At 40.8% G+C, this 139,931-nt stretch overlaps 14 protein-coding genes across 19 annotated transcripts in view; 6 read left to right on the forward strand and 8 right to left on the reverse strand.

Moving 5' to 3' along the window:
* slc20a2 (solute carrier family 20 member 2) overlaps positions 1-10,582 on the reverse strand; it is a 47,835-nt gene extending 37,253 nt beyond the window's left edge. For 2 of the 4 annotated variants that reach the window (XR_015437237.1, XM_023406089.2), the window contains exon 1: positions 10,291-10,582. The gene's annotated coding sequence lies outside the window, so the exon portion shown is untranslated. Of the gene's footprint in view, positions 1-10,132 lie in introns of all 4 variants that reach the window. The other 2 variants (XM_023406082.2, XM_023406084.2) reach the window with 2 other exon arrangements.
* Positions 10,583-15,506: 4,924 nt separating this feature from the next.
* LOC111654888 (bifunctional methylenetetrahydrofolate dehydrogenase/cyclohydrolase 2, mitochondrial-like) lies at positions 15,507-27,226 on the forward strand. The gene is made up of 8 exons (XM_023406054.2): positions 15,507-15,654; positions 17,179-17,363; positions 17,613-17,735; positions 18,473-18,625; positions 20,900-21,007; positions 24,380-24,472; positions 26,234-26,359; positions 26,714-27,226. Exons 1-8 carry the CDS (start codon positions 15,512-15,514, stop codon positions 26,827-26,829), a joined length of 1,047 nt encoding a protein of 348 aa, XP_023261822.1. The 5' UTR covers positions 15,507-15,511; the 3' UTR covers positions 26,830-27,226.
* A 1,533-nt stretch (positions 27,227-28,759) lies between these two features.
* epgn (epithelial mitogen homolog (mouse)) lies at positions 28,760-30,958 on the forward strand. The gene is made up of 5 exons (XM_023406065.2): positions 28,760-28,866; positions 29,153-29,284; positions 29,705-29,825; positions 30,053-30,205; positions 30,580-30,958. The coding sequence occupies exons 1-5, from the start codon at positions 28,833-28,835 to the stop codon at positions 30,632-30,634; spliced, it is 495 nt and encodes a 164-aa protein (XP_023261833.1). The 5' UTR covers positions 28,760-28,832; the 3' UTR covers positions 30,635-30,958.
* Positions 30,959-31,973: 1,015 nt separating this feature from the next.
* LOC111654891 (proepiregulin) lies at positions 31,974-39,606 on the forward strand. The gene is made up of 5 exons (XM_023406056.2): positions 31,974-32,151; positions 35,410-35,493; positions 36,768-36,894; positions 36,993-37,139; positions 38,311-39,606. The coding sequence occupies exons 1-5, from the start codon at positions 32,112-32,114 to the stop codon at positions 38,375-38,377; spliced, it is 465 nt and encodes a 154-aa protein (XP_023261824.1). The 5' UTR covers positions 31,974-32,111; the 3' UTR covers positions 38,378-39,606.
* A 5,003-nt stretch (positions 39,607-44,609) lies between these two features.
* On the forward strand, positions 44,610-50,561 carry areg (amphiregulin). The gene is made up of 6 exons (XM_023406063.2): positions 44,610-44,752; positions 45,653-45,829; positions 46,109-46,337; positions 46,710-46,871; positions 48,357-48,470; positions 50,207-50,561. Exons 1-5 carry the CDS (start codon positions 44,716-44,718, stop codon positions 48,448-48,450), a joined length of 699 nt encoding a protein of 232 aa, XP_023261831.1. The 5' UTR covers positions 44,610-44,715; the 3' UTR covers positions 48,451-48,470; positions 50,207-50,561.
* Positions 50,562-55,253: 4,692 nt separating this feature from the next.
* On the reverse strand, positions 55,254-58,390 carry LOC111654932 (granzyme A-like). Its single transcript, XM_023406111.2, has 5 exons — positions 58,256-58,390; positions 57,899-58,040; positions 56,948-57,086; positions 56,107-56,382; positions 55,254-56,016 (listed from the first exon to the last, which is right to left on the reverse strand). The coding sequence occupies exons 1-5, from the start codon at positions 58,350-58,352 to the stop codon at positions 55,864-55,866; spliced, it is 807 nt and encodes a 268-aa protein (XP_023261879.2). The 5' UTR covers positions 58,353-58,390; the 3' UTR covers positions 55,254-55,863.
* A 1,209-nt stretch (positions 58,391-59,599) lies between these two features.
* Positions 59,600-65,481, reverse strand: LOC111654901 (uncharacterized). 3 transcript variants are annotated; one of them, XR_015437238.1, is made up of 6 exons: positions 65,282-65,480; positions 64,252-64,620; positions 63,310-63,618; positions 62,976-63,098; positions 62,597-62,887; positions 59,600-62,374 (listed from the first exon to the last, which is right to left on the reverse strand). XR_015437238.1 is itself a non-coding variant. In XM_023406068.2 (5 exons), exons 1-5 carry the CDS (start codon positions 65,325-65,327, stop codon positions 62,778-62,780), a joined length of 954 nt encoding a protein of 317 aa, XP_023261836.1. In that variant the 5' UTR covers positions 65,328-65,481; the 3' UTR covers positions 59,600-62,777. The 3 variants fall into 3 exon arrangements, 2 of the variants coding, with proteins under 2 accessions (XP_023261836.1, XP_023261835.1); XM_023406068.2 differs by having other exon boundaries at positions 59,600-62,887; positions 62,976-63,095; positions 65,282-65,481; XM_023406067.2 differs by having other exon boundaries at positions 59,600-62,887.
* A 3,255-nt stretch (positions 65,482-68,736) lies between these two features.
* Positions 68,737-80,075, reverse strand: LOC111654938 (cell division cycle protein 20 homolog B). The gene is made up of 11 exons (XM_087173954.1): positions 79,949-80,075; positions 74,873-75,089; positions 73,787-73,890; positions 73,213-73,264; positions 72,507-72,623; positions 71,198-71,412; positions 70,946-71,040; positions 70,431-70,659; positions 70,140-70,265; positions 69,933-70,056; positions 68,737-69,481 (listed from the first exon to the last, which is right to left on the reverse strand). The coding sequence occupies exons 1-11, from the start codon at positions 79,985-79,987 to the stop codon at positions 69,384-69,386; spliced, it is 1,416 nt and encodes a 471-aa protein (XP_087030080.1). The 5' UTR covers positions 79,988-80,075; the 3' UTR covers positions 68,737-69,383.
* gpx8 (glutathione peroxidase 8 (putative)) lies at positions 76,291-78,510 on the forward strand. The gene is made up of 3 exons (XM_023406127.2): positions 76,291-76,573; positions 76,735-76,996; positions 77,912-78,510. The coding sequence occupies exons 1-3, from the start codon at positions 76,367-76,369 to the stop codon at positions 78,073-78,075; spliced, it is 633 nt and encodes a 210-aa protein (XP_023261895.1). The 5' UTR covers positions 76,291-76,366; the 3' UTR covers positions 78,076-78,510.
* Positions 80,076-83,199: 3,124 nt separating the features above from the next.
* On the reverse strand, positions 83,200-85,652 carry mcidas (multiciliate differentiation and DNA synthesis associated cell cycle protein). Its single transcript, XM_023406126.2, has 7 exons — positions 85,546-85,652; positions 85,389-85,461; positions 85,179-85,258; positions 84,684-84,738; positions 84,306-84,532; positions 84,083-84,193; positions 83,200-83,967 (listed from the first exon to the last, which is right to left on the reverse strand). The coding sequence occupies exons 1-7, from the start codon at positions 85,630-85,632 to the stop codon at positions 83,527-83,529; spliced, it is 1,074 nt and encodes a 357-aa protein (XP_023261894.2). The 5' UTR covers positions 85,633-85,652; the 3' UTR covers positions 83,200-83,526.
* Positions 85,653-88,187: 2,535 nt separating this feature from the next.
* On the reverse strand, positions 88,188-92,541 carry ccno (cyclin O). Its single transcript, XM_023406050.2, has 3 exons — positions 90,076-92,541; positions 89,346-89,531; positions 88,188-89,251 (listed from the first exon to the last, which is right to left on the reverse strand). The coding sequence occupies exons 1-3, from the start codon at positions 90,427-90,429 to the stop codon at positions 88,622-88,624; spliced, it is 1,170 nt and encodes a 389-aa protein (XP_023261818.1). The 5' UTR covers positions 90,430-92,541; the 3' UTR covers positions 88,188-88,621.
* A 188-nt stretch (positions 92,542-92,729) lies between these two features.
* gak (cyclin G associated kinase) lies at positions 92,730-115,841 on the forward strand. Its single transcript, XM_087173933.1, has 28 exons — positions 92,730-93,036; positions 96,636-96,697; positions 97,642-97,701; positions 98,642-98,756; positions 99,305-99,447; positions 99,630-99,755; positions 100,535-100,624; positions 101,110-101,245; positions 101,835-101,947; positions 104,080-104,158; positions 105,549-105,666; positions 107,820-107,988; positions 108,173-108,295; positions 108,441-108,574; positions 108,725-108,919; positions 109,027-109,144; positions 109,310-109,389; positions 109,581-109,774; positions 109,976-110,137; positions 110,372-110,538; positions 110,658-110,919; positions 111,016-111,210; positions 111,354-111,491; positions 111,625-111,711; positions 111,862-112,179; positions 112,504-112,652; positions 112,920-113,096; positions 113,216-115,841. The coding sequence occupies exons 1-28, from the start codon at positions 92,895-92,897 to the stop codon at positions 113,315-113,317; spliced, it is 3,954 nt and encodes a 1,317-aa protein (XP_087030059.1). The 5' UTR covers positions 92,730-92,894; the 3' UTR covers positions 113,318-115,841.
* Positions 115,842-116,702: 861 nt separating this feature from the next.
* On the reverse strand, positions 116,703-129,540 carry LOC111654933 (uncharacterized). Its single transcript, XM_023406113.2, has 12 exons — positions 129,384-129,540; positions 126,378-126,812; positions 121,522-121,569; positions 120,312-120,356; positions 119,668-120,177; positions 119,378-119,410; positions 119,184-119,252; positions 118,964-119,071; positions 118,437-118,574; positions 118,183-118,299; positions 117,844-117,946; positions 116,703-117,705 (listed from the first exon to the last, which is right to left on the reverse strand). Exons 1-11 carry the CDS (start codon positions 129,426-129,428, stop codon positions 117,884-117,886), a joined length of 1,611 nt encoding a protein of 536 aa, XP_023261881.1. The 5' UTR covers positions 129,429-129,540; the 3' UTR covers positions 116,703-117,705; positions 117,844-117,883.
* Positions 129,541-136,925: 7,385 nt separating this feature from the next.
* mrps30 (mitochondrial ribosomal protein S30) lies at positions 136,926-139,652 on the reverse strand. Its single transcript, XM_023406105.2, has 5 exons — positions 139,017-139,652; positions 138,494-138,639; positions 138,104-138,209; positions 137,621-137,797; positions 136,926-137,475 (listed from the first exon to the last, which is right to left on the reverse strand). The coding sequence occupies exons 1-5, from the start codon at positions 139,621-139,623 to the stop codon at positions 137,216-137,218; spliced, it is 1,296 nt and encodes a 431-aa protein (XP_023261873.1). The 5' UTR covers positions 139,624-139,652; the 3' UTR covers positions 136,926-137,215.
* Positions 139,653-139,931: the final 279 nt, after the last annotated feature.

Raw genomic sequence — 139,931 nt, forward strand, 5'->3', positions numbered from 1 at the left:
TTCCGGTAATGGAGGGTAGACGCGGAGGAGGGTGGGCTTGCCTGGGTCACCTTTAATCCTGTTGGGAGAAATCATTTCCTTGAGACTTTTTCCACCCATCGCCTCAAATCAGAACGTCATCTTGCCCCCACCAGGAGGAGGCACAGTGAAGCTCTACCCGCCCCTTGTTTTTTCCTCATATATACCACTAGAAAATCTTAATGCATGGAGTGATCATTTAAAGTCTAAATAAACAACATATTCTATTTGTCACAGAAAGAAAATTACTGCTTACTGCACCTCCTGCAAGGCTACAGTTGTTCTCATTACAAACTTGCTGATACACAACTGCCTCTACTAAAATGATCCACCACTTTAACTACACTTGTAAATTTTATTTCATCCCAGATATGACTCTTTAACGAGCTAGTCATTGGCGTGACATGAAACATTGTTCTATTAAAGCAGAACTAAAAGTGACCAGATCACTTAGTGTCTTCAGCCAGATACATCGTCGCTGTACTCCCAAGTTTCAATTTTCCTCTTCACTGCTACGCATAAGAACATAATAAGAAGTGAGGTAAAGTTGCATTAGAACAAACAGTGAGAGTTTCAGACTGTGGCAAACAAATCAGCAACTTTTAGTCTCTTCCTGGAAATTAATGTCGATTCGAGGAAAATATATAACTGCAATTGTGATTTTAAATTGCTATTGTTTTCTAGAAATAAACCATCCAAGCCATTTGTGGTTTACATCAAAAAGATTTGACTTTACCCAGTTTACCACAGACCTCTCATGTTTCTATATTATTATATAAAATGAATCAGATGTTTGTTGGTGAGGACCTCCCATAGTTCAGACAGTTTTCTATACAAAAACTGAAATCTTAACATTCAAAATTGGCTTTTTATTGGTTGATGAAAGTTGCATATTTGGCCACTTATAGTAATAATAATGTAAGATGAGATTTATTTTTGTTAAGATTTATTTTGTACATTACTTCAGGTTTGTTGAGAGAATTGGAATAATTGAAGTAATGGTAACTACAGCAGAGAGACAGTACAAATATAACGTATTCTGTCCCTTAACTTAGATTTGAAACTACATTATCCACTTTGCCTGTAAAGTCAGTGATGGCTAAGACCGGCGGAGTGATGTGATGTAAGGCAGTGAGGTGATGTTTGACGGCTGTAGGTGCTCAGTTGTCCTAGTGTGGAAGCAGACATTAAAGTGGATCAAGTTAGTCAGAAGTAAGCTGTCCCCATGTTGTTGCTCCTCCCACGACCCAAATGTAGACTGATTCAGTAAGAACTACGTTTATAGTTAACAACCAACGTTAGAATAAACTGCTGCTCAGGCACTTAATGTTGACAGCTCTTCACTTTAGCTGCTTAAGGTAACTTCAACGTTAGCTTCACAGGTTGACAGACCTGACCGCCTCACAGCCCCCAAACCCCTGCAGGTCTCAAGTCAGAGCTTTTCAGGTGTTGAGCGTGAAACAACGGCATGACAGGGAGAGTCAGACATCAGCTGTCCATCAGCTGTCCGTCACTGCAGCTGGCCAACTACCTGCTAGCTTTATTCACAAAAAGACACACCACTCTGTCGGTCTTTTAAGAACAGCAAGGACACAATCTTTAGTCTTAAACCTTTTTTTTTTTTTTCTTGAACTTTCACTTCACAGCTTATTCAGACACCGCTAATAATGTAAGTTATAATTAAAATTGCAGCTTAAAATTTGAAAACCAGACTCTGGTTGGCAATTTCAATATAAAAATGGTTAACAGTTCAGCCCTGGGCAAAGGAAAACAAATTATCGTACATTTTGCGAGTCACAAACAGAAGTGTTTATGTGTAAAGGGTATGTTGACAGGTTTTGTGACCACAGTTCATACTGGGTAAGCCTTCTCAGCATTACTGGGGTGGTGGTGGGGTCACTCACTGTGTAGCCATAGCAGGGATGGGAATGTGTGAAACATTATGAATATGTCATCACCTGTTCAGTACAGGGAACCCTGGGGATATTCAGTGATATTTAATCCCTGTCTCCCATAATTACTGGCCTGACATTACCCTAGAACAGCATCTTTGTACAAGGACAGGACCCCATTTATTCTGCACACATTCTACTTTTTAGCATTTTCCCCAGGGTGTCTTGTAGTACAGGAGTATTTTTGGTGCCAGTGCATTTTCTAGACTCCGTTCCAAAACGGTTCTATTATGGACTATCATAGCGAAAGAAGACCAATTATACAATTTACCAATTATACAATCCTCCGCTCAGTTTGAATACCTCGATTAATTCTTCTTTCAACAGAAAAGAATTGCCCCCTAATACTACTGTGTAAGGCAGTCTCTGCTCGTTAGAGCTTAAGGGCATGAATCAGTGCAATCATCATATCTGATCACAGTATTATTTCCTCAACACTATACAATTACATGTAACTGATTGGGAGATCACACTGATTGGGAGGTTTTGTTATCCATATTGCTTCATACATTTTTCTAAAATGGAATCACAACATCGACTTGACGACAGAAAAACTACCACCCCAGAAATCATGTACCATGACAGAGCGAGAATGTGTTGACAAGTGAGCCCCACCCTCTTAACTAAATATGGTAATGTCACTGATCAGCACTCCGAGAGAAACCTGGGTTATCAATACCAGAAGTACAAATTGCAAGCATGCCCGCAGAGATCTTCAATTACGGTAAGGACATACAGGTCAGCTGAGGGTACTGAGAGTTTTATTCCTGATTGTTTGATTTGGGAAGCCAGTGTCACAGTGAGTGTACTAATCCATTAAATTGCCATTCGAGATGAGAAAAATGACAGAAAACTATTATGTTTTGGTTTGTTATGTAAGCAGCCAAGCAAGAACTCTAACAAAACATATTGCATCAAAATCATCTGATCTTTTGACATCCTGTCAGCAGCCATGATGGATTGTGTCAGCCAGCAGTTCATGTGTTTATTTTGAGTGTGTCCACTACAAAAACAAAAAAAAAACAACAGTGCAAACATTATCGGACAAATGACAGATTTGTGGCGAAATTCTGAAAGTCAATTGCCCAGCATGCCATTGTTCTACCTAGCTTATCCACACCCTGCAAGGTGGCCTCTGGAGAGATCCCACCAGACTCTATCTGACAAACTGCCCCCACCTTCCAGCCCTCGCTGCTTTCTGAGGTGTCACATATCCACCACTCGCTCTTGTTGCTAAAGGCAGTAGAGAGAAGGAATGATTTGGCTAGAAATAGCAGTGTCACATGAGTGTGTGCGGTGACCAGTCAGCCAGCTGCTCATCCTTACATGGAGCCCTGCCCCAGCGTACAATCAAATGCAAACAGGCGGTAACTTTATCAACATAACAGCAAGGACCAGCACAGACAGGTTCATCATTCATCTCTTAAGGCTTGTCACACCCTTCACTACTCTCTGGTGCAGAACTACGAGAGCCGAGTTAAAATGAACACGTGAGCTCACACCTGTTCAAACATCAAGATTTCTACAAACTCAAAAGAGCTCTCACATGTACAAAACATGCCTGAGCCCCATTTTCCCATTAGAGAACATGAAAAACACATTTTTCTTTTTTTTTTTTTTTTAAAAGGTTACGTGTGTACAATCATGTGACAAAATATTTACACACAAGAAGTTTATGTTCACACATAATCACAAAATTGTGATCAATCTCCAGGAAAGTGCCCTTTTTTCTAGATCAGTTACTTGTTGTGTCACGCAGAATTACCAGTCGAAACATTTAGGAGAGAAAAAGAATTATGAGAACAGTAAGTTATGTCTTATTAAAAGTTAAACAACAAAGGAGGCAGAAGAGATCCATACAAAGGCCTTTTTCTTCAACCTCGCACAGCCCACCCACAGTGTGTGTGAGCAGATCTCTGGTAATTTGGAGGAAATTTGTAGTTAACAGGGTCATAGATTTGTATCCACCCTGCACAAAAATGACAAAATGTGCCACTCACATGACATGACATCATCTCACATGCCAAGAATAACTTTTCCCATGCTTCTTTCAGTATTTCCTCTCGTGTTTTGCCATCAAACATTTTCCAAAACCTCAAACTGACCCGAACTCTTAGTGGCAACATTATGACTCATCAAACAAGCCCTGGTTGCTCGTTGACAAATGTACTTGAATGAGGGGAACAGGGAAATAATGTCCATTCTACCTACCATAAATAAAACCACAATGCCTCACAGTTCAGCAGTGAGCCTGTCATTAGCATAGTTAACACCAGGCCAGCACCCAAACAAGAGACGCTCTGTGTGACAGTGCTTTGATACAGACCCTGCCGCTTACAGAAGGCCACCAGAGACACTACAAAACGGCTCTCATGGCCCGAGTGGAGAGCACAAACGAGGCCAAAATCCCACAACAGGTCAGAGAAATCGTTGTAAAACAACCAGTCACGCGCTAACTAGGGTATTAAATGACTAATTGTTTACATATGAAAGGTGGCACGGGTTTCCTTTTGCGTGATAAGAATTAGGGATGCGTGCAATTAGTTGACTGATTAAACGTGTAGGTATCAGAAATACAAGTGGGTTAAACTAATTATTAATATTTTACTAATCTACAACACCAGTTAACTGTTGTGTCTTAGATGTTACGCAGTTGCCGGCCACTAGCTGGGGCTACAGCCCCCACAGACGGCTGCTCCATTCTCCCAGCGCTAATGCCCCAATGTTGTAAACAAGTAAATTGGAAAGTTGATGATCCGAAGACGCCGTCATCCCGCTCTGTCTGAAAAGGTAACGCAGCTCATCATCGTGGCAATTTTGACTGTTTTCTGAGTGTTTTCTTGCTATAAGTCAACTGGTCTAAATTTGAATTTCCATTTAATCGTCAGGTTAAAACAGTCATTAGCAACATCGTCTAGCAGGAATCCAGAGGCTTTGTCTTGAAGGAGGCCACAACTGAAAGAGTAGAGGTTTCCACGAATGTGTCACCCTCCCCAACTTAAGGGAGGGTCTTTTCAAAGCAACCAAGACAGGAAAACTAACAGGAAGCCAATAGCCACCAGCATGATTAAATAACTGAGTCAGTGCTCACTGTAAACGCTGATATTTGTCAAGAAGACAGAAGAAACCGTAAAAAATACCACAACCATTCAGCGAAGACATGTCGGTCAGAAGGAGCTATTACGGCTCATTTTTTGGTCAAAGAAGAATGCGGGCCTGCGTGACATTGGTAACAGGAAGACAGGCAAGCATTATGGGATGGAAGCGTTTTTATCGGTTATAAACTGGCCACTAGACAGGAGTTCCCTGAAACCAGCTGCACACATATACATGTGTAAAAAACCACAAACATTTAAGTGTATAAATGCAGCCTCAAGTATTTTTGTGTCCAGACAACTTACATCTTGTTAAATGCTGGGGCAGATCTGAACCAGTGGTTCTAAAGTCTAATTAAGAGCTGAAATGGTTTGGATTATTTTCCCAGGCTTTAAACAGCTAAATTAAATCATCAGGAGACTCACGGAACTGTGATGTCTGAAAACCTCTTTTCTCAAGTTCCCTCCATTTGTTTTCAGCCTCTATCTCCCATCACTGACAGCTAGCAGCTTGCTTAATGTGCACTCCTCTCCGTTTCCTTTCACAGCAACATCAACAAGAACCCTCATATGCCGACCTTTTCCCGCTCTTCTCTGTGCTTTGACCTTTGCCAATAAAAAATGAGAAGGCACGTTATCAGCTCCACTTGATCAATGACATGCTTAATCAGGTTTTAAGCTGTAACGTGGATTAAGCAATGCTGGTGCTGTAACACACACACACACACACACACACACACACACACACACACACACACACACACACACGGACACACACACACAGCATGAAGATTCCCACTCTTTCAGTGCTATCATGTGATGTTGCCATGGCGAAGGAGGCCTCAGACATAACAGTGTGATTGTGCTCTGAGGGCGAGGTGGGCCGATCGGAGAGACAGACTGTTCTCTGACTGTGACACTGCCAGCCCTGGTGCCAACTGCCCCTCCGCCCACAGAGACACAGACACACCCACTGGCAGAAGGGCCAGCCCGCACGGGGCCCTACCGTCATGGAAACCAGAACAGACTGCGGCGCATTTTCTATACATTTAATTTTCTTTCTTCCCTTTTGTGGCGTTCTGCAGAGACCGAGGCCATTTCTTCTGTTTGTTAGAAAATGTTTTCTGAATGCGCTCTGCGCTTAAAGCTACAGTATGTAACTTGTTGAACAGACTGGCAGTGACATTCCCTTCTGAAGTGTCGCAGGAAGCCTTGCCCTTCTAACCAATCAGAGAAGGCCAAAGTCAGGGGTCGGCGCTCATGGCTGTCAATCAATTTATGAACTTGCTTCTGGTCAACTACTCATCTCACACCGAGGGCGTTTTGCTTTTGAGTCTTGTGCTCGCACTAGCTTGATTTTCCCTATTGTAGCTTCAACAGCCGACTGTGCTGGAAAATTATATTTCTGACTTCTTTCTTTAAGACAAAACATCAGATCAGAGCAAAAAGTCTGGCATCAGTTATGCTGGCAGCTTCTATGTTACACTGTAGGGCAGCAACTAACAATTATGTTCATTAATGATTAATCTTTTTATTGTTTTTTTGATTAATCAACAAACTATTTGGTTAAGCTTTAATCATAACAGTGAAAGATCTGAGAGCCCGTGGTGAGGTCTCCAAATTGCTTGGTCTTACCACCAGTCTCAAACTACAGCTAAAACAATAAATCACCCAGATAGAGCTAAAATGATTCACTGCTTAATCTATTAGTTGATCAATGGAAAAATGAATCCGGTATTTTGATAACTGTTAAACCGTTTGCTTCTTTCTCTCTTTGTCATGTCTCATTGTAAACTGAAAATTCCTGGGTTTAGGACTTTTCTTTTTTTTTTTTTTTTTAACGTTTTTGAGGTTTTATAGACTTAACAATTGAAAAATAGCAATAATTAAATAATAGTTAGTTGCAGCACTACATGCAATAGTGACATATTGTAGATATACATGTCGAATGATGAGTAACAAGGAATTGCATTGCAGAACTGAAACGTTGAGTTGGATCATCGAATAATCGCTTGACAGAAAATGAACTGCTTACTATTTCTATGAGCTATTTGATCTTGGTATGAGCATTTCATATAAGTTGCTGTTTTTCTGTGTCTTATATGACATCACAGAGTGCATCAGACCTTCACAATCATGTATAACGCCTTGAATATTAATCCTGCCTCACTGTGTGCAGAAATCTAATACAGAAAACAAGGCAAATAGGGTGTTTGAGAAAAAGGAGACGACCTGCACAGAAGGAGGCTGTGATGTAATGTGGCGTGACCTGCCCGCTCATGGAGGACATTCTCGTCGCGGAGTGAGAAGCCTACGATGAATTTAACATTGACCTGGAACGAAAGGTGGAGTCATGGATGACAGAAAGTTCTTAGAAACAGTAAAGTGCTAGTGAGTGAGTGCAGTGAGAAAGTACACACCTCCCTGAAAACTGGTCTGACACAGCTTTCTCAGCATCTTGTTGAACATGAAAACATTACACAATGTACACATGCTTCTTCCGTCCATACAAAAACACCTCCACCTCCCCACCCCACCCCCCTCCACTGTCAGCCATCCCCAACACAGAACTGCCAAGACACATGCTTAAGCTGTCTGACTTAAACTGCTGTTTAAATATGCACCAGTCTGTGAGTGTTATGAAGCATCTGGATTTAAGGGTTCACATAAAAGAGAGACTCTATCGACGGTGTGGTCTAAGCTGTGGCTGCACCCTGTCGCCACGGAACCGGCAATTAAGTGTGAATCACTCTGCCTCGATTGTTTTGGGTTTTTTTCCAAAAGGATTACACTCATAAAGGGCAGGTCAAAGTACAGTCAAAATATAAATTGGATCTGTCCTTATCTTTTCTGTGAACCCACCTTAATTCCACACCATAGTGATAGAGAAATTTAATTAAGGCTCAGTCAAAAGGAGGGCAACAACAGTACAGCTTTTCTGTCCGGTGACAGCATCACTGCAGAGAGACTTGCTGGGGTTCGACACACACGACTTTAACTGTAAGGTTTCTTGGAAAGTAGGATCCCTCTGCAAGTCAGATGGCTTCAAATGCAAAACAGGAGATTAAACCGTGTGGGTGCTTAAAGAAATTTAAATGTATTTTTTTTTATAAATCCCTGCATGACCATGTGAAACCAGTGGAGTAAGCTTAGAGGCCATTTCTAGGCTGGCTGGCTACTCTTCAGGAGTTACTCAAAAAGGGTGTATCTAGGGTATAAACATGGGTGAAGGGTGTGAGGGGCTGCAAATAAATTGCAGCACCACTTCATTATTACTAAAGCACACTTCAGAGAGAGGTGGGTGCCTTTTTAAACAAAGGGAGGGATGGGAGAGGACGCAGACACTGTCCTTATCATTGAAATAACAGAAGGCCCAGACTGTGCAGTCCTGTTCACATAAAGCATAAAGGTGTGTAAAAAGAGGGAAGTCATTAATCTGTCTATCTTATCGCAATATGTTATCATATCAGCCTTATAGCCTTTATGGCTAGACGAGATACAACAATCAGTGTATTAGGTTGTTCCAGTTAATGAGCCCCTGCTGTGTAAAGCTGTAACTGATGTTACAGTGGAAGTGGAAGAAAACAAGTAAAACACACGAGGTTGTCACAGACCACCAGCATTCGTCTTCTTTCTCTCTCTTTCTTATCACAGTATGGAAATCAATCATTAACTTACACACCCTATTCCAGCCGCCAGGAATGCTATGTGCTTCCACTGCCTATGTAGGCGATAGGATAAGATATCTTCAGCGTGGAGTATGTGAAATATAAATGACATAATTGGAAGACTGCGTTTGACATACTCCACACAGTAAATACTTGTGAACGTCTTAACTCAGCTCTGATCTGCATCACAACGATGAACGGCGACTAACACATTTACTTTGGTACTGAGGTAATTTGAGGTACTTGTGCTTAACTTGATTCATTCCATTTTATGCAACTTCACACTAACAACAGTAACATAAAGTAACACTTACACATTAATCAAAACAGTAATAATAACACTCACATGGGCCATATTTCTAAACTGACCTAGACTCTCACCTTTGACACTTCAAATACACATTTTGCTAATTACACTTAACATTTTCACTACCAGACTACAGTTCTACAATGCTGCATCTCTACTTTTACCGAAGTAAATGGTCTGAATACTTCCTCCAACCACAGCTGAATTATTTTGCCTGGTTTTCCTGTTATTCTTTCCACAACATCCTAACCCTGTATGTCCGCTGTGCACATGTTCCAGTGTTTGTGATAATTCTTGTTATCTGTCACTGCGCCAAAGGAAGAGGCTCACCCTGAAAAAGCAGATGGGGCCTCGATAGCAGGAAAACAGTGTATGCTGCAATAATTGCCATGATAAACAGGTTTATTACCTTGTGCCACAAGTTGTGCCACAGAAATTATGAAACCATCTACAGGTAAAATATCAAGGTAGACACAGCAGCACAGTGACAATAAAAAAGCCTGGACCCTTGAGTCCTTGTTGGAGACTGGGGAAGTGACCTGCAGCACTTCTGAGATGTCTGGGACAGTGTCCCCCAACTTATTATCATTTGGGCAATGGGGCGGTAGTGTTTGTGCACACTGCGCATGCCCGGTTGTCGACCCGCCTTGTCGTCAAACAGTTTCTGCTCTGCGCACGAAAAGCTCAACAGAGTGAAATGAACTCGCGTGATTAACAGTCAAATGATTAGACCCTTTTTGAAAGCGGCTCACCGGGCCAAGCACTTCGCTTCCGCTTGGCTTTCACAGCCTTTCCCCCCCACACTGGTTCAGACCGGTGGAATGAACCAGACAGTGGATCTGATCCGGTGCTATTGTGATATCGGATGTGGAGTCACACACGTGTAGCGGCAGCTCGACTCACTCATTTAGTTGTGTGCGATCGGTGACAACAATAAGTACGAGCACGCCAACACGACATGTAGCAACTTGTGGAGAAATGCAGCATTTAGTAGCGATGTCTGTCAAAGCTGCACGAGAACAAGCGGTTCGGAGCTGCAGCAGCTGATTTCAGTAAACAGACATTTGTACTTTACGCTGTATTCACACTTACCAGGCCCGGTCCTCCGTAAACGCAGCCCCGCGCGGACGCTCACCACAAAGAAATGCGCAAGGAAAGTGGATAAACAGAAACCCCGTCGACGGGTAAAAGACACAGGGGCAGCGGTTTTTTTTTCCTTTTTTTTTTTTTGCCTGACAAAATGTACTTACCGACGAAATAGGACACCGCAAGAGGGGGAAATGTGCTGTTCCTCCTCGGCTCCACGCCTCTATCTCTGCCTGTATTTTCCCAGAACCGTTCTGCGTGGGTTGCGTCGAAAATGTCACAGATTCCAGCAGTGGCTGTCGTCCCCCCGGAGTGGTTGCCCTCGACTCGGCCGACTCATGCGACCATGTTGCCCTGTTTGTTGCCTGCTGCTCTCATCCGGGCGTTTAGGAATTGAGCCGTCGTCTCAGCACTGCTCAGGATGACAGCTTCGGGATGAAGGAGAGGAGGAGGAGGGGTGGGGGTGGTGGAGGGGTAGCGTGAGACAGGGAAGGAGAGGGAGAGAGAAAGAGAGAGAGAGAGAGTAGTAGTGGTCAGTAATCTGGTGAGGGCATGATGACACCATATAGAGGGGAGAGCAATAAATATACCTAATACCATTAATGTGTTCAGGGAGATCTCTTATGAATAAAAATGAGTTAAAGTGCATTTATGTAGCCTATGTACATTATGTTCTTAATTAGATTTTATTATTCAGAATATATTTTAATGGTCAGTTCTGTGGCAGAAATACTAATGTTTGCTTAATATTTTAAATCGGTGTTGCTCACATGTGCAGCTTCTTCCTCTGAGATAAATGTGAAATGTCATTTTCCACAAGGCCTAAGGAAATGAAAGAAACTACTCGGTGTGTTGTTGTTTTTTTGTTTGTTTTTTTTACAAGCAAAGATGAAAACACAGTACAGTCACTGAGTGTACAGTCAGATTTAGTTATGAGCAAACACGTCTGCTTTCATTGTGTTTTATTTCTATGGTTGAGACGGAGAGGACCCGTGCCGAGCTGAGGAATCCGTCTTGGCGAGTCTTGTCTATTGCTGGGGGAAAAAAAAATCCATTATTTAACCAGAATTTCCCCTCGACTTCGCCCTTTACTGTCCGCATCAAAGGTATTATGTGGGGTTACGTGTGGACGCAATGATCACTGGGTCGATGGTAATGTTTAATCCGTCCACATATTGCCGTCTATTATGGCTGTGGCCACGTGCGCGAGGCATAAATGTGTTACGTAACCGACTGAGCCAGTCAACAAAAGTGGGTGGGAGAGAGGGAGGAGGGGTCGTTTGGAGTGTAATTAAACAAACCTCAACTTTATGATTTAAATTTATAGTACATACACCGTAAAAAGCAAGAGCAGAGATAGAGAGAGTTAATTGCACACAAAGGTTGAATCATTTATAAAAAATAAAAAAAATCCAGATTAATATCATGTACCAACTGTTTCCATTTTCACCATGCATTTGCCTTAGAGTGGCTTCAAAGTTTAATAAAAAATAAATATGACCTTTAAATTTAATTATAATATTGGAGTGTGTGTGTGTGTGTGTGTGAGAGAGAGATCTGAGGAACAATTTCCATTTCCAATTGTATAAAAGCTGGGTCTTGTTGAGACATGACTCGGCTCCATTCATGGTGTGGAACAACTGACTCTTACTGTCTCTCTATACAGAGTTTCACCCACGCCTAGCCTTATTCCACATTGGCCTTAACAATCAGATGAATTTGCTCAACCTACACAAGGCCACAGCCGTAACATATTAGCAGACAGACCCAAACTGTATTTAGCCTGTTGGCCAACTCTCTCCATACTCTCTAACAATAAATCCAATGGGGCTTTTTCTTTTATCATAATCCTGTAAAATCTTATAATGGTCTGAGAGCAGATTTGCAATAGGGATAGACCTCTTTTAAATGCTCATCCCAAAGAGGATAAAAAAAAATTGCAATTTATATATTCAGATGTTATTATTGGGTTTTCAAACATTTATTTATGATTTCAAAGCCTCAAGTTCACGCGTCATACCCATCCCATCCCCTGAAGGACTGGCCAACACATTAACAAAGTCAGTTTTGCTTACACCTTTACCTACAGACTAACTCAGGCCTAAGACCAATGTTACCATGGTAACAGTCAATGACACCTGCACTGACTAGTAGCACCAAAAAACAGAAACATGCCTGGGTCACAATTTGTGGTTTAATAACATTGTTATGGAGAGAGCAATGAGATGGGAAAGAGGTTTTAGAGGCCACAGCAATGTCCTTGTAAATGATGAATTCTTTCAAAGACAAACATTTTTTGCTTTTGAAAAAAAGTCTTAATTTATCCAGAATTCATTGTACCACAGTCCGGTTTAAGATAGTCAAGAACTAAACTGCGTTGTGCAACAGATGAATTTAGACGTCTATCTGAGGTCAGACTATTTGTTAAGTGTAAGCCACAGTCAAAGTCTATCTTTGTGAAACTGGCCCGAGATGTTTTGCCTAAAACAACAAGGCCACAGCATCAGCATGGGCTCGAGAGAGATCAAATTGACTTGGTTAGCTATTTTAAACTGGATTTGACCTTGTCAGGTTGTATGGATCATCTCAATGGATGAGTCTTATCTGCAATCTTCTGACCAAAGTCATGCTGCCATTTTTTTAAGATGCTCCAAGGACGGTCACACAAAACATCAAAAGTCTGATACACGTATGTGTTGACGTGTGTTTATAGCAGCATCTCTGTGAGTACAGAAGGTCAAACACCTGGTGGGAGTTTGAGACGGGAAGACAGGATCGTTTTTTAAGGCAAAGTTTTTCATTTTAAGGTACCTGAAAAAACAGCACAGGGGACTGTCAAACCCTTTACCCATCCAGAGTAAAAGGCATGAAATTTTTATGTGAAGAGTCAGTGTGAGTAGCAACCCTGTTCAGAAGCTTGTAATTGTAACAGTTTTTTAACAGCAGTACTTGTCAACCACTGAGGGGTCAACATCTTGTGATTCAGATGTTCTGTATGCTGTCTGACAGTCACATAACAAATATCGCAGCTTCATCACAGTTACAGGAAATTGATCCTCTTTGTTCTTGCTTTCCTGGAGTCTTCTCATTCCAAGTCGTGTTCCTGGTTGGCGACTGTACTTTTCACCGTGTAGTCTGCAGTTTGCGTTGTTTTAATAAATGTAATTTAATATATATATATATATATATATATATATATATAAAAAGCAAATGTTTTTGGAGTCACGTAATTTACCTATGGGTTGGCAAACAGACCATGTAGTTAAAGCCAGTCATTAAGTAAACTGTAGCTTAGCTTTTGTCACACAGGATAATTCATACATTCTCCATAAGGCCCGTGCCCAGGCAAGCATGCTTGGGTGCGGTGTTTACCAGATTTTCTGAATACACTCAAACAAACCTTTAGTCTGAATGTGTGTTACAGGTGGTTTTTTTTGTGCCGAGCTTCATACATATTGATTCTTTATTTTAGATTTTATCAGACGTGTACGATGCATTAACATTTTATTTTCTCTTTCTTTAATGTCTTTCTTTAAAATTGCCCCTAACTTTCTTTTCTTGAACTTTTTAACACCAACCTGCAGGAATCCACTTACATAACCAGCCCTATTGTGAGATAGATTGTTTAGTCCTTATTTGAACAGTTGCCATAGTGTTACCTGATGTATATCTTACTTGCAATGCTGAGTGTAAAGATAGCTGGCTCATAATACTGTTGCTTGTTCACACACTGCATGGATTGAACTTTTGGCCATCAGTGGCAGCACAGAAAAATGAACAACATGAGCAACATTAGCATTCATTTGGAGTTGTGTTTCTTTTTAGCTCCACTTACATGTTTCTCATACTAAGAGCTTGTTTCTTATGAGGAAAAGTTGTGTGGATGTGGTTTTTGGACATTTTACTTAATATAACATGATACAAATACAATAATAGACATCATGTGAAGTAACTCCATTCACATGTAACATAAATGTGGGTTTGATGGTCACGGGACTGAATTGTGGTGATTTAATATATTCACCAATAAGTGTCAGTGACAGTGTGAGTTGATTTTTTGTTTTGCATGATTGCTTTTACTCCTACACATCTTTTGGTTTGCAGGTGTGACAACCCTTTGCAAAAACCACATGCAGTCGTCCTTGTCGGTGAATTTGTAGTGAAAGTTCACACTGAAAACGTACATGAATTTTATGTGTGATTATGTTGTGCATATGTGCTGCAAAGCCTCTTTGTCTCAACTTCTTTCACCCAGGGTTACGTTTTTATCAATATGGTGACAAAATGTTTACACTGAACATATTAAACACTGACAAAAATATCAGCTTTTCTGCTTTTTATGATTATGTTTAGAGAACTAACAGAGAACCAATTGTAGTCTTGATTAAATATTGAAATGAATGAGGAAATTCATTGTAGTCACAATCATACAGCCTACTTTGTGCATCCAACCATGCATCCAGCCATCACCTTATTCTTGGCTGCATATGAATGGCTTGTATAAGTGATGTTTCCATGTGTCCCCATATTGTTTACTCTGCCCTTATTTTATTAATTGGTCCGGTTAAACCATCAAGTTTGTGGGTAATAATCTTGGTTCTGTTGAATCATTTGTATGCATGAACATCGCTGTGCGGCTCCCTTTCTGGACTAAAGGATCAACATCCAGTCAGATATTTTACATACATGTGATCTGTTTATCATATTCCTAGTGGACACCTAGTGTTCATTTTCCTCTCTCTGAAATTTCAAGTATTTTAAATGGATCCTCCACAATTCAGTTAATGCAGCAAATATTTGCTGTCATCTTGTGGCAAAGCAGAGCACAGCTGTGACATTCACTGCTTTTTGTATACTGTGATATTTATATGGCTACACTTTGATTTGCTCTGAAATATGTGGCTATGAAATAAGAGCCCAATGAAAAAAGAATCCATAATTCTAAATTACACTTAAATATACTAGAATTGATATAATGTGTACAACAGTTTGCATACAAATGCTCCAGTACAAGCCATCGAATATGATCAAATGTGAGGATCACAGCTTAACAGGACAAGGTGGAGGATGTGGGACCTAATAGAGTTGATATTATATGCTATAAGCAGCACAAAGTTCTAACAATATTGTGATTAATTAAAATATGTGAAGATAACTTGGGGCTTTTTGAGGCCCAGAGGATCTTGTTTTTTTTAAATCCAATTTATATATATATAATGAATAACAAAGAATCCACTACAAACAAGTTAATAAGATATGTACAGTATGTTCAGTATGTGGAGTGTGTACAGAGGCTTCAGCCTATCATTAACCCCCACCCCACCCCCCCTCTCATACCAGACACACGCACGACGTACACACGCTCTGCGACACACGCACACAAACATGGCGGCCTCTGTTTCACCGCTACGCTCCTCCTTCAGGATTTGTAGCCCGTTAACGTTACACCATCACTGCTGTCGGGCCAAACTGCGGATGCACAGAAAATGCGAGAGTCAAAGGAGACATCTACATCAGTCGGCGACGAGGTAAAGTGCACCACATTTAAAACACCGCTGTTTTTGTCTTTAAATGTGGGGTATTACTTTGCGAAGGGATGGATGAGCCGGTGAAGGCGTGTGTACCGTCACGTGTTAGCGGATTGGTGATTGACAGCAGGTTTCACCGTTCACGGAAGAGAGGGCAGGTGTCGCACCGTACTTTCAACTGGAAGGTGAATTACTGGTCAGGTTAAATCTAAAAACGCTGTCAACAAACCGGTCACAGTTACATAACTAAAGAGCACATTGCATGTGTATAATGTTGGCTGCTGCTAAAGGACGGTTAGCTTCAGTTAAACGGTCAAATATGAATCACCGGGGCTAATAATTACCGTGTGCTTACTAACCAAGGTTTCCTAATTAACCGCCAACATGTCAAGAACAAAAGCATAAATCATTTTTCCACCCGGAAGACAAGAGCAGAATAACGATGATTCGTTACTCTGGTTACTAATTAACGATTATTTTCAGTCTTTTCCGTTACCATGACCGGATTAACGTCCTCGGAGGCCGCGGGCAAAAATGTATTGTTGGGCCCCTGTTAATCCCCATTTTATTATTTCCCCAGATATACAAAGGGGAATGAACCGGTACACAAGAATTGAAAATATCAAATGATCAGTTATTACGCTATTTGATAAAACACAACTTTAGATAAACAGCCTTGACATAACCTACTATGTTCAACTGAGGTGTTGGAGCTAGAATTTTAAACAGGGTCTGAATAAGACGAGCAGTGGTGCAAATTTCTGATAACATTGCTATTAATCATATTATATTGACAGATATTATATGGATTAAACCTGGGGCATTTGTCTGTTACAGCACCAAATATGTCAAAAACATTTTGACATAATTTTGCTGGAAAAAAAATCTATTTTTTCAGTGTACTGTGTTTTATAGGGCTGCAATGATTACTCGATCAATCAATTAATATATTAGTCAATCAACAGAAAATTAATTGGGATCTGTTTTGATAATGGTCATTTTTTAAAAGTAGAAAATACTAAACAGTTCCTGGTTCCAGTTTCCTAAATGTGAAGGTTTTATGACTACAGAAAAGTAAACGAAAAAGATTTGGGATGTGGATAGCTGGTTGAACGAAGCGTCATTTATAGATGTCACTTAGGGTTGTTGGAAATTGTGTTGGGCATTTTTCTGAATTTTTGACATTTTACAGACAAAACAACTATTCAATTAATCAAGAACGTTAACTGATAATAAATATTGCTACTTGCAGAGCTTCAACTAATCCTAATAGGGGAAAAAAATCAACCATCACAATTTCCCAGAGCTGAAGCTGACAAAATTAAATTGCTTGTTTTGTCTTACCAACAGTTCAATCCCAAATACATTTAATGAACTATCACCATGACTAAATGAACCAACAATTAATCACATTTGAGAAGCTGGAATCAGGGAATTCGTCAGTTAACTAATATTTTATTTGAAATAACGTGTGTATATTTTTTGTGATGTGGTCTGGGCTCTCTGTATGATTTACCTCCCCAGGCATGCTGCTGTGGTGATTTCGGGGACAGAGTTGGCTCGTCAGCTCCACAGAGAAATCCAACGTGATGTGGAAGAGCTGGTGGCTCAGGGCAACATGAGACCCCACCTAGGAGTGGTCTTAGTTGGGGACGACCCAGCCAGTCGTACATATGTTAAGAACAAGACCCGGGCAGCCAGCATCCTGGGTCAGATATAAGCATTGCACGCATTTCTGAAAACTGTTTACACAATGTGGCAAATGAACGAACACAACAAAGATCTAGCCTAATGCATTTCACATTTCTATGCATGGACACATGGATACACATTGATTAACACATGTTTCATAAGCAAAACTAATATGATGTAGTGCAGTTTCACACAACTGCGTACTAACATGCACATGGCAAGATTTTGAACATGGCGTATGTGTGTGATGTGCATGTGGTCTTTAGGTATTTCCAGTGATACAGTGGTGCGGCCTAGCTCCGTCTCCCAGGAGGAGTTGCTGGAGCTGATTGACAAGATGAACCGTGACTGGAGGGTCAGCGGCCTGTTGGTGCAGCTGCCACTTCCCGGTAAACATGGGCCACAGCTGCAGATGAGTTTTCCTCACTGACATCAAAGTCAACCAAAATTTAATTAGTCATTGCGGTTCAGTTTCTGGTGATCCTGCCTACATAATAAAGTTTAGCCTTTTTAACAGCAGGTCTCAAGTGTATTCCCTTTAAATGACCTGATTTTACCCCCAATTTACTTGTACACAAAGGTTTAAATTTGTCTGAGGACACAAGCCATGTGTCACTATATAACAAAGAACTTTAAACTACTGGACCTAAACTGTACCAACAAACATTAACACACATACAATACACAACACATACAATTATTAACAATAGATAGAAGGCAAGTTCCACTAAAACTATTTTGTTCCTTATCTTGTTTAGGATAAATGTTCAATCTAGTCTTGAATTTTTTTTTTGTCAACTACATTTTCATGACACTAAAGGATGGGGATGCTGAATAAAAGTTCAAATAAAATGAGTTATGATTTTTTTTAATTCACATAAAACCAGTTATTTTTATCTATTCAGTTATTTATATCGCTATTTATAACTATTTGTTATTGTGTTTATAACCAGGGTTACATCAGCCTGTCAAGACTTTCTTCACACATCATTCAATTTATGATGACGTTTACAGCAGCATGTAATACAAGTGTAGAGTGTAGCGATCAACAATTAGTCTTTAAGTTGTGTGTTTCATCATATGTAATACATCACTGAGTATCTGTCCAACTCTCTCCCCTTGTTAGAGCATATCAATGAGCGGGCAGTGTGTAATGCCATCGCTCCAGAGAAGGATGTGGATGGTTTCCATATTGTGAATATTGGGAAGCTGTGTCTGGACCAGAGATCCATGGTGCCTGCCACGCCTGCAGCTGTCTGGGAGATCATCAAAAGAGCAGGTGAACCTCTTCAGCTCCATTACTCATGATCATTGAAGAAAACATTTTTTTTCTTCTTAATTTCAGTTGTTAACTTTGTTGTTTTGCCACAGTTTTCATGGTGCATTTGTATTGTTGCAAACAACTAATCCTGTAGAGGGCATTAAAGATCTATCAACACTATACAGAGTGGAGTAGATTATCAGTATTCCTCAGGGGCTTATTCAGTGTACCCTGTTGCTTTTGTCTTTGCTGTTACCTTGAATTTAACTCACACCGTAACTCATAACGAAAAGACGACAAACTTCAATAAATGTTTGAACTTAATTTACAAAAATGTAAAAGTCCATTCTGGAGGCAAAGGGAGGAGCAGGCATGTTCCTGTCTTACCATGCATGACCCACCAGATGGTGCCAAACAGTCATTTTCCAACCTAAAACCTGTCCACTGTGATAATGTGTTGGACCAGCCAGTCATCCTCTAGAGTCTAGACCAAGTGAAGGATGTAAATATTCTGCCAACTAAGAACTATGGCTGAATGTGCAGTAGCAAATGTAAATTGGTGTAATGAATTTTTTTTCTCAAAACCGCTTCAGATAAACTTGCGTGAGTTAAAAAAAATATATAGTTCAAAATTTTCTTGAATAAAGTTTCAGTAACTTATTTTACTTTATTCTTGATATGTAGCAGACACGCTTGCATTTAAAACTAGAGGGGGACGTCACAGCACTGGTTGTATTTAGAGATTCCACAGGCAGTGAAACAACTATAATATCAGAAAACTAGCTGTTATAGGAAGTAACCCCTTGGTTGCCTTTCTGATCAAACCCAGAAGAGGGTGCTGTTGTTGATGGACAAGCAAAGCTAAAGCTTCAGTGCTGATGTGGTTATTCAGTTCAGGTAACTGTTGTTGATGAGAAATTTGGCAACCACGAGAGGGCAGGGAGGGCCCTTGACAACACTGGGGCTTTTCTCGATGCAGTGTTTATGATGATGGGGATGTTGTTAATGTGATAAGTGAATTCTTTCAATTCCCAGGTAGTTTTGATCGTCAAGTTAAGATCTGTTCTGATTTTCTCTTCAGCAAAGCAAATCAATCATCAAAATCTACTTCTCCACTGTCCATCTGTATGTTCAGGCTCACACTCTTATGCTCCTCATGCATGAGCAATGTAGACAATAGACTAGAGGAGGTTTTAAACACTAATATGCTTGACTAACTAAATACTTGTAATGTACCTTTCCTCCACAACCCAAGATTGCTTGAAGAATGCCAGCTTTTTCATCTTGTAGAGCACTTTATGGCCGTGTTCAGACTGACCTCATCCTTGCATGAAACAACGCAGCCACGTCATTCATTTGATTGGGTCCAAACATGGCAAAAAAACACAGCGTCATCAGGCAGACAAGTTGAACCTGACTCAACTTTTGCATGTGCCATTGGGTGCTGCGTTGGCCCAACGGAGCAGTGAGAGAACACATGGGTGGTATCTTACTTTGCTACATAAATGCTGCATTTCTACTGGTTTCATTGCCATCATCACAATGAAAGATAAAATAATGGCCGCCATGATAACTTTACAGAGTTTTAAAATCCTGTCTCAGAGGATTATAAAGCTCTGTGCACTGTTCGCATCTGATGTGCCTTCAGACTCATGGATGCTGAAGACGTAATTCAAACTGGACTTCCTCCTCCTATATTTAAGATTTAGATTTATATTTAATCCTCATCTTTGCGTTGTTTAAACTCGGGGCTTGTGAAGGTTAACTGGATTTTATTAAATGTGAAACTGATGAAGTATGTTGACTAAGGTAACTTTCAGATATAAAACTGATATTACACAAACAATTAATGTACACTGACATAATTAAAGAAGCAAATAAATACCGGTAAGTCAAATCTACATAAACTTTATGTAGCTGTGACCATTAGTTGACAACATGCCTGGCCATCATGCATATATGGAATGCAAATCAGCAAATCTATCACCTGTTTATCAGACCTACCTATCCTCCCACTATTAATCACTTTAATGACTTTGGTCTTGTCTGACATGATTATAGTAATTGTCACACAGGCGACATTGTGGTGCCAGGCTGTGATGCAACTGGCAGATTAACCTCCCTGCCACATGCTTGTATGATCACAGGTAAAATACTTTCACAGGCTCTGTGGGACTATTTTTTTAATTAATTTTCAGTATTTTTTGATAATCAGGTGAATTTGCTCCTTGCACATTAAAACTCTCTTCAGTCAGACATATTTATTAAAAATATTGTCCCCTGTGTTTTCAGGTATTGAGACGGTTGGGAAGAATGTGCTGGTTGCTGGTCGCTCCAAAAACGTTGGAATGCCCATCGCAATGTTGCTGCACACTGATCGCAACCATGAACGCCCTGGAGGTAAGTGGGCATGCGTGTGTGTGTGCGTGTGTGTGTGAGTTGTGTAATGTGGTTGCATTGGTGTTCTTTGTAGGCAAATGATGTTGCACCATCCTGGCTTTCCCTGAAGGATGTTTGATGCATTGAAATCTTATCAGGATGTGATCAATGAATTAAAGTTTTAACGACTCCTCACCTAGGAAATCAAACAATAAATGCTGATACACATCCTGCTGGAGGACTTCAGGAAGGAAAAAAACAAGGGAGTGTGTAGGAAAAGCACTGGGCGAGACTTTTGGCATTGTGCTCTACTAGAGGATGGATCAACTTTCCTTATAAGGGTTGCAGGAAGAAAGGAGGGGTTGGAAAGGCATTGCATGGAATGTACTGCTTAGATGAAGAAACAAGATATGTTTGACCTGTCAAAGAATAGCAGTATTGCAGGTCGATTATCACACAAGTGTAAATAGCTTAGTATCATGCATGCAAACAAAAGTTCACTCAAGTCCCTGCCCCTGTGTTACAGGCAGAGTAAATGCTCCTAAAAGTACAGACATTTCAGCTGTGCAAATATGAGATGCATCACTAGGGAAAGTGTCTTGTATGATCAGTTCAGGATCTTGGATTCAGTTACACGTTGCACGCCTGAAAGGTGATAGATGCACATGATGCCAAGTCAGAAACAGATCAACAATAGCAACAAATGAAAACACTTTTGATTGTTCCTCTTTTACTCTTCACACTAACCGGGTTAGCAACATAATTTGTTTTGGCGGTAGTTCAGTTAGCTAGTTAGCTAAACAGCACTTACACCTGGCAGGTACAAATCTTCAGCAGCAACTAATCTCTACATAAGAATTAGTTTGTGTGCTTTAATTTAGTGACGCGTGAAACTAGATTTAGTAACTGTTTTCGGTAGAACTAGGCTAAATGTGAACTTAAAAACAGCTGGTGAAACCAGCTCCCAGCCTCCTCAGTCAAGTGCAACACACACCCATAACACACACCAGAAGCATCATACACCCAGAGAAAGTAGTCAAGGTGTGGTAGTCAGGATATGCCAGTGTGGTGAATGTGATAATATTGCTGCGTTTCTGTTAAGTTGATGTGTAATGAGGGAAACGAGCAGCTAATGCACTGACCTGTGTCATCGTGGCATGAGGCAAAACAATTGGTGTGGCTGTTTTGATTCACATCATGTACCGTGAATGTGTGTTGCCTTTTAGAGTTTATGACTCACAAGAAATCAGCCAACGCAGAGTATCTTTGTAACCGAAAAATCTGATAAGAGCCATTGAGGACACGTCGAGATCATTGCTTCTACATTCTCCTTATATTTCGTCTATTGTTTGTATTTTCATGTTCTTAATGTGGCATTTCCCCTTCGTAATATTCTTGATAGTAGAGCGGGGCAGAAATCATGAAGTGAAAGTGGGACAAATGAGTCCCTGGCTGGAACTGAAGTGGTCATAGTGTATATATCATAGACCAGGGGGTTGATGGGACACTTTATTTTTTCAAGGATTCAAGGTGCTTATTTGACATTAAAAAGGAGTGCTTTCAAAGATACATTTTTCACTGCTCAAGCGTTTAAGGTCGAGCACGCTGAGTGTCCATGGCCCCTTTGAAGCGATCACATTCTTGGTGATTATTTGAAAGAAACAGCTGTCAACACACTAAGTTTACTTGGATAATATCTAACCGTCATGTTATCAATCATAACTTAACCCATGCATTTTATTGAATTGAAAACCAACAAGTGAAAGCACATCAAAATATCATATATATATATATATATATATTGGATTATTAAAGATTTCAGTCTTTGTTTGCATTTTATTTCAGATTGTGTCAGTGAAGTGGAATTTTGTGCATGTTAGAAACTGGGCCTGTTACACTCCAAGGTTGTGTAGGAGAGTAACCGAATGTGCACCAACACACAATGACAAGGACACACAGCTGATGGAGCGACAAACTTATAAATATTCTAAAAGTTTCTGTGATCAATTTTATCATTAATTTAATGGGTCAGTTCTCTTCTTTTTTCTCTCTTTCTTACTCCCGCTCACACACACACACACACACACACACACACACACACACACACACACACACACACACACATCCCACATCCCACATCCTACTAGGTATGTGATCTACAGGTTTGATGTGCTGTGACTTGCCTTTTCTTCCCTCTCATTCTTATCTTCCTAGAAACCCTCTTGTTTGATCATCTCTCTCTCCCTCCACACCTGTATTCCGGGTCACAGTTCACTTAAGTCTGTGCAGGATGTCCTTACTCATCCTACATAAAGATTAGTGTTATTATCATCATGTTTTCTTGTCTTCATTGTGCAATTACTGAATAAACACCCCAACATTGCTCGCCACTTAGCGCACTGAAGAAGGCTTTGGAGTTGCACGACCACAGCAGATTCAACTGTTGATGAGCAAAAACAGCCTGTTCGCTTTTATATACTTAATGGGACAGTTCACCCAAAATACATACTTTTTTTTTTTCACATACCTCCATCATGTTGGACCATGAAAAAAAAATGCAGGTTTAACATATTTAGATTTTGAGATATCTTCCTTTGAAGCCTGTCCCGTCTGTGTGATAAAATAGAGGTGAATAAACTTTTGTTCTCTGACTATTCACCGCAAAGTGAACATGACGTGTGATCGATCAATCACTATTACCTCCTGTTTAACTTATCTGAAAACGGACAGAATGAATAACATAGTTGTAGTAAAGCACGAAGACAAAAAAATCATAAATCAAATAGATGTAAAACTTTCTTCTGGTCCACTTGTAATATTCATCAACAGGCTCTGAAGAGTTGAAATATTACATAATCTTGATTGAGTTTTAGTGTTTGTCTGGTACTTTAAACCATGTTTTGATGGTAGTAAATTATATGAACTAAATTAAACAGCAGCTATTTTATAAACTGGAGCTTGTCAAATTTAGAAAATACTGATAAACTTGATAAACTTGATAAACTTGAGGTACATAGATGACGGTCCTCACCCTTTATTATAAGAGGCCTTTTGTGTGATTTAGTGCCTCTGCTCTTTTCCTCCTGAGGCTTAATGTTATATTTTCTGAAAGTGCAATAAGAGAGTCTGACGTCAGCAGAAGTTGTCTTAGCTTTAGATGAGGCACGCCTCAGAAAACGCTGAAAGAAAATGACACTGTCACTGTCACTGTCGGCCGTTTTCAGAGGGGATTGTTGCTTGAGATGTAAGGAACTCCAAATTCCACATATCTCAAAACTTGGGCACATAAAAGCAAATTTATCTGCAGGGTTCGACACCTTTTAAGGTAAGTGAGAAAATGTATTTTGTTTTATATTGATGAACCGAACCCAAAAAAGTCCTGTTTCCGCTCAGGTGATGCCACAGTGACCATTGCCCACAGATGTACACCGAGGGAGCGGCTGAAGGAGCTCACCAGCCTGGCTGACATCATTATTGCAGCTGCAGGTAATTACTACCCAGACACCAGTTAGGCTAATTCCTGCCCATTATTTCACGATTCAAGAACCAATTACTGAAGTGACATATCTCATTCTGAGTCTTTCAGATTGATTAATAATACAGAATCATACAGAGGGTCTCACCATGTATCAGCTCACTTTTGGGCTGCAACTAACAATTTTTGTCAGCATCGATTAAATGAAAGTCCTGAAAGGATTAATTGATTTTTCAAAATAGTTGCTAATTAAATTTTTGACTGATAAATTGTTGTATTTGTCATGTCATGTCGATGATGCATATTGCTCAGTATATTCCACTTTATTACAAAGAGGATCATGAAGTTGTTCTGATCATCTGGGTGGATTTTTATGCATTTAATCCATATTAAAATGTGATAATTACAAGGCAGTTTAAATGGAGTCAGTTAATATAAATGTCTGTGCTTTACAAGAAGCCCAGTCTTGCCCATTATAGTTGTCCACTGTGTTCTGATCACAACTACAATGAGCACATTGGGTCAAAGATGAACCATGTGGTCACTCTGCAAAATCAAATTCACATTTACAACATGCAGTCTGAGGAATAACTGTATCACTCGTCTTTGTTTTCACTTTCAAACAACTGGACTAGCTCATATCGTTCAAGTGGAGGGTTTAAAATGTGTGTGATCACTCCAAAACTTATTTGGCTCTTGCCTCAAGTGTACACTCCTTAAACCACTGGCAGATTCCTTTTCATTATGTTGGAACTGCCGTAGCATGGATTATGTGGCCCAGTAATGCAAGGAGGAGGAAAGATTGTGAAAGTGCTAACCAGCCCTTACTTGAAGTTTTCTTGTTAAATAATCAACACTGAAGTCCCAGTATATTTACCTGGTACTCTGCCCCATCTGGGGTCACTGATGGCAGCTGTCTTGTAGAACAATAGCGATCTGTGGTAACTGGAATGTGGGATCATCAATCAATGCAGGGGAGCAATATCTGTTGGGAAACTCTTCTGTAACATAATGCCTTAAAGGGGTGTCATGTTGTTGAATGGGCTGTTTTCCCTGATGACTAAAAGCAGCTTTCTGGGAGGAACACCTCCTTTTCTTTTCATTCAGCTGTTAGGTTTCCATTTTAGAAGTAAAAAATTGGCATGTGCACTCAATATGATTAAGTGAACCTCCAGCCTTTGAGCTGTTTTAATGTCACCTGGGAATTAGCACGCGTTTGGCTTGAAAATCAAGTGTATGTTGGGGATTAAATTGTTGTGGAACATGCTGTAATTCCAGTTAGTAGATTATTAGGCAGAGGGTGTAGTTTTGGGTTGGCGTGACTGAGTGCTTTACATGGGCAGAGGTATTTTCTACCGTTAAACCTGGCACTTAATCTTTATTCGGCTCAGACCTGATGTCATTCTTGAGCACATATAATTGCTGTCTGAGGAGCTAAACTGGGCAATTTTGTGGCAAAGCGGAGCAGTTGTCAAAATAAATGCTTAATTATTTTCCTTCCTCATAGACAGTCAGCTCATCAAGATGAGGCACACTAGAAACAGTGATTAAAAGGAGATGACAAGCATTGCTGCCTCCTGTTCAGAGACTTTGATAGGATAACTTAGCAAAACCAAAACCTGCAGCACTTTTATTTTGCTCCTGATGTGGGTCATTTACAAAACCTGGGGCCATGTAATTCTCTAGAAATAATCTTCATGTTTCCTGCAACAGTTCATTCAGCATCATATTGTCTTCTAACGGTAAACCTTGTCCTTGGTTTCTGTGAATAGGTGTTCCCGGGCTGATCACAGCAGATATGGTGAAAGAGGGCGCAGCAGTCATCGACGTGGGTATTAATCGCATCCAGGACCCGAACACGGGGAAAGTGCGGCTCATTGGTGATGTGGACTTTGAGGGTAAATAATCACAAAGTTCATTATAATAAAAACTGCACCTTTTTTAATGTATTTTCTAAAACAGCACTGTTGAACAACAGCAATATTCAAATTTTCTTACCTCACAAAACTGGTGCATTATATCAAACTTTCAAACCACTTATCATTTGTTTTACCTTTTTATCCTTGTGAAAATATATCAATGTGACTGAAACACACTTGGCAGGTTTCTCAACGCTGGCGGATAATCAGGATTCCTGAGATCTAGACTTTACCGCTTGTAATGTTGTTCCACAGAAATAATGTTAATCTTAGATCTGGTTCCTGGAATAAAGATAATGTCCTTTAACTCCAAGTCAACTGTTTGACTTGTAGGAGTGAAGGAGAAGGCAGGTGTCATCACCCCTGTTCCCGGAGGCGTGGGTCCCATGACAGTCGCCATGCTGATGAAGAACACTGTGACTGCCGCCAGAAACGCTCTGATGCATTAAACACAGACACAGTATGAAGACATTCATTTCAATGGATGCTATATGGTACAAACAGTATATGCATATATACACACATATATAGATACATCATTTTATTTAGATATACACACACACACACACACACACACACTTTGCCAAACATCTAACACACTTTTATTTAAAATTCCATGAGCTCAAGTCTCCATACCTGCTGGGAAACTTACTTGATATGTACTTTGTTTATATTGTGAATTTGTTCATTTATTTGTTTAAGTTATTTATTTCAGAATTCACTTTTTGAGAATTTAGATTCATATTTTTTCTACTGAAGTCGTTTTGGTTCATTTTTGAACATCCAGATTCACTGGAAAAGGAATATTAAATAAAAAAACAATGCTGTGCCAGTACCACAAACTCACTTTCTTTCTCTTAGTTTGATGTGTTTTCTTTAGTCTGTCTTAAAACAATACTCATATGCCAACAAATGACGAAATCCACAGGCCTCGTTCTGTGTAAAAATGCATTGCGAAGTGAAGCCGAAGCATACGCAGCTTCGACAGTTTCAGACAACTCCTGGTATTGATATTAAAGAAGACACTGTCATGGGCAGCACAGCGAGCTACTAACACGATTACCCTCAATGCATCTGAGCCGGGGAAACGCTGGAAAGAAAACTTTCCCAGTTCTTACTGACATTGATGTGTCAGTCCACTGCTTTGGTGCCGACCGGAATATCTCAAATACTTTTGGATGGATTGCCATTGATGCCAGAGGCTGAATCCTAATCATAATAATTTGGTTTATGACCAAATGTCTTCAAATGTTCAGGTGTTTCCATCAGCCTCAGCTGTGCTTTTTTTCTCTATGGTGCTTAGCAAATGTTAGCATGCTAACACGTTAAAACAAGACATTAATATACACACAACACATGACTTTAGCATATCAGCATCGTCACTGTCAGCTACCATGCTCACAATGACGATGCTGATTGAAACACTGTATTAACAGAGTGAAAATACATCCTCAATATGGGTTTCATTACACCTGCTGACATTAGGTATCCATGTTTCCTTGATTTTCAGGTTCTTTTGTATTAGTAAGTGCCAAGAGTTATTAGAGAAAAGTCTCTCCCAGTCATAATTACAACTTGGATATTGACATGAATGCTATTTACGAGCTGGAAAAAGGCATGGTAGTGATGTAAGCACAGCCTCACGGAGCCACTAGCAGGAGGACTCTTGTCTTGTTTTATGAAGTCAACAGTCTCTTCTTTTCCCCTGACACTGAGGAACTTCATGCGTAAAGAGGTCCCCCCATCACGACCAGTTCCTCCCAGACGCCCTGACCACCCAGTACAAGTGTCTGATGAAGTGACACGATATGAGCCCTCACCAGCTTCTTACTGGCCAAATGCGGTGGGAAGGAAATCATCCGTGGGGAGAACCTGTTGGTAAACCTTTCTCTGCCCTGGATATCTCACCATTGGCTGCCAATCAGTATCAATCAGTATCAATCTTGTCACCTGTCATACATTAAATTAGAGGAAGGAAAAGAAAAAAAAATTGTCAAAAACTTCCTTTTGTAATGATACCTTTGAGAAAATTGACGCTTTCACAACACTCGTAACTGTCAATGAAGCAACCTGACAAAACTGCAAAGGAAGCATTTGAGCGAAACCTGCCAAGGGCATGCGTGGGTTCAGAGGCTTCCAAAGAAGAAACTACACTTAAAGAGCCTGTGGGTAATAACGTGCCTCCACCACCATCAACAAGCCTTTAGACTTTGTCTCTGCACGCAGAGAGTCGCTGCAAATAAAGGAAATGATGCAGATGATTTTTTTTTTTTTTGGAAGGAAATGCTTCTCATTTTTCACAAATCTTTTTAGTTCGTTGATTGGCTGTTTATATCCTTTCACTGGCTGTCAGTTCAGTATATAAGCTCAGCCAAAACCTGCTGTTGATCACACCTCTCAGGCAGAAGGAGTCGAGCCAATAACATCAGACGTCGCACCAGCAGGAAAGAAGATGTTTGCACAAAGACAGACGTACCTGGAGAAGGGTAAGTGTCGAGTTTATTTTGACTTGTCAAATTTCAAATATATTATTTAGGAATGCAATGTGCGATTAATAATCCTTGATTATAGCAAAGCAATAGGAACATGGTGTTTGTGTGATGTAAACAGAGGTTATACCGAGTTGTTTTAGAGTGACAGAACCACAGTATTTGTAAAGGAAGAATATTTACGAGAAATCAACAAGTTTTGCAGCACAAGGAGCAAAAATAAAATAAACCTTTTCTAATCATCTGAATAATGTTTTCTATCATTTGACTCCATGTTTTCCAGCCCTGCACTCAGCAGTGGCAGTGCTGCTTCTCCTGACCACAGCGGGGCAATCTGCAGTTGTGACTGACAACCTCCAGACCACAGCGACTCCTCTGCTGTCAAATGCATCTCTCACCACAGAGCTCAACAACAGTAAGTGTCTTCAGTGGAGTTTGTGTCAGTGTGAAACCGTAGCCCACAGCGTCGCACCCAGATGTGGAGAGATAGCTGACTTCTAAGGAGCCCAAAAAGTCCCAAAGATTTGAGATCCATCTTCAAATAAACAAACAAAAAAAAAACATACATTTTCTGGACTACAATGGATCCGTAGAAGTCTGTGGAGGATGCTGGTCTCTGTGGGAGCCAGATTGTGTCACTCAATTAAGAATTGATTAATCAAGCCAGTATGGGTCCCACCTCCTGCTTCAAAGGGAAAATGAAAAGCAGACAAATGAAAAACATATTCCTCAATCCCTTTTTAAAGAAAAATTGAATTTGTGGCATGAATGGGCCCCTCATAATTCTGTTATGAAATGTGATCATTGATTATGATGTCACTGTTTCTCTCTGCAGGCAGTATGGACGAACCTCTAGTGCTGCGCTCACACAGATCCTGTGGAAGTGAACATGAAAATTACTGTGAAAATGGTGGCGAGTGCATGTACCCCCAAGACAGTGACAAACCTTTTTGCATGTAAGATCTAGTGTTATCTCACACACACACACACACACACACACACACACACACACACACACACACACACACACACACACACACATACCCTCTACAGAGCTGCCTTATGTATCCTGAATATGTTTTTAGTTATAATCAGTAAAAAACTATGCTCCGTATCCACATGCACATGTCTGTTCGTGTTCACCCCTGGAATGCACTCACATATCTGCCTGTCTGGTCCCCAGCTGCACGTCCTCCTACAGCGGGACTCGCTGCCTTTTCTTCAGTGACCACACGTACTCTCTGCCTGAGTTAGAGCAACTGATCGGTATCAGTTTTGGTGTCGTCATGCTCATCATTATCCTGGCAATCATGATTTACTGCTTTGCCCAAAGGAGGTGAGTATCTACTGTGGTATAGGTCTTTCTTTCTGTCTTTCTTTCTTTGACATATTAAATAAAAATAGAAAATATTCAGCTTTGCTCTGGACTATTTACTTACTTATTTGTTTGCTCTCTGGACCCAGCACTCTTCTGTTGGGCTTTCCTTAATGAGTCAGTCAGCCAAGTTTGTCTGGGTTTTGTTTTTACATCAAACACAATGATGGATTTCCAGCGTTTTCAGACGTGTTTCTTACAGTTGTTACAGTTTAGACTCAAATTACATTGTTACTTTCCACTTTTGTGTATTTGCAATTATAAGTTTACATTTTTAAGTGTTGGTTCAAAAACGTATTGAAATTCTAATACAGATGTTTTTTCTCTCTTTCCAGATGTATCAAATCACCACCACTAATAAAATCTGCACCATCTAAGACATCAGTGTGAATCAACCCATTGCTCCTCCTCCTCTTCATCATCATCATCATCATCATTCTCACCATTCTCACCATTATTGTCTAACAGCTGAGTCTCTAAAAAGCTTTCTGTACTTTATTGGACTTTTTCATTTGATATAAAGAAGTCCACTGCATCATTCAAACAAACAGATGCTCTGAAATGAAAAGACTGAACTGTGTCAGACCTGTTGGGCCTTTTGTATTGAACAGGGACTGAGACTGAGGGAGAGAAAATGTTCCTATTTATTGTAATATAGCAACTAACTTATTGAAAGTGTTTATTTAAAGTTTTGTAATAAATTCATGAATTGAATATTGATATGTTTCTTGAATTTCTGTGGGTAAAAGGTGAATAAACACAAACAAACACATCTTATTGATAACTTCATACTTAAATTGTTATTATTAATTAACTGGTTGTCTAATTGTGAGGCTCAAGAAGCTTTTTTATTTTAGAAAAGGATACTGTAGTTACCATTTAGGAAAATAGAAATATAAAATATAATATATAAATATAATAATAATAAAGAATGGTAACATCTCTGGTGTGACACACTTGGCTGTAATAATACAGAGGAGTAATAAAAGAATGTGATTTTGATCTGCTAACACAAGTTAATGAAATAGAATAAAATCAGATAAAACACATGGGAAAACAAAGACATGTAAACACAGAGCACACATCATGAGACAATGATAATCACAAAGCAAAACAAGTACAGTTGAAGTTATTAAAGACAGAAAGTGTTGATAATAAAAACTTATTATTAGTAGTATTACAGGTATCTTCGGTTAAACCACATCTGTGGAAAATGATTGATAAATAATAAATATTGTAGGATACTACTTTAATACTGTACGTTGATATATTTGAAATACTTGAGTTTTTCCATTTTATGCTATAGGCTGCTCATTTCAGATACCTTTAACTGTGCTACATTTCTTTTCTCAGCTATTTACTTTATTACTTTATGGACCAATTTTTTGAAATATAATACATTGTTATGCGTCAACAAACTGCTTCTTCTGCCTTTAGCCTATAATATCTAACAGAAGCCCACAATTCTGGCATGAGACACTCTGCTGTATAATAACTGCATTTTTCTTTTGGTAGGTATGATAAGTATATTTCAGGCTAAATTAAATTGCGGTAACTGTTTTTAAGTAACGGCTGGACTTCCATCTGAAGAGAAGCAGCTCCTCCCTCAGATGTCGTGTTGGCTGCAGGATCTGTCTTTTTTTTTATTATTTAAAGTCGGAAATTATCTAAATCACAGGAATGTGTCACCACACCCAGAGTGCAGGACTGAGCCCATTGGCTTCCCGTGTGTCTTCGCCAGGAGAGGCATCGCCTGCCTCTTTACTCAATAATTATTGTGTCAGGTCGGAAGCGTCTCTGATCCAGACCAGCTCATCCCTCTGGAGGTGAACCTGCACCGCCGAGCCTCGATCCTGTACCTGCGGAAATGGGCAACAGCAAAGCTTCAGCGCTGCTCTCACTCCTCGGTGAGTTTTCTTTAATGTTTTAATGGGATGAAATCAGCGTCACGTACTTAGTTTAACATGTTTGGATGTGACATGTTGATTTAAAAGACATTAAAGCCACTGAAAGCTACTGAACTCAAACCAGCCAAGTGCATTCACACAGTTACTAACGTGCAGGTTTCAAATGCTGGTACTTTACTCGAGGATTTGTCATGCTCCTTTATTCCTCTCCATTATTGTATTTACAAAAAATACCTTAGTCCTACTTTTCTCTGCGCTACATTTATGTAACAGCTTTAGTTACTTGTTGCTTTTCAGGTAAAGATTTTTTTTTATAAAACATAATATGATTTTATAAAAAACCATGCATTAGATTAAACTTCCCAACAGTATTAAACTGGATCCCTCTTGAAATAGAATGAAAGTTAAAATGCCTCTTACACAATAATCCAGTATCATAATATAACACAGGGTTCATTTTTTTTGCAGAAGGAATAAAGTACTTTTACTTTAGATTCTTGAAGGTGATTGTATTATTTAGCCATATTTTGAATGTAGGATTTTTACTTGTATTGGAGTATTTTTTTGAGTACTCCAACATTACACCTTTATTCAACTGTGTTTTACTCTGTTACATTTATCCGACAGCTACTTACTACAGCTACTTTGTATCTTGCAACATAAAAGTCACATTGCCACAGTGTAGAAATACACTAATACAAGTACTCAGGAAAAAGTAAAAAATGGAAATACTAGTGCATTATTTGGATAAATGTACTTAGTTGCTTTTTACACCAGCTTGAAAAAAACTGGAAAAAAAGTAGCTAATGTCATAATTTCTTAACCTTTACATCTAATCCTTTATCTGGACTGGAAGCAGGAACATATCTATATTTAGGAGATAAAGGTATTGCAGCAGTTTATATTATAGAAATGGGTCAGTTATAACTTCAAAATACTTTTATTTTACATGGGATTCTACCTGGTCATTCTTCCACTTGTTAACTTTGATGTTTGCCTCATCCTTTACAAGTCATTTCAGAAATGGACCTGAGTGGAAGTTATGGAGTCAGATGAAGGACTTTGCCACATACCTGTGTTAATGAGCTGACGCCCATGCTGAGCCCAGAGCCTGAGGGATGCTGAGGGATGTTGGCAAATAAACTATGAATGGAAGACTTATTATTTGAAAGCGCATGTGGTCTGATTAAATCTGTCATTTAGCCTACTTGTTGTTCAGGTTGATTCTTAACACCAAAAAGTCATATAACAAACTTGAGCAGGAAATAATATATTCTGGCTGTTGAGTACCCAGTAGTGGAGGAAGTGCTCAGATCCTTTACCTGACCACCAATATAACAATGTGAAAATAATCCAGTACAAGTCAAACTCCTTCATTTATCAATGAAATATACTTTAAGTATGAAAGTAAAAGTACTTTTTCTACCGAAAAGTGACAGATACGAATCTATGTGGAGCTATTTTTAAGTTCTGCAACACTAATTTGTACTGTTTTGTATTGTATTTTTCTTTTCTATAATCTTTACATTTACTGAAGTAAAGTAACAGATAATGGAAATATTCAAGTAAAGTACAGGAACCTCAGTATTCAAGTAAAGTACAGGAACCTCAGCAAATATATTTAGTTACTTTCCAACACTGTGAGACAAACAAACACAAACACTGCAAATGTCCTGATAGAAATATTAATGTAATTATTTTTCATTAGGATTTTTTTTTTTTTAAATAAATAAACCACCTCAGAGTTTTGCAGTAATTCAGTCCGGGTTCACCGAGTTTTGTGATTAATAGGTAATCCATCCAGTTTAACAATGAAAACCGTTCCTCTTACTGCTCTCGATCATGTGGGTCATTTACTTACTGCAGGTTTGTTGTTTTCCTTCTTACCTTTACCCTTTAAAAACAGTTGAGTGTTTTTATTTGTATATATGTTTAATCTGATTGTACAAAATGTTGGAAAAATACAAGTTTAATTCTTAGTATCATTAGAGTGAATCAGTGGCTAATGATGTAAATGGGCTGATTGGATGGTGATGCAGAAGAGTTGCTTGGTCACCACTTCCAGCTCAAATGAATTGTGTAATTTACACCAATCAGCCACATCAGAAACACCCAACAACCATCCTGTGTCCTCTCACTGAAAACAGAGGCAAATATCTCTGCAGCCATAACAACAGGCAGGAACAGAAACCCGGAGCCAGGCTTTTACAGCGAGTATAACCAGATTCATAACCAGCCATAACTAGACGCATCTTGCATCCAGATTTGTGTTTTTCTGTCCTGCCTGCAGGAATGTGGGCGTCTGCAAATGATACGCATTATAATGGTGTGCAGGCTGGTACAGGCATGTGGGCCAGGCAACACGAGCCACACCATGTAATGTCCTAGGTGGGGTAGTTTACACACACACACACACACACACACACAAAACAAAAGAAAAACTGGCAGGGAATCTGACGTTTATCTGCAAAATCTTTGTTTTTTTTTTCCACTTGTCATTTCTGAATATTTTCTTAACGCTAACCACAGTCGACAAACACAAATCATTTTGCAGGTGATGTGGACTAAATGACCAAGATAATAATCTCTCATAGGTAAAGCTGTGACAAGGGGTCATGCATAGACTTGGCTTCATTTTAAAGGGTCACAATCAAAACCATTTGGAATCAGTCATTAAACATATAGAGGCAAGTGTTGAGGAAATCAAGGTAGTGAAAGAACGAAGCACCATTTGAGTCTGACAATGTGTGTCTCAACTGTCATAAGAGGGTGTAGGAATAAAGATATTACAAAGTACAGCTAGTGACAGTAGCTCCGCATGCGCAATGTTGTCTCTCAGTCCTTCCTCATGTCCTTCAGTAGGAGCGTTGACGTTGTCGGCTCTGTTTCCACTGGAGAAGACGTGGGGGCTCATTCATTTTCTATAGCTCTTCTTCTTAGCTGCTTCCTACACAGAGCCTTCTCACAAACAAAGGAAAAAAGAACAGACAAACTTGGTGTGGTTTGAAAAGCCTCATTAACAAATAGGTTTCCCTAGCTGCTTCCTACACAGAGCAGTTACATGGACAGACACACACACACAAACACACACACACACACACACACACACACACACACACACACACACCTTTCCAATTACAGATGTTTGGATGGCACGCCACAGAGACAACAACCTCCACGAGGCGGGTAAATATCTGCCATACAAAACTGACTTTATATCCAGTTTAACTAATGAGTCAAGTATTCTCTGTTCGACAGGTGTCATGCTGCTCTGGCCGTATGTACGTACCAAGAGTGTCTCATCCAGACTGCAAACTGCAGACAGCGCCTCTCTACCTGCAGGTATTCACAGCAACATTGTATTTTTTCAATTTTCCAGGGTAGTTCAAGTATTGTAAAGTATATGGGACTTCATGCTCTTGATAACTGTAGATAGTGTATTTAGATTTTGAGTCTAGCAATAGTAAAGATGTGTGTGTTGTAGCACTTTGCAGTGCTTCAAAATAAATGCAGCATTTAAGACCCTTTTTTTTTTAATGACAGTTATATTGCACTACGTGAAAAATGACCATGAGGGTAAAGTTTTGTAGACCTGAAACAAAAAGGATAATCAATTAATTGTTCAAAGTTCAAGTTCAAATACCAAACATTTGCTGGTTCCACCTTCTCCAATCTGAGGATTTGCTGACTTGCTCTGTTTTTTATCCATGTAAACTGAATATCTTTGATTGGACAAAACAAGACATATGAAGATGTCACCTTGGGCTCTGCCAAATTACACTGGGGATTTTCACACACAAATTTCAGACATGGTAGATAAAATGATGAATTTATGAATTGAGAAAATTACAGGTAGATTAATTGATGGTGGAAGTTGCAACCCTAAAGTGCTGACTTCGAGATCGAATTTGAAAGTGTTAAAAATGACAATAAATAGAATTCGGGATATGTGTTGTACACTTTTCCCAGGATACAGATGTGATGACCCTCAGACACCATTAAAGCTGAAAGTCAGTAAATTTCAGCTCCACCATTTTATGTCATTTCAGATTGAATTTGCTGTAATACATATCCAAAAAAACAAAAACTATATTGATGTGTAAATATGTAAAATCAAATGTGGCATGTGGCGTGATTTAAACTCTAATTATACAACACCTTTCAAAGTGCTTTGCAACAGGGGAAAAAGGTAAAACACTTCCTTTCTACAATCATCAAATAAAACCAGACAAAGGGATGTAGAGACACAGCAAATTAAATCTAATAGAATACATTATTAAATTAACTTCAATGTAAAACCCAGACAAGCAACACATTGTTGCATCTGAGAACCTGCAACCATCAGAGGTTTTCTGCGTTTTGGCTTGAAAAATGACTTAAATGATTAATAGCCTATCAGAATAAGAGCAGATCGATTTTCTTTCGTTTGACCAACTGATTAATCGACTAATTGCTGCAGCTCTGAAAGAAATTTAGAATATCAAACATGTTATTGATTCTTCAAGCCTCAGATCCGGATGAGAGCACTTTCATCAACAGAGTGCCACTCAGGGAAAATGATGCAGCGTTGCCAGTGAAAAGGTTTTTCACAGCCGTCTTTGTTGTGGGTGTTTCAGGGCAGGGAGAGGAGCGCCCTCATGTGGTGAAGCGGTCAACGCAGAGCTGCGACAGCAAGTTTGACACCTACTGCCTGAACAATGGCCAGTGCATGCTGCTGGTGGACATGAACGAGCACCACTGCAAGTACGATCCTGTGTGTGTGTGTGTGTGTGTGTGTGTGTGTGTGGGTGTCTGTTACTGTTAATGTGTGATTATGTGTGACTCGCCTCTTTGTGTTGCAGGTGTGAGAGGGGTTTTTATGGCCCCAGGTGTGCCCACCCAGAGCTTGTCGTGCAGCGAATGGGAGATGAGCAGATAATTGTAACCATTTTCTGTGTGAGTCTGCTGATTATAGGTCTGGCTGGAGTTCTGTACTTCTGCTGCAAATGGTAAGTCTTTAGTCTGTGACTGAACGTGTATGTGAAATATGAAGGGAAATAACCACTTTATCTTTATCTGAGAATGGTGCGGATTGCTTTTATCAGTGCCTGTATTTTAGGGATGTAGCTAGGAATTCTGGGACATCCGACAGTAAGCCAACATTATTTCTGACACAAAATCATTTCTTCACTTTTTTAATTTTGAACTGGCCTTTTTCTAAATGTGGGACACTGGCTTTGCTGCCAACTTTGACTCCCTCTCCTCTGACTGTGAACACCAGACAGCAGACAGACACAGTTAGCAACAAGCTGATGACCATCATGGAGCATTAAGCAGCTAAAGAGTCAAATGTTTCCCTCAGGGGTTGGTTCAGACCAAAGTAGAGCGAGTGTTGGACTTAGAGTGATAATGTTTCTCTGTAACTACTGGACGTGTAAATAAGCCGCATCAGTTTGAAAGTTGATGATGTGTCAACATGTAGAATAAGCAGTGAACTGTAACTTGTCTTCCATCAAGAGTCTTATTCTCATTTTTTAACATATAAAAAGTTTTTGGAACAAGTTCATTCCTGTGAGAAACAGGCTGATCTAACGGAACTGGCATGTTTCTCATCATAAATAACTTAGTGAGATGGATGTTCGATCAGATCAGATCAGCTCAGATAGTAGTAGTTGACATCCAAATGTTAATCACATATTAATGCACAGGTAGTAATAATCCATTGGCCTTTTCCAAATGTGGGCCCCAGGTGCAACGAAAAGAAGGTTATTTTCAAGTTTTTGTTAAATGAAAAAAGCCTTTATGTTTGTGCCTTTTGCCTTTCATTATAATCCAATACATTTTTCAACATGCACTGAAACTCTTTTTTTTTTTTCTTGGTAGCATGCAAATTCAGTATAAAGTGTGATCATAGATTTTTAGTGTGATTCAAGCGCCTCATGACGTGAAGTCTGGCCCCGACATCCTGTTTCATGCAGGGACACGTCGAACCACAGAGGATGATAATGATCTCAAAGCCATTTCTTTGGACATTGAAACTCCACCAACCTGCAGTTTTGACTTTATTTAAGTGGTTTCAAAGGCTTTTTTTTAAAGGATGGTGGAAAAACAAAGTTAGTGAGTTGATTAGTGTCTTTTGAACTGGAATAAAAAATAAATAAAACTGTGTTATCTTTACAGGTATAAGAAAAAGGGATTGCGACGTCATCAGAAGCAGCAGGGTTACAGAGGAGTCCAGATTGTGTAAAGTGTCACACACACGCCCCCACAAGGATTTTCTCCAGTTTTCTAATTGAAAATTTCAACACATCATGACGTGACCTGACTCGCTACATTGGCCTACACTCAGTGGCTGGTTTCCTGGACTGTGCCTGCTCACAGTATTGTATGTCACAAGGCTTTGTATCACTTTATCAAGCGCGCAGATCGCCACATAGAGATTAAAAGAATCAGCTTTTTGTGCATTGGCTCTAATGTTTCATACCTTCATGTATGAAAAGATAAATAGTGAGACACACAAAAGCAGTTTTCACCCATAATGACAGTGTGTCATGGAAAAGGAACCAATAAGAGGGGTAAGAGTGGACCAGTGAAACTGTTTCTGATCCCACGCAGTGAACCGTGCTTTCAGAAATTCTGGCCTGGGTCCATAAAGCTCCTTGTGCTGCTTCCCAGTTAAAGAGCCACAGTTTAGATCCAGATTTTCAGTGATCGTAATCATATCGTCATGCTTTGCTTTCTTCACGTGAGACTCAATGTGAGATTTCAGGATTTCAAAGAGCTCATCTTGAGCAAGTTTTCGGATCTTGTAACGTCTGAGACAAAAATGAAACTGATTGAAAGTGAAAACTGATGAAGTTTAGCTGCCTTCCCTCTTCTCAATTACTTGCTCTAGCACCGATTTACACAGTTTTTATCATTTGTTAAACCTTGTTTCTAAGTTATAGCTAGTATTTCTGCCTTGTTTAGCCTTTATTTATTGTTGCTTTTTTCTTTACTTATGACAAATATTAAGAATTATCCGATGTTGTCGTTATCACTGGCCACTGAGTGTAACCATTCTGTTTTTTATTATTTGAATCTTCGTTTAGTCAGAAAGTATTCTCATTTTGCTAATTTATTTGAAAGTATTAATTTATACACTGGAAGTGCTGTTACTGCTACAAACATGAATACAGCTTGAATTTTTTTTTGTACCGTCCTGTATGAATTTGTTTTCATGCCTCCTGTTCGTTCTTCATCGCTGTGTGAAGGGCACAGCTGAGAGTCTTCTCATTCTTCTCAAGTCTCTGTGCAGTTTTCACATTTTTCCTCCATGTGATCAAAGTGATCAAATATCTCTCTGTACCACACAGTTGATCACAATCTGCTGCACAATGACTGTAATTTTTTTATATGACATTTTTGCAATAGTAGTATTAGCTGTACAAACATGTTTTATTAAATATAAATTAAAGCAAATGCATTTCAAATGTGCAGCTTGTCCTCTTCCATTTTACGCTTCTTTCATTTGATTACTGACTTTCAACTTTCATCTGTCGACCTTTTCTGGTTTATGTGTGAATTTTTATTTTGAAATTATATCAGTATCAAGTGCATCTTCATTTGTCCTTTTCACAACAATATTTTCAAAATATTGGTCTACGGAGTAACTTTTTAAAGTTAGTAAAAGTGAACGATCTGGTAAGTAAGATAAGTTTCCAAATGGAGGTTACTGGGGGACAGTATGTGTAATCTCAGACTGGAGCTCCTGGAGTTAGAGCTCTGCTTTAAGACTCGCAGCGCCTCTTTAGATCTGTTTCAGCAGACATGGTTACGACAGCTGTATGTGATTCACAGTTCCGGGCCCTGGTGTTGTGCATGCTGGCTCACTGTCACGTAATAAACCAAACATGTAGACCTACCGCTGGCTAACAGAGGAAGGAAAACTTTTATCTGTAGCACTTCTTTTCTGTATAAGACTTGGCACATGGTGGTAGCAGTGGGAAAGTATAGCATACCTCAGCCTACCTGCATCATAACAAAATGTTATCGTTTGTAAAAAATTATTACAAAAAAAAAAATTATTTGGAAGTCACCAGAAAACCAGGTTAACTGTTCTCTAGGAGGTCGCTGAACATGGCGGGTTAGCAGCAGGTTTAAAGGATTTGTAAGCAAACCGTTTAACAGTTTTAATGACTTTAAGAGCTTTAATGACAGTAAACTGCACACGTTCCTGTACACACTCAAAATAATGATCAGGATGGATGGATGGAAGAATCTGTGAATGGGTGTTTATTAGACAGCAGAGTCACCCTAACCTTTACATTATGAGGATCGATGATTCATGGTGGGACTCACACAAGCGTGGTGCACAGAGACTGCGTGCAAAACAACAAGCGTAGCCGATACCCTGATCCCTCTGATTAAACACTAATGACACTGTAGGATTATAAAATGAGAACTATCCTGTTTTATGACTCTTTCATTTTATGTTCTCTTTTACAGTTCAGAGGAACATTGGGTGACACTCTACTTTGATATAAAAACATTTAGTAAATGGTGTAAACACATTTTATTCATGTTCAGTATTTTTCAACAATTGTAACTTTTCCTATGAAGACATATCTTATAATCTTACAACTGTGTATTACAATATTGTCATTATATTAATATCTATTTATAGAACAGCTCCACTTTTACAACTTTGTATTACTATATTGTCATTAAATTAATATCTGTTTATAGCAGCCTCTGCTTATGAGCGTCCACAAGAGGAGTTATGGATGTTGACAAAATATTGATAAACACTTGTATCTGCTTTAAACTAAGTTATAATGAATTATAAACCAACATCAAATGTTGATGTACTGCTTATAAATGCAAAGTAATAATAATTCTTTGCAAGATAAAACATGACAAATTGTTGCAGCGTTGTTCTAAGCTTATATAACGCAAAGAAATGCTGTATGTTTGCGGCATCATCATGCGACCCACTGAATGTAGTGTCTGGTGTCAAGTTAATCAATAACACCATTTTAGCTTTGCACCGTCATTAGTGCTTCAACCAGAGTCAATGAGCCATTTCTAACACCTGACTGAGGCATCGTTATATGTCCTCTATGCTAATGAACGGCAGTGATGACACATAAACATTAACTCAGCGGCAGGCGCTGCTCTGTTTGAGGCATGTGTAGAAACACATCAGAATGCACTTACACACACACAGACCCACAAACACACCCACTTAGTGTTGTCCATTTTGTTCTAAATATAAAACCCATGGATAAACATATCCGAAGTTCAGGAAATGCTGCCATGATCTCCACAGTGTTCTCATTAGAGGTAATTGCTGTTACCTAATTACTGCATAAGTAATAGTAGGTTACTCATACAGTGAGTAATGTGGTTGGTGGAAGCCCCACTAAGCTGCAGCCTTGCGTGTCCTTTAACAAAACAAAATGTCCACGTGTACCATGTGCACATTTGTTTTGCTGCGTAACGCTGGTTCATCTCCGGTGTTATTTTTGTTAGCCATGCTAATGGCATGGCTGTAGATATGGTAAGGTTGGTGTGTCATTTGGTCAACCACTTTGGTCCAGACTGAAATATCTCAACAGCCATTGAATCGATTGCCACGGGATTTACAGACGTCCATGTTGGCCAGAGGAGCAGTCTACTGACTGTGACCCCCTGACTTTTCATCAGGACAATATTTATGGTTTTGAGGGAGATGGATCGATACCTGTTGCATAGTTTCACATGAAATTTGGAAAACGCATCTGAATACCGTAGAAATTCAATAGGCCTTCTGTTTTAATAAAGTTGCATTTTACTATGAGTATTTCATATATATTTATGTATAAACTTAATTCTTCAAATATCCAGTGATCTAGGATGTATATATGTCATAATAATATATCCTCTTATAGGTGACATATATGGTAACATTGCTCTTGATATAGGGACATATATGTCATATATATGTCATAAGTCATAGTATATTAAGGCATTAACATTCATAGTATAGTAAGGCATAAAATGTCATAAAAACGTCATTGTATTGTAAGACATAAAAACGTCATAAAAAAATCATAGTAAGATATAAAGACGTCATAGTATAGTTTGGTGTAAGAAAAGTCATAGTATTCATAGTGACATTTTCTTTGTACTTTTCAATTTAAATTAAACTCATCCTTGATATATCCAGCATTTAATGTTTACAACCTGACTGCTATGCTACAGAAGACAGAAGCCAGGGTTAGCTCGCTAGTCAATGCTAGCTAACGTGGTTAAATAAAATCAGTTGACATTTTTCTGGTAATGTCAGGTACCACTGTGATACTCTCACATGACGTGAGCCTTCATATAGCCCGCCTAAATCCTTGCATCCCCGTCTCCATGCTTTGTCTTGGAGACGCAGCCTCTTGGAGACGCAGCCTCTTGGAGGACTCATTGAAATGATCTAATATGACCTCACTCCAAACATATATATTACATATAATATACAAATATTGGTAGGGACATGTCCCTACCGTCCATGTGCAAACCTACGCCCTTGAGCCAAACATCAGCATGTTAGCAGGTTAATGGTAGCACTTAACTCAAAAAAAAGGGGGGAAGCTGCACATTTATAACGCTTACCAATGAAAATCAACATGAACTTCTTTTCTTCAGGATAAAATTCAACATTAACCTGACTTGCATTTACACTTTACCAACTGAGACAAATGCTACAAAGCAGGGCAGTCAACTTAAGGGTCCATAACCAACCAGCACAAACCAAATAAATACAACAGGACTTATCTCAAAGCGTAACTGTGCCTAACTAAAGCCTCACAGAGCTGCTTTTGTGTCTAGACTCTTAGTCTTGTTTGCATTTATTCTGTATTTACAAGTTTGTAGGTCTTAGGTTTTGCTTCATGTGGGCAATAATCCCTTTCCAGAGGTGGGGGTGGTTAAATCATGAGAGCTACTGAGCTTGTGTAAAAATGCATGATTCAAAGTTTTATCCAAATAGATACGGCTGTATTTGTGTGTCAGAAAGTTTTTACCCGTCACGCTGTTAACTACACAGCAGCGTGTTTACAGTGGGCGGCTGTTATGAGGTGCTTCTCTCCAGGCTTGTGTCAGACTTTCCACACATTCATATCACATATCCTCAATGCCATTACACATAATCCAAACAATTTAATTCCTACGGCTGTTATAAACAAAATGTGTCAGGAGCTTCTGGTCGTTGTTGAGGCCGAGGAATGAGATGGACAAGTTCCCAGCATTCCTAGAGGGCTTCTATCGGATTCCACCGGAGCACGAATGATGGGACAACCTCTGTCTGCAGACACAACAACATAACAACACACCCTTCTGTGCAGCATCCCCACCCAAGCCATAAGGTGTCCTCTTGGTTACAGTGTACTAAAATAGTAACGCTTGCCATCATTTAATTAAACCACACACACAATAATTAAGACACAGAAAGACTCCCTGTTGAACAATACAAAACATACATTTAATAATAGAATAACATAACAGATTTGGTGCATTTCAATAGATAAAATAATATTTACTTGAGAGCAGAAGTTATTCTGCCTCATGTTCACTGTGAAACACACAATTAGAATATGATATATCTTGTAAAACTTGACTTATCTCTCAGTAAAAAAGCTGGATTCAGAGGTTGAATTGGTTCATGATGCCACATTAACATTTTTAGACCGTCTTCTCCCCATTTGCCCATATCTGTACGTGATACAGATAATTAATAATCATCACACAATCATAAAAACTTATTTTATGTTTACTGCCATCACTGACCATCTTTGTACCTTGAGTAAAGTGCAGCCGGTTCCGGTCACTATGGTGATTACAAACTGTGTGTATCGTTGTTACCAAGTGAGAACATTGCATCTCTGTTTTTGATTGACTTTTGTGTTTTCATCTCTTTAAGCTCATTAAATTTCCCAATAATCCTTTAAAAAATTAAATCCCCAAATAAACAATGAACAAAATATTATTAACTTATTTCAGTTTGTGGTAGCTAGACACTTTGGAGACACAAGATTTTGACCTGATAAGAGTGCTATGAGTATGTTGTGGTGTGTGTGCGTGCATGTGTGTGTGTGTGTGTCGGTGTAATTATTGCCTTATTCGTGACCATAGAGGGAGAAGCGAGGAAGCAATAACAATTAAAGAAGGGGGAGCAAATGTTTGTGTGTGTTTTAATGGTGAACAGAAACAAGTCAGAATACATCAAACTGTTTTGTGTCTCAATCTCATTCAGACTAATTATTCTCCAACAGAGGTTTGTCATGTGTGAGGAGTTGAGGTACAAAATGTGTTGCCTGAGGCTGATTAATCACTAGACACACACACACACACACACACACACACACACACACACACACACACACACACCCTTCTTTTTTCCTCAGAGTTGAGAGGCAGGCGTTGGTCTATAAAAGCTGCACCCAGCAGAGGTAAAGAGAGCAAAGCACAATCTCTATCAGCAGGGGACAAACAGACACATCACACTCGGGCACGCACACACACCCTCGCACAGATTTGCACAGGACTGTCATACACAAAACACTCTCTTCCTGGGATATGAACCCTCTCGTCCTCACCTGTCTCCTGTGCTTCGGTAAGTTTGGACTTGTACCTTTATTATGTACGTGTGCGTTTGTGTGTGTGCAGGGCCAGGAAAATCAATGAAATGGAAAGAGGAGAAATGTAAAATGGCATGAGGACAGAGGAGGAATGGGGTGCTCTGGGTCGGGGGCAAGCAAGAAAGAAATGTCTCTGCAAGTGAGGACTTGTCAGGCAAGTTTTAGAGAAAAGAATTTGTCTCAGAAGTGCAGCGCCTCTGGTTCTCAGGATGGATCTGAATCATTACCAGGCCAGATCGTTGTATAACAGAGATGCTGCGAAAGGTCACCATAATTCAAATTCTTCATTAGTCTTTGAATTTCATTCATTATTGTTCTCATCGTGTGTGAATGATGCATTCAGGTACAGCATTGTTCAGGACATGGACTGGTTGTACTTGTTTTAGTGTCAATACAGCATGTATGTGATTAGCGGGCTCAGATTGCGCTCGATATTTTAAGATGAATGGATAAGTCAGATGTAAATGGGACAAAGATTCTGAATACAATGCCAATAGAAAGTAACCAGGCAAGCTTAGGTTCCTGGTGACCATAGAATAGGAATAAAAGAACTGGATGCCATTTCATCAATCTCAAGATGTTTGTCCTTTTTCTGGTTGCAGAAAAATAAAACTTCCAGATAATTATAATTCATTTCATCCCTTCATGGCAACAAGTTGTAGTCTGAGCTTGGTATCATGCTTTAAAAAAATGTTCTTGATCTTCCCAAATACTGTGGATATAAAATACTGGGGTCACCACATTAAACTGCATGATGTAAACTTTGACTCTAATTGCTCCCTATTGCTTATCTTTTTTTTTTTTAAATATCTCTATGTAAATTTGATCTCACTCATTAGTCTGTTTGTATTCTGTGTGTCCTGTTGGTTTTACAGTAGTCTGCAGTTCGTCGGGCGCTCAGGCATCTGAGGCCACGTACTCCAGTGGACTAGCCGGAGTGACTGGGGGTCCGGCCTCTGGGGAGGGCCTCCAGACTCTGCTGAGCGACGATGACGAGCTGGAAATAGATGAAGATCTTTCAGGAGGGGACAACGAAAATTTCAGCCCTCATGGTATGACAAATCAAACAAGCTCTTTTCCTCTTAAACTTGATTTTTGTTTTGTTCAAATGCTGGGCCATTTGTGATCAGTAAATACATTTTTTCTGAATGCAATGGAGAAGTGAAGAATTTCGCTGTTCCTTATCTGCTTTACACTGTGTTCAGTTGATCAAAGAAGATATTAAGTCACAGTCAGGGATGTTGTGTATGTATGTATGTGAAAAATTCATCATGTAAACTGCTTGAACTTATATGTAGAAACTCCTAAAATGAACCTTTCTCCTGCTACAGAGTTACATCTCAGTAAAGATGAGAGGAAGAAAAGGAAAGGCAAAGGCAAGAGGAGGAGCAGGCACAAGAGCAAAAGCACGACTCCTTTGAACCCCGAGCACATGGTCTTCACCAACGGATACACGGCAACTCTCACCACCGCAGAGGATCCCTGCACCTCCACCCACCTGGGCTACTGTATTCATGGTTACTGCAAGCACATAGAGGGCCTGCAGGAGCCAGTGTGCATGTAAGTACAGCATCAGTTCACTTTGGGTGTTTGCATGTGGGTGAATATGAGCGACGTGGTTTAGTCAGAGGCAAGTTGATCACGAGTTTATCATCAGAATAAATAATCCACATCATTTTTTGCTGAACTTTCCAACAGGCAAGAACAAAAATGACATGAACACATGATTAAATTTATATATTAGTTGTTGTTTTTTTTTAAGCTGAGGTTTATTGGTATCTTTCCTTATTTTGACTAAATGGACATATTCACTATTTTGCGTAAAGTTTAATATCTGAAGCCACATTTATTTACACTGTCACCCTATTCTTCATGATTAACAAAATATACTTCTTGGCTGATCAATTCGTTCTGTTGCCTCTCACTCTGCAGATGTATGAAGGGTTATGACGGGGAGCGCTGTGGGATCCAAACTCTGGAGACCCGCACCAGGGGGGGCAGTGACACTGAGTTGGTGCAGACGGTCTTGGTAATCATCGCTGTGGTCCTGTCAGTCATCAGCTGCATCGCCATCCTGCTCATGACCTGTGCTCAGTGAGTACGACTGTGTCTCACACGTGGCATCACATCTTGATTTTAAAGCTGCGCTAAAGACTGATGTAACACGGGGGAAAGACATCCTTCAGTGACCTGGCCTCATTCTCTGGCTGTAGTGCTTTCAGAGGGAACAGAAGGTGTTAGTGGGTGGGAAGCCAGTGAGGGATCTTGAGCCCAAATAATGAGGACAGGTGACAACAGGAGAGACTTTCGAAATTTACCCATTTCCCAGAATTATATATCAATATTGATAAGAGAGATGCAAAAAAAATATATAAACTGTGTCTTAACAAAAAGTGAGTGACGGCGACAGATTGACTGTCTCCCCTCATTTGTATAAAGTATCATTTACCCATGGGGGTGGTTAGCATGAGTGTGCTGTGGACAGTTTGTGCAGGATCTCTTGGTACTGAACACAGTGTTGTTACTGCTGTTTAGAGTTGTAAACCTAAGACAACTTGTTTTCAGTGGATTAAAGTTAGGAATCAAAATTCACAACACCATTATGTAACCAGATCGCAATATATCAATTATCTGTGTGCCCTGCTTCTCTCTTCAGCCTCGGTATCAAGTTTCCCAATAGTTGGAGGTATAATAAGAAAGAGACCTGATGCCAGTGGTTTTGAAATAAAGTCGTCTTATTCGTCTTTATCCTTTAAAACTGTTATAGGGCAGATCACTGAAGCTTTAAGTGGATACAGATGAGGGCCATCCACACCCTGGCAAATCCCAACACACATTAGAACCCACACATTAGAAATGCTTCTTGGCACCCAGACACACTGACACATCAGAAGGGCACATAACACACCCAAACACACCCACACTATAAAGGTATTGCTCACCACCCCTCACCAGGCCTCAATATCCTCTATAACTTTCATGTCTCATTCTTACTTTTATTGTAGACTAGTAGTGAAATCTACAGTTTCGCCACAAATGGTGCCACATAGATGAAAGCGTGTCTTACTCATCCTTTATTTTAAATGATCTAGTATTTCCTGTAATAGTTTGACAACTCATTTCCTGTATAATCACAAGGTCTGTATCAATATGTAACCAAATCACAGCTATTATTTGTATGTGGGACAAAGTCAATAGTCCAAGATAGTGCAAATATAACAGCAGCAGTGCAATTAAAGCTTTACAGCCCGTGTGAGCCAGCAATACTGAAGTCGGGGGAGGGTGGAGAGAAAGTGGAACTTATTACTGTGAGAGCGAAACTACATCCAATTTAAATTCTGATCAGAAAACAATACTAGAGTTCATTTTAATAATCAATACATACCCTTTATGGGCTGTCATCCTTTGAAATAACTGCCAAAACACAACAAAAACACACCTTAAATTTCATTTGTCTAGACAGGATAAAAGCTCTAACTGATTCTGCACTCCCGCCTTTCAAAATAACTTTACTGCGATCATCTGATAATCACGAGAGCTATACTCGGCTTTTATACTCACAGTGAATGTGTTTTTCAGTTACCGGTCACATAAAAACTACCTGGCATCCTACCTGGGAACTGGGACGGAGCAGGAGAAGTTACAGAAACCTGTTGGTGATGTCGTGGTGTGAGGGCGTTGAGTTCCGATGAGGTAGGTGTCACGTTGTTGAGCTTTTGACCCACCTGTGTACTTCGTTCCAGGTCAGCAGTTACACTGAGTTCACACTGCGTCAAATTAAATGACATCCATAAACATCTCAATACCCCCAACAGTTCGCTTAACTTCCCCCCTGAACATCGTTTGCCCAGTCATGGCTTAGCAACCATAAAGCTGTCAGCCTTCAGGTTCGCCCTGTTAAAGTCGTGTGCATGGGGTGGTAGATTGTGTGTAAAGAGTTTGAATGATGGTTTTATTTTTTACCATCTTCAAAACAAGAGAGACAACAGCAAGGATGTAAAGATTAAACAGTGTTTGTTTGCTTGTCTGGCCCAAACAACAAACAAGGACCCAACAACAAATTTTTGACCCAGGACCCCCTGGAAGGTTAACTTGGCCATAAGCTTTAGTCTTTAAGCATTTTATCATTTATGTAATAATCAAATGCATATTTCACACCATTCTCAATATAAAATGAGTTAGCTTAGCCATTAAAAGGTTTATGAGATTTCTATTTACATTAGCTTAACTAGCTTGTTAGCTACAGTTAATTTACAGTGTAAATATGGAGTTCTAGAATGGAATGCTTGGCAGGATAGCAACAGTAACTAAGGGGGCAGGGCCTATTGAGCAGTGAATTGCTTGACTCAGGATGGAAATCCAAACCTTCACCAATCACCGTGGTCATGTCATATGTTGTGATGCTGTAAAATGACATGTATTTCCCCGGGGTGTATATTTTGCTGCTGTATTTCTCCCAAAAGTCTTGCCTCGGACTTAATCCTCGGAGGGTGGTGTCTAGCCTCTGCTCACGTGAATCTTAAGCCAAACAGGAAAGAGTGGGCTCAGAGAGTGACAGAGGAGCCCGTATACGCTTGTTGTTGTTATTGAATACAGCAAGTTGCATCATGAAGAGAGGAATCCCCACTAGAGAAGAATTAGTCAGGATTAGCCACGGGTGTCTCGGCCTATCCCATCTCTGCACTGCATACCAGCGTAAAGAAAAACCACACGCTCGATCGTACACATTCACCTGTGTGTCCAAACAATAACAGTACTGACACACTGACTGTACACGTGATGACCTAGCTGTAAGAGCTTACTCCATTTAGATGTGGTCAGATCTCACTGAGCAACACACACACACACACACACACACATAAACACACGTGCAGACTTCACGTGTTTAGATACACCGAAATTTTTCACCTCAAGACAAATAATGCGGCTGTTCATCTTTCTCCACAAAGCCTGCATGTCGCTCACTGTCAACCCTAAAAAAAGCAAGTCTGACTCACTCATAGGTTACAGTGTTATTTACATGCTTATTCATTTGCAGGCTTTAAATTCTTTTATTCATGTGTTTAAGGAATAATTAATTTTTTTTACAACTTTTCATAGTTTTCATTGTAGTAACCAAAGCAATTACTGAGATATGGGATAAGATATGGGAACTGGGAGACCAATAGACAGGTTGCAAACAAACAAAACAGTTCATCCAGATTATTTAAACTACTTTATTTTGCGTTAAAGCTAAAATGGAGAAAGGAATTCTGGACTTTTACTTTCAATGTTTAAGCATGTCGTCTGTGCAATTATTTTAAGCTGTTTTAAATTAACTGCTACATGGTAGTTTTCTAACTAAATGGTTTCACTTTTACTTTTAAAATGTAATTTCTATGTTTTCCTATCTATTGACCTTTGATTTCTCTCTATCTGTCCTCATCCAGCTGCACGATTCAACCGCGAAGTAGACCAGAGGAATCTGAGGACCTGACAAAGAAGTAGAAGTGATAGACTGCTTCATTAGATGCTGTGTAAAAGAAACACTGTCCAGTACTTGTTAGAATGTAATTTATTCAGTGTGATTATTTATTGCTAACGACTGTATGAGTCTTTGTATGTTGGACTATTGTTATGATGTCTATTATGTGCGAATGCTGAGCATTCAGCCCTTTGATGATCTGTAGGTTCGGTTTTATTTATTGCACTGCTGTTGTTATAGGTCAGAGAAATGCTCTTCATCTCAGTCTGGAAAAGGGATGGAATTTGATCGCTAATAAAGTGTCTCAGTGTTATATGAAAGTGTTATTTATTCATGCGTCTCTGCCTGACTTTTCTGTTTACATTCCTATCTCTGGATGCATCCCATACCTTAGCAGCCTGCTCACACAAACACCTCAGCCTTTTAGCCAAACACAGATTCAGCAGACAAGAATAACCCTGAGACAGGCTCTCAGAAAGCTCTGAGACTTCACTGAGGAATTCAAAGAATCATGAGAGCAACACAAAAGCATGAGGGACTGGAAAGTCTTTTTAGGTGTCTGTGTGACAAGCTGGACCATCAAATGAAATTGTACCACTTCATTGCTTGAGTTTAATTTCTAACAGCTGATTTTGATGAAAAAAACAGATATACAATATCCTGTACACAAGGATTAAACCACACTCACAGACACACCATCCATTATGTTAAAAACACAATGGATGGTCACTGCAGTGTTTTCAACAATCAACTGACGTCTAAAGCTGGATGTGTAGACAATATACTGCTGCACAGGTGGATTGGGTTAAGAAGCGGGGGCGTGTCTGGTATGAACTATTTTGGGACTATTCAGGTAACTTAAGTTCTCAAAGTCTTTGCAAACAAAGACTGTTTAGATGCTTCTGGACAAAGGAGCTCAGAATAGACTGTGCACAAAGGAGGAAACAGTTTCACAAGCACAGCATTGAAAAAAAAATTGAGATAAGAGCTTTAATGAAGAGTGTTAACACCAAACAAACTTCTGGCTACGCACTGTTTGAGTATGAGGTTAACCTCACATGACCTTATTCATCTCCAAAGATAGCTGACAGCTGTCACTACACTGCATGATTTACATAGTATTTATGAAGTCACCAGTCCATATTCTCTCAATATTCTTATACTTTTTTACAATTATGGGTAAATATGCATAATGCATATTTTGGAAAAAGTAGTTTGAGGAGAATGTGTTAAGTAGCCAGTTTCCTTTTTCTATTTCACCATAAATAGTTTTAACTTTAACGTAATAAAAATCCTCTTGTTCCACACTGTATATATATATATATATATATATATATATATATTCTGTATAAGCTTGTTTCACCTCTTCATTTGAGCTGGATGATGTTTACACTTTTTATGGCTGCATCATTATATAAAATGAGAATATTCTAAGTGTCTGGTATATCCTTCTTTACTGTACACGTTTCCTTAAAATTTGACCTGACATATTCGGTGTCTTTGGGAGCCTCTGGGTCTCCAATGGTATTTAAAATGAAGTTCTGTGGGTTTAAGTGATTCACCATCAGCACGTCAGTGGAATTTACAGTAGGATGTTAAGAAAACTCTTAAAGGACAAGTACAAAGTATGACCCCTTAAGAATATTGGAATAACTTTAAGTCATTAAGAGCAAGAAAATAAGTTTAAGTCAGTTTTCACATGTTGATATTAGTGTTGAGAAACATTGTTGTAGGTTGTATCCCTCTGCAGCAGCTCAGGAAGGAAACACAGTGGAGGAGTTTGGACAGATGAAGCCTCATATTTGCTCCACCTGAACCTTTTGCATATTATTGCACAGTACGAGGAAGGTGGATTTTTGACTCATGTTTCTTACAGTCAAGTTGCATCAGGAAAGACTCGCTTCATGGCCAGTAAGGAAAGGAGGAATTATTACAGTGACCAAAAACTCTCTCAGCATATACACTGTACTTTATTGAAAGATTTTTTTTTTTTTTATATGTCTTATAAATTTGGCGTGCCATGTGCTGGTGACTTTAAACAGAGCCAGACTGTTTCCCCCTGCTTCCAGTCATTGTGCCGAGCTAACTGACGCACTAAATTTAATGTATTTTCCAAAACAATTCGTCTGAAAGTCTGAACCTTTCCTTTGAGTCTTTATCTGAAAACAAACGTAGCAAAATGGACAGTTGTCTCATAATCAAACATTTGGGACAATGTGATACAAAACTAAATTGCCATACAAAGACTCTGACTCACCTGCCAGGATACAACAGTTTCCAGTTACCTTCATAAAACAAGATTTCACTCTGTGTTTGCGTGTGCGTGCTGTTGCGTCACTAGTGAGGGAAAGGTGAGGCAAGGTGGGCAGCTCATCCAACACACACAGATGATGCAAGTCCAGGTAAACATTTACTCTCGCGTGTATGTGTGTTGGTGTGTGGGACAGTGATCACCATGGCAGAAATGGTTATTTAAACACGCCAAAAACAGTCATAAACACTCGTGCATTCATCCATTTGACAAATATAAGTTGATATGGGTGTGGTGAGCTTTGATAGTTTCGGTGGCACTGAAGTGGGCCTTTGAGCTTTTGTGGGTGGCTATGGAAACAGAGTAAACACACAGGCAGATGGTTGGTCAGTGATAATTCACTTACAGCTCAAATAAAGGACATGCTGGAATTTCCTGGGCGTGGTAACATTTTTTCCTTCACCTTTACAAAGGAGCAGGTCAGTTGCCAAGGACAGATTTTTTTTTTCTTCTTTTGTCTTACATTTTTGTCTCTTATGCGGACCTCTAATTCAGCGAAATGACACAGATTGTCATCAGTTTTTATCCATGCTAGTGTCGTGGCTGTATGGACGGCAAAGTCTGTCGGCCCACCACTTTTGTCCAGATTGAAATAGCTCAGCAACTATTGGACGGACAGTGTTTGGGAGTAACAGAACATATGTCAAAGTGTTAAGGATATAATAACAGTTTAAATAGGTGGCAATCAGAATACAGTTACATTATTAAAATCAATAGATTACATGAAGCGATTACCTGTTTCAAGCGTTAACTTATTCACTTATTCAACTTATTTAAAAGTTTTGTATTTGAGTTGAACACTTGGTTAAGTTGAACACTTGCCTACCTAGCGAGCTACCGGCCGAGCGAAACTCCTAGTGACTGTAGATCTGCCTGTTAGCACTGTTGCCATGGTAACTAGCTTGTCTAGCTAACATACAAAGCACAGAGTCGAGACCAGCGAATTTACAACACACATAATGTGTGATTTATGTTACTGTTATTTACATCTTTTTCAGCCTTTTCATGCTTTGGGAAAAACAGCAAAGGTAAAAAAAACGGCCTTTTGTAGTGCCGTACTTATTTTAAGTGGATTAGTTGCAAGGCGACAAAGTGAAAACAAAATATTCTATGGAACTATAAATTTGTGATGTGTGTGTATGTATAGGTATAAGTATTTGTATTTGACTTGTACTTATAAGTATTTGAAATACATTACTGACGAATCCCCTGACTTTTCTCCTTCCATTAAGCTGACATTGTAGTTCTTTGATGGGTTGCCGTGAAATTTGAAATAGACAGTCATGTCCCCCTCAGGATGAATTGTAAAAAAACTTTGGGGAAACTTCAGCCTTGCCTCTGGTGCCATCACCTGGTCAACATTTTAATTTGCCAACCTACATGCAAAGTTAATGACAGTCCCATCAGAAGTTCTCAGCTGTGGATCGTGATTAGCGTTAAATATCAAATGTCAGATAGTAGAACATGTTTACACAATAAATTGGGTTGTTGCTAAATATAGGATTTGTTTTTATTTTCTTGGAAGATGTGACATGTGATGTGATATGTTTTTATTTGTTATTAAGGTGTCAGTGACTTTGCTGAGAACTTGGACTAAATTTAGTTTGCAGTTTGAATGACATCTTTCTCACCTGCCTAAACAAACTTAAAAAGAAAAAAGACAGCTCAAACCATACTGTATGTGCCTGAATCATGTTGAGCCAATTCTTCAAATGTAGCTCTGTAGGTTGCAGCAAATTTGCTTCACCCAGAAGTAATAGTAGAGTTTCCCAACCTGGGGTCACATAATACACCTCAAGCGTTGCAAGATGCTCACGAGGATAGAAAGCTGCGTTTTTGTAGGAGATGTGCTTTCAACTTATTATGTCATTTCTGTCTCAGTTGTCATTAGTTTATTCAAGTCTTACTCTTTATATACAGTCTATGGTCTTAAGGTTAGATTCTGAATTTTATGTGCACCATTTTCACTGCAATACTGTAAAAGGTGGACCCAAGGAAGAGTATTCATGCCGTCCCAACAACCAATAGGTGTCAAAATAAACAGGAAACATGGTATGTTTTCTATTTATCTACCTTATTAATCAAAACTCATTTTTAGTTTTACTTTTAGCTGAGTGAAATGATCCTAACCCCCGATTGGAATCTCCTTTCTGTAAATTACTGCGGCACTAGCTACAGCAGAGAGCACCACCTAGTGACGTAGCATGAAAACTGAGTCCCAGGTCATAAAGAGTGGGTGTATAGACATGATTAGTAAGCTGAGCTGACACAACAAAACCACAAGAATTTAAAGTGGAGCAAATAATGCAGAGGGAGCAAATGTTTCAGGGAGACAAATGGGCCTCAGTCAGCTCACAGGAATGAAGGAACAATAGTATTTAAGATAAGGGAGACAAAGAAAATGATGAATAATCCGCCCAAAAACGTTACTGTGCCAACCTTAATGACAATGGCAAACATTTCCTTTTACTGGAAGTGGAAGTGTTTGACATGTGGTCACTGATAATGTCTCCTATAGAGGCATGTTTGCAGCATTGCGACACTTTGCACGTTTCCTGTATGGGGTCTTTATATATGGAGCGTTGTGGTTCAGAGCTTCATGTTCTCTGCGTTGACATTACGGTAATTGTCTCATGCAGGGAAGAGCTAGAGCTTTATCGACAGATGACCTCGAGAGGAGGAGGGAAGAAAGCACAAGACAGAAAATATTCTGTTTTTATTTTGATCACTGATCTTGCACAACATGAAACCAGAGAACTGAAACACAAACACAAAGAGATGTGAGGTTTGAGCTACAGAAATGAGAAGGTATTTTGAAAGAGATATAGTTCTACAATATGAAAAAAGAAAGAACAAAAGATAAGATGCCTTTTATATTTCTGACTCTGCCTTTATGACAGGGGAAAATGTCATTGTGTGTGGTTTTCAGGCAGTAAGAACATCGATCAGTGGTGAGGAAATAATTCAGCCTGAGAAGTGACCTTTAAGACAAAACCAAGAGACTTGAGCTGAAGCCTCAGTATCAGTTTATGCTTTTGATGCAGGAAGTGGTGAATCTGTCTGGTTGACAGGTTGAATAATGCCGCTGTGGTGTTTTGCGTTTATGCTAAAGATGGCTTATTGGTCTCAATAACAATAATTTTTTTTTAAATGTTATGTCTTGTTTTATTGCAGCATACGCAGATATCTATGAAGAGCCTATATCTATCACATGAATATAGGATAAAGTGAATCGAGCACAAAAGAAGTCCAAAGATAGAAGTGGTAAATTTGCAAATACAAATTCATTAACAGTGGGGGCTGATTATATTTCATTTCTTCTTCATTGTCTTTTTGATCCAGTTGAGATGTTTTTCTGAGAGGAAAGCGTACACCCCGGGCTTTTTAATCTGGCCACACTTCCTTCCGAAAGAAGTGACTCCAACTAGACCTTGACCGCACAACAGTGGGCCTCCTGAATCCCCCTGTACAGACAGAATAATGCATGACAGTCATTTCCAGGCAGATCAGGCAGTGATATGAAGGGTGGCCGTCTGTTTTACTTGTGTACTCACCAGACAGCTGTCGGCATGGTTATTGCCATCAGAACCAGCACATATCATGCCACTGGTGATGACAGGTTTGCGGTTGTAGTAGTCGGGAGAGTTGCACTTCACTCTGTCGATCACAGTCACATTGACAGACATGAGGACGTCTGACATTTTATTGACAACGTTGTTCGTTTTCCCCCATCCAGCCACCAGACAGCTGCTGCCAGCTGCTGGATCCTTGACAGTGTTACCCAGCTTGAAAGGTTCCACTGTCTTGGTTTTCCTCACCGATTTGTCAAGCTGAAATTTTAAGAGAAGAAACATTATTCATTGATGCTGACTTTATATATATATATATATATATATATACATAAATGGATGGCTGTGATGGATTGATGTGTGAACATAAATGCTTTCTTTTCTAGTATCCATCTTGAATAAGATTTCTACTCATAAAATTATATCATCAAAGTATCTATAAGAACATGGGGGGGTTTCAAGGTTTAACCAGATTATTGTTTGTATCATTCAGTGTTTGAATCACAGCACAACAATAAATGAAACTTTCTCCAGTTCGTGGGTTGAGAAGAAAGACTTGATTTTGGATATTGTCCACATTTGTAGGAAACTGAAGATAAGCAGTGAAGATAAGCAACTGCACGACTGCACGGGCAATTATTGTATTTGGACCAAATGTGGTTTGAACAGTATCTCTCTCTCTCTCCTGCCCAAACAATCTAAGGAAGCAAATTTGATTTCAAACAAAAGCTGTTTCAAATATGCGTCACAAACAATCTCACACCACTTTCCTACAGTTGTTCCTCGAGGTGGTAATTCACTGCTGGTTACCGTAATGTCACCTTACCTTGAGCAACATGAGGTCATTGACCAAATCTTTTGCATCGTAGGAGGGATGAGGAACTGACTCCTTAACCTTTCGGACCTGCCTGGATTTCTTTTCATTTGCTTTGATGGAGTGCACCCCCAGCAACACCGTCTTGATGCTGCAAGGCCAGAAACACAGTATTGCATTAGCTTACAGTTCACATAACTGTGACTTCATCACAATTGCCTCATTATATATTCCTGATCACTGTCATATAATTGGCTTTTAGTGAGTGAGCCTCAGAGACACATGTAGACCCACAGTGTTGGTAGTTGATTAGTGTTGAATGGAGAGTTCTGATATGACTGTGTTCCAACTGTTGAAGGTGTAAAACGACTCATGGGTGTGCACTGAAATAAAAGTGTAATGTTTATTCTCACTCCCGCAGAGTTACACTGAGAAAGACAGAATTGTGCATTTACAGATACTTTCATTTCCGATAAGCAAATCTTCCTCCGACGAGGCTACAATGTGTGGACATTTTTTGTGATGTTTTTCACTAAAACTCTAAATATTGGAAGATTAAATAATCAGTAGGCGACACAATATCTTTTACACCGTCCATTGAGAATAAACATTGGTTTTAGTGCATATTCTGAAATCTGGTCATTCTAAGAACATGCAGACGGGTGGCAAATTGAAAGAAAAACGAGTGGAGGAACAGGATGTCAATGCCCCCGTCACTGAATGGTTGCATGAGTATGAAAATGATGTGAATCATATGCTATGGCCTTCACAGTCACCAGATCACAATCCAATTAAACACCTGTTGGAGATTTTGGACCGACATGTTAGACAGCGTTCTCCACAACTATCATCAAAACACTAAATTGTCATGATTTGCCATGGAAGACACTTTTTGTTAGTTTGTTTGGCCTTTTGTTGGATTTCCTCTAATTTGTCCCCCATGTGTATTTATCTTGTTCTTACTTTTTACAGTGGGCAGCAGTCAGGACCCACGATGGATTGATCAGTATCCCTCCACAGATCGGTTTGTTGCTCTGCAGCAGAGCCATGTAAGGCATCGAGTGGGGCCGCACCTCGTTCCCATCAATAATATCAGCGCCATGGCCTAAGACAAAACATATTCAGATAATTCATTTAAACAAAAAAGAAACAAAAAGTGAGTCAGTAATTGGTCGAGCAAACAAAACATAACACTCTGCACCAGCTGCACAGTGATTCTGAAAGACAGCATTACTTTGCATTCTGCATGTTTACATGAATGAGCAGGATCTCACAAAGTAAATCACTCACATATATATTTAAAAAACGAATACTACTCACTTGACTGGACATTGAGGAGGACCATGAAGGAGAAGAAAACGGTGAAACCCCTCGGACACAACATGTTTCCTTGTCTCTGTCTTTGAGCTGGTGACATGAAGTGAAGCCCACCTCGATGCACATACTTGTATTTATGTGTTAAGCTCAAAGGATGTGGTTTGACCGTGGAAACGCATGACTCAGCATAATGGACGCAAGCACGACATGAGAGCTAATGAGAATTATCTTCATGCAGAAATCTCTGGTAATAGTTAATGTCATTTACTGGTCGTCATACCCAGGCTGTGAGGTGGAGGTTTTTTGTTTTTTTAAGTGATGCAGCTCTCATCATCTGAAAGTGGAGGCTGTTGATATTTTCTCAGCGACACTTATGAGTGATTTGAATGACTCTATGTTATGAGTCAGAAGAAGGAAAGACTGATGGAGAAAAGGGAAACCTCTGAACTGAAACAGAAGTGGTAGAAGTGAAATATCAAGAAATGCAGAACAAAAAAACTCAGAGGAAGGGTTTATTACTGGAAGCTATATCTTATGCTATATTAAATAAATACTTTACCATTTTGGAAAATATGCTTACTTGATCTTTGGCAGATCCATACCACTCTCATGTCCGTGTGCGAAATATGAAACTTCAGCCAACAGTGGGTTAGCTTAGCTTGCTAGCTTGCTCAGTCCAGTGGTAAAAAAAATCCACCAGCACCTCTATATCTATTTATGTAATCAGTTAATTAATCAAATAAACAGCTAACTGACATTATGATAAAACTTTAACAGATGTAAAGTGTCGAGTGTTAGAGATGCTAGTAGACAGACACAGCTAGCTGTTTCCACTTGTTTTCAGTGTGTTTATGCTAAGATAACTAGCTGTGGATGAGTGTAGCTTCATATTTCTGGCACAGGTATGAGCAGAGGCCGTGTGAAGCAATAATTCAGGGCAAGAGTTTGGCTCCATCCCCAGATTACAAAATACAAAAATGAGTGACTGCCCAACAAACATGAAAAAAAAATGTTATTATTATTATTATTATATTATATTATTATTATTATTATTATTATTAATATAATTTTTTAATGATAATTTAAAAAGAAGGAGAAAGTGGAGGCTATGAAACCCAATATAGGCTGTAATTATATGATATAAAACATTATAGTTGAAAAGGCAGAGGTCAAAACTACCCTCAGGTCACCGGGAAACGTCTCAAGCTCTCGATGTGCTGTCTGCCACTGTGGGGTTAATCTTCTCAACTAACTCTCCACCAGAAAGCAAATAAGCATAGTTCCTGAAAATGTGCATCTTTTGCTTTAAAGTTCTTCAAATGAGCCAAAAAAGAAACTCCAATCATGTCAGCTGTATTACAGTATTCATTTATTAATGCGCAGCCAACAAAGACAACTACAAGTTGCTTACAATCAGGGAATCTGCAGGTCTTGAAAAATCTGTATAAAGCATTGAATTCAGTTTGCTCATTAAAAAAAATAATTTGCTGTAGACAGTAATATTAATATTGGTTATAAAATGTTTTGTTTCTCTTGTTGGGAGATGTAACTGACCTGTCGTGAATCTAAGAGGATGCTCTATTCTTTTTTTGTGGATTTCCTCTGTCTAGCTCACTACAGTCGTTAGGAAGCTTATTGTCTCATAAGTTTAGTGTCATTAATTAATCATTTCAAATCTGTTAATCCGTCCATCCATTCCATGATGCTTATCCAGGTCCAGGCTGCATTAATTAAATTAATTACAGTGCATTCAGAAAATGTTCAGACCCCTTCAATTTTTTCACATTTTGTTATGTTTTTTCAAAATTCATTTCCAAAAAGCACCTAAAAGACTCTTAGACCGTGAGAAACAAGAATCTCTGGTCTGATGAAACCAACACTGAACAGTTTGGCCTCAATTCTAAGCGTCACGTTTCGAGGAAACTAGACCTGACACTCAGAGTTGATTTACCCTCTGGTAGTTTCTGCCATCTCCGCACACGATCTCTGGACTGATGAGGGAGAAATATATATATATATATATATATATATATATATATTTTGGCATAAGACTGCAACATAATACAATGTGAAAAAATTAAAGGGGTCTTAACACTTTCCAAATACAGTGTATAACCTTATGAATTATTGTTATACACTGCTGGGAAGGACTGCAAAAATTTGATATATTAATAAATAATTCTAGGTCACATTGTCCCTATTGGTTTTCCATCCTACTTTCATACAATGATTGGTATTGCATTGATTGCTGTTGATTGGGAAATAGGTAATAAATTGCATTTTAATAGATGTGGTATTAAAAAGGTCTTAAAACATGTTGAACTTCACAGGAATCCTGTACAGTACATTTCTACTGTCGAACAAAGTGCTGTTCAGAACCTCAAACAGAACGTCATGTAAAATCCCAAATGCAGCACTTAAGAAAATTTAACGTAGAAGCCTGAGGCACGTGAGCTGCAAGATTTATGGTCAAAATATTTTATGTAAAACGTGTTCATTGCCTAAATCATAACTCGTCATACCTAATCATACCTCAAGCTGAGGCCCCTAAGGCCTGGCTACATCTGACACATCGGATATGGTTTATTGACACTGTCTCCTAAATATAATACTAGAAAATATATAGAATTTTATCTGATGTGGTCAGCATGCATTAATGGAAACAAAAAAAAATCTAAAAACAAACAAACATAGACATAAAATACAAAGAAAATACATGTGTGTACTACCTAAAGTTGTGTCTCTGTACTTTCAGAATGTGCTGCCACGTTCACATTAAGTTTCCCTTTAAGCCTTGATTTGAAATGAAATTTTATCATAGCATAGTTTCACTGAAATAATGTTTTTAGTCAAGGCTTTTAGTCAGTTTTTAAGTAACGTCTGGCCAGGGACACCAGATGTAGTTTTCACATTTGCTAACCTCCTGCATTTTAAAATAAACTTAACTAAGTAACGGGATAATCCCTGTGTGAACAAAAAAAAAAAGCTGCACTCACACAGAGTCTTAATACTCTGATAAAACTACATTTAGAGACCATATTTCTAGCTACCTTTGTTGGGTTTACAGTACTAACCCAGGATTTAACTCAATCTCGAAGGAAAGAAGGCCTCACAATATAGATCACACTTACAAGTAAACCTTTGCGAACACTACAATCATCCATGTGTTCACTGTAGTTCATCCAAGCTAACACATTAGCTTATGCTATGGCATGGTACATTATCTCAGTAATGACTAACTTGGGTTCACTCTATTTTAAGATCATAACCCTTTCATTTCTGAAGCAAACTTGATTAAAATAAGAAGAGAATAGTTATTAAATAAAAGAAAAATAAATACTGGATAGCGGAAATTACACATTTGATATGCTGATATGTTGGGCCTTCTCTGAAGGCCTGGAAGGCGCAGAGGGTTCCCCACTGCTGTGTACTGTGTGTACAGTATATAAATCTAAAATATAAATCGAAATTGTAACTATCAATCTACAGCTCAGTGGAGCAGTGCGTCATTACTTTGCATATTGTAAGACACCTACTATGACTTCACGTGCCGTATACTCATTGGTCTAGTTATCAGTCATGCGCCTTAAAGGTTCTGTAAACGAGATTTTAAATGATAATATAACACTAAACAACTATATTTTATGTAAATATATGGTGGAATAATGGCTTCCTGAGCAGAGAACAGAGTCACACCCCCTCTGCTAAAGCGCTCCAGCTTGACTAAGAACTGGCTCTTCTTCTCCTTGAAGCATAAGTGAATCGATGCCTACACAGTGTCACATGCCTGTTTTCATTAGTGACCGGCCACAGTAGGCATGGTAACATCAGCTAACTTGTTGTTACTGATACCATGAATGTGTGTGGCAAATGTTGCTATCGCTAGCTGGCTTACTGCGAGCATTGCTGTGGAGCATATCACGGCAATGCTGGTGCGCGCTAATGGTGGTGGCTGGTTTGTTGTTCTGATGACTCTCGTGCACACAGAGTAACTTTATTCAGTTGTGCTTCTTGTTGTGTGTTTAGTCGTCGCTTCCACTCGTCTTGCTGACTGAGAACTTCAGGGGGGGCGTAGTGCGACATCTAGTGGCAGTGACGGAAATTTACAGAACCTTTAAGCACCTGAGATCAAAGAACAAACAATAAAAATGACTTCAAAAGACGTGTAACTATGAACACGTTCCACCTGTTGTTTTTGTGTTTATATTCCTTGCATATTAAACTATTTAGCTTAACTTAAACCTTTAGCTTTAGCTTTACCTTTAGCTGATGACAGGCACCATGATCAGCACGATTAAAGCATGAAGCATGAAGCATTTTCATGTCTGTGTCCTCATGACTTACCAGGTGACTTCACCTTCTGGTCAAAAATTTGTTAAACTGACCAATTGTGTCCAATTCCATATTTTTTCATCAGCCCATCACACCATCGAGAAAAAAGTTAGTAAAACAGTCTTTCTCTGTCCTCTAGACCCCAGTCTCAAGGATTCCTCGATGGCGGTGTAGAATACAATTTTCCCCTCCTTTATTTGATTCCTCTCATTTTCTCAGGGATCAGCTCAATAACTGTGTCCTCAGTTGATAAGTCCACTGATGAGACCTCATGATCTGCATCATCATCATCATCATCATCATCTGGAGAAGGAAAAAAGGTCATGTTTAGGACGTATATTTGACTTGCATGTTTGTCATGAGGAGTGTCTCAGTATGTTCATTTTCTTACCCAAGAAAAGAGGCTTGTCTTTTCTCAGGATACAATAAAGAATCCACAAGGGAGGAGCCAGAGACATGAGCTTCAGTGACTTCAAAATGACAGTGATGACTTTGGACTGCTGAAAAGAATCTGCTGTGGAGGAGAAAAGATGTCCACATAAATAATCTCGACAGAGGCCTACTCCCATTTAAGAACAAATGCCTATTGTTAAAAACTAGAGGCATTAATTTATTATTTAATTACTTGATTATCAAATATATCACAGCATATGAATCACACAGCAATACAAAACAGTCCATACAGAATTAATTACAAAATTAATTAAAATAAATTACATTCGTACCTGTTTTGACTTGTAGAGCTGTGGGGTGACTTTGAAAGATCATTTTTCCACCAGTGACACTGTCGGGCCGAACGACAAAAGCAGCGATCTTGATGAAGTACTCAGTGGCTGAAGTTAGGTTGGAGATGTTGATGCTCATGGATGCAGAGCCACCAGTGTAGGAATAAAGGAGTGTGTCACACGTGCTGTTGCATGCCGTCACGTTGTAACCGTGTGGTGTCATTTGCATAAAAGCAGAGACGTTCCAGCTGAGATTCAACTGATCAGCGCTCACAGAGTCCACCGCCACTGGCTGTGGGGAAACTGGACCTGCGAGTGAGAGTGAGCGAGTCAGTCAGATTAGTTTCACACCTGTAGTCAGTTCACAGTTTCACATGGAAGTCTGTTTCACCTTGGGGTTACACTATGGCTGTTTTAAGATCCAGTATCACAAAAGATGAATGGTTTGGGTTCAGGCAGGTGGGGGTAAACACAAACACAGGTGTTACTAATAACATCAGCTATGGCTAAATGGAATTCGGCCATCTTTCATTTTATCATTTACACCTGTGCTTTTCCTGCTCCTACCTTCCTCCTCTTCTATGAATAATGATGACACGTAAACAGGAAAAACAAAGCATCTTGTACCACAGATAGATTCTCTGTGTCATGCTATGTTATCAAAAAGCTCAGGTAGGACAGGGGTTTTTTTCAGTGTGTCATATTCAAAGAGTTTTATTGTTAATGTTGCAGTTAAACCACAACAAAACACATGCAATCATGATGTCTGTCATATTTGGCGGCAAATTTGCGTCTGCCAAAATTAAAGCCCTAAATAAGGCCTTGTATTTACAGTACATGTGTATATATCTGTATGATACACAGTATTTAGGGGAATTGTTGTATGGGTGCATATGCATGATGTTTCTAACTTGTAAATAATAACAATGAAGTATTAATCACCCTGACAGACGAACATGTGTGGCTCATCACAATAGCGAGCCAGCAGCTTCTTCTCTTTCTCCAACATGGCCTCCATACTTGCACACAGGCCTTCATAATTTCTCCTGTACCAGTATTCATAGCTCAACAACTCTCCGTTCACCCAGGTCCAGCCACTGAATATGCTCTGGCGCTGCAAACCAAGCCAAAAGCTGGCTTGGTTTGCATGCGTGGCATTGAGGAGAGTGAAGTATTGCTCTTCTGTGTTTAGGACAGCGAGGTCCACATGGTGCTTCTGACAGAACTCCCGGGCTTTGGACCAGGACATGGGTGTCTGGATCAGGTTGTAACGTGACGCGGTCTGACCCACTGCAAAGCCATGGCACACCACTGAGTCAGGGGAAATATCAAGAGAGGAAAATGGATAAGTTATTAACAGCTGTGTTCTGACCTGATTCCATGGCTGTGCATCCATTATTGAATCGGCCTGTTGAACTGTTGAGTGTATTCCAACAAAATGCAGTCCAACATTTGTTTTTGGTGATACAAATTAGTACTAAGACAAAACTAATATATTGTATAGCATGCTGTAGTATAATGTCTGTGCAGTCTGAACTAAATACTAAAGTTCTTCACCTGCACACTGTAACTTAACGAGACACAGAACTACTAAAGAGATAAACTACTACTAAAGAGATGCAACATGTTTTGTTACGTTTTTACACTGGAGCCCTTTAACATGTGCGTGCCCAGGGGCCTGTTGTCTCATACAGTCCCCTGTCCTTGAGTGCACCTCTGTCTGTAGTTATACAGTTGCTGTCAGATCACACTCAGTCTGCTGCTGGTTAATTTTTGTCCAGAGCTGCTCTGATAAATCATATAGTTGTAACTCAAAAATAACACAACTAATATAAATTACTGTTATAATTAACAGTAATAACTGTTGCACTTGGTATTACATCGTACAGGATTTCTTTAAATGATGAAACATAATACCATATTACAATAATCTCATAACATGCAAAGATAAAGATTTTTTGGAAAGATTTACCCAGAACAACCAGTCGCTGTAGAATCGGCGTCTCACAGGCAAACATAAAGAAGAATCATGTGTTTTTTCCTGGAAGGTGTGATTTATTCTTTTCATTGCTTTTCCATCTGGCAGCATTTCCCCAAATCTTACTGATATACTGAATGCTGCATATTCTGTGTTATGTCCAACCCATCCACTCTCCCTCTCTCGCCTGCCTAAGACTCCCTCTGCTTGGGAAGTTTATATCACTGTGGGGTGATGCAAGGAGGTGGAGGAAGTGGGAGTGCCCATGTTGCATGCTCACCTGTTTCCTGATGTGATCTCAAAGAGAAAACATGTAGAAAATGTGTCCACTTACTTCATTCTTGAAATACTCAAATTCCTGCTCATTTTAATACACTTAAACATTTCTCTAATTCAACTTCAGGAAAATAATTCTATCTCTACTTCCTGATTGAAGTGGTGAACAGAAACAACAGACTGTGTGAAACAAAGCGTGTGAACCTGCTGAACAAGCCAACTGTAACTGAATACCAGGTGAGAGGTGCTGAGCTTTTATAGGAGGTGCCAAAATACTGTTATGTAGCTCCGCCCCGCAGCCTATTTTTAGACTATATATGACTGCACTCTGTAACTTTGAATTTCCAAACTGATAATGAGCACAACAATCTGCAGCTTCTACAGGTGCAAGAGGAGGAAAAAGGACACTTAAGTTTGGGGTGATCTTACTCCATGTAAAACAAAATGACACTTAAAAACTGGTTTGGTGTGAAAAAGAAGTGTTTACAGGAAGAACAAGTGTCTTATCAGTTATGAGTTGTGCTCCCTCTCATCGCAGGTATATCGCCTTTAAAGCGACCTCATATCAAACAAACCATGTAAGTGATATCTCAGCAGCAGTCAGGAGACCTGTTTAGCCAAGTTATCCATGAGCTGATGCCAAGTGTTTCTCAGGATCTGCCACGGATGGTGAATGACTCTCTCTCTCTCTCTCTCTCTCTGTGCTGTTGGTTTGAAGGTTTATAAACTGCATGTTTAGATGATCATAAAGTCAGAAGCTGTTCAGGGGTTTGTGTTCCAGATTTAGGGCCGTAGCAGACACACAGAGATACACACTCATCATCGTCATTGTTTCACTTTTGCTCATATGTGAATTGCTCATGTGCATTCAGTTTGGATTTATTGGATTTTGATTTTACTTATTTGTTTTTGCACTTGTAAGTAAGAGAACCCAGATTTGCTTAACTGTTAAAACATTCTAGTTACTTAATAATACTTAAAAACTAGTTTGTAATTCAGAGGAAGAGACAACTTAAACAACATTTCACTGTGGTTCCTGTATAGCATGTTTATCAGTTGGGGGGGGGGGTTGTGTTTTCTATCCTACTGATGTTTTCTGTAAAGTTGCATTTATTATATTGTGGCCGCTGCATTTAACCATCTGTATCTTGGTGAGAAGTGTGGTGGAGTTGTCTGAGAAACAGATGAGGAGACGTGAAGTGTAAACCTCACGTTGCACCCACTCTCTGCACTTCAGTGTCTGTGAACATTTAAGCCATAAGACATATCAGGTTAGATGGGGGTCTTGCTTTTCTTTTTCTTTTTTCAAAGGAAGTTTTCACCACAGGAACAAAGTGTTCTCACAGGTCTAATCATGTACTTGCAAGTGCAGCATCTCTCAACAAACAGGTCTTTGCTAGGAGAACTGCCTTCTAGATACTAACCGTAACAAATGTGCTCAGTTCAACGTGGTGGCAGTTCGGTCACATCTGGCTCACCGCTGGGGATGAAACACATCATCAACAAGTGAACAAGTACGTTCACATAAGACTGATAAAGTGGGAGCCACAACACAATCAACCTGCGCTTTTAATTCATGCTTGAAAACACATTTTTATAGACTTGACTTCCTGTTTGCTTTGATTGTTACATTATGGATGGTTTCATGGATGATTGTGGCGGCTGTGGCTCAGGAGGAAGGAGGCGGGTCGTCCACTAATCAGAAGGGCGGTGGTTTGATCCCTGGCTCCTCCGGTCCACATGTCAAAGTGTCCTTAGGAAAGATTATGGACCCCAAAATGCCAAATTGTGAATGTGTGTGTGTGTGTGTGTGTGTGTGTGTGTGTGTGTGTGTGTGTGTGTGTGTGTGTGAGAGAGAAGGGAAAAGTTCTGTATGAATGTGTGTGTGAATGGGTGAATGTGACTGGAAGTATGAAGTGCTTTGAGAGGTCGTTAAGACTAGTGTAGCCCTGTCTAACATCATTCAGACTACAGTGCATAGAATCAGTAACACAGCAAAAAAAATAGTTGTATAAAAAGTTCATAATACTAAAACTGGTTAAAATATGTACTATACAGTTTAAAAAGTTGTGCTATTTATAGTTTAAAAAGTTAAATAAATATTTGTAAAAAGATTTATGTTACTTTAAAAAATCGTTATTCAGGAGAAAAGGAGTTTGTTTGATCTAAAGTCTGTGTAATCAGCCGTGCAACCTAACCTGTTACCAGTTTAATGTCTGTCAATCTGTGTTGTCATTGGCGCAGGACAAGTGGCGCAGGTCAGGGTAGTGTTTTCACTAGAAGACAGACAGACGTACTGTTGTCCGGAAAAAGGAGAGACGAAGCACCGTGTTGCTGAGAGTTTTATCTGCAAGGTCGGCTACTCGTGGTCCTGATAATAACTTGTTTGTAATCCGAAAAAAGGTAAATAAGTGTGTGCTTTCTTGTTGTGCTGTAAGTAACCGTTGTAGTGATAAGACATGACGTGTGATGCTAGCTAGCGACCTGCCGGTTAGCTTAGCTTAGCTTAGCATACCATGTAAATGTGCCTTGATATCATACTGTTACTGTAGCTTTGTAATGCTTCCCAGTTAAAACGGACTTCAAGTTAATTCACCATGAAATAGTGTTTGGTATTGTGGCTCAACTGAGTTAATATGCTTAAAGGAGATGTGGAGAGAGAGCGGTTTTCCTGGTCTTCCCAGTGGACGGACTCTGCTGTGTACTAACTAATTACCCCTGTGACTGCCATTGCCCCTGTGACTGCTACCCTCACTAACAACTCGTTTGGGATTCGTGAGTACTAACTGAACTAACTGAACTAACTGAACTTGTATGCACGTGCTTTTTGTTTCTGCTCATGTCAGATTGAGTAAAGTTTTTAGGCCTCACCACACCCCAGTTTCAAATCAGGCCTGCAACAGGGTTAAATCTGATGATTAAGAAGTGAATGTGTGTGTGGGCCCACAGGTATACGTTGAGCGATTTTGATTTATTGTATGTGATTGAAACTGTGTTTTAAGGTACTTATTCTACTTGAAAGAAAGTTAAAAGGTATTATGGTGTAACTTAGAAGCCCAAAAAGGTATTTTTGTTGAATTTAAAGGTACAGAAGGGTATTTTTTACTGAACATAAAGGTATATAGAAGAGTATTTTGAAACCAAAAGAAAAAAGAAATTTATACCATATTGAGTATTGTTTATATTTTATTTCACAATGAAAGAGTACCAAATTTTATTTTATCTCATTGTGTAAATAAATACCTGTAAAAGGATTATTGCATTTAAAGTACAGTTGTGTGGTGTCCTTATTAATTTTGTTGAGGAAGTTTTGAAATCAATCGAAAGAGGTCAACTAAAGGGTAATATTACACATAACAGTTCAACAACGAATTCAGGCCCTTTCCCATTGTACTACACACTCAGGATAAATATAACATAGCTACATGGGACATGGGTTACACTAGAAAAGCACTTTATAAATGCAGTCCATTTACCATTTATATACTGTTGTGAATTTTTGTTCGACTCTCTCAGCAGTGGAAACTAAAGTAAAAATAAAATCATTCCCCCTGAGGGAGCCACAGAAACCTTTACATTGTGGTGTGTGAACTGTGTTGGTGTGATGGAAGGGTTGATTTGGTGGTAAGCTGGCTTGGTAATGTGGTTAGCTCAGAGCAGGGAGCATGAAATGTGCAGGAGCACACAGTGACACAGCGGCATTACCAAGAAAAGTGAGCGGACACCAACTTGCAATACAAGTCGGACCAAATAACAACGTTCAATACAGGTCTGACCATAACCCAACCACATTCACCGTCCATGTTGCTGACGTTGATAATCAGAGGTCCCAGATGTGAAAGCACTGGTCCACTGCAGCAGAGAAAATCTGAGTGCTGTCAGGGTTCAAGGCCACGTGCAGGACTCGACGAGAATGACCTGAATAAAACAACAGCAGCATGATAGAGCTTTTAACCTTTAAAGACCTTGTTTCCCATATAAAACAAACAGTGTCTTCATGTTTATTCGCACCACTATTACCGAACACAATTAATGCAATTTGTGTATAATGGATAACATGGTTACATCATGAGTGTTTTGAGGAATGTCTCTGACAGCTAGGTTTTTGGGTCTTAATTCACAATACATCAGGAAACTGTGACATCTCATATCACGTGTCATTTTTGACGTGTTTCATTCATAGTTTCACAATGACTGGAAACCCAGGACATGAATGAGTCGGCACAAAGCGGCCATTAAATATCATATCTCAGGGACATCAAACTGTCACACCCAATATTACTCAGCATGCAAAGTGATGCAATACATTTATTCCTATGAGGGTGATGAGAAGTTGTTAAATCATGAATGATATTTCCGGCTCTCCAACCTGTGAGCTGGTAGACTGGTTTGAGGGAGGGAAACTCTGAGGTCCAGCAGATGATTTGGTGATGAGGAAGACCGTGACCTGTGACCAGATATCTCTTCTTTTCAGCCCATCGTAGGGAACAGATCTGCAATTGGAGTCATCAGGAGTCGTCTATCCGATATGTATACACATATTAAATAAAAAAAAACATGGCTGTAATTTGAGCACCTGTGAGTTTGTGCTGGTGGAAGTCACGCAAGTCCCCGATTGTGTGTCCCAGATTCTCAGTTCTCCGTCTTTCCATCCACCTCCCGTAGCGATCGTCTTTCTCTGCCATGGACACCATCCCATTGCCTAAACACGCGAACACAATGAACGCACAAGCAGGCGCAGCAATGGTCAGCAGATTGTCTGCTGGTTTAAACAGACCGCCCGGCTTATACTTACAGGATCAACCGACAGTATTTCACCAACCGGTATCACGCTGCTCAAGTTTACACAAGCTTCGAGTGCACTGACCTTAACGGCAGTGGGTTGTGTCATTGTAGCCACTGGTTGTTTTGACCTTGCGAGCCCTGCGACGTCACCATCCCATATATGGAGGAGGCCGTCCGTGGACCCGCTGGCCAGCCAGTCATCTCCTGGCGACCACTGAAGGCTGCAGATCCCCGTCTTCTGGACAGCTGCACCCACCAGAGGTGCAGGAGCCCGAGGGTCGAGGTGATGGATACGTCCGAGAACAGAGCCGCTGTTAGATTGTGGACACTGTTATTTCCCAGCATAAATACTGAATTTAATAGAAACGTTATACTGATAGTCACCTTTCATACTTAAGGCTAATTTACCATCATTTATTTTAGCTAAGGATTAAACTTGTTTCGTTTCACCCTAAAACAACAGAAGGTTTTGTGTCATTCCTGATTAAGTGAAGTTTATGAAGTTAAAAATGATACTGTGGATTGTTTAAATTAGTCCTTTTCTGTGTAATATGTAGTATATATGTAGTATACTGACAACACATACACACCAACTACCTGCTGAGTAATTGATGTTTCCAGGAAAGGGCTCCGACCACAGACAGGTGTGACGGTAGACACCTCATATTCTGCTTCTTTTCAACATCCCACAACTAAAGAGTCAGAGAGACAAAACACCACAAACCGTCATCCTGCTGATTCCGCTCACTGCTACACTTCCCCCAACAGAGGCCCCCCCTTCACCGCAGCCTGTGTGAATCACTTCCCACCATCTGTGTTCTCATTTACTTGAAGCTCCAAAGCACTTACCTGTATCTCTCCTCGCCTGGTCCCGATGCAGAGGGCTCTGCCATCCCTGCTCCAGCACAGAGATGAGACCGACTGATGGCGGCGCACTCGTCCTGTTTGTGGACTCGGGTCCAAATATCCCACCAGAGCACGGGTCTCTGAATTCCAGAGGTAAACAGAAGAGCCCAGCGCTAATGCAATCATACCGTTACAACTGCAGTCGAGGACGTTAGTGTCTGAAAGGGAAGAGAGAAAGACCACAGAAGTGTGACTGTGTTCAAATACTCACAAACAGACTCAGCCTTAATTGATAGTATTTTATTTCTTAGTTTAAAGCTCCTAATTTGTTTCCTCCAATCAGGAGATATATTTGCTGTCGGCTTGCTGTGCTACGATGCGTTCATTCATCAAAACAAAACTACAGTATGGGGTGTTTTTAGTGAATCTTTTTTGAAGCAGTGAGGTTGTGTGACCTTATGAGGGTCAGGCAGATAGCAGGAGCTTGTACCTGGTTCTTTAGAGCTCACTGGCAAAAAATACAAGGCCAGATTTTATAGAAATACCCAAGTCCCCCAAACACAAGCCTCAACATGCTCGCATATTTTTTAAAATCAGAAATCAAAAAGGTTTCTTAATTTTTTAAAAACGAATGTAACTTTTCATATTTTTCTTGGTTATACTCACTGTGTGTGTGATTTTCCTACATGAAGCTCTAAAGCGCAATAAGGCTGATTATAAGGAATAATGCAACTCACTAAAATCGCTGGAATTAGCTCATAAAATAACCACCATGTGTATACTTCAGTTTTAATTATATAATGTAAACATAATCCCAAGTTTCTAAAACGTTCTTCTACGTTCCAACGTGGAGATGATGAGTCAATCCAAAGTTTGTGTGTTTGTTATGGTCCACTTAAAGGCTGGAGATATTCTATTTTATATCAAGAATAATGTGCAATGCAGTTGCAGTGGCTGTAAATACCCACTAAAGCAACAAATGTGTATTCATCCATGGCGGAAAATAGTCCCAAACAAATAGTATTAACTTCTGTTTGAGGAACATTCACTGAAAAATCTACAGTGTCCAGTTGTGTCAGGAAATGATTTAGCCTCTTTTAGAAATTAAACTTTATTTGTGACCCATTCTTCAATATTAACATGTTGAGTAGAAAGAAATGAGCTTGGTGCTGAGTGGCACAGAAAGCATAGGAAGTACAGAGAGACTAACACACTGTTCTTTACATGGGATTTGTTGACCAGGGATTTTGTTGTAGAGTTGTTTTTCCTCATGTATTTGTAAGTATGAAGCAGGATTTGCATCTTCTCTTACAGTAGTCGTTCTGCAGTGACGGTGCTGCCAGCCTCATCACTGACTTTCCCTGCAGACTCACAGCAGCTTTGTCCAGAACAGCAAACGGCTGCAAATCATGTCTTCTCGCATCAGAACCTGCAGTGGAAAAATATTATGAACACAAACGCACACAGCTACACAAAACAGGTACGCAAAGTTTCACATCAGAAATACGTCTCTGGTTTACTGTTGATGGTGTCAGTTCTCTCACTCATCTGAAGTTTAAATAAAACAAACATTACTACAGAATCGCAGCAAACACCCACATTAAAAATTATATATTAAACATTTGTTACATTGAATTAATGGTTATTGACCATATTTACTCTCTGATACACTGCGGCTAAGAGAGACACACACACACACACTTTAAAGTAAAAATGGAAAGTCTCTGTCCATCGATGACTTAATTACAGAGACTTAAACTATGATTAACGTCTGATTATCACACTCCAGGTAACGTAACAATACAATCATATCAGCAATCATGAGCATACAGTAGAACCGCCGCACTCCTGTTTGTGTTGCTTAAAAATATGTAAATGAGCCATTTTTTCTCATTTCCTGGTATGACATCGTGCAGTATCGCTCATCATTTCTGTGCATGCGTGCGTGTAGGTGCGTGTGTGTGTGTGTGTGTGTGTGTGTCTTGAAGCACTGAAAGAAAAAACATTCATGCTTGTACCAGTCTGTTGTGCACTGTCATGCTCTTGAACTGCAGCTCTCCACATCCATCCCTGCAAAAGAATTTGATTGTTATTTGAGTTAGTGTTTTGCTCGATCATTAGCAATGATTGTGCACAGTCTTTATGACAGCGATAGACCATATTTACGTATTTATGTATTTTGCAGCATAATGACACTATACTCCTTTAGTAATTACTGATGTTACACCTGTTTTAGCTTTATGTGGGTAAAGCCGGGTTATGTTGTTAACTTTTAGTGATCTTACAGCTTTTCTTATTTCACTTAACGACAGATTTTTATAACTCAGCCGTTTCTAACTTTGAATCTCCAAAGAACTTTAAGAAACCAGATCCTTTATCGTGTTTGTCATTTTCTGTCCTGTGACACAGTTTGGCCTGAAGGTTAAAGGAGCAAGCTTTTGACTGAAAGGTCAACAGGATTGAATCTGGGTGGGGAAAGTGAATGAGCAGGGCTCAGTGGCCAGCAGGTCATACTGTGGCTCAGCAAAACTATCCTGAAAAAATAAAGGTTAAAAAAAGATTGTGGCACAAGTACAAGTTCCTGGAACAAACCTGTTCTGAGAAATGTTGTGTGGTAGGATGCCCCATGGCAGAGATGGTGTGTGGCGTGTTCGATGATGTGACAGCCCCGCAGTGGGACACGCCTCTCTCCAACGCTATCTCAGATTAGGACAGATAATATCACAGAAAAAGTGACATTGACATCCATCATAAAACAGGTATGGAGTAAATCTACTGTGTCTCTATGGTGAGACCTGTGGACTTCACAGTAAGGAGAGCAAAGAAAGGAGCATCAGGGTTTTTGGCCATGGCCCTGCAGGGACAGGTTACCTACAGGTCTTTGGTATTGGAGTACATACAATAATCCTTTGTATTCTAACAACAAAACAAAGAATATGGACATTGCTGATATCATTAAAGGGGATTAAACTACCTCTATGTTCATTATTCAAATAAAAATAGGTGTAGATTTCAGTTTACAGTCAGTCCTCAGATTGGGGGCAGCTACCAGTTGAACCACAGTTGTTACTCTGCAGCTGTGATATGCAACACTGAGAGCTAGGTGTTGTCCATGGTGGTGTGAAGTGCAGTTGAATGTAACGTCTGAAGCAAGTTGCAGGGCACACATTGCACTTACGCATAAATTACCTAAAACTTTTGAAGCATTACTGCATTTTTTTCATATTCAACAAAAATTATAAACTGAAGTTAAAGCATATTTTGTGTGTTGAGCTTTTATCAAGGCCTCTTGCACACGCAGTAGGAGGAACTTAAGGAATGTATTTCTTTAAGCCACTTGAATTAAAGTTGGCTAAATATTTTCTGAGGACTGGGATTTAAAAATGTGATGGTGAAAAACTGGGAAACCAGTGACGGTCAATATGTGTCTATAAACAGTATGACTGTGGCAAACAACAAAACATTGTTTAGATTAATTGTTTAAAAATAATGTTTTAGAATAGAGTCTGAATGCATATCTCTCCTTTCCTCTAGAAAAGTGAGAGAGAGAGAGAGAGGGAGAGTGAGAGACAGCGAGAGAGAGAGGGAGAGAGACAGACAGACAGAGAGAGAGATCAGTATCAGAGACAGGCAGATCTTCTACATTCCTCTATGGTGTGTGTGTTGTTAAAGTCATACCGTGAAGGTTTCCATGCAGGACTGTCTGGGCCGGTCCTCTGTGTCTCGGTGGAGAGTCCAGCTCCAGTCTCTGACAGACTGGGTCAAACTCAAAGCTTAGCTCACAGTGCCGCCCAGAGGCCAGAGGTGAACTCACAGCAGGGGCCTCTCTGCTGCTCCTCAGGGTGACCCGCCTCCTGAAGCGCTTGTATAACACGTGATGAGCGTCGTTTTGGCCCTGAGAAGACGAGACATTTTTTTTTTAATTACTTAATTAAAGAAAAAAAAATCGTTTTAATAGTCTCGATCACAAAACACAAAATCGACACGAACTTCATACTGAGGCAAACGTCAAACCACAAAACTTCACTGGAGTCAAGCAAGCCACACAAAGAGCAAAACTTCCGGTTAAAACTTTCAACACAAAAGCACTAACATTACGCTCTGACTTAATTTTCCCTCTTTAAAATACCAGTCAATGTCTAAATATATCATTTTGTACTGTAATGGGCTGCATCCAATGATTATTTGCATTATTTATTAATTTGCTAATTATTTTCTCAATTAATGAGTCATTTTGTCCACAATATGTCTTTAAGGGGGGGGGGGGTCCCTTTGTTATTTCAGTCCAACATAATCTTCACTTTTTCACAGTTTTTGCTTAAATACAGTTAAATGATTATTAAAATATCAGAACTGTTACCAGTTAAATTCTGGTTGATTGACTAATCAATTAATCAACTTATTGTTACAGCTTTATTCAGTTCAGTGCTGTATCAAACAAATCCACATAGTAATTTATTTTTCTGAAGTTAATTTGAATGCATTTTCTCAATTAGCAAAAGTCATTAGATTATTGCTGATAACTTACTATATGGATAGTTACATTTTCAAAGCAAAATGTGTTGCTATAGTAACTAAATTATTGCTGAAAAGGTCATTAGGTCTTTTGTGTTCCTTCAGCAGTTGTTAGAGTATTGAACAATTAATTACTAGTGTTTTTTATCATGAATATCATAATGCAAAAGACCCCTTACATATTGTACAAACATTTAATGACATCAATTTTTGACCGGACAAGCAGCAGGAAGGAAGTCCAATTGTGTTTTTAAACTTATTCTAATTTTGCACAACAACTTGAGTTTGTTTTCATGGTGATGATACAGAGACCTGGTGCTTTCTCACCTCACTTCCCTCAATTGTCACAGTGATAATCCTGTTTTCTGTTTAAACAAAATGTAATTTGAGAAAAAATAATTTCGGCAAAAAAAAAAAAATGGCTTTCATATATGACTTATATGATTTAATATGACTTGAATTGTTGTGCCCACACCAAAGATTTCCGCGTTTCAATACTGGTTTTACTTTTGAAAGAATCAGCGCTCAGCTTCCGGTTCTGTCCCGGTTTTCTTCAGCAGCTTTAACGCAGCTCCCTCCTCCGGTCCGCCCCGACACTTTTGGCAGGAGCCCCCCACCATCCTGTCACCGATCACGGCTTGTTCTTCCCCCTCCAAGATGGAGGCCTTAGGGGGCTACCCTGCCAAGTCCTCCAACCCGAAAGCTAAAAAGTTAACGGTGCTGTTGAGCATGACAGTCGGTGTGGGGTGTTTGTTCCTCCTGCAGACCCAGCTGGTGAAGCCGAGGAAACCCGAGGATTTTTATTCTTTCGAGGTCAAAGACGCGAAGGGGAGGTCGGTCTCCTTGGAGAAGTACCGAGGAAAAGTAAGTCCACATCATCACCAGTCCTTTCACTTTGAGAAGAAATCTGAGCAGACTTTGTCCAAGTTATCCGTTGTGTGTGTAGTTCGGGTTTCGTTGGATAATGCGTGTTTCTTAAACGCATTTTTAAAAAACACTTACACCCTGTTTCCCCTCCTGTGCAGGCGTCTTTGGTTGTAAACGTGGCGAGTCACAGCGAGCAGACGGAGGCGAACTACAAGTCTCTGCAGGAGCTCCACAGGGAGCTGGGCACCTCTCACTTTAACGTCCTGGCCTTCCCCTGCGGCCAGTTTGGGGACACCGAGACCGGGACCAGCCGGGACATCGAGGCTTTCGCAAAGTCCAACTACGGTGTTACTTTCCCCTTCTTCAGCAGGATCAAAATAATGGGCTCAGAGGCGGACCCGGCCTTCAAGTTCCTCACAGGTTGGCAGAAAGACATCCAACATCTGTGTGTTGCACACTAAATAACATGCCTGCACAAATATACTTGAAAGGAAAGTTCAACACCACTATGTTTAAAATCTAGATTTCCAGTTCCTTAAGGATAAAATGATGACTCCTGTATTTATGGCCACACTTAGGAAGTGCAGCCTGAACCTAACTTTCACTGCACCAGACTTCCCCAGATCTTGCAACTAAATGCTATTTTTATGATCAAGTAATATGTCAGATTATAAACAAATACTTTAAGTTCAGACCTGGAGGCAGGAGTATTCAGTTTATAATGAAAAGGTCTTTGCATCTGTGAAGCTGTAACCAGCAAATGTTTGATATTTTACTATTTCTTATTTCTTTTATTAACACCTGCCTTCCTTCCTTCCTGCCAAAATACACAATTACATTTTCTCAGAGAAGAAAAAGAAACACATGTTTACCACTGTAAGATTTCACTTTGCTCATTTGTTCCACAATAGTTAAATAAATATTTATGGACATCCGTCCCAAAGCACAGATGGAGAACTGTGAGCTCCTGAGGTTACTGGAGTGTAAAATCTGGTACTTCTTCATACACACTGAATGGACTTTGTTGACTCATGATTTTGTGTGTAGTTGCTGCACCCAAATGTATCGGTTAGCATTTCTTAAGTACATCTCAGTTTAACACCTGCTAAACTAACAATCAGCTACACTGAGGGGATCTTTGAATTTGGCATCGATGTGATTAGCAGTACATCTGAGAAGTCAGGTTTTTGGACCCCACTGTATATGTAGTATTTACAAGTTGATTAATGATTGATGACTGGTGGAAACAATCAGAGCAGCATCAGAGTGTATGACTAAATTCAGGCTGTAAGATGCACTATAGATTACAGTAAAAGCTAATGTGTTATTTTCCAGATTCTGTGAAGAAAATCCCAAAGTGGAACTTCTGGAAGTTTCTGGTGGATCCAGAGGGGAAGGTGATCCGGTTCTGGCGAGCCGACGAGCCCATGGAAAGCGTTCGTCAAGAGGCCACGGCGCTGGTGCGAGAAATCATCCTCAAGAAACGGGTGGAGCTATGATGGAGCTTATTGACAGATACTGGACATGCCGCTGTGTTATGTCTGTGCTGCCCGACAGCCGGGAATAACCAGTGACCGGTGACCAGTGGTGGACTGTGAACTGTGGTCGGGCGACGTCTCGCTCCAGACAAGATGTGTTTGTATTTGTCGGTGTGTGTGTGTGTGTGTAATTGGGACCATCCTGTGGTTAATAATGACAATGATGATGAACATTCCTTAAAATGACCACTGCTGCGGCTGAAGGATTGTTTGAAGTGTTGGATTTTCACACGTTCAGTTTGGCTTAGTCTGTACTTTGTCTGTACTCTGCATTGTTTACATTAAAATCCATTTCTTGAGGTGAAGCACAAGATTTTAGGCCATTTTGACTGATTGGAGCCCAGCAAATTGTGAAACATCCATTCATCCAGAAATAAAATGATTTGATTTAGATAATGAGCCCAGGATTTTTGATGTTTTAAAAGCAAGAAAAAAAGCTTATAGCTACTTAATTAACTGATAAATAAATCCACATTAGTATCCAGAAGGTTGATACTAATACATATTGCTGCTGATTTTTTATCTATTACAGTTGATTTTTCTGTCTGACATTTTAAAAGTTATTTCAGTGTCTTCTGTCTCTGAATATTTTACAAACTGATGACTGGTTGGAAAAAAAAAAAAAAAACGTCAACAGGAACTCTTAAGTCTCAGACGTCCCCCGTGTTGCTGGTGTGGATTTAAATGGGCAGCTGGAGGGCAGCAGCAGGTAAGCTGGCACACACACAATCAACCAGCTAACAAGACACTGCCTACCAGCCACCCACAGTAAGAGAGCTGAAAAACAATAACATCTTCTCTCTTTTTTTTTAATTTTGGGTGATATTTTCCGTCTAAATTGTTCTGTTTAAGTTTAGTCTTTGTGAAACCAGAAGCTCAAACATTGACATTAATCCCCCACCTCAAGATAAACCTCATTCTCCGCTGTCTCTAAACATCTCCAGGTATGATGTCATTTGGGAATCAGGATGCTGGCATCTCTTTGAGTCTGAGCGTGCAGGGAATGAGTAATAAACGCATGCGTGCAGTCAAATGTAACTGTTAAGGTAGCAGAGCAGTGTGAGCTGACAAAAGACACGTCAGCTAACATTACACTGCCTCCCAGCCAGTCACAACTCACAGGCCTGTACTGTAATATGCAAATGCATGGATTTGACTATGTGGCGCTGATGTTGAGCTGTGTTAAAAAAAAGTGCTGCCAGCTTTATTCCACTGTTGACTTCTTGTTTTACAGGTGAATGAAGAGGAATGTGTGGCGACTCTTTGAGGTCCGTTGGAAGCAGCAGTGAGGAGTGCAGCTGGCAGCTGTCAGTCAGATAGTGCCACAGCCAGCAGCAGTACACTGCCACACTGTCGCCACCAGCTCTGGAGCTTCGTGTGGGGGGGGCAGTCAGCATAATTAGACATATAACTATTTCCCTTCTTACCTCAAAGGGGCTCTGCCTCCTCTTTCCTACAAAATCTCTGAACATCTCCCTCATATTGTCCTGGTCGTGAAAACAAGCAAAAGATTCAGTCGAGGTGATGCTCAACATCATCATCATCATCATCATCATCATCATCATCATCATTATCATCATCAGGAACAACTGTCTCACGTGCTAAATTACAGCTTAAACAAAAAGTGGAGTTACTACTTTCAAATAATTATTCAGCTAGTTGAGGATTGTTAATATATTAAATGCATGTTGGAAGTAAGGAGGAGCAGTAGTCATGTGTTTGGAGTTTGAGGTGGTTGCCTGGTAGCAACAGCAACAGACCATAAGTGAAAGCAGGGAAATACTATATCTCCATATTAGAACTATAGGCTATTTATATTAAACGAAAAGCTCACCCATTCATTTGGACCTCCAGTTGTGAGTTTCAGCCGCATCTTCTGTTCCCATGAGTCTCGTTTCCTTCCCCCTGAGCCTGTGAGAGGAGGCTGACCTGGTCGTGCCCGGTGCACCTGTTGTCTCCTCTCCTGCACGAGCTCCGCTCCTAAATACTCTCCCCGGGCGGACTGCAGAGCGGGAAGCGACGTCCTCTAATCTGCTATTGGCGGTTAGGTGTTGAGTTTTTTTTTTTACTCTTATTCAGGGATTCCCTCCGCCTCCTGGTTTCTCCTGGAAACAAATAGACACAAAACAAAAAGAGCAACGCGCTAATGTTTTAAAGGTGAAGGCGGGAGCGTTATCAGTTAATAACCCCTACAAGGACAGCTTGTTATGTCAGACTCAGCCCGTATATTATAGCCTTTGTCATTTGGCTGAAGACAATTACTCTGAAACATCAATGATGATGATTCGCTGGTATAAATATTAGAAAACTGTATGTAGCACCTTTCAAACAAAGCAAGGAATTAAAACGTTTAAAAGAAAATAAGAAGGAAAATCTAAATGCTACCATAAGGTAATTTGTACTTCATTAATAACAATAGACAACAATAACAACATTATCATCATAATGATAATGTTTGTTTCAGAAACATTTTTATTAAGCAAACTAAAACAAAATAAACGCGTTTCAACAAAATATATTATTTTACAGCTTAGTTTATTTCAGTAAAGCCTGAGTGAAAAAAAATAAATTTAAGCTAAATAAAATGAAATAAAATAATTCCAAAAACCTCAGGACATTTTTATAATAACAAACAACAAAAGCCAACACCATTAGATAAAATATATTTGATTTAATAAATATTTTGGATCACTCTTATAACCCCACAGGCCGCCGTGTACCCGCGGGCCGCACCGGTTTAATGACGAGCTGCTGTGGCGCTAAGTGGGCTGAACGGCGCGAGCGGGCGCACGTTCTCGCCACCTGCCACTTCCATATGCGCTCACACCGCGAGCTCGAGCCCGACTCAGTGCGACAGGTGCGTGCTCTCAATGACACGGAAGGGAGCAGCTCCATCAGTGTGCACCAGCAGGCGGCCATGTACCCAGGGCTATAGCCCTATAATAATAGAAAAGAGCCAAGTAGCCTTCTCCTCAATTTTTCCATTATCAACCAAAATCTATAGGCTGTACGTCTGACAGTTGCATGTCACTTATGGCCCTTGAAAGGCCATATACATTTAAATTGTGATTCTAAATTATAATTTGCTATTAATCCATCTTTAGAGGGCTTCTCCAACTGGCATTAAACAACTACGCCTATAATTAAACCACATTTTTGTTTACAAATATTAGTAGATCTCGAATAAATGTATGTGGGTTCTGTACCCATGTCTCTTGTTTCCTTCATTTTATTACCTCAGAAGGTTATAAAGTGCTGCAAAATGTAAGCCTGTGCCTACATGAGGAAAAGGCTGATATGAAAATCCTAACTTTGTTATGGAGGCCTCGCCTCTCTAATTCTACTCACCATCCTCAGCATCCCTCCGCAGGAAGAAAAAAAAAAGGTCTAAATTATTATTTTTTTTCTCCGCCCTGTTTCCCGCGGGACTCTGTCTGGTTTGTAGCCTCCACCCAGGTTTGGGCTTTAGTCACCTTAGAGACTCATTGTGTCTGTATTTTCCTTTCCCCCTCCCGCACTGTCCCCCCGCAGTTTGGCGGTAGCTTAACCGGTCAAATGTGTCAGAGCCAGGCTTAAACAAAGCTTCGCCCCCTGTGCCCGCTCTCAGCAGCGCTGCTGGTCAACGACAAACGGATTTGTTTGCAGTAACAGCGGCTCAAGGCGCGACTGGCTGTCGAGCTAAGCTGACGTGAAGGTTCGTGCGGTTATACGAGGGCCTGAGGTTTGACATCAGGCGTCCTGTTTGCTTTACGATGGCAGCGGGAATTTAAATTGTTAACGGTGACAACCAGTGGGGTCAGGGTTTGTCAGATATGGTACCTGCATGTAAGCTGCACACTGTGTCTGTTTATGGTCATTTTACATCTCTTTAGTCGTTTGGCATTTGTAGGCCTATTCATTCATATACTTATTATACTTATTTTGTGTCTCTTTGTCTTAGTTTGATTGACTTCCCAACCATAAATATTAACCATAGATAGATAGATAGATAGATAGATAGATAGATAGATAGATAGATAGATAGATGTTAATAGGTTTGTGGATTCTTGTTCAGACAGTACTGCCATAAAGTATCACCAGATCATTTCCCTTGTACAGACACATGAAGAGTGTAAATATTTTAGTATGAATTATAACATATATATATATATATTATATGTACACTATATAATCACTATTGTTGTATTGTTGTAAAGATAACCGTCTTTACATTAATGAACATAACATGTACCCAGCTGTTGGGTTGTCTGTGGAGCCTTAAATGCATTATCCAAATTTTATTACTTAACAAAAAATCCTAACTTCCCTCTGTGATGTACCCTTCCATGATCTTACAATGAAATGTCAGGCACACTTCCAGCTCACTATCAGGTTCCTCTTATCTTAGTTTGTGTTGTTAGATGCAGTGTTCACCACAGCAGCAGCAGCAGTACTGTAAATTGTCCCCTGTGTGAGGGGCTGCAGCGCTGCCTTCACTGCTCTAAAGTAAACAGACTCAGGTCTGGGGAGTTTAAACAGGTGTCTGAACTGAGGTTCAACATTGTCCTCTGGGCCACTCTGCCTCACGCTAACTCGCTTTTTACAGCTAAAGCCCGCAACAGAGAGGCTGAAGGAAGATCGCATCACAGATACAAAGGTCAGAAGGTCACATCCTCTTAAGATAAGTTCATCTCTTCTTATTTTGATGAAGTTTAAAAAATAGAATTCTTTAGGAAAGATGTTGCAGCTTTAGCACACATAAGCTAATCTTTTTTCACTGGGGAAGTTTATACAGCTTAAGTACTACCAAATAACAAGTCATGCAGTCTGGAAAAAAGAAATCGATTTCAATTTCCAAAAAGAAGGATATAAACAAGGATGTTGGCTGTGATACATCATGACTCAGGGCCCTTTCTCCAGACCACACAGTCGCCCAGACAAAGACAAATGGGAAGGAAGTCACTGTTTCTTAAAGGGGGTCATGGGGTCACATTTGTTTCACTGCTCAAACAAGGAAAACTGTTTCTTTCCATTTGTTTAAATATCACCTAAATGTTCATTCCATGATTAAAAAAGATCTCTCCAAGTCAGCTTTATAGGCTTAAACGTAACTTTTATTCAGATGTGTGAAATCAATTGTATTTTCCAAGATAAAAACATGTTGTGAGGTGCAAAACTAAACATGACATTGAGGCATGTAAACAAACACAATGTAAACAACAGCTCTGGCAGTATTATTTCCTTTGTTAAGCACCACCTCTGACTGATTATCTTAGAAGCTACCTGAGGAAGACATAATTTAATCATTTACAGATATCACTACAGATTATTAGTTAAGCATTAACAGTCATTGCCCACCCACACTTCCCTCCCCAGTCTCGAATAGACCTTCAAATCACTAATTAGAAGCATAATGGATCCGGTTTTCTGGTTTCAGCTGTGGTTGGGAACCCAGCGAAAGCGGTATCCACCTTCCTGAGTCGTGGAGGTGAAGGCGCGTCCATGTGGAAACACCTGAGTCCTTATGGTGCAGTGTTCTCTGATGGAAGTTCTGAAAGATGAGATGCTTTCTTCAGCCTCTGTTCCATCAGTCCTCATGCTGCTGACTTTAGAAACATTCGTCTGTAGGCCTGAGAATGTCCCAAACATGCGTATGGTCTCTGATTCCTGCCGGACTCCTGTTCCAGGAGCAGTGCCGTGCAGGACAGCGTTGCAGCGTGTGCTGATGTCCCTCAGCATCTCCTCCACTGAGTCGGAGGATTCTGTTTCATATCCTTCATCCAGTCGCTGCCGCTTACAGGGACTCAGTGAGGTTTTATCACCACAAGGAAGCACTGCTTCTCTTGCCTTTGGGTCTCTGACTGTCATCAGTTTCTGAGGGAAAAATGGTGAAAGTACAAGACAAACAGAAATAAAGGGTAGATGAAAATTATGACAATACTGGCATGAGAGCTTATATAGTATCCAGGATGAGACTGTGTGTACTCACTTCGAGCACTGAGGCCAGGTGCTTTGCTCGACTGGCCAGCTGCCTGAGGTGAAGGTTCCTCTCCTGAAGGGAGTCGATCTCTTCCTGTCGTCTGTGAAGAGTCTTGTGGAGCTGCAGATACAAAAAACTAAATCTGTTCACTCATGCTTCTCAGGGTTGAGATCACATTTAAATATGACCTTTTCGTTTGCACTGCAGTCATCAAAAAACCCCAAAGATTTACCTGATGGTTAACTTCCATGGAATGATCCAGTGCCCTGACGTGACAGTGGGCGATGCCTCTCCAGAGAGCTCCATCCTGGGCAGGTGGGTTGCCTGTCTCTGTGGATGAGTTAATAAGATTGTCCTCTGGAGAGAAGTCCTGCTGGGGGGTGAGGGGAGGTATGACACATCCCTGAAATGGTACCAGTTCAGCTGGAGACAGACTGCTCTCCAGTGTGCTGGGAGACTCTGACAGAGAAGGAAAACATCCAGGGATTCAGCCGACATGACTTTAGAGGATCTCTTCAGGTGATGATGATGATAATCATGATGATATAGTAGCAATAGTGGCTCAGCACACATTCAATGCTGAATTTTTGATGTAGAAAAGTTTTCTCACCTGCCATAAAATCCAGCGCATAATCTCCAAAGTCATCTGCATCAGATTCATTCACCTGTGGAAGAATAAAACTGACGATTAACACACACGTGGATGTATTATGAAATAATCGTTCGATTAAAAAAATCATAACAGTTCTACCTGGAAATCCCACCAAGCATTGTACTGTGGCTTTATAACTGAACACGTCCAGGTCGTCATTTCAGTGAGTGTTCAGAAGCGTAATGCGTAACGTGCAAACGGTGATCTGTGCCAAAGAGGCAGTTTGTGAACAACACTCGTGAGGGTCCAGCCAATTAGCAGTAGCCTGCGTGTCATGAGTAAACTACAATGCCATTCGTGCAGGATTCCAGCACAGCATGTCAAACATTAACAGCCTGGTGATGCAGATCTGGCCCCAGATTTTTTTTCTCTCTGGTAGATGTAAAATGTTGGAACTGCGTGGATTTACACGGTGATTATTATTATTATTACTTATGAGGTGTTTCCCCTCACCTGAGAGCCGAGGGAATCGCTCTGCCGTCTCACGACAGAGGCGCAGTCCTCTAAATCATCCCATGCGATTGTTGAAAAAGCTGTAACACAAGAAAAGTGTGACTGAGTGATTCAATCCCTCGAATTTATTTCTTCACACGTGATTTCTTTTTACTTACACGCATAAAGATGATGCATGAAGTTCAGCCATAATGTCAGAGATGCGCATACCTTGTTCAGTGATGCAGGGGAACTCAACGTAGACAGTGAGTGGACTGCTGCTCCGTGGCAACAGCGCTTTATCCTACAGGTAGAAAGCGTTTTAATCATCTTTTCAGCTGCACAGAGCTGCGCTGTGTGCCTCATTACAAAGACAAAGAGTTCATACCTTTTTCACTGCAGCTCTCCTCCGCTGCTGGGTCATTTGGTTGTAGCAGAAAGCGCCAAACACTCTTCTGTCTCTTGGCATCTCCATCAGTTCAGCTCTGAACGGAGCTCAGAACTGAAGGGACATGATTTGATATAGAGCTGATATAGTCGACATTCTCCCGGTTTGCATCTCTCCATGCCGCGGTTTCATACTTTTGGCCCAATCAAACGCACCTATTTGGTCTCCAGGGAGTGACAGCGTCCTCGGAGATTGAAGTGGTGCAGATTAACGGTTTTCTGGTCTGAAGTGTGAAGTGGTACCGCGCATAACGGCGCCGTTGCAGCAGGTGTTCCCTGCGTCAGATCTGCCCTCCCTCTGCCTGCGGCCAAGTATTCCCAGCGCCCTGGCAGAGGCGCATGGAGAGTTTGCCATGGTCTCTTCAAACCATATGTTTTATTTAAAAGAAAAAACTTAACATTCATCATCATGGCCTAGATAAGCACCAAGACAAATAGAACAGCCGATGAGTTTGTGAAGACTGGTCGACAATTTATAAAATCACGGATAACACCACAGTGATTTTATTGCTTTCAGAGGGAGTAAGGCATTTAATGTATACGTCCTTTTATTATTATTAACACTTAATCAAGTGTTAATCACATAATCAATCCTGCTTCGTTTCCGATATAGCAGTTTTAAAACGCGGATGGCCATAGAATTAGGCGCGTAATTTCTATCCAACTGTGCGTAAAATGTTTACCTAACGCAGGTCAGGTCGATGCCTGTTGCCACATTTAAAGCAAAGTGGAAAAGGAAAAGGGTCATTACAGCAGACAGCTCGGTAAACACTCGTGACAAATGCCTCTATTGGTAAACAAACAAGACTAAGTCCCCTTGCACTTAACGCTGAATGCACCTGTGTGGTCGACACTGTGTCAGCAGCATGTAGGTGCAGTGCTGCCGGAGCACCGACACTTTTTCACCAGTGTGAAGAAACAGAATTGTTGTTTAAGCGCTTGAAGATCCAAACATCTAAATACTAAAGTGTGTATCACGCAAGAGGCAATACAAAGACATTTAATGGTCAAAGTTGTCATACTGATATTTGCGGTAAACTAAAACAAAGAGAATTATCTTATTGAAGAGGGATAAGATTTTTCTGCATAATGCCTTAAAATCACCGTGAAATTGGGAAATTTTGCAGCAGTTTCCCCCAAAACTCTAAAAGTTATGCTATAGAATTAAAACATATGCTTGTAGCATCATTGTGAAAATATTTCACAATACGAATTAAAAATTACACCACCACTCTGATTCCTTTTTTTATTAGCCTACTATAATTTTCAACACAACATACAAATTCTTTTGGACAGTATATTAATTAAATTCATTAATTATTGTTGTTTATTATTTATTATCAACTATTATTATTACTAATGAGCTACTGGACAGATGAATTTCCCCTAGGGGATAAATAAAGTATCTATCTATCTATCTATCTATCTATCTATCTATCTATCTATCTATCTATCTATATATCTATCTATGAACTCATTAGCAGTGGCTTATAACCCTTTTTTAAAATGTCAAATCAAAAGCAGTGATTGATATAGCTGCTTTTTTTCACCAATTCACTATTTTTAAAGTTGACAAACCAATGTCTAAAATGTTTTTGCTGTGAATACAACAGCTGTTATTTTCTGCCCCTGAAAAAAATACTATGGCCTTTTTGCTATAACATTAATAAAAACATAATATCAACCCACCCAAGATACAAATAATAATACACAAAAACTAAATAATCTACAGTATATCTTCGTAGTGCTTCTATCTGACTATGAGCTTTTTTAGCATGTTGCAGCAAATGTAGCATGAACTCTCTTTAAACAGAGGCAAGTGCAGAATAGGTTTCTCAAAAATAAAGCAATCAGTGAGCTTATTGATACCTGTGCAGTTTTAACTTATTCTGTCTGGTGCAATGCATTCAAAGGCCAGACTGTTGCGTTGATCAGAGCATTAGACCTACATGGGGCCTGCATTGTTCCAAAACCCATCAGAAGACAGGATGGTCTTTACATGCTTCAGTGTCTTGGTTTATGTGTATCCCACCAAGCAGGTGAAGTTATAGCATATGTCATGCTATAGAAGGAGGGGTTATTAATCGCTATATGAGGCTGGGATTGGAGCAAGAATGATAATCAACATTTAAAGTTGCATTATCAACACAATATGCTATTTAGGTCTATGGTGTGAATACAACCAAAATCCCATTCCATCGATTTTGTGATAAGGGAACCGAATGTGCAAAAGAAGCCACAAGAATCAGTTACACTTTGAGAAAAGTAGGCCTATTTATTTTTGCTATTATCACATAGGGGGCCCTATAACTTCACATTTACAGCACGTACCACGTACTGTAGCGTTGTCTATTATGTCACTCTTACAGGATAGGCTCTCTGCTTGAATTATTATCTCCTTGTAGTTTACCTTCAGCAATAAGCCAAAGTGAGCATGATAAGCTTTTTTATGTCATCAAGACTTCCTGACACACTCATTTCAAAGGTTGTTAGACATCAGCTGAAATTAATTTCATATTTCATCACCAATTCAGACGAACACAAACTCATTTACTGATCATTTATTTCATAACATCAATCAATTCATCACAGTACAATTTTCAGGTCCTTCATTAACAGGTTGCAACAGTAACATAACTTATAAACTTGCAGCAGGTCAGTGCATATATAGTAAATGAAGATTTTGATTTAGAATTAATTAAGTAATAAAAAAAATAGCTATAACAAAAACTTACTATCAATAAATATAAAATAATAATAATAACACATTGTTAAACATTCAATGGCTGGTATCAAGTATGAGTGATTGTCTGTGAGATATACAGTACATGAAGTTTAGTGTACAGGACTGGATGAACCCCAGACCTACTTCTGAACATCACCTTCACATTAAAACATATAAATGGGGCGCTTTATTCTCACTTCTGTGTTTCTTCTGTTTGTTAAAATAACCCCTAGAATATAAACCCCAACAGTGGAGGGGAATTTGGCATTTTGCTAGTTGTGGCACGCTGCAGTCACATAGTGGACATCAGCTCCAATATCTCCTGGTTTAATGACACCAACAGCTTCAGGTTGTCCTTGCACTCCCGGGCCAGGTTGTGGTTGTAGCTCTCCTGCCCTACAGGCTGGAAGTGGCCCTTCACTTTTAGAGAGTGGTTTTCAGAAACCTCAGAGCTCTCAGGTGGTTGGACAGAAGCTGCTTCGGTACATAATGCATCCACAAAACTGTCCCACCGGTCTTCCTGTGACTGGGTGGTTGCATCAACAAGCCCTTGTTCAGTTTTCAGTAACTCACTGGCTAGCCTCAGTGCACAGCTAGCAGTCAGAGATGGTGGGTATTTGTTAAATGCATAGTCTGCTAAACTCAACTCGCATATCTTTCGTGCAAGGTTGCTGCACTGTCTGGGTCTTTTTGTGTCTAGATTCATTCTTGCAAACCTGTCACCACCTGCGTCCTCAGTCACAAGCTGCGCAGCCTCAATGCAGTTGATGTAATAGTCCAGGAAAAAGGCCAGGGTGGGTGCAGCGAGCTGGAAATCGAGACGGAGGAGGATGAGACACTCCAGGTTGCAGAGCTGCTCTTTACTGAAGGCATCACAGCACAGTGACAAGAGATGGCTGATCCGTGGTGAGCAAACCTCCACCTTGGTGATGCAGAGAAAGGGAGATAGTTTATTTGAATGAAATCAAAAGGTGCAAACTATCTGTTTACCTCATTTACCTCACTCAAAGACGCACCTGTTTACTGGCGAGAAGAAGTGCAGTAACACCCAGTAGCTGGAAGCAGTCAGCAGCCACCGCAGTCGATGCCAAGAACCTGTCCATGATGTTCACTGCTAGGCAGCAGCACTCAAAGGACAGACGGAAATGTTTATGTACAGGGATGAGCCAGCTCACAAGCTTGCACCGTGCCTCTTCATTCAGCTGCAAGTAAACAGAATCCATTGCAATAAGCACCAGAGTGCCAAGTAGTAATTTGCTAGTATTTAATACATTTTAAATGATTTTAATTGCATAGAAATATATGCAATCTTTCTGCAGCCTTCATTGTTATAACAGGATTTTACAAATATTTCCATGTCATTGATTCCAAGTATTCATGCATTCAGCCACGTCATCTCATGTGCTTCTTTGGTTCCACAAAACAACAACAGCTTTGTGTCAGTTTCAGTAGACTATTGAATCTTATTGACAAGATTTTGATGATCAGCTATGGTAAAACTATATGATTAGTTATCAAAAGTTCATAGTCTTGGTATTACCAATGACATCATATTGCAGATGTTGATCTCTTAATTAGTGTAAAAGTGTAAAATCAGGCCTCATTTTTGGCAGACAACAAGTCAGAAATGCAAACATGCAGCCTAATTCATACAGAATGTTTTTTTTTTTTTTTTTTAAATCACATATTTTAATATTTCTATAGCCTATATTGTGACCCAACACTGTAAAGTGCCCTATAGCTTACTTGTGGCTGGCGTGCCAAGCTGTTGCAGGGATGAAACTGCGCCTCCCTCTCCCTCTGGATACTGTAACCGATGTCTCCGTACTGGAGGTACCAGCTGGACAGCTGCTCTGCAGGAGGCTCCGCTTCATCTAAACGGAGCGGGGACACATTTGTCCGAGCCGGAGGTGAAATCGGGGAGGATCCCAAATCTTCCTCGAAACCTGAGTCACTCAGTTTGGACATGAGTTTCTGTTTTCTGTGCCTGGCTGTCTGCCGCTGTCTAACCGGTGTGAGCGCGTCTGGAGGAGGAGACGCGCCGTGCATCCGTCTCCGTTTGTAAACAGTCTTGAATCCGCTGTCACCAGATGACACCATCTCCACTATCTTTCACCGAAGCCTGTTTGCGCATCGGCTGCCCTTCTACTGGCTGTGTGTGACTGAGGCCAGGTCACACAGCAGCAGTCTCCTGGGGGCTGGATGTGGGATGGTGAGGGGAGTTCCGTCAGCTGACGTCAGTTTTCCCGGGGTCTTCCCCGCTCTTGCAGCACGCCTTTCTCCCGTCGCCCCGGGCGACCGAGGCTAAACAATCCCTTAATAATATGATGGGATTTGACCTGTGTACGATTTCTTTCATTTGTAGAAATATAATCACTCAAGTGTAACTACTCTTATATTCATAAAGTCAAGTCCCGTGTAATGCTAGAACACATAGCCTACATGCGTGACAAATTACATTGTTATTGAATTACATTTTCATCTTTAACTTGACTGACTTCTATAATGACTTTAATATTAAATAATAATAAGTTATATTTCTGCAGCAGATGCAAGATGCAACACTATATTTTAATTATGGATTGTGCATTTATAGGAGAACCCAGCCCTTTTTGAAGAATTCACACTTCTCATTCCTGTGCTCCAGAGTGCAGCATTTATTTTCTGACATTCAGCTAAAACTGTGCATACATTGCCCTGCACTCTTAACTGCTCCAGCCTGAAGAAGGCAAGAAAGTTTATCAGAGTTTATTATGTTCTGACAGCTGCTTTTACACCACAGCCGTGTGTGTATTAAATTCACACACAAACATTAAAGTTTGAAACGTTTCTCTGTCTCTGTCTCTCTGTCCAGGTGACAAAGAAGGCTGCTGATGCTGCTTCTGACACGGCTGCCTAGGTTAACAATGGTGGTATCGTGTACGGGCCAGGTGCTCACCTGCTCTGAGGGCTCTGAGGGCCTTGCAGAATTTGCGGTTGGATTGATAAGGGTGCATCTTTGAGGTGGACCCCGGAAGTATCTGCCATCTCATTGAGGCATAGTGGTCCCAACTGGAGGGGAAGCACAGGATGTTTGGCTTGACTGACACCACAGTGATCCAGAGGATTTCCCAGGAGGAGTGGAAGGAGAGTCTCCAGAGGTGAGATTCACTTCAGATATCATCGTTTCCTCTAATGAGTATCAGATCTATATTAACACACACTCCTCTCTATGATTATCTTTCAGCTGTACTCTTGGACTGAACTTGGGCCCTGCAAACTGGCCCAGTGCCAGTCGCCTGGTGGAGGCCGTTTGCAACCAGCTCTGCCGTCTTCACCCATTGGCCACGTGTCCAGAGGGACCATGAGGACTTGGTGGTCCCTCATCCTCAAGGACTATGTGGCCATTAGAGAGGCAGTCCTGGCCAGCCTGAGGTTGATGGCTCAGGCCATCAACATCCAGCTCTTTGAATTGAATTGAGCACTCAGTTTGTCATAAAGCTGTGTTGGTGTGTTGTAATCTGTACTGTGATTTATCTTTTAATGAAAGCTGAAAATACTAAAACAGTCTGTGTTTGTATGTGTGTTCAGGTGATGGCCAGACTCTCCTTTCAGCAAAGGGTCTGTCCTTGGTACAGGTGGGACATGGACAGCCCTTAAACTTAAATGCCCCGAAGGGGCAGCCTGGGCCCTCCAGCAGGGGTCTGCCTTCTCCTCCTCCTTTTCCCCCAGACAATGAACAGCCTGGCCCCTCATCCAGTGCTGTTGGTCCTCCCCCTCGCTCCAGCGCCACTCCCCCTAAAAATTCAGTGTTGATTGGAAATGTATTCCTGATCAGTTGTGGGCTAGCAGAAAACACGATAATAGTTATGAATTATGTTAATTATTTACACAGTATGTTTATTTATTTAGCTTAGATCTCGTTAAATTGACCGCTGCAGCCTTTACTTTGAAGACGAGCTGTCTCTGTTTCCGGCTCTCGACTTCCTTGCTCAATTTTCATTTTTCATTATACAACGTGAACAACTGCCGAAGAATTAAACTTCATGCACGGACCCTTTCCACTGCCAGTATGTGCAGCTGTATTTTCCTGCAAAGAAAATGTTCAAATAAAAGAGGAAGCTTTATATCACAAACACATAGTCTGAATGGATATGTTTAGTGACTGTCCAGTGAATCTGGGTTTTTACCAAGTTCCTTCTTTGTGAATATTAAAATATCTTTATCCGACATTCAGTTTAGACAAATAGTAATTTCAAAGCGTGGATATGAAAATGCCTCTGTATGGTTACATTTCAACACAAGGAAAACATCAGCAACATTTTTTTCTACGTCACATGACTGGGTCGTGTCGTAGCGTCATCGCCCCTCACGGAAGTCAGCAGCATTGGCGATGGTGGCGGCCTCGTCAGCCTAGCAGCAGGAAGAGGATGTTTGCTTCCAGTGAAAGAATAATATCACCTGATTACAAGTCTTCATAACAGAGTAAACCGCCCTATAGTGTTTCTGCTGAGCTTGCTGGGATTTTGACAGCTCTTTCCCTCGCCCGGAGCCGGCTTCTGTGAGTCTGAAGCTGGGCGGATAAGATGTCCCTGTTCCAGTCGGCACTGGATTTTCTAGCCGGGCCCGGCTCGTCCGGAGCCGCCAGCCGGGACCAGAATGACTTCGTCGGACAAGTCGTTGAGCTCGGTGACATGAAACTGAGGATTAAGAGGGTGATCGCGGAAGGTGAGATGGCGTAACTCTACGTGAAATGTTGATAACGGCTCGCGCGGCTTGGCATGCTAGCTAGCTAGCTGAACGGGCTAACAAACCTCTATAGGTAGTCAGTGAAAATAGCGTTAGCAAGTGCAGAGCTATGAGTCACCAAGTAAACACCAGTTGATAATTTGGTTTCGTGTGTCCAACAGGCGCCAAATCAATTTCCAGATCATGGTGTGAGAAGGTGATGCGGGCAACTTTTAACTTGTCTTGTCTGTTACGTTACCATCTGTTGTTGTTGAGCTGCAAGTTAAGTCACAGCGAGAAACATGAATGTACGCAAGACTGCATTTTACTTGTCTATCAGATCTCAATCTGTTGTTAGCTACACACCTCAAGCCTTATTTTTTTTCTAGGCAGGAAGACATGTTTGACTCAAGAGAAAGATCACTGTCGAGGAGACACGTCGACATGCAGGGATAGAATAAAACTGTCTGTAATGACAGTGTTGTTACCCAGACTCTTCGTTAACAGGCTGTGTTCAGGACTCTGTTAGTTTTAATGTGAATGACACTAACAACCAAATAGTAACATCTGCAGAGCTTTGTTAGACTCTTCCCTCTGTCATCAAGCGAGAGACTGGTTTGGAGCCAGTACTCCTCTTTCCCTGATCCCCCCTCCCCCCCTTTTTTTTTTCTTTTATTCATGTGTTTCTGGCTTGAGCTGCAAAATAAACAAATGAAAAGCGAAAGATTAAATGTCCAGGAAACCTGGTTTTTAAATTCCTGAATTAGGCCTGGGACGATCAGCATGACACTTTTAGAGTTTGACTTCTCAATATATAGTTTTCTAAAGCAAGTCTAAGATGAATGATCTTACTTATGAGCTAGATATTAATTACAAAAAATACCATTACGGCTGTCCCCTCATCATGTGCTGTAAAATTCAAAGAAACAGCTACTTTAGCAAAATTGGTTCATAATAATGTGTGAGTTTGAATCTGACACAGCCTGTATTTGTCTATATGCAGTGACTCTGGTCACAGGACATGTGTAAACCCACGGGTCATGTTTCCTCTCTGTGGCAGCAAACAGTGATTGTTGCCCTTTCGTGCCCCCTGCAAAGTGGCAAGACAGTCTTGCTATACTATCGTACATGGTTAGTTACTTGCCATAGTGGCTGGTAGAGCAAACAGTAAATGATAAATGTAAACAATTAATATAATGTTAGTCATTATACACTAAAGCAAATTGTTGTTATTTAACTTCCTGTTGATACACTATCAACTTATTGTTTCTGCAACAATCCTACTCTAATCAACAGTATAATCAGTGTTGTGATTTCACATCCTCAGCCATGATAGTTGGCTGGAGAGCGATAAAACTTGTAAAGTTAGAGCAGATGCCAAAACTCAAGATCATTTTACACTAAACTACTGCCTTTTCAAATCCCGTCCTGCTGTTTGAAGGCCTGTTCTTTGTTGTCTTCCCTCACTGAGGTCTTTGGTGAGAGAATACAATGGCTGGCTTTAACAAGATGGTTGTATTATTTTTCTACAGCTTTGACTAGTTTTGCTGTGCGTTGTACTTGCCGCATGGGCAGATAGGCAATCAAGGTTTGTTCCACTTCAAAAAATCTTTTTGGTTTGTCATCATTGTAGTACTTAACTAAGCTTGACAACCACAGACTCTGTCTTCTTCAGGTTAGTGAGGCAGAGATTGAGATCTTCACATTCACTTCCCTTTCTGAGCAGGTGAAACAGTAGACCAGAGAGCTCTCTTTATTCAGAGCTAGACTGGATAAGGATAAGATCTGCTTCTTTCATTTTATATTCCTGTAATTATTTAACATGCGCACAAAGATTCTAACCTGAGTAAGATTTAACAACGTAGGGAATGATAAAGAAGGAGTGTTTCCCCACTTCTCAGTATTTCTCTTGGAATGGCTTGGTAATTGGAGCAAAGGAAATTGAGCTTTTCAGGTTTCAATCCCTCCCTTTGCCAGAACTAAACAGAGGAAGACATGTGATCCCCACAGGGACGGGTGTGAATTCTCAAAGCAAAGTCAGTGGCATTGCTCACAGATGTTGTTCCAGTGGATAAGAAATTATGTACTGAAGTGATAGCTGGCTGAATGACAGTTCGGATAATACACCTGGGTAATCTTCCCTGTGTAAATAAAGACCTGATTGGAATCTTGAGTGTGCTCTTTTGGGTTTTCACAGAGCAAAGGAAGGCTGGTAGTTGATTTACTCATTGCTATGGTAACCCTGCCCTGGCCTTGTTTAAAGTGTGGCTTGCTCAGTACATATACCTGTGAGCACAAACACTTGATGAAAAAGTTTCTTGTCTGCCAGCCACAGTGACTTAAGTCTCAAAATTCAAAATGAATCCAGTGCAAGAAAGGAAATGTTATGTACTGATGGAGGAAGAAATCGTGATAGTTGACATATTGTAAATGTCACGGACCATAAATTCCACCCATAGTTCAACATCTTTGTACAAGACTTTTGTTCATAGCTGTGAACAGATCGATAGTTAACTCAACAAGTACTTACCCACTGTTAATTAGTTAAAATTCTCCATTTAGAAAATGTTTTTAAAAACTTTTATCTGTGCATCTATTGTCATACTATTGTGACACTTAAAATTCCCTGTGTGAGATCAATAAAGTTTAGATTATCTTATATTATCTTTAAGTGACTGGGCTTTAAGTAGCACAGATTTCCTCCATGAAATGCATTGTAGTGAGGGCAGGGTTTTGATCTGTATGCCTCACCAGTGTGAAAATGCATGTCCAGTTGTGTGGATGTTTGTGTAAGGCTGATCCTACTGGTCATGAAAAGCTGATTCTCCTTCCTCTCTGATAGCGTGCTGATGAATACAGCAGCGCTTGGCAGATTATCACCACTTCAGGTTTCAGCCACACCTTCAGTGAAGAGGTGGAGGTTCAGCCGGGCTTAGCGGTATCCTAAATGTTAAGGAAGTGATCTTGTGACAAGAGACGTCAAGTGTGTTGTGGTGTTCTTAAGCAAAGCATTTAAGCTCCAACTTCTACAATGTGGCCACTCGGTGGCCGAAAGATAAGACAGTGATTATTGTACTTGGCAGCTTGTAGGTTTGACTGTTTGTGGTTGTGTAGCGCAGGGTGCTGCTGGAATGTTTTCTGCTATCTGTGGTCATGAGGTAAAAGTCACTGAGTTCAGTATACTGTGGAGTGGGATGTATGGTGTTCTGGGGGCATTGAATATGTTCCCTCTTGTTGTTTGTTTTTTTATAGCTGTCCTTAGTAATCCCAAAGAAGATTGACACATCAAGTGTGGATGTGTTTGTTTCAGTACTCAGTTGTACCATAGACCCAAACAACCAGTGCTTTTTTTTGTGAGTTGTCATTTTTACAATTATGCCATAACAAATTCAACATTAATTCAAGGCAGTAGCTGCATTAGACCATATTACAGCACATCCCACACTGCACCACATAGTTCCTGCAGTGCACTGAACATCTGCGATTGATGAATTGATGATTATGTTTCATTTTAAGAGCTTAAGAGTCATATTTAGTATTCATGTAGATAGAAACAACGTGAATTACATCCTGGTCGCTCTTCTCTTCTCTTTTCTCAGGTGGATTTGCCTTTGTGTATGAAGCCCAGGACATGAGCAGTGGTAAAGATTATGCCCTGAAGGTAAGATTAAGAAGTAACCACAAAGGAAATTGTACCCGTTACTTCTTATTACATGTTGAGCCACTCTTACATTTTGGCTGTACCAGTCAGTATTGCACATTCCTTCATTAATTCACTCACTTCTTATTAGGCACGCCAATGTCTATAAATGATGTACTGAATCAGCAACATTAGCTCTGTGCACACTGATTCTGCCTTCTACAAAACACACTTGTAAAACACATTATTAGTAAATACCAGTCAGAGTGTAAATTGCTGTGTATGCACTACATTACTCCATATGAGTGGACTTTATCATCTTAACCCTTCTCAGTATAACACAGAGAGGACTTTAGCCCTTTTCTTATTTAGACACTATGCTATGCTAACTGCATATTAAGAAACTGTTTAATGTGCTAATGTGGGCTGCTAATATTTTGTCGATCCCTTTGCTCAGGAAACATTCCTCAAGCACGTTGTTTCTTGTAATTATGGCAAAGTTTTGATTATGTGGGGACTCTATACTTAATAAATCTGTACATGTTGTATGTGTAATCATGCTTCTCTCAACTAAAATTAAACACTACAGATAGTGAAATTTCTTTATTGTGGGTGTTTAGTATGGAGATTTTGGGCAGATAGGTTCAGTGGTCACTTCTCTGTAATACTGCTGGTTATGTAGGGTTAAGATGCTACCAGAGGTATTAAATACCAAGGTGTTAAATATTGACCATGTTTGATTGTGTTTGCTTGTGAAGATCCATTTTAGATTGGTCCCTGCGTTAATGGTGGCCACTGAGCCGGTCGGTCTCTGTAATCAGCATGAGCACTTAATGTGATAATCTCTTATTCAGTTTGACTTGGCCTTGAAATCCTTTTTCTCATCTTTAAAGCGAATGATGTGTAGACTGTTGATGAGCAACAAACCAATGGTCTGTGTGTGTGTGTGTGCGCTATTGTTTCAGAGGCTGCTGTCCAATGAGGAGGAGAAGAACAAGGAAATCATACAGGAAGTCTGCTTCATGGTATCCATTATCATTTCCAGACCAGGATGAAAAGACACTGTTTTTTTCTTAAGATCACTGTAGAGCGTTTCTTTTTTAACACACAGCAGATGGTGACATGTGACAAAGGCAAGTTAAACTCTCACCCATGACTTCATAAGGTCGTGGAATGCACCTCCAGCGTAATAAACTGTCATTACTACTGTTTATTGGCAACACCACACAATGCCAGGGACTAGTATATAATTACAGTGTTTAACTTGTGGCTTTACAAACACAGACTGCTATGTATTATGTGGTTCTGTGCTTACAAGCTTGACATTTGTGAATCTTTTCTCAGTTTTCTTATCTCTAAAGGCCTGAAGCATCCACTGCACTTCAGTGCTTCTGGAGCTGTTTTATTTTATGAGGCCCCAGTTTTTTGTGACTGAGTCAGTGGAGGGGACCAATGAACCTTTTGGCGAGCAGCTTTGAAAAATGCTGGGACATCTCTTGCACAGTTGGGCAATAGTTGATTCATGCTGTGAAGCACATTGTGGAGGCACAGGCTATTGGTAAATGACACACTATGTTCCTGGATCCATTGCAACATTTGTCTTTTCAGAGCGGAGTTATTTGCATAACGTTTGATGACTTGAATGCTGATGAAGCAGAAAAACAAACTTTAAAGTCACCGGGTGAACTCCTCCTATCACCCCACTATAATCTCTTCTCGAGTTCACCGAAACAAGCTGCAGTACAGTTTAGGAACAAACTGCTCGTTTGAGGCTATGCATCAAAGTAGAATTGGTAAGAGATTTCTACCCAAATCGGTGGCCACAATGACTCATTAAACTCACAGTTTAATCAGTGACTGTGATCAGTGATTTCTGTTTGAGATTCTGAAATGACTGACCCGAGGCCGGGCCGGACTCCACAGTCGTGTACATACTGTATGTTCCTTGACCCGCTGGTTCCATAGAAAAAGCTGTCAGGTCATCCCAACATGGTCCAGTTCTGCTCTGCTGCCTCCATCAGCAAGGAGGAGTCAGACACCGGACAGGCCGAGTTCCTTATCCTAACTGAGCTGTGTAAAGGTAAATACACACACACACACACACACACACACACACACACACTTCCAAAGACACTTTTCCCAATACTTGTACTTCTGTTCCTCATTCTCTGTCTATTCCGTCACTGCTGAATCAGTGCTTACTCATTCTTCAAGCTAAAGTGCTGTAAATCTGAGGTGCCACTACTGTTTCCCAGTAACTTTAACCGAAAGCATTTGTGATGAAACCGTTTCCTGTCTGTGGCCTTTCCGCTTCCTTTCTGTTCGTTTTCATTCAGCAGTTTTTCAGCTGTAAAAGCAAACAGCTCTTTACTTACCCTTGAAAATGATGTATCAGTACTACTTTCAAACATTTCTATGATGTATGTGAAGCATCTTTTAATTCCATTATTCGATTAGCTATTTTAATCCATGATGCAAGGCTTCCCCTTTTATCTGCAGGGTCTTATATTTTCTGACAACTTACAATCAGCAGTCAAAAAAAAATCCATGTGGTTAGTAGCAGGTGTCACTTTCACTTTGACTGATGTGTTTTCATTCATTCATCTCTGTGTGTCTCCTCTGCCTCAGGTCAGCTGGTGGACTTTATAAAGCGGGTCGAGCAGAGAGCTCCCCTGTCATGTGACACTGTACTGAAAATCCTCTACCAGACGTGCCGCGCCGTGCAGCACATGCACAAACAGAAACCTCCAATCATACACAGAGACCTCAAGGTCGGTCTGTCCATGGTGGTAGTATCTATAATATGTGTATGTGTAGGTGATTATGTGTATAAGATGCTGCAATTTAAAGCAAAACAATTGGTAATACTTTAAATCAGCAGCTATTACGATCGCTAATTGCTAATTATAAATGTATTGATTGACATGCTTGCTGTTTACTTGATGTGTTGCAGATTGAGAACCTCTTGATTAGTAACCAGGGCACCATCAAGCTTTGTGACTTTGGCAGCGCCACCACAGTGTCACATTACCCTGACTACAGCTGGTCGGCACAGAAGAGGTCCATGGTGGAGGATGAGGTGCGCACACACTCGAACATCAGTTCAGGCTAATGTCAACACATCCCTCCTTATACAATACATTGATTCTTCTTTTTTTTTGCTTCAAGTTTTGTTTATCTCCAATAATATTGAAATGATCTACATGTATATATTCGTTTTTTCATTCTTGATATTGTCAGTATATTTCATGGTCTTGATTTTAAGAAGGTTGTTTTACACCAGGTGTCTTTAGTACATGTTTTGAGAAATACAGAAAATATAAATATATATAAATATTTCACATCAGACAAAGGTTTTATTTGCGCTATAGGTTTTAACATAACAAAGAACAGCCAGGTTTCTCTGAATATTATATTCTCTAATTTCATTATGAAAGTCAATTTTTTAATTGAGAGAAAAAACAACACATCCAGAGTCACAGTGGATCAGTGGTAATACTAATATGTTATGGGACAGGAACCAGAAACCTTCAATCGAATTAACAGCTGGAGGTCCAGGAAGGACTGATCAATGAGCTTAATTATATTTATACCATAGCCACACAGACACACACTCACACACAGGAGCTTTGCCACAGATGACCTCAGTGTGCAGGACCCCAGAGATCCTGGTCTCTTAATGTAATAACATGGGTGTCCATCAGGCGCCTATTTTCAGGCTGGTGGCACAAACAAGATGCTGGAGGAAAAAGCTTTTTATGATCAGAAATCTGAAGTGGAAAAAACATGCTTACTTCTTAATGTGGGAACAAGTAATTATTTGTCCTTTGTTTATTTTGTTTTTTTCTTTCTGTGTAGATCACAAGGAACACAACTCCAGCATACCGAACGCCAGAGATGATTGATCTCTACTCCAACTTCCCCATCAATGAGAAACAGGACATCTGGGTCAGACCCCTTTTATTTTTCTTTCTTTGCATTTGTTCTGCTGTCAGCTACCATGAGGACAATAGTGTTAACCCAGGTCCAGTCATGTTACAGATCTTACCTTTGCATCATCTGAGGTAGCGAGACCCAATGTCTATAAGACTGGTTCTCTGTGAAGCCAAGACAATCAAAGATCCAACCACAGCATTTTCTGATTCAGGAGATGCTGTGGCTGTTTTGCTAAAACAGCAAACAACTTTGTGTACTGTCAACAGACCATAGTCACAGTCTGTTGGTGAGGAATAAAAGTTGTGTTTTCTTCTCCGGTTTGGGGAAAGCAGTATTTCCTTTATCAAACGAGAAATAATAACATTGGCCTTTCACACAAGAAACCCACAACAGCAACACAACAACACGACTTTTTAGGCTGGTGATCACTTTCTGCACTTCTATTCATAAAGAACGATGACTTGGGAGTTTATTATTTTTTCTGCTCTTCCACACAGGCCCTTGGATGCATCCTCTACCTGCTGTGTTTTAAGCAGCACCCATTTGAGGAGGGGGCCAAGCTACAAATCGTCAATGGGAAATACTCCATCCCTCAGAACGATGTCAAGTACACTGTGTATCACGACCTCATACGTACGTCCTGCCTGTTTTTCTGCCGGCTCGTCCGTGCTAGTTTATTCTCATCAATCCGTTCATCCGTTTATTCAGTCATTTATCTGCTTCTGTGCTTGCCCATGAGTCACAGTTGGCACCACGAGCCCAATATTCTAATGTTTAGGACGGCACCTCTAGACGTAGCGTTCATATACTGTAAAAAATTGAAGGCAAGTTAATTGGGTAAAATTTCTAAACTAGTAAATCAAGTTAAAAAGCTCCATCTGATGGAAAGTAGTGTCCATTTCCTGCAAAGTGTCACACATGAAAATATACATTTAAAAAGTAATACATTTTTTTATCATTTTGTTTGAGTAATGAAAAATCAGTTACTGATTAACTGTATATTTTCTTAAGTTTCTTGATTTTTCATAACTGGTATTACCATTGTATTATCCACAGACCCGACCACACAGCATTTATAATCGCCTTCTGCAGCAGGCTCATATTTTGTTGCACCGCCTCTTTCAATTTTAACATCCCCCTTCAAATTTCTTTCCTTCCTCCAATGCACCCCTCTCCTCCTCCTCCTCCTCCTCCTCCTCCACCACCTCCTCCCACTCTCCAGGATCCATGTTGAAGGTGAACCCAGAGGAGCGTCTGTCTATTACAGAGTTGGTCAACCAGCTCCAGGAGATAGCAGCAGCACGCAACGTCAACCCCAAGTCTCCCATTACAGAGGTAGGTGTGTGTGCATGACTGCATGCAGTGCTGTTGTGAAAAAAATACAATGGCGCTAGATTAAAGAAGTTAAAGAAAGATCTACAGTAAAAGGTCTTCTTCACTATCAATTAGTTATTCGATCTTTATCTTGTAGTTCATGATGACTATGTTGTACTTTTTTGTTGCAAGCAAAACCTGAACTTTTTTTGTTGAAATTGAAGTCACTGCCTTCCCAAATACAGTTGAAACAAACACAGATTGGATTTTGAGAAAATATCAAATAACAAAGAAAATATCAGCACTGAAATGGAGCTACGTTTTGGTTCTGGCTCGTTAATTTGTTGACTAAGGGACAAGAGGAAATGACAAAGCACCTAGATTAGAAAATGCCTGCAGCAATGAAATAAGTAGACTGGTAACTCATGAAGGAAATTAGACTTTCCATTTTGTTTAATAGTGTGTGGTTGCTGAGTTAGTCTAATTTCTAAATGTAAATTCTTGAATTCACCAGACACCGTGGGTACCAGTTATATTGTGTCTGCTTCGGTTTTCAATTTTGAGTAGAGGATTACTTTCACAGTAAAAGTGCATTTGAGTAATGTGGTGAGTAAACGAGTTGACTGGCTGAGCCACAGAAGCACAAGCTCAGTGTCTGCGAGCCTGTTAGAAGGGTATTGACGGGGGCGACTGCACAGCTTCCTCTACCATGTGCGTAAACGTGCACGCACACTCGTACGCTCTGAAATTGCAGATGTGGTAACACTTGTTTAGCTTCACAAACAACACACACACACACACACACACAGAGTGGCTGGCACAAAGGAGTCTGTATTCTCTTCCCCCAAGCTCCTTTCTTCCCAGCTGGCGTCGTCCTAGTGGGTCCAAAGAAACAGAGAGACGCAGAGGTGGAAAATGTGTGAACTGAAATTCAAAATAAACATGAACCGATACCAGCGCCTCATTAGTAAAGCAGGATTGTGGCTGGCAGAGTCACTGTTGTGTTGAGGCAGATACTTCTTCTTTCATCTACCACCCACAGAGGCTAATTCAGCACAATCAGATTGAAGATTTTAGCCGCGGTTTTGCAGCAGAAAAAAGCCAGGACCAACTTAGCAGCCACAGCTTCTTATGATTCTTACCACAAATCCACAAATCCTGTTACTTATCACCAAATCCTCAACCACAGTTGTCATTTACATAAAGCTGATTTCAATGTCAAAAATCTCCAGGTTTGCAGTGACTCTTCTTTCTGCTGACAACTTTCTGTTCTACAACATGTGCCTGGTTGATTTATGGAGTCAGCGTTTGTATCCTGAACTAAATTTCTACTACAATTAAAAACAAAAATATGAATACTTAAGTGCTATTTTTCTCCCTTGGGAACAAATTAGTTAATTAGGGGACAGTGTTTGTCTATATCCCAACCAATTTCATACTAAAGGCAGTCCTGATAAGGCTGGTGTGCAGTGTGAAGGCAGATTTGGCGATTGCTGATCTGATTAAGGTTAAGAAGGGGTTTCCCTGCTGGACACGAGGAGATTATAATCCTCCTACTTCTCCTCCTTCTCCTCCTCCTCCTCCTCTCTCTGCTGCTTCTTGGCACAGACATATGGACAGGCAGACAGTGAGATGGAGCACAGAGGAGGAAACTTGTGAAGGAAGAGAACAAAGATGGAAGTGAAATACTGAGAGGGAAATGCGCTAGACGTCCCAGAGAGGAAGAGAGACACAGTCTGGCTGCTTTAACACAGACCCAGACGCTCCAGTTCTCATTGGAAAATTATTTTTATCCAAGTGTAGTGTCTGCTTTTTGGAAATCTTTGGAACTGGTGATTTTACATTTAGAGACGGCGACAGGATCTGTTGCTTGACAATCAGGATTTTTTCTGTTCCTCTATTTTTGATCTTCTGACCGTTATTTTCCATCAAGCTCCATTTTTATTCTTTGCTGGGATGTAATTTGGTATTTTAAACCAAAAAAAAAAACATTTTTTAAGATGACATTTTGTAGGAAGGTTTTTGTCTTTCTGATGATTTTCTTATCTCCCTCTTTTTTGTCATCTTAGTTTTAATTTTGTGAACTACCTGTTACAATGTTGAGTGCGTACTACTGTTGGCGTCCAGTGTATGATGGCTATGAATGTCTGCAGCTGCTGGAGCAGAATGGAGGTTTTGGCAACAATGGAGCCCAGCCGCCGATGCAGGTCCATAATGTCCACAACAATGCAGGTGAGGGAATGTTTAGGTGACAATGCAATGCTCTCTATGGGCTTGGGCCCGTGTTTGTTAGAGAGATTGTGGGTTTGTGTGGGTTTTTTATAATGTTTCTTTGTTTCAAGTTTGCATACATTTGCTATGCTGCACTCCAACAAACTGACAAAATAACTACATGTTATGACTTAGAAACAGCTGTACAGCTGTTTTTCGAGATACGATTGAACAAAAGACCTAATTTCACTGAACTTCTCTTTTCTTACAAGCCTTAATTTCTAATCAGCCAGGAGCACATGTTCACACGCACATATCCATACCCCCGAGACACCGCCCGTATCTCTGGGAGTCACGCATGGCAGGAGGTAATCTGGTTGGTTCACCCGTGACCACCCGACTGCTGCCACACAAAATACACACACAACAGTTGCTTTGTATCCAGGGTCCTGTGAGGAAACTGAAAAGTATCTTCCTCCTGAGAAAGGGGGTCATGACTAACAGTCAGTAGGTCAGTTGTTTTTAACCCCAGTGGTCCAGATCCTCATGTGTGATTGAAATTAAAATTATGTAACTGAGTCTTTGCATGGTGATTTATAGAATGACGATCAATACAGTGGACATTTCATAATGAGATATTTTACTCTCAATCTCTCCATTCTCAGGATTTCTTTTTTTGTGAGTCACCATGGTTTCCACTGCACTGTTTCATTTTCAACATTATATTCGGTCGCTCTGTTACCCTCTAACCTTGACTGATGCGTGGCCATGGTGAAATGATGAAAAGCAAACTGTAAAACAAATATACAGCCACAGACCAAATACTGGCATTTGGTACGATGACCGGTTTGTCCACGCTGCAGTGTGTCTGAAGCAGGCTGAAGCAAAGTACACAAGCTCAGGAAGCAGCTCAGTCTTCTCTTTCTTTGGATATTAAAATGAGATCGTTAAGAGAATGAGCTGAAGGGACAAAATTATATTTTATCTTTACATTTCCTTTAACCGAGCCTAACGGGCTTATCATTTTCCCATGTATTCAAACAAACAGCTATACAAACGCACGCACAGGCTGAGTACTGTCCATTAAGAGGATTGCTGCACTGTCAGTCAACCATCTGTCGCAAGGGAGAATGTGTTTGCTCTTTCCCTTGAGAGTGACGCCAGTCCTCGTGTCCATTCATACCTCCAGACCTGAGCGATACATGATGTTGAATCAGTCTGAGTCTTCTGCCTGTTGTTGTGTCTCAACATCAGGTTATAAGATAAGAATTTGAAAATGAAAATATTACAGATTTTTTCATGCAGATATTTTGTTGTCAATCTTATATTAACTGTATCAGTGCTTAAACTATGGCAACAAATGCAAATGCATCTTATTCAGCGTTCTGTCTCTTTGTCCTGATGCTCATAGGCATGTACGATCCTGATCAGTCGGGCAGTGGCCTCCTGGACATCTTAAGGGGAGGAACAGAGCGCTTCCTCACCAACATAAAGGACACTTCCTCTAAGGTGATCCAGTCAGTAGCCAGGTAAGGTGCTTCAACCATGTTACCATGAATATCATTGTTGTATTTATTCATATTTTAGTTAAAGTCTTTTCGGTTAATCTTTATTGTAATTACAAATCAGCTGACTGTGCTTCATTCATATAACCAGACAGTCAGTTTTTTCCTTACTTGGCATAACATGGACATGTGTTGCTGAATTGATCTCATGATTTCCATAATGATAATTTTTTTGTAAACTGTGAAGCTGACTGAACATTCAGTTGAACTTTCCACATTTTGCACTGACTACTTCACATCGGTCTATTTAATACTTATTTAACCCAGACAATTCCACCTCCATGTTTCTGGTGCTGTAAGGAAATTTGAATGCAGGCATCCACCAAATAGCATAAACATTTTCTAAACAATATGTTGTAATTGTCAGTCATCCTGTTTCACCTGCCTGACGTAAATGTCGATGATTATTATTATTATATTTCTACACTTGCAAACTGTCTATATAACCATTCATAATCATACCTACCCTGCTCCCAGGTTTTCCTTTTTAAAAGGAACATTTTGCTACTTGTCCTCTGTCTGAAATGTGGTTCTCCACCGTGACAGCAGGGAAAGACAAATCTTATTGCAGGTTATCTCCCTTTGTAGTTCTTTGACCAGCCACTGGCATGAGAAGAAGTCAGTGGACGATGGGTGTTATCTAGTCCGCCGGCCTAGATCCAGTCGGCCTCTGTGACTGATATGTATAAAAGGGTTGAAAATATGAAGCAAAGTGTTCCTTAAATAGCCACTCCATCCAAATCCGTTAACGTTTGATGTTTCATTTTGTTATTCTATCATCAGTTTGTTACATTTGTTTGGTCGTTTTTGTTTATTTTTTTTTTTGTTGTTTCTTTTTTCTGTCCCAATCCCTCATGGTCCCTCTATGTGTCCATCACCTAGCAGCCCAAGGTAAATATGGGTCGGTGAAGTGCATCAACTCATGCGTCGCTCTGTGTGTCCCAAAGTTTGTGTTTGATTTAGAGGAAGAATTAAAAACAACCTACTATGCATTTTTTGTTGTGCTGTGTCCGTCATCACAGCTTGCTGATCCTAACATCACACATTCAATAGTTCAGTTGAATGAATGCAGAGCGTGATGTGATTTGGATAGATTGGTAGAGTATCATTTTTAGAGTGAAAATGAATTGGAAAATGACATCAGCGAATAACAAAACAAGTGAAACGTATGCTCTATGCAGGATAAAGGAAACTATTGGCCCAATTAGTACCAAGGCATTGAATTAAACCTAATCGTGCAGCAAAGTTGGCCTTTGTTTGACAAGGTAAATACCAGAAAGCAGTCTAAATTATACACTATACTAATCATATAATTTGTATGTTTAATTTATAAGGAAGGAATGAATGAGTGAATGAATGAATGAATGGCAGTTACGGTTTAAATATGGCTCCACTGCTTACTAAATCACCATTTCAGCAGCATCTGTGTCTTAACTAGCATCACCTGTGTGTCCTAACACCGTACAGATAAAGCCGAGTGTCATCAGCATAGATCATAGATCAATTTCTTTGCTTGGCCTCCAGTTTGTTTGTCCTTAGGAAACGTGCTGTGTTGTTTTTGCTGCTGTCATTGTTCCAATATGATTTTGTTAGCTGTAAAAATCCAGTGTTGTAACCTCATTTCTACTTTAATTATATGTTAATATAAGGCTTAACATGAAGGAGTAATGATTCTTCTGAGAATATTCTCATGTGACAGCAAACATCTGCCAGATGCATGTGCCACTTTAAAGACTCAGAAGAAGTTCAAAAGATGAACTGGGGACTGTCTTTGTCTAATTTCCACATCTTGCGGGACAGCCTTCATCAGAACTGGTTGAAATTCTGTATTGTGTGGTGGCCCTGGCAGAGATGTCCATTCAGGCATCACTCATTTACCTCTCCATCCTGCAACATTATGGAGTCATATCAGTTTATTGTAACACAACGCTTTTTTGTTCCTGAACCGGCTTGTGTCACTAAGCTGTTTGTTAATGGCTGTATTTGTGCAGGCTCCCAGACCTTAGTCTAAACTGTTTTCTCTCTCGTTTTATTTCTAGTACAGATTTGTGTTTTGTCCTCCCTGCCACTTTGTGTATTTTGTCCTTTTATAAGTGTAGTTGTAATTTCTCTTACAGCTATGCCAAAGGAGACCTGGATATTTCGTACATCACCTCTAGAATAGCAGGTAGGCACAGCACCCTCCATAAAACTTTCTTACTTCATTATTTTTGTCTCTTTCTGCATAATTTTGACATTAAGTCATTATTTTACATGTGTACATTTTACATCACATACATTTTACATGTGTGTGTGTGTGTGTGTGTGTGTGTGTGTGTGTGTGTGAGGATGGTTTGTTTACTCTAAACCGTTGTTGGCACTGTGATACACAAGTTTAGTTTTCATCTGAAGAGGGTTATTTTTTCACTAATGTGCAGCTTAACAAGATTTGTGTTATTACAGGTGTGTATCTTTATGTGTGTGTATGTAGGTTTCAGAGTGTAACTGGCAGGTGCGCCGTGCTCCCAACCTCCGCAGTCTCTACAGTGTGTGTAAGAACATGCATCTGTGGCTCAAACAAGACCAGAGGAACATCTGTATAGTGCACTGTCTGGTAAGTAGCCTCTCGCCATTAAGATGACTGATGATTTAGTCTGTCATGCATGATCAGGTGGAGAGAGATGATAAGAAGAAGAAATAAGGACGAGGATGATGGCTGCCATATCTGTAACTGTTACCTTCACCTTTCCTCTCTGTAGGATGGCAGGGCGGCATCAGCAGTGGCCGTTTGCTCCTTCCTGTGTTTCTGTCGCCTTTTCACCACAGCGGAGGCTGCTGTCTACATGTTCTCAATGAAACGCTGCCCACCTGGCATAGCGCCCTCACACAAGAGGTAAAACAACACCAACATAGAAATCATGAGGTGTAGAAAAGGTTGTTTTGTCTCAGTTTTCAAGCTTTTCCATCTTCCTACAGCAAAACATTCAGTTGTTAAACAAAAACCAACAAGACATGACCCTGATGTTGCTTTTGATTGTTGCAGGTATATTGAGTACATGTGTGACATGATGGCAGAGGAGCCCATTATCCCCCACAGCAAGCCCATAACAATTCGCTCCATCGTCATGACACCCGTGCCGCTGTTCAACAAGCAGCGTAACGGGTGCAGGCCGTTCTGCGAGGTGTATGTTGGAGATGAGAGGGTCCTCACCACATCGCAGGAGTACGACAAGATGAAGTAAGTTAATACATGCAAAAGGATAACTTTCAACTTTCCCTTGATCTGAAAAAGATGTTTAAAAACTGTTACTCTATCATTCATTCTCTCTCTCTTACTCTTTTCAGGGATTTTAAGATGGAGGATGGGAGAGCAGAGATTCCCCTCAATGTGACAGTCCAGGGAGATGTACTGGTGGTGATCTATCATGCAAGATCTACACTGGGAGGACGCCTACAGGCCAAGGTATAAACACACGCAAGCTTGAGTGCAATTGATCCTAAAATACCCGCGATGACAACTTAAGCGGACACAGCATCTCTGTGGAAAATGACCTTTCAGAAGCCCCGTTACTGTGCTGTTGCATTCATGGTTTACTCACATTTTAAATTCCACTCTTTTCTGTTTCAGATGGCGTCCATGAAAATGTTTCAGATCCAGTTCCACACAGGTTTTGTGCCCAGAAATGCGACCACTGTCAAGTTCGCCAAGTATGTATTCAGTCTTGAGCCTGTCTTCTGAATCAACATCATTCTCTTCTGCAAATTTCATACTTGCTGCTTGATTGCATCGACTTTTCTGATCAGCTCACTCTGTTGTTGTAGAGGTGTTAAAGTGATTCTTAACATCTGTAATTCTGTTCATATGGCCTCTCCGTAACTTCTACCTGTTCTCCTGTCAGGTATGACTTGGATGCCTGTGACATCCAGGAGAAGTACCCAGACTTGTTCCAGGTCAACTTGGACATTGAGGTGGAACCCAGGGACAGACCCAGCACTAAGACTCCTCCATGGGACGGCTTCCAAACCAAGGGCCTCAACCCCAAAATCCTTTTCTCCTCTCGTGATGAACAGCAGGAGATCCTCAGCAAATTTGGTAGGTGGACTTACTTAAAAAAAAAAAGCTGGACTCTGGGGTTAGGAGTGGTTGGGTTTGGTTTACTGTATCTACAATAATCCATCTGTTTATCAGTTCTCTTATAAATCTATATGTCTTTCTTCTTTTCTTCCTTCACTCCACTGGTATTGTGTTTTTCTCATTCACATATAACTAAACATTAAACCTCAATCACTTCAGGTAAGCCAGAGCTGCCTCGTCAGCCAGGGTCCTCTGCATTTTACGACTCAGAGACGCCCCAGCCAGTTCAGACCCCCGAGGGCCCCAATGCAACAGAATCAGAATCTCCTGTGAGCACCGATACCAACGCCAACAACTTCTTCCAGACACTGGACTGGGAAGGTACTGTACTTGTGTTCTTGTGATAATATTTTAGCTTTAAAATTCCTCCTGAGTATTCTGGTTAATATCCTCCTTCCTAAAGAGCAGGAGCGTGCTTTGCATTTAGTTTACTTCCTTAATTTTACCGTATAGGATTTACACCATAAAACATTCTCTAGCCTCCTGATTTACCGCTGCCTTCACTGAGGGAATGTGCCCTTCAAATTTCCACTGAGCTGCTTCTTGTATCTGTAGATGTGAGTGGCCCTCACGATGCCTCAGACAGTCAAGGAGGGGGATCCGTGAATGACCACGAGGACTTGAGTGATCAATCAGAAGGAGAATCCTACTCTTATTCTGCCCCCAGTGGGGAGCCGCTGTCACGTGACCCCAGTGAACCGCTGTTTGATGCTGACTTTGAGGTGAGGGAGTTCTTGGATATTATTCCATCGAGACAGTATGACTTCCTATTTCATGCAAAATGCCAAAATGCTTTATTTTGCTCCTCCGTCATTGCATTAATGTCCATATCTTCTCTCAGACCTCCCCTCCTACAGCCCAGGAATCTCCTGTTGGTGACACAGCTGATCTCTTGGGGTTGAACTCTGACCCCGGAGCTCCTTCCATGTCCTCCAACTCCTCCTCTGCTCCTCATCAAGGAGTCCAGGGAGGAATGAAAGCCGCATCCAGCAACAGCGACCTCCTCAACGACCTGTTTGCACCCCCTGCTGGCCAGACAGGAGCAGTGCAGGAAGACTTGTTCTTCAGTGGGCCGACCAGTGGGGCCACACCAGACCCAAAACGTAAGGGTCAAGGCTTAATACGTGCTGATTGTGTTATCTTAAAAATCTTCCAGTTATATTTAATGCATTCCCCCCCTCGCTGTATCTGTGTTGCAGCCATGGACGACCTGTTTGATCCGTTTGGGATGGGGGCTGGCTCTGGTGTTGGCTCCAGTGTGGGTTCCTCACGGCAGGCCTCGGGACCAGACCTGTTTGGAGACTTGTTGGGTTCTGATAGTTCAGCCACCAGCGGGTTCAGTTCAGGTCACAGTAACCCCACTCCTGCTTCCAACACCAGCCTCTTCAACCTCAGTAAGTGCATCGGCTGCTGTGACATCACTCGGCGTTATATCCCAACTGTCCAAAGTTCCTCCGCTGCCTCATCATATCTCACTGTCGTAGACTTCCGTACAGTGTCTTAAAATCTCTGTTTTTGGGCGTTTGTGTGTTAACAGATAAGCTAGTAAATGATGCCCCTAAGATGACATCATCAGCCAGCCAACCGGACCTGCTGGGTGGGTGGGACAGCTGGGCAGCTGGCACCACCACTGGCATGAGCGCTACCACCAGCAAACCCAACTATACCAACACAGGTATGTGGAGCAACATTATGTAGGGGTTTGTAAGCTGACAGAAATTTTACTGAGCCCTACGAATGTCCAGTATTATCTAGAAAATAATGAACCCCAAAAATTTGTAACTCACATATTGTTACTCTGCTTGTAGGTTCTGGTGTGTCGTCCATGTCAAAGGCCAAGTCTCAGACCTTTGATCCTTTTGCCGACCTAGGAAACTTGGGTTCCACTTTACCAGGTAAAAGTCCTGGTCACATATTCAGTTTCCTGTAACTGTGCAACAACACTGAGCGTGAGCGGTGTTTCAGGAGGTGAAAATAGCTTTAAGAGAAAAAACTTAAAGATTCATCTCAAGTAACTGACTGTCATTCCACCGTGTTTCTTGCAGGTTCCTCCAGCAGTAATTTTTCTGGGCCTTCGTTTAGCACAAAGGCTCCTTCCTCCTCCGCTTCTTCCTCCGCTTCCTCCTCTGCTAAGCCTCAAGCCCAGCCCTGGCAGTCTGGAAGACCCACCTCAGCCCAGGGCAAACCTTGGATGCCGGGATCAGGATCAGGATCTGGATCCGGATCTGGATCCGGATCCGCACCCAAAGCATCCTCAGCGTCTCAGCCTGCAGGCTCACAGCCCTCCAAACCAAACTACAACCTCAACTTCTCCAGTGTCATCGGTGGGAGGGAGGAGAGAGGAGTGCGTGGGCCTGGATTTGGTAAGAGACACCGAGTACATGGAGAGTTATGGATCATTTTAAAGTTTAATTTTCCTCAACTATCTCTCAAATATTTTCCAAAGCTTGTGGAAATGAATAAACGTGACTAGTAATAAGCACAGGAATTTACCAGCTGATTAAAATTGAAGTAACTGTAATATTCATTGTGTTGATTCTTTGTTCTGTATTGGTGTGTTGGTGCTAAATCTTCTTGAGAATGGAGCGAAGGTGCTGAAATAATTGAGATCTTCAGTCTTATCCATAAAGGTCTCATCTTGTATAACAAACGCCCAATTAATTTCTCTGTGCTGTGTCGAAATGCAGGCCCCAAGCCGAAGGTGAAGGAGGATGATTTTGAGGACCTGCTGTCGACTCAGGGTTTTGGCTCCAGGCCTGATAGGAGGGGCCCAAGGACCATCGCTGAAATGAGAAGACAGGAGATCACCAAAGACATGGATCCACTTAAGTTGCAGGTAACAAACTAAAAACATGTGTGAAGGACTAAAACAAACACTATTCAAAATAAATGAGTCGATGAAATGTAAATATAACTGGCTTAACACACCGGATGATTTCACCAGGCCTAAATGGGATCCTTAATATTAGATAGATCAACATGGCACTTTTTGGCAGGTGGTACTCAGAGCTTTACTTCACAAAATAGCTTCTTAGTGCCAACCAGTATTTGCCCTTTTCCGTGCTAAAAATAGTAAAGGCTTGCTTCATTCTCAATGCTGCAGATCTTGGACTGGATTGAAGGGAAGGAGCGAAACATCCGAGCGCTGCTGTCAACCCTGCACACGGTGCTGTGGGAGGGTGAAACCCGCTGGAAGCCCGTGGGCATGGCTGACCTGGTCACACCCGACCAGGTGAAGAAGTACTACAGAAAGGCTGTGCTGGTTGTCCATCCAGATAAGGTACAGTATAACCTGCAGCTTAGGCATTAAGCCAGGTCAGTTATAGGTCAATATTTCAACTCTCATCTTGACTGTTCTTTAATTAATTCACGAAATGTTTGCTCTCGCTGTCTCTGCAGGCAACAGGCAAGCCTTATGAACATTACGCTAAAATGATCTTCATGGAACTGAACGACGCCTGGTCAGAGTTCGAGAACCAGGGATCCAAAGCACTCTTCTAAAACCCTGGTCTGGATCCCAGCTAGACCAGACCAGACCCGACTGGACTGGATTTGGCCTAAGCAAACAAGGGGTTAGACTGGGCCAGATTAGACAGGACTGAGCCCACATTGGGCCTTAGGGGGCAAAGAGCCTCTGAGAGGTGTCCTCTCTACCATTCCCTTCACTCCCTTCTCCTTCTTCTCTTTACGTTTTTCTGTTTCTACAGTCAAGGGAAAAAGACAGTTTGCCTCATGCCTGACTGTATTAAAAACCTCCTCACTGGTTCATGAGCCGCCAGTTAAATGTCGTGATCGTTCACTGCCTACCTGTACGACTGCCTGATCGGTGCTGCAAAAGAGGGAGGAATGGGTGACAATCACAGGAAGAAGACAAAGAGGGAAAGACATCGGTTAATACAAGGACTTTTGAAATTACCAAAACGATTATCATGGCGGAGGTATTCAGATAAAAAAAGATTTCATGATCCTACACTAATAAAATGCTGTGGCTGGTAAGTTTGTCATTTGTGGCTGGCACGTTTAAAACAACCAGTCATTTAGCTGACAGGTTAAAAAAAAAAAAAAAAAAAAAAAGGAAAATGGCTGTCAGACTACATGGAAATTTACAAAACTTAATTTAAAACTTTTAAGCTCAGCTGCCTCAAAAAAAGAGAATAACCAACACTGCTAATGAATATCGGAACATAGCAGCCACAGCAACCAATGGACAAGAAAACCCCTTAGTTCCTAATGCAGAAGCAGGATTTTGAAACAAGATCTGTTGATGATGCCCAACGAAACATTGAAATGCTACTGCTGCACCTTTTGGGGTCAACAATGAGTTGGGTTTGTTTCTTGAGCCTTTTTCTTCTCCAGAAGGACGAGACTATTGCCTGCTGAACACTACTAGTGCTGCTTCTACCATTGCAGTTATTGCTACACACACACACACACACACACACACACACACACACACTCACTCCTCAGATCGACATTCAAACCCACATCTTAAACTTCTAACTTCTGACTAAGGAGCTGAACTCGTTTCGGAGCCCCATATAAACCAGAGCGGGCCGGCTGTTTGTTGTTTTTGAAGTGCTCTTTGAAATCCACCCACTCGGGCTGCACTGTGTAGCTGACTGACTGCATGCTCTCCCACACTGAATCTCCCAATATCAGGAGGTGGGGTGTGTTTGATTTCAATCCAGCGTAGCCCAAAGGGGCGGCGGCTCTTTTATCGAAGTGCTCTTTTTCTTGTAGCAGAAACATAGAAGAGTCTACACCGGCCTGATTTCTTTTTTTTTTTTTGCTGAGTGGCAGCGCTCATACTGCTCATTGCTCCATCATCACTGTCATCATTAACCCCTCTCTCTCTTTGCCTCTGTAAGCCCCACCCACCTCCAGCACCTACTTCAATGGACATTTGTTATTCGTCAGTGCATAGGAGGAGATGAAAAAGTGAAGGAAAGAAAAGAGAAGATGGTGATTTAATCTGTTTCCTCTTGGTTTTACTCTTGCTTGTATGTTTTTGGGTTCGTTCTGTGTTTGTATCGAGCTTTTCGTCAGTTAATCATCACTTCATTGTAAATATAAATATTATCATCCATCAAGTGGCTTTGTTAAGATTACAGCCTGGGCAACTGATTGGTTATTGAGCTTCACGCTGGACCGTGTGAATGGTTGTGTGATTGTGTGAGTGAGCGAGTGTGTGTGTGTGTTTCTTTCTGGGGGAAGACAATGAAACCTTGTCATCATGCTTTCTTGTCTGTAATCACAAGCTTTTCTGTTTTAGTTTTTTTTTTTTCAGGCCACACTTTTCTTTTTGTGGAAGTTTGTCTTTTCCAAAATCTTTCCAACTTTTGCCCTTTTGATCTTTTTTTTTTATTATTATTATTATTATTTCACATTTTACCTCATGGACCAATCAAATCTCCTGTTTTCATATTTATTATTATGTTTTGTGTTAGGAGGGTTGGGGGTTATAATGACATGTATTCATGCATATTAATGGCACAAGTAAAAAAGAAGAAGAAAAATCAGATAATATATAAGTGGAATGTGCTGAGTGCAAGTGGGACAGTTGTTGGTTGATCACAGTGAGACTCTTTGTTGCTGTTTTCATTCCAAAGCATCTATTATTAATACGAATGTGCTTTTACAAATATATATATCCTCTCTGTTGTTATGCGGTATGTGTTTATCATTTGTCTGTCCTGTCTGTCTTTTTCTGTTTTTTACTTTTCACTTCCTTTTTTTTTCTCTCTTATGGCAGAACTGAAGTTGTTGCTTCTGTTTTGCATTTTGACATTTTGTTAAAATTCCAACACGAGGGGCCAGTAAACATAAGTAAGAAAAAAAATAAATAAAGAAACTGATGCTTGACATTCAGTTGAAACTCCTGGTGACAGTGTGATCATAGTATTAAGAGGGAGGATTGCAAAACCACATATTGGCAGTGTTTACTGATCCAAATTACATCATACTAATATGAATGTAGATTTCAATGCAAAAACAAATGATTAAAAATCTTTTGATCTGAGGCAGATATTTTGGTCTCTCATTGTCTTTATTTTGGAGTTCATTATAAGAATGTATTTTTTTTTCTCTCCGCCAAGGAGGTTATATTTTCACCCGTGTCTGTTTATGTGTCAGCAGGATTACGCAAAAACCGAACTTGGAGGAGGGATGGATCACTGGCGAAGTGACTGAAGAAGTCATTCAATTTTGGTGCATATCCAGGTCATTCAACATGAATATGAATTTTGTTTCTCTGAAGTCTGGTGTATGTTGTTACTGTTTGCCTTGGCGGAGTTATGTTATGTGCCCTTCTAGTTATGTGTCATTCCTGTTCTAGCTTTAATCATCTTACTCTAGGGTTTTGTCTGTGACCAGTAAGTATTCATTATTATTTGATTGATTAGCAACTTATCAAGTGTTGCTCATTTCTAAAACGAACAGCCGAGCTAAGTTGAACGCTAACTGAAGATAATATTATCAGTGGTTTTTTTATTCTCTGGCAATATGTTTTTGAGTTGTTGAGTAACAAGCCCAATTCTGTGCCCCTGTCCCTGTGCTCATAAATAAAAGCATATTTTACTATCGTTGCATAACCTTCTAAAATAAAATCTCTACAGCTTCAGCCAGATTTTTCTTTACCTTGTTCACCTACAGTTAATTATCAAAAATTATTTTTACAAATAATTTCCCTTGGATTAGTCATAATATCAAAATGTGAGATTTAAATTGGCTTCACATTCACAACCAAAGATAAATTAGAAAAAGCATCTTTGAAAGCAACCATTGCCAGGAAAGTTTCTCTGTTGCCGAACTCCTGACGCGTTTCTGATCTGTTATTATATTATTCTATGAGTGAAACAGTATCAAAAGTGAAACACGTACTCCAGCATCACGATGAGTTACAGCTTTATTTCAAAGTTGGATTAAGTCAGACCGTCAAACAGCCCACGAGTGATCCTCATCACAAAGATCACATAACATCAAATCTCCCCTCCGGACACATTGAACACAAAACTGTAGCGCATCATACGGTCTATACAAAACGATTTAAAAAAAGGAGAAAGTGAGGGAAAAAGAGAGACAAAAAAAAAAAACAACCTCTGAGTTCGTCCCCTTCATGTCCGCCATTCTCCAGAGGCCACTGGTGCTGTACAACCTAAAACTCTTGGGAAGTGTTTTAGCATCAGACTAATGTAAGCTCTGGCACTGAGTGGGGGCAGTGAGGAGAAGTGGGGGGCAGAGAAGGGGGCAGAGACAGAGGCTGGGGTGAAAGTTTGGAGCTCTGACTCTGAGTAAAAAGAGCCTGTCGAGCAAAAAGCTGTGATGATGTTGAGATGTGAATCTGAAAAAACAACAAAAACATTTGTCCCTCCCACCCGTAAGTATGAACATAGGCCCGTGTACAAGCTATAGCCTCTTTCACTGATGCTACAGTATTCACATGCATTGAGTGTCTGCAGTGTGGAGGCAGATGTTCTGGAGAGGGGAGGACATGTAAGAAATACCAGGCACTGCCATTCATCTTGTTTTAGGAATCTCCACCTCTCAACAACCTCTGCTTCCACTGCTGATGCAAATTCACTGTACATGCCTTTGGAGAGAAATACAGATTAAAAGGAGCCACAATATGTTTGTTTTCTACATCTGCAAACTTATGACGAGTCCTAGTCTGTCCTGCTGCCTTTGAATGCAGCGCGTTTGGCATATTGACATCTGGTTTGGTGTTTTGACAGGAACCAAGGCAGGAAAGGCACTTCAAAGTGTGGATGTTCCTTCGATTTCCTGTCGGTTCTGTCATAAGCCCTAAAAAAATTTAAAAAAAATAAAAAATAAAAAGTCAGCTGGTTGACTCCCTTTAAAGCTATGAGTCCTCCAAATGACCAAAGGGGAATCTGAAACACAGAGAAGTAGAAAGGTTAGTGGCTGCTGAGAGGTTTAGAGATGAACAATAAGGTCAGAGCATAAAACGGCTACAAAATTAGATGTAATCTATGTGATAAAGAACTGATTCAATACTGTGAGGCTCTTACAGAGACAAAAAACTGGTCTTCAGAGCTGTGTGACGTGGATCTAGCCCTCGATGGACACCTCTGGAACGATGTGTCCATTCAACGCTGCCTCCACTGACATCTCCTGAACAACAGAAGGCATCGGATCAGGTAAGTGCAATGTCACATCACAACTGTTAATAGCAAACAGGTTAATTAAGTTGGCTCTTAAACATATTTTGAGTATCACTAAATCCATATTAAATTTTTTAAAAATCTGTAAATGACCAGGAAACATGACGTACACGTGACTCATTCGACTCCAAGAAAAGGTTTAAAGCTAAAGCTATGCCTCTCGTCTTAAATTCATTTTTCTTTTACCATTGAGTTGAGCTGCACAGACTCAACAGCGAGCTGCATCTGACATGGCATGTCACAGATTTCTGACTTGGGTTCTTCTGACAGCACATCCAGACACGTCTGCTCAGCAGTAGCATCCTGGAAATGAAAGGAAGATGGTTAGGAGACAGAGAGACCCACATATGTGTTTTCAAAGACATGTACTGAGCACTGTACAACATACAAAGCTACAGGATATGACTACTAATGAGAAAGTCACCAAGACGGTAACTTACAACAACCATTTCCACTGCAGGGGCAGCAGCAGCAGGCTCAGGCTCAGCCTCAGGCTCAGGCTCAGGCTCAGGCTCAGCAGGGGTCATATCCACAGATTCTGTTTGGGTGATGGGGGTGTCACTCATGGCCACAATTTCCTAAATGCAGCAGAAACAGGAATAGGTCAGAACAGAAAATGGTCATACGAATGGACCATTTGAAATAAACATGACTTGATTGAACTGATTTAAAACATTACTTTTACAGTGACACTGAGCGCCCACCAGGCTGCATTGCATTTGTTTGTTACAACCTGCCCCCTGGTGGCCACAGGTCTGAATTAATCTGCATTTAAAATACAGTTATACAACATTTTGTTCCGACCAAGTAATTTGATTGGACGAGAGTCATTCCATGAGTGCTGATCGGTGCTGAAATACAGTGCAACAGCTTTGCAAAGATGAATATATTTCCAGAAATAACATTTATATTAAATGATGTATGTCGTCAGAAGAGGATGAAGGGAAGAAGTTTGTATAGTTCTCACCTGCTGGACAGCAACAGACTCAGCTATGGCGACCTCCACTGCTGAGACAGATTCTGTGACAACAAAGTCGTCAACCAGCGTGTCAGCAACGTCCTGAGCGACAGGAGCCTAGAGAGAACAGGAGAGAACACACACAGGTAAGTTTATGTGGATGATCTAACAGCACAGAACATTTCACAGAAGGTCAAAGATGAAACTGATTAAAAACCTCGTGTTTTACCTCTGTGACTTCAGTGACGGGAGCCTCTTCAGCCTTTTCTACCGGAGCCTCAGGGACAGTGTCTGGCACCTGGTGAGACAACAGGTGGTTGTGTTACTACTCATGCAAAAGTTACTTGACAATCCAAAAGAAAGGTAATAGGTCAAATGTACTGAAATTTTCTTGATGTGGGGGGAAAAAGAAAAAACACTCACCACTGGGATTTCCACAGTCTGGGCAGGAGCATCCTGGTGTAAACAAAACAAATGAAAGGTCACAGTGCTGTTTGCCGTTACATTAGATTTTGAAATAAATTATGCAAGTGACAAAACATGTCATGAAAACAGATCAGAGACTTCAGCTTTTGAAAACCTGCTTGATCCTACTGATGAAACATTTAAGCCACATGCTACACACCAGCAACAAATCACACTCTAGAAACGTTTTTTAAAAAATCATATTGCAAGAGAGAAGAGGGGAGTTTTTTTTTATATCAGTGTGGCACCTCTGCATTTGTGACAGGCTCAGCAGGAACTTCAGGTGCACTTTCTTCAGCCAACACTTCCACCTCAGCTTCGTCCTCCTCTTCCTCCTCAGCTGGAGCTGCAGGACTGATCACCGCCTCAGTCACCTGCTCAGGCTCAGGTATCTCTGTGATAACCTCCTCCACTGACTCCACCACTGTTTCCGTAACCACCTCTGCCGCAGCAGCTTCCGCCTCAGCAGAAACCTGCTCACTCGTATGTTCTTCTGCCACCGGCTCCTCAGTGGCTTCAGTGACGGGCTCTGGTGCGGAGATATCCTCTGTGACGGCCACCTCCACTTCCACTTCTGCCTCCGCCTCCACCTCTACGTCCACCTCAGTGACTGTCTCTTCCTCTGCCAAGACCTCAGCCTTCACCTCAGTGACTGTCTCTTCCTCTGCCAAGACCTCAGCCTTCACCTCAGTGACTGTCTCTTCCTCTGCCAAGGCCTCAGCCTCAACTTCAGTCTCTGGCTCGCAGACATCAAGTGTCTGCACATGCAAAACCAACACGGCACACGTTAGGAAAAAAACATGCAACATGCATCTCCCTGGATAAAGATTCACTGATTTTATATCCATGACTATAATGTGAAGCCATGCTGTCATAAAAAGCTCAGTCTCACCTGTTCAGTCTCTGTGGTTACGATTGCTGTGTCAACTGACTGAACCTGAAAAAACACAGTTAAGCAAACTCTTAATTGACGGGACAGATAATTCGATCAATAGATGGACGGACAGATGAACAGCAGAATGAACAAACAATGGTTCTTTATCTCTTTAACTTAAATGCAAACTTTTTTGTCTGCACAGACAGTAATCTTATAATCACACTGAACTGAGCGTTGTTGCTGTGGTTTTTAGGATTCACATCAACTGCAGCACTTAAGTCAAAACCCCTTACTAACTACAATTTCAGGCTGTTTTGATTCTTTTTTTTTTATCAGTAATGAGAATCAGCAAGATCTTCTATGTGCTGAGTTGTTTGCAGAATCAGTGCAACTCATAAAACAGATGTTTCTTTGTTGTTTTTTTGTTTTGAGTATGAGAGCCAGACTGTGATGTGAGAGCTCTGTTATTTAAGAGAAAGAGACCTGAGGCAAAGTGTGGTTCTTATTCATAAGGTGTGAAGCTCAAGTTAAGTCACAGAAACTTTAAACACATTTCCATTAAAAGGTCTGTCTCTTGTCCAGTTGCTGCTGCTGTAAACTTATAAAACACGAGTGGAAACTCTGAGATACTCTTGTTTTGTACGTAAGCCGTCACTTCCACAAGCGTTTTGACACGTGAGCAGAAACATCACATACACTGAGAAATGTGAGATTGTTGTACTTTTAAAAGGGCAATTTTAAATGGCGACTAATTAATTATACCAGTGATTCCCCCCCCCCCCTTTTTTTTTCACTTTCATTATCTTGGAAAAGTTAAGGGAGCATGTTTTTGTGGTTGTGGTATTTGTTTGTTTTTTTTACCAGTTTTCAAGATTTTCCAGAGAAACCTGAAAGGTGTCTATTTAATCACACTGCTCATGTTGCTCTGTTCTACACAGAGCCTCTTTAAAGCCGTTTGAAGTTGTCTCTCAAATGTGCTGTTCAAAAATCAAAGTGCTTGAAAAGTGTCATGGTGAGTTATGCTTCACTCGTACTCATTCACACCCGTGTTACTTGCCTCGGGCTCACACCACAAATATATACTGCCTGAACGAGTTGAGGTTTGAGGGACAGAAAAGGGGTTGTGTGTGTGTGTGTGTGTGCGTGTGTGCGTGCGTGCGTGCGTGTGTGCGTGTGTGCGTGCGTGTGTGCGTGTGTGCGTTTGTAAAAAGCAGGTTTGTTTTACCTCAGCCTCAGCAGGAGCTGCCACTGGAGCCTCAGCTGGGGGTGTGATCTATAATGGAAAGAGGGAAAGTGTTTATTCAAGAGTCAGCAAAACAATCATGATCATATACGTGTATTTAATAAGACAGAGTGTAGTTGGCAGAAAAGTGGACCTCGTTAAAAATGCACTCTGGGATACATTAACAATCATTTATAGGCCATTAAAAATATTTGGTTCATTTTGTGCTGCTGCCATTCTCCTGTTTTCTGACCTTTTTTTTTTTAATTTTAAAGGTCGAGCACTGGAAGCGCACAAACAGCTGTCCTAAAAAATGTGCCCAGAGCCAAATAATCTTCTGCACAACAACCAAACTGTAGCTGTGATGGCCTCAAGGCAAAAACCCAGTGAGGCTCTGAACAGGTTTAATGCCTCCAAAAAACAGGAAACGTTTGCCAAAATGGACTGGCAGTCCACACAAACATTATACTATCTACGGGAAGGTTACAACCAATTGGACAATGGGAAGCTGTTACGCCCTCCTCTCACCCCCTCTGTAAAAACCACCTTAGGTTCAGAAAACTGAAATATTCACCTCATTAAATCAGCGTTTGCTGTTACTCCACAAAACCCACACAAATTTAAAACCCCCACATGTTTAATTACATCTTTTATCATCTCATCGGCATTCATGATACCGCAAGTGGGCGATGGAGAGAGAAGTTGACCATGAGCAAGACGATTTTCTTTGGTTTCCAACGCTTTAGGACAATTTCTTATTATTATTCAAGTTATAGTGTTATTAGTATTAAAACACAGATGCCAAAAAATGGGCAGATAATGATCAAAGTCATCATCAAAGATCATATTTTTCTATTTTGCAGCCGTGCCATCGTTTTGCTGGAACAGCTGCCAGTAGCATTAATGGCCACTGTTGGTGCCCACTGTGCAGCCGTGTGCGCTGAGCCATAGTGGCAATCACAGGGAGCGGCACATAAATATTGTAAACGTTCATGGTCTGACGGTAAATTATTTATCCTGTTTTGTACCAGCTCTTCTTCAATGTAGGACAAGTCTAGTGCACGCAGGCTCCCTGTGCTGCTGCTGCTACTGGAACAGAAACATCTAATTTCATCCATCTACAGTTGTTAGAAGAGAGTAAAAACTGTCACAGTAGACAGTTCAGACACATGTGGTTACACTTGACCATCTCTGTCTCTTGTGCAACTGAGAGGTGAGGAATCCAGTCCTGCAGCATTTTACACAACTAATGAACAAAAGCAGTAGAAAAGTAGGCAAACATGCACGTATAGTTGAGAGCGGCAGATATGACCTTGGAGGGATGGTATAGGGGGGAGAGAGGAGGAGGGGAGGAAGGAAGGAGGGAGGGAGGGAGCTGGATTATAGGCCTTCCTTTGCTTGATGGTAAAACACACGCACCCTCCAGCGTGTCCCACCACCAGAACACTCTGTACCAAACTGATCTGCACACAGATCCCGCACCACAAGTCCTACTAAAAGTCGAATTTAGCACAAACCAAAGCTGATCTAGGAACAGCTACATTTTACGCAGCCCATTTTAACACAAGAAGAATGACATAGTGTACCTAAATGCACTGAACTCTATGTTCCAACCAACTTTATGCACACGCACACACACACACACACACACACACACACACACACACACACAACCACTCACACATACAGATTTTGGAAGGACCAATCTTCTTTATCAAGATAACTAGAAATGAAATAAAGAAAATATATAACAGGCTCTGTGAAGTCATTCTCAGTATAAAAGGGAAGTTCTTAAAAAGCAAAAATTAAAGCAGAAGTCGAGACATTTTGACTTTTCTCTGTGCAAAAGTGCGTGTCTCACAAAACAAACCCATAAAAGTTGCGAGAAGGTGTGGGGAGGGTAGTATATATATGTGTGTGTGTGTGTGTGTGTGTGTGTGTGTGTGTGTGTGTGTGTGTGTGTGTGTGTGTGTGTAGGAAGGCTGGGGGAGGATTGTGGGGCCCATGTTTTGCCACAAGGTGATCATTTTTCTAACTAAGTCTGAAATAAGTATCACTTCACACATCTTTGTCCTCCACTACTCTCTCTCTCCGGCTAAATGTCAGATGTGATAAAAAGAAAATATGCTCACCGATCATTTGCTGTTTTCATTGTGAGCAAACTGAAACTGAACGTACCCCGAGTCATCCCTTCACTAGAGATCCGTCAGAGACTTTAAAAAGGTTGTGACAGCTGTCTGTAATCTCCTCTTCAGCACACAAATACCAAAGGCTAAACTACAAACATGCTTCAACAGGCAGATGTACCCCCCACCACCCAACATGGAACTCAATATCCCACCTTTCCCAGTGCAGCCCCCTCCCAGTACTCCCAGTAAAGAACTAACTATAGAAGGAAGACACATGTATGGACGCGTGCATGTGCTAATTAGACCAGTTAATAGGGGCCCACAGGTTGCCCATAGGAGGGGAAGAGAGAAAGGGGATGATGGAAGAAGGGAAGGGGGACAAGAGAGAAGAGGAGAGAAATTAAAGAGGGAGGGCAGAGGAGGAGGAGGAGGAGGAGGAGGGGGGAGGAGGGAGAAAGGAGAGACAAGAGAGGAACAAGCGGTGGGAGGGCAGGAAGGTTGACGAGGTAGAGCAAATTTACAAGGGAAAACTGTGAGGGACAGAAGGGGGGAGGAGTGGAGGGCTGCAGGAGCACAGAGGGAGCAAGCTGGTACAAAATGTTCAGCCTCAGCAGGAGCCGCACCCACCGTCGCTTTAGGCCACAGAAAAATGAAACGCATTCAGCGGCTCTGTAGATTGAGTGGTGGGTTTATACTCACCTGACTCTCCGTGGCGGCATCCAGAAGTTGCGGGGCCACCTCTTTTTGGCCCCAAAGCCAGCTGAATACGAGCCCCATTTATGCCTGCTCTGATTCTATCATCTGTGAGCGAACGCTTTCTTGTACAACTGTGGCCGCAAGTGCAAGTTTACCAAAGGGTAAACAAAACTCAGGGTTCACAAAATCTGACAAAAAGTTCACAAAACGAAGCAAGTAAAACATACAGCTGTACGTGTTTGCAGCTGCAGTCTGCACTGACTAATTTTCAGTTTTACAAAAGAGTCTGCGTGTGTTTCTGTTTCTCAGCTGAATCTGGCACATCTGCAAGCAGTGGAGGAGCTGACAAAAAGTGAGGCAAGAGGGGAGGAAGGGGAGAGATGGGTGGTGTGGTGGATGGGAGGAAGGGAGGGAAGGAGAGAAGGAGGGGGGTAGGGATGAAGGGACAGAGGGACGGAGGGGGTTGATACTGCCGCAGCTCAACAACTACACAGTGATGGGCAGTCAATCTCCTATAGAAACGTCTTTACTGGCCCCGTATAGATCAGTGCGTAGAGCAACACTTCTGGGTCAGAGGTCACAACCCAAATCTGCAACTAAATGACATCTCTGTGATTACTGGAGCACAGTGTAGCTCTGAGTGAAGTCAAAGGAAATGAACATCTCATTAATAACACCTCATGTCTCCTCTTACACTGGGCCTTGTGTACATGTGCACACTAACATACATGTGAGCACATACATGTGCACCATATGTGCTCATGGCTCAGTTACTGGGAGCGAAGACCAGGAGTTTAGTGTGTGTGTGTGTGTGTTTGTTTAACTATATTTGTGGGGTCTGTGGTGCTTCGTGGGGACAAAAATGCTGAACACCACAAGTTTAAAGAACTTTTTGAGGGTTAAGACTTGGTTTCAGGATTAGGGTTAGAAAAATGCTTAGGTTAGGGTACGGGATGAAGTTCGGCATTTAGTTGGGATTGTTAAGATTAGGGTAAGGAGCTAGGAAATGCATTGTATCAGTGACGAGTCCCCACAGAGATAGCTGTACAAATGTACGCGTGTGCATGTATGCATTTGCACGTGTGTGCGTGTGCACGCGTGTTTAGGCACATGTACATGTATGTGCGGTGTGCAGCTCGTGTGTACGTCTCCACATCGCCTGCAGTCTACTGGTTGAGACAGAACATTTTGTCCCAGTATATGTGAATGAAGTCTGCATGAAACAACAAAGACCACTATTTTTCAACTTGCTAATAAAAATGTATTTAAAGGGCAAAAACAACCTAATGAGACATTATTTTGTGGTATACTTATTTTTGGTATGAATCTATGTAAAACTGCAGTATAGACCAAACGCTTGTATAAAACAAAATCACTTCTTAAAGCCAATCATTTTTTCCTTTAGCTTAATCGACTTCAAAACTCAAAGCAACCTCCTTGATGGCATACATTAGAAGAAAAGAAAAAAAAAAAGATAGATGCGTCCTTATTGGCAGTTTAGATATAGGTGATGAAAAACCTCTGCCTGGATTCCCACTGATGTAACACACAATCCCTCTCCTACTTTCCACCTCTTTGCTAAATGGAACATGTTGTTCCCTATGCCTCCCACCCCCCACCACTTCCACCTCCTTTCTCCCATGAGGACCGAGCCACAGCACATTTTGACCAAAGAGGAGCTAAAAAAAGACCCAAACCATTTCACAAAAGCCAGCAAAACTCACGCTGACAAAATATAAACTCAAACATCCAATAGAACGTGTCTCTTTACAGAAAACCATATGCAAAATGGAACCTGATGACGCTAATTTCTCCAACATTTGAGAAAGAAGCATGTAAATTGGCAACTGCAAGCACTTTATATGAAGGTACATGCTGAGCCCAACACGCCAGCCAAGGAACCTGCTTGGTGAGATGTTGCACAGTTGATTTCTAAAACTAATGGCAACAACAAAACACATTTTTTACTGGGAAGTTTTGAAACATGGCTCCGCCGACGAAATCTATTTGAGAGTTTAAAAAAAGCTTTCTTACCTCAGGTACTGGTTCTGTTTCAGGAATGACTGGTTCAGCCTCCTGTACGACTTCAACAGGAGCTTCAACTACAGGGGGCGCCGCTGGTGGAGTCTCGACGACTGGTGCTTCTTCAGTGACCGGTGCTGGGACTTCAACCTCAACTTCCGCTGGAGTCTGTTCCAGCACCACAGCCTCGGGCTCTGGTGCTTCTGCTTTGACTGGGACGGGCTCTACGACAGGTTCTTTCACAACTGGTTTTGGTTCTGCTTTGGGGGTCTCAACAATGGGGACAGCAATGGGAACGACCTCTGGGATCTTTTCTGGAGCTCGCGCCGGAGTTTTAGCGGCTTTCTTTGGGGTTGCTGCAGGGGGCGCACTTGCGGCAATCCCAGGGCTGGCTTTGACGGGCGGGTTGGACGCGTGCTGCTCTTCGAGGGCTCTCCTCTGAGCTTGCTGCAAAGGGGGAAAGACACAAAAACCTCTGCGTTAATGATTGTTGTTTTGTCATTTCAATGATGTCTTACTTGTAAATTAGTGCAAATTACCAAGTGTAATTAAATTAAAACTAAGTCAATTAGTTTAGGGTAGTACACGTTGATATTTTATTTCAAACAACTGAGATTTTAAAATCTGAAAGCTGAGGAGTGGGGAACTTGATTCCTCTTGAGTACTTAATGAAACTGATGGTAAAATGTCTTCAAACAGGCGCTGAGTATGTCAAGCAAACTGATAAAAGATAAAGTCAAAGTACAAAGGAACAGGCAAATGTGAGGTTTAAGGTCTGAATGCTTTTGAGTGCCTCAACGTGTTCAAATACTTATGTTTTTGTCAGCCTGAGCTTCATTCTAGCACATTTCTGTCTGCAGGAATACCTAGCATGCCATCCCAGCCAGGTCCGACATGTTTTTCAGCTCCGGACAAAACCCCCTCGGGCTTTAATGGCGGTTTTTAGGAGCCCAGACCACTGAAGGGAGGGGCTGAGTAACTGGGAGTGGGCCCAGCAAAGCTAGTTAGATAATGGGAGCTAATTAGTTGAATCAGAGCGGTCCTGACAGGTCTGGTGAAGCGGGAAGGGAAACCGTGCGAGTCAGCAGCACTGATGGGTGCCCCGCGGGCCAGACAGTGGGCCTAATCACATCATAATCAGGTTATAATCAGGTTACAATCACTCCCCGAAAATGCTTTTGTTAGGCCGACAGCCAGTTCGGCATTCACAGTGCTAGACCAATGCTGTAAGCCAGCGGAGCTTGTGTGTGTAGGTGCATATGTCTACGCCTGTCCAGTTTGCCACCATCAAAACAACCCCCCCTCTTCTTTGCCCACAAATAGCTCGCTGTCTAGAATCCAAACCTCACTACCACAAAGTAATATATAAACTTCAATTAATCAATGCTGTTGACTGTGTTCCTCAGGCTGCATCAAGGAGGCCCGGCCTTCCTCGGAGAAAAACCCTTTTTATCAAAGGTGCATACAAAGTTGGTGTGGCCAACAAGGAGCACTCAGCTTGATGACTTCAAGTGTTCGGCAGCTCCTTCCCTTTACTGAGCTCTGATATCTCTGAGAGAGAGTTGGTGATAACACCACACTGTAACTGACTTCAGGTGCCATTTTTATCTGAGTGTCACTAGCAGACTAGCAGAGTGAATCAGAGAGACTGTGCAGACTCCAGTCTGGCAAAACTAAAGCAAGACATTCCTCCGGTCAAGACACTACCAAATACAGTTGTGTGGTGTTGAGAGTCACGGACCGGCCAGCCAGCCAGGCACTTAAGGGAGGGTGGGGGTTGAGGAAGAATGCCACAAACTCCATACTGAGAAGTCTTACCAGAACAGCAGGACCGGGCTTTAACTCAGCCTTTAGTGGTGAAGCAGGGGATTATATTTAAATTTAAATTAGAAGATAAAACATGGTTTGAAATAATTAACTATTGTGATTAAACAAAGTCAGAAAACAGTTTTTGGGGATGGAGTAACCTTTGCCCTCTGAGAAACTGGAGCTTCTGTGTTACTTTCTCACTCACCATACACCCCTCCCCTCTCTGCCACACCCACCCCATCGCTTTGGGCACTGAATGTTCAGAAGTGAAATTTCTCACAGTTATCTAAGACGGATGGAGTGACATATGTCAATTATCATGTAAGCGACGTTGCTGCGTCAGCACATTGAGTTGCATAAGAATGACAACAGTGTAGCTCCATAAGTCAAGACATCGTGTACTATGAGTGTATGTGCATGAGGGGTGGAGAAGTTAATATTCTTTTTCATGTTTTTGAATGTGGCGCCTTTCACGATTAATGACTATAAACCACAGAAATACAGAAACCTAAAATCTCCATCCCTGCTTTTCCCATCTGACACAGAACCCACATGGCGCATGGAGTTTAACAATCGTCTTTGTCTCTTGTGCTTCAACCTGGAACCAGAAGTGTCGCGCAGCTGTAACTGACGGTATAATTTCGATATTTTATCCATATGTGTAATTTTGGTGCAGCCTTCTTACATCTGCGAGATTTTACGCGCGGAGCTCGGAGCGCTCCTCGCAGCAGCGCGCGTCACAAGAAAAGCAACAACACAGCGTGAATGTGTGCAGTCCAATAAGTCATGATTGATAGTAACAGAATTAACACAACACGACGTACCAAAAGTTTAAAAATAAAAATAAACACCTGGTCTCTTTTCTTTCTGTTGAATTTTGGATTTAAGTTTTTGATTAGAAGCTTAATCTGATCAGAAGTGGATATTTACAAGATTTTGAGCAGTAGGCTATTCCCATTTTTAGGCATCGGCAAACACTGTGGGTTAAGTGAACAAAGACTAGTTTTTATTTCTTTTTCGGGAAAAAAAAAAAACTATAAACAGACGCACAAAACATCAACTACCACAAATGATCAAAATGTAATATTTCGGAGCGGAAGGTCCCCACTAACTGACTTAAATTCATAATCTAGAGACTTTATATATGGTCGTGATGAGAATAAAAACCTAGCGAGGGGGGGGGAGGAAAGTGCGCCTGCTACTGCTTACCACTCTCCTCATGCGACGCTTGTTCTTCTTCCTCTTGCTGGGCATTTTGGTGTGAGCTGTGCGGAAACGAGAAAGACCGAAAAAATGAAACGAGCAGCGAGACCGAGTGAACAAAGTGGATCTTTATAAAGCCCCCGGTCTTTCCGTTACCTTTGCAAAGAACCTATGAGAGGACTGGGATGAAAGATGGGAGGGGGGCGTGGAGAGAGAAAGAGCGAGAGAGAGAGAGAGAGAGAGAGAGAGAGAGAAAGACACACACACACACACACACCCCTCTTAACACGTGCACGTGCACAACAGCTCAGTGCGATGATTGTATCAGAGTTGGTCTATCCACAGGCTGGATGGTGGGTTATGTTATGTAACCACTCCACCAAAGCAAAGAGAGAGGTCCGTGGGCTCACAGAGTGCCACACCCCCCTCCCCCTCTCCTGGATTAGTTATACTTTTGGATGTGCACATGCTCTTAGTTTTCTACCTTTTCCTCTCCAATTTTTCGACCTACTCAGAGTCAGATTTGTAACATAGAGCACATAAAACATGTCACCTTGATTCTTGAGAGAAAACCAACAAGACAAAACACACTCACGCATGTGATACAGTACATACAAAACAGTGAGTGCTTCTGTGTTAACTTGTTTTGAATTCATTAAAATCGTGAAGCCAGAGAATAGTTTTCATTGTGTATGTCTAAACTAGAGAATAAAGAGAAAGAGAAAGCTTGTACATGTGTCTACGCCCACCGCCCCCCTGCACTGAATCAGCTGTGAGCACCCATTGTCTCCCAACTCCTTGGGTGCAGCCGCACTCACACAGCAGTGAAGAAACACATGCTTTATTCTGTCATTTATTGTGCTAACCGTGAAAGAGCGTCATTGAACTTCCATAAACATGTTGCTGTGCTTCACATAAGTTGTGCATGTGGGGAATGTGTGAGTTAGGTTTTTATCTATAAATATAGAAACTAAGTAAAGCAGTCTCATCTGAGGGCTTGCAATTTGATTTACGCCTCACCAGTGTGTGTGTGTGTGTGTGGTGTGTGTGTGTGTGTGTGTGTGTGTGTGCAGAATAAAGTGTAACTCTGCACGTATTACAGTTAGAGCTAAAGAGGAGTTGAAAGATGTTGTAATGACTCAGGAGTGTCAGTTTGAGTCAGTCAAAAAATGTTAATGGTTCGATGGAGATGGAGAGTGGAGAGAGTTGTAAATGCTTGTTGTTTAGCTCGACAGTTGTGGTTGACTGTGTTGAAATCCTTTGTACAGTTGTCCCTTTAAAACATGACTGTAATTAGCCTTAGCTGCCTTGGCTTGTCAGCTTAATGCTAACAGCATCATCATGTGTTTATGGCTGTCGTTAATAACGTTAGCATGCTATAGTTAGCAAGCTAATAGAAATTTGGTCATTACTTTTTGAGGTATATTAAATTAAAGTGTTGGACAAGTGGGAAATTGTGACCTATTTTTTACTGGAACACACGTAAGTATTTAATCCTTCTTCTCTGTTCGCTCTGCTCTCACTCTCTCTGTTCTGTGTCTCCTTTTTTTTTTTAGTCAGTTTTGTTTGGCTTGAGTTGTAACTGTTTGGTTTGGATAGGCCATGTTGAAATCAGTCCCTTTAAGACATGACAGGGATTAGCCTTAGCTTAATGCTAATATAGGATTTTCATATGTTTAATCAGAATCAGAATCCCTTTTATTCGCCAAATGTACATAGTACACAGGAATTTAACTTGGTGCAAAAACACACGAGTAAAACAACGCAAAAAGAAAGTGTTAAGTTCATCTGCCAGACCAGGGGATGGATGGGGTGATTGCAGGGCTTCCCTTATTGTTATTAGTGAGTGCCCTGAGTGTATTTCAGCCGGCTGCAGGGTTGTTGTTTGAATCACACTTCAGCCTGGCTTCGTAGTCCCTCTTCTTCAGGTTCTGTCTAGCCGGTCTGAAGGTATCCACGTCTCCCTCCCTGTATGCCTGTTCTTTTTGGTGCCTGAGTTCTCTCAGCTGTTTGGTGAACGAGGGCTTGTGGTTGTTGCATTTAATGATTGGTTTTGGTTGGGAGGCATATCTGCTCACAGAAGTTAATATATGAACAGACAGTGTCAGCCGCCTGTTGTCCTCAGGGCCTCTCATAGACTCTCAGTCAGTGGACTCCAGTCCTGAAGCATCTCCAATGCTTCTGGAGTCCGTCTCCTTGTAGTAGCCCTGATTGGTTTGGCCCTCTTCAGCTGTTGTCTGAATGTCGGGACCATCTGGGCGCGGGGGATGGAGCGGTATGCGTGTTTGATGGTGGAGTAAAAGTGAGCCAGTGTTTTTTTTCATCACGCCTGGAAAAACACTGGATCACTTTATGTTTACAATTATCGTTAAGCATGTTAGCATGCCATAGTTAGCAGTTATAGTTAGTCAATTCAGTTACATTTTATTTGCATAGCATCAAATCATAACTTACATTATCTCAAGGCGCTTTAAATGCTGGTCAAGACAATATTATAGGGACAAACAGTTCCCACAATGAGCAGGCACCTGGTGACAGTGGGGAGGAAAAATGACCTGGTCTGTTGTTGTCATGATGAAAACTCATGGGGTCTACTAACTCATCAGGATTCAGCCTCTGGGGACCATGAATGTTTCAACCAAATTTCATGGAAAGAAGTCACATTGTTTTTGTATGTGAGTGATTTCGGGTTTAGTTGTATGTCCAGTCTGTGTCTGTGTCTGTGTTCGAGGAGGCTTCAGTTACAGAATGACCGTCGGCCTGCATCACTGTCACGCAGGATCAGATGCCACATATTCTAAATGTCTCTGTCTATTTGGTCTACAGATTGAAATTTGCAGCCATATGCAGATTTGACAGAACTCAGTCTATCAGATACTTGCTCAAGCATCACTGAGACGTGATTCTATCTAAGAGTGTCTGAGATACGACGGGTAAATATCTCAGTGTAAACAGCCAGTGCTTTGAGATTTCTGACTCTAGTCTTATTGTATTATATTTAACTGGTTAAGGTCTAATGAGATGATGAGCATTTGTCTCACTGTCTTTCTTTAAAATGACTCGCTTTGTAGTCTCTTCCTTTCAAATACTGATTGTATGTTTAGCAATCAATAATTAATCACACATATTGTTCTGAGTAGATCAACTTAGAGTGCAAGTTTACTCAGTGGGATAGGATTAGTTGCTGAGGACAAACAGTCTCACAGGAGATGTATCTTAAACATTTAACTCTTGTTATTTGTTGCCTCTAAATGGAAATTTCCTTACAAACAGTTATTTAACAGTAAAATTATCATCCTACAATCATCATCACACCGGTTTTCCACCTCTCAGTAATCAGTAAATTGATCAGTTTGTTGGAGAAAATGTACAAGTTTGCTCAGTGTGTTGTCCAAAGTTTCCATCAAGCTAAAGCTCAAAGAATTTGCCTGAATATTTAAGGATGAAATATGGATAAAAGTTGAAAATACCAATACTGTTTTCAGCGTTACGTTCAGCTCCAACTTGCAAGACTTGGTTTTTCTATGCATCAACCCCCCTGTACCTTCGGCATGTGTGTGCTTGAGATACATAAAAATGTGCTGAGCAGAGACGTTGAGCAGGTTTGTCAGGTCAAATAGCTGAAGGGTTAAAAGCGTGTGGTGTTTCAAACCAATGGACGTCTTTTAGTGTTTTAACATCAGAGAAAAGCGTTAGCCACATAACAATCTACAGTCAACCTCACCCTTCAAATACAAAGCAAAGTGTTGTCGCTGTAGGACAAAGTGAAACCAAACTAATTGTGTTTAGAAATGTTTTCCTCTGGTGCCAGAATAAAGTACAGTCACATCTATGTGGCGATGATGGACAAACCTCCCCATCCTCTCTTGTCTGTAATGGATCTGAGAAACAAATGGAATTTGCCTGGAGCCCAGCAGATGTTGGAGAGGAAGCTGGTTTTCGTCCAGTATGGTGCGCTCCCTTGTGAAAGTGAAAGGTGCACTCACTCAGACATGGATGATTAAAACTATAAAACAAAAAGCTGATGGAATATAAATAAGAACAAATAGTTGCAGATGTGTTTCGTAGACAACGGGGAGTTTTATAAATCTGCAGGAGAAGAGGACGGTAACCCTCCTTTCAACACCGTGTAACACAAGATAGTGCTTCCAATATATGTGTGTGTCCACTGGGGGTTTCTGTGGTCAGAATAATGTTGAAGCCTCCTCACAGTTTAGACTGGAGGGAAACAACCACAGAAACACTTTGGCTATCAGCTGCTCACAGAGAATCACCCTCTTTAAATAGACACACGATCTTTACCTGTGCTGAACTAGGTCATCAAACACACACACACACACACACACACACACACACACACACACACACACACACACACGAGGCACACACTGGTATGTTGTTCGTCAACAAACACCCCTCCCGAGCTCAGCTCTATGGTTACCACCCCTGTTCCATCAATGCAAACACACTCACACACAAACACACACACACACACACAAACACACACACTCACAAAGACAAACTAACTCTGCCCCAAATACCTATTTTTAGTGTTAAGGTTTAGTTTTCAGCTTATTGTCCCCAGAGAGAGATTTTGACCAGTACATGGCAGATTTTCACCAATACAGAAATCTATACAGATAAACTACAGGAGCGCAGAGTTTAAACTAAATTAGTTTCAGTTCAAATGGCATTTAACTACATTACTTCCTGTAACGACACACTTTGGAAAGGACAGTTTTCAGCACAGTGCAATGTTTCATAAACGCAGGACAAGAGAGGTCTGTTTTCACTCAGCGGTGATGCCACTTTTATTCGGTTTTCTTGTTTATATTTTGTAGCTTTTTGTGGCAAAAAAAAAAAAAAAAGTTTTCTTTTAAATTCTCAAATGATATTTTGGGAGAAGACCTGAGAAGACCAGATACCGTCTCAAGGTACCATTGTGAATGTAAGTAAATAACATTAGCAAGTCATTTATACAGAACTTTTGAATGAGCAGGAGTTGGAAAGTACTTTAGGAAGAGGAACAGACAAGACATTCACTACTTCAGGTTATTGCTAACTGCAGAATTTCAGTGCGCTACAGATACGCAGGCGTAGGACGACACAGCAGCTACAGCCTTTTGTCAGACAACAAAATCAAATCTCTTAACCGTGGGAGTATGTCTTAAGCAAATGTTCATGACTCAATGGGCCATGCTTCATGAGAAAAGGCTCCTGAAGTCTCTGACCATGCAGCTCATCTTGGAAACATGATATCCAACGACCTCTGACCCCCCTCACTCCCTCCAGAGCCACCAACTCCCCCTCTTTTTTTTTTTGTTACCCCTGACATTCCTGAGTCCCACCAGCAGCAGCCCACCCACATACACAGACAGGAAAATTACATCGAATCTGACCAGATCTTTAAATGAAAAAATAAATGCAAGTGTTTCCCTGCTATAAAGTCTGTATATAAATATTTGTCTAAAGTTTAAAAGCATAAAGTGTCATCAATCTGTTTTAAAACCATCCTTTAAAATCAATATTTTTTTCTTTTGTTTGTTTTTGTTAAAACTCCATGTGCTTAATTTTGTTAATGAAATGACAGTATATGTGTAAGCTGTGAGCAAATGATCACTTTATTTCTAAGTTAATCGTCATTGTTGAGACAGCTACGGGAATCCCGTAAGCATGAGCTGAGGGGTAAAGCAAGTTTTACCAGCTGAGTGCCTAACAATTGGACCGGCATAACGCAACCCTAACCAGTATGATTCAGCTTGTTGCCAGCTTGAGTGATCAGCCCAACCGGCTCATACCAATCAGACTGTCTCATGACTTGCTTTTCACAGTTAGTGAAGACAAAGACATCAAGAAAATAATTATTTTAAAGGGCAGTCTCTTCCAGCTGACACAGTAAATCAGCCTGAGTTGACTTATAGAGACCAGATGTTAAACTAATATTAAAAATATTCTGTAGTGTAGTTGTTGTTGTGGAAGGATAGGTCTGGATAGTGCCAATCACCTCCTATCACATGAGTGAAGCCAGTGACAGACATACAAGCCACTAATGCACAGACAATGTGGGAGTATTAATAAAGAGTCAGTGGCGATGAAGGCCACACAAAGATGGCAGCTCGGGGGAAAACTCAGTGAGAACGTCATCAGACGGTGTGATGCCAGGGACTGTCCAGTGTGTATTCATATCACAAAGCAGAGAGGGGAGGGGGTAAGATAAAGAGAGTGGAGGGAGTGAAGGAAGGAGGTTGGTCATCCTGGTAATAAAAGCAACTGTGCTCAGCTGTCATTCATCAGAGAGAGGACTTATACACATAAACACAGACACTTTCTCAGCAGCTCTCTCACTATGACACTCTTTTCTTTGACCGACATGCTCACATGCACAGACATAAACGAATCCCATCCTTTCCATCCATTTCCTTTCATATCAGCTGTTCTTCTCTCTTGTGTGTGCAGCCCTCAGGGGGTTTCTTCCTCTTAATCTATTGCACATTTCTCCTCCAGAGCTGCAGCATTCAAGCGCGCAGTGAGGACTCGACACCAGAAGGCTCAAACTGTTCACCGAAAAATTTCCAGCTTTACTGGTCTCTCTCTGTTTCTGTTTCTGTTTCTAGTGCTGGTGGTTAGCTTGACTGTCTGCCAGCAGGATCTATTCAACAGTAATGAACAGGTTTAATTGGCAGCAGGGATGCAGTGCTATTTGTTACTGGAGTGCATCTATGACGAGTACATTTATAATTATCTAAGGTTATATAACCACTGTTCCTATGCTGGCATGTTTGCATATATTAGTCAGCTGTAGCTCACCACACAATCAAATAATAGACTGACGTAATGAATAGTTAGTAAAGACAAACAAATTCTTTTAACTTCAGTGTCACACAGTGTGTGGGAACTTTGAGCGCTGACTTTAACACTCACTTTTCTGCTTTGTATCTGCACAGATGGTCACAAAAGCACCTCTTCTTTCACAGTGTGTTTGTGTAACCTCAACATCAAGGGGGGAGATTTGCATATGGACGGTGGGGACATGTCCTTACCAATACTTTGGGAAGACAGAATTATCCCTACCAATATTTTATGAACTCGTTCGTACTATGTTTGGAGTGATGTCATTGACTCAAAGAGCGGGGGGGGGGGCTTTATGTAAATAAGCTGACCTTACAGACATGTGGTCAAACAGGATGACAAATGGATCAAAAGAGTGTAGAAACAAAAGGTGTTTTCATTTAGAGGCCTCACAGTGTAACACCTGTGATCAACTTACCAGGGGGCCGGGAGGGACCCCCAGACTGTATCAGTTAGTAAGGTAAGGGTATTGTAAGATAGTGAGGAATTTAGCAAGATAAAGGAAGAGGGCGCTGCATGCAGACAGACAGGCGCCAAGTCCCAACTGCCCAAATGTGTATTATAAGTATGGAAAATAAAGATAAGTTTGGTTCTGCTGCTTCAATTTTGGTACTTTCAAAAAATTGTGTGACACAGGTAAAAAGGCGTCTTATAAATGATCACATTTTAGTTGTAAGCACTGAAAGACACACAAGAATCTCTGTTTGTAAAGCATGATTTTATTTTTGCATAAATCAGTCTGCACAGTAATAATAACCAGGGATGTGTGTTTAGTATTTTTCAGTACTTTGTTCAGTTTACCTGTTTAACACAGATTTTTCTGCTTTTTGAACATTACAGTTTTATACAATCTGGCAAAACTTCCTCATTTCTGCCATGTTGGATCTTTAAGAGCTCTTTCTCTTAAATTCCTGCTTCTTCCAACGCCTTAGAAAACACAGACAGATAGAGGCAAAGAATCACAAGAGCAGACAGACACCCGAAGAAGTCTACGGCCGGTTCATGAGGAACTGAACCAGCAGCTTGATGACACTGTCATTCAGACCCACCACCTCTCCGTCCTGCACTGTCTCGTACAGTCGCAGGCTCTCTGTGCCCCACAGGAGGTTCTTCCTGGGGTTGTTGGCGTCTGTCTCCACGGAGAGAGCCACTGTGTTGAGCTGGTAGCAGAAGAAGGAGAAGAAGTGGCCATCGGAGATCACAGCCTGGGACACGAAAGGCCTGGTGACGTCCTCTTGGTCCCAGAAACCTACAAAAGTGAGAGGGAAGTATAACCACAAGCTGTTTCTTCTCTTTTCAGTAAAAGGTAATTTCATTTTAAAAGACTTTGGCATGGTTAAAATATAACAGGGTTTCTGTACTTAGAATGACTCTTTCCTGTGTTGATAACTCACCCTGGTACAAGGCTTGAGCCCCTGTCCAGGCGAAGAGGCTGGCCAGTCCGTTAGCTCGGAGAAAGACCTCCACCTGGTCAGACATCTGCTGCCGAGCCATCCGCTCTCGGTGGAATCGGTCAGGAACCAGGTGGAACTGAGTGTGACCGTAGCATGCTGGGTCTGGTAGCTTAGCGCCTGTTAATGAGAGGAGGGAGAGTGTCTTGTTTCAAAAGTTAGATCAGAGGAAACGTGAAGAGCAAAACGGCAAACTGTTTCCAGTAATTTCTCCAACAGCAGGAAAAATAACCATCTCATAGACTATGACTGTATCTGACTGAACAGACATTGAAAGTTGCACGCTGGTGTCCTCTAGTGACAGCAAGAGGTAACTGAATAATGAGAAATTTAACTTTCTTGCCATGACATGTAACTGGCACACAACACACACATTTACCCACAGCCCTCCACCTAATGTTCTGTTGACTTATTGACATGTGTTACCTGTGAAGATGTTGTTGTCGTACTGCCTTCTGAACAGGGGCATCACATTGGGACAAAGTGTGATCTCTGGTACTTCAGCTGCATACGAAGCCTCCAGCGGGGTAAACTGACAGAAGGTAAGTGATAAGTGATTTTATAACACCTTTCAGTGCTTGTTTGTTTAAATGATTTGTGTCCTTTAATAATGACTTTCTCCAGTTTGGTAGGTTTGTCATGTATGATTACTGCATCCGAACCAAAAACAGATGAATGAAATATATAAAACACTGTGCAACAGCCACAATCCTAATAAAGATCCTCCTCCCATTACTTAAAATGAAAGACATATTATAATGTGTTGCTCTGTTTTTTTAGTACATAAAGTCCATAGTGTGAAAATTATTACACTACCTGTGGCAGTTGTTGAGTAGTCCGAATCTGACAGAGCGGGTGGTCATCAATCTGGAACCTGGTTGGCTCTTGCCGGCCTCTCCGGTGTCCCTTTGGGATGATTCTCTGTCCTCTCCTCCAATAAAAATGCACCTGGGGATTAATATCTGATGAAGAAAATAAACATTATAAACATAATAATATATATATATAATTCTGAATTGGGACATTCAGCATGAATATTTTTACTTTTGGTAGTTTGTGTATATCTTTGGTTGGTTTATATGTTTTATAATTAACAATTATTAATTCTGAGTTTTTTGTATTGCGTTTACTGTGATATAAAACATACATTTTATATTTGAGAGGCTTTTTCACACGCTCGACTAATCGATCAAGACTAATCACTTCAGCTCTAGTATATTCTGATGCTTTTGTACCTCAAAGTAAAATTCTGAATGCAGGACTTTTGTAACAGAGTATTGCTACTTTTACGTCACTAAAAGATGTGAGTACTTCTTCCACTTCTGACAATCACCCATACCTAGACTTGACAGGAGGAGCACTGGGTTGTATTTAGTCAGACTGTAGGTGAGTCCCGTTAACAGGTTTCTCAGAAAAGGTCCGACCATCATCTCCTGCTCTCGGTATAGGAAAGGTTTGCGTTTCTTCGTGTGCCAGTGCTCCTGTAAAATCACACGAGTGACCATGGAGCGGATGTCAGCGAACGCATCATCTTCAATCCCCGGCACTGCAATCTGAGCTGCCGTCGACGGAGAGCCCTTCTCCCCGGCGACCTCCTCCGGGACCGGGGTGAATTTCTCGGGCAGGCCCGGGATGTAGGCGGTCTTGGTGAAGTGCTGATACCATCTGTCTGCGTTCCGGGCAAAAGTCTGAGGGTAAACCACGAATTTCTCCCGCTGGATACGAGTGATGAGGGAGAGCTTCTCCTCCACCGAAGAGGCACATATCTTTTTTATCTGCTCCTCAACCTGCCGCCGCCGAGCTGATTTGCTTTTAGCCGTGAGAGAGGGGACGATGGGGGGGTACACGGGCTCCTTAGCCGCAGCCTCTGTGTGGACGAGCTTTTGATGTCTGAACGGAGGCAGGTTTTTAGGGAACAGCAAGGGCAGCCGTGTGCGAGCCGCCATGTTTCAGGTGTTTCTTCTTCTTCTTCTTCTTTTAGTTTGGTTGTAAACCACCTTGCAGGTGCAGTACCGCCACCTATCGAACTGGAGTATAAAACTATCATCAGCTTCTTCCGTTGCGTTGACACATGAACTAGTAGTCTCCCACAACAGCGTCCCCTGCTGTACAGAAAGTCACGATGAAATATATTCAGTAAAACAATATTTTAGGTCTCTGGAGATCTGTTCATAGATCCCTATGTATATATTGTAGTTTATTTCAGCTCAGTGCCATATTATATGATTTACTTTGGTAGCTAATGCTAGCACCG

This window comes from Seriola lalandi, unplaced genomic scaffold, assembly GCF_002814215.2.
Source record: "Seriola lalandi dorsalis isolate HSWRI2012SDOR001 ecotype SW California unplaced genomic scaffold, Sedor1 jcf7180002054294, whole genome shotgun sequence".
Classification (NCBI taxonomy): Eukaryota; Metazoa; Chordata; class Actinopteri; order Carangiformes; family Carangidae; genus Seriola; species Seriola lalandi.

What these genes read in the sequence shown, in the direction of transcription:
- LOC111654888 (XM_023406054.2), top strand. Translation starts at nt 15,512, where the DNA reads ATGGCGGCCTCTGTTTCACCGCTACGCTCCTCCTTCAGGATTTGTAGC. An exon ending in CTACATCAGTCGGCGACGAG is followed by an intron (nt 15,655 to 17,178) that starts GTAAAGTGCACC and finishes TTACCTCCCCAG; the next exon opens with GCATGCTGCTGTGGTGATTT. An exon ending in GGTGCAGCTGCCACTTCCCG is followed by an intron (nt 17,736 to 18,472) that starts GTAAACATGGGC and finishes TCCCCTTGTTAG; the next exon opens with AGCATATCAATGAGCGGGCA.
- epgn (XM_023406065.2), top strand. Translation starts at nt 28,833, where the DNA reads ATGTTTGCACAAAGACAGACGTACCTGGAGAAGG. An exon ending in ACAGACGTACCTGGAGAAGG is followed by an intron (nt 28,867 to 29,152) that starts GTAAGTGTCGAG and finishes CATGTTTTCCAG; the next exon opens with CCCTGCACTCAGCAGTGGCA. An exon ending in TACTGCTTTGCCCAAAGGAG is followed by an intron (nt 30,206 to 30,579) that starts GTGAGTATCTAC and finishes CTCTCTTTCCAG; the next exon opens with ATGTATCAAATCACCACCAC.
- LOC111654891 (XM_023406056.2), top strand. Translation starts at nt 32,112, where the DNA reads ATGGGCAACAGCAAAGCTTCAGCGCTGCTCTCACTCCTCG. An exon ending in CAGCGCCTCTCTACCTGCAG is followed by an intron (nt 35,494 to 36,767) that starts GTATTCACAGCA and finishes TGGGTGTTTCAG; the next exon opens with GGCAGGGAGAGGAGCGCCCT. An exon ending in CTGTACTTCTGCTGCAAATG is followed by an intron (nt 37,140 to 38,310) that starts GTAAGTCTTTAG and finishes TTATCTTTACAG; the next exon opens with GTATAAGAAAAAGGGATTGC.
- areg (XM_023406063.2), top strand. Translation starts at nt 44,716, where the DNA reads ATGAACCCTCTCGTCCTCACCTGTCTCCTGTGCTTCG. An exon ending in CGAAAATTTCAGCCCTCATG is followed by an intron (nt 45,830 to 46,108) that starts GTATGACAAATC and finishes CTCCTGCTACAG; the next exon opens with AGTTACATCTCAGTAAAGAT. An exon ending in CTGCTCATGACCTGTGCTCA is followed by an intron (nt 46,872 to 48,356) that starts GTGAGTACGACT and finishes TGTGTTTTTCAG; the next exon opens with TTACCGGTCACATAAAAACT.
- LOC111654932 (XM_023406111.2), bottom strand. Translation starts at nt 58,352, where the DNA reads ATGTCACCAGCTCAAAGACAGAGACAAGGAAACATGTTGTGTCCGAGG. An exon ending in ATGACCTCATGTTGCTCAAG is followed by an intron (nt 56,383 to 56,947) that starts GTAAGGTGACAT and finishes TTAAAATTTCAG; the next exon opens with CTTGACAAATCGGTGAGGAA. An exon ending in ACCATGCCGACAGCTGTCTG is followed by an intron (nt 56,017 to 56,106) that starts GTGAGTACACAA and finishes CTGTCTGTACAG; the next exon opens with GGGGATTCAGGAGGCCCACT.
- LOC111654901 (XM_023406067.2), bottom strand. Translation starts at nt 65,327, where the DNA reads ATGTTTGCCTGTGAGACGCCGATTCTACAGCGACTGGTTGTTCTGG. An exon ending in AGCTCTACAAGTCAAAACAG is followed by an intron (nt 63,099 to 63,309) that starts GTACGAATGTAA and finishes TCTCCTCCACAG; the next exon opens with CAGATTCTTTTCAGCAGTCC. An exon ending in AGACAAGCCTCTTTTCTTGG is followed by an intron (nt 62,888 to 62,975) that starts GTAAGAAAATGA and finishes TTCCTTCTCCAG; the next exon opens with ATGATGATGATGATGATGAT.
- gpx8 (XM_023406127.2), top strand. Translation starts at nt 76,367, where the DNA reads ATGGAGGCCTTAGGGGGCTACCCTGCCAAGTCCTCCAACCCGAAAGCT. An exon ending in TGGAGAAGTACCGAGGAAAA is followed by an intron (nt 76,574 to 76,734) that starts GTAAGTCCACAT and finishes CCTCCTGTGCAG; the next exon opens with GCGTCTTTGGTTGTAAACGT. An exon ending in GGCCTTCAAGTTCCTCACAG is followed by an intron (nt 76,997 to 77,911) that starts GTTGGCAGAAAG and finishes GTTATTTTCCAG; the next exon opens with ATTCTGTGAAGAAAATCCCA.
- LOC111654938 (XM_087173954.1), bottom strand. Translation starts at nt 79,987, where the DNA reads ATGCGGCTGAAACTCACAACTGGAGGTCCAAATGAATGG. An exon ending in CCAGGCGAGGAGAGATACAG is followed by an intron (nt 71,041 to 71,197) that starts GTAAGTGCTTTG and finishes CTGACTCTTTAG; the next exon opens with TTGTGGGATGTTGAAAAGAA. An exon ending in ACCAGTCTACCAGCTCACAG is followed by an intron (nt 69,482 to 69,932) that starts GTTGGAGAGCCG and finishes TGTTTTATTCAG; the next exon opens with GTCATTCTCGTCGAGTCCTG.
- mcidas (XM_023406126.2), bottom strand. Translation starts at nt 85,632, where the DNA reads ATGGAGATGCCAAGAGACAGAAGAGTGTTTGGCGCTTTCTGCTACAAC. An exon ending in GCGATTCCCTCGGCTCTCAG is followed by an intron (nt 84,739 to 85,178) that starts GTGAGGGGAAAC and finishes ATTCTTCCACAG; the next exon opens with GTGAATGAATCTGATGCAGA. An exon ending in TGCGCTGGATTTTATGGCAG is followed by an intron (nt 84,533 to 84,683) that starts GTGAGAAAACTT and finishes CTTCTCTGTCAG; the next exon opens with AGTCTCCCAGCACACTGGAG.
- ccno (XM_023406050.2), bottom strand. Translation starts at nt 90,429, where the DNA reads ATGGTGTCATCTGGTGACAGCGGATTCAAGACTGTTTACAAACGGAGA. An exon ending in GCTTGGCACGCCAGCCACAA is followed by an intron (nt 89,532 to 90,075) that starts GTAAGCTATAGG and finishes GTTTACTTGCAG; the next exon opens with CTGAATGAAGAGGCACGGTG. An exon ending in TTCTTCTCGCCAGTAAACAG is followed by an intron (nt 89,252 to 89,345) that starts GTGCGTCTTTGA and finishes TGCATCACCAAG; the next exon opens with GTGGAGGTTTGCTCACCACG.
- gak (XM_087173933.1), top strand. Translation starts at nt 92,895, where the DNA reads ATGTCCCTGTTCCAGTCGGCACTGGATTTTCTAGCCGGGCCCGGCTCG. An exon ending in GTAAAGATTATGCCCTGAAG is followed by an intron (nt 96,698 to 97,641) that starts GTAAGATTAAGA and finishes CTATTGTTTCAG; the next exon opens with AGGCTGCTGTCCAATGAGGA. An exon ending in ACATCACATACATTTTACAT is followed by an intron (nt 107,989 to 108,172) that starts GTGTGTGTGTGT and finishes GTGTGTATGTAG; the next exon opens with GTTTCAGAGTGTAACTGGCA.
- LOC111654933 (XM_023406113.2), bottom strand. Translation starts at nt 129,428, where the DNA reads ATGCCCAGCAAGAGGAAGAAGAACAAGCGTCGCATGAGGAGAGTG. An exon ending in AGCCTGTCACAAATGCAGAG is followed by an intron (nt 119,411 to 119,667) that starts GTGCCACACTGA and finishes TGTTTACACCAG; the next exon opens with GATGCTCCTGCCCAGACTGT. An exon ending in CCGTCACTGAAGTCACAGAG is followed by an intron (nt 119,072 to 119,183) that starts GTAAAACACGAG and finishes TGTTCTCTCTAG; the next exon opens with GCTCCTGTCGCTCAGGACGT.
- mrps30 (XM_023406105.2), bottom strand. Translation starts at nt 139,623, where the DNA reads ATGGCGGCTCGCACACGGCTGCCCTTGCTGTTCCCTAAAAACCTGCCT. An exon ending in GCTCCTCCTGTCAAGTCTAG is followed by an intron (nt 138,640 to 139,016) that starts GTATGGGTGATT and finishes TTTCTTCATCAG; the next exon opens with ATATTAATCCCCAGGTGCAT. An exon ending in CTACTCAACAACTGCCACAG is followed by an intron (nt 138,210 to 138,493) that starts GTAGTGTAATAA and finishes ACCTTCTGTCAG; the next exon opens with TTTACCCCGCTGGAGGCTTC.